Source organism: Papio anubis, chromosome 18 (assembly GCF_008728515.1).
Source record: "Papio anubis isolate 15944 chromosome 18, Panubis1.0, whole genome shotgun sequence".
Lineage (NCBI taxonomy): Eukaryota > Metazoa > Chordata > Mammalia > Primates > Cercopithecidae > Papio > Papio anubis.
The window spans coordinates 71592580-71731036 of NC_044993.1; the positions used below are offsets into that span (position 1 = coordinate 71592580).

At 52.5% G+C, this 138457-nt stretch overlaps 5 protein-coding genes, 2 long non-coding RNA genes and 1 pseudogene across 25 annotated transcripts; 2 read left to right on the top strand and 6 right to left on the bottom strand.

Annotated features, from left to right (window-relative positions):
- Nucleotides 1-7391: 7391 nt before the first annotated feature.
- TBC1D24 (TBC1 domain family member 24) lies at nt 7392-35240 on the bottom strand. Of its 2 annotated transcripts, XM_009195756.3 has the most exons (9): nt 35185-35240; nt 13067-14146; nt 12458-12475; nt 11796-11954; nt 10772-10835; nt 10316-10411; nt 9757-9979; nt 9274-9442; nt 7392-8536 (listed from the first exon to the last, which is right to left on the bottom strand). In XM_009195756.3, the coding sequence occupies exons 2-8, from the start codon at nt 14029-14031 to the stop codon at nt 9288-9290; spliced, it is 1680 nt and encodes a 559-aa protein (XP_009194020.1). In that variant the 5' UTR covers nt 14032-14146; nt 35185-35240; the 3' UTR covers nt 7392-8536; nt 9274-9287. The 2 variants fall into 2 exon arrangements, with proteins under 2 accessions (XP_009194020.1, XP_017808593.1); XM_017953104.2 differs by lacking the exon at nt 12458-12475.
- Nucleotides 24640-34446, top strand: LOC103880261. Its single transcript, XR_001897986.3, has 3 exons — nt 24640-24727; nt 32862-32982; nt 33966-34446. It is a non-coding gene; the product is annotated as an uncharacterized LOC103880261 (long non-coding RNA).
- Nucleotides 35241-35367: 127 nt separating the features above from the next.
- On the bottom strand, nt 35368-38764 carry NTN3 (netrin 3). Its single transcript, XM_003916388.5, has 6 exons — nt 37713-38764; nt 37453-37641; nt 37210-37359; nt 37026-37076; nt 36834-36908; nt 35368-36600 (listed from the first exon to the last, which is right to left on the bottom strand). The coding sequence occupies exons 1-6, from the start codon at nt 38638-38640 to the stop codon at nt 36251-36253; spliced, it is 1743 nt and encodes a 580-aa protein (XP_003916437.1). The 5' UTR covers nt 38641-38764; the 3' UTR covers nt 35368-36250.
- A 500-nt stretch (nt 38765-39264) lies between these two features.
- Nucleotides 39265-40158, top strand: LOC108583392 (annotated as a pseudogene). Its single transcript, XR_001897985.3, has one exon. The product of XR_001897985.3 is annotated as a 60S ribosomal protein L39 pseudogene (transcript).
- Nucleotides 40159-46552: 6394 nt separating this feature from the next.
- On the bottom strand, nt 46553-51450 carry TEDC2 (tubulin epsilon and delta complex 2). Of its 10 annotated transcripts, none has more exons than XM_009195749.4 (10): nt 51343-51448; nt 51132-51230; nt 50811-50881; nt 50280-50688; nt 49723-49776; nt 49285-49375; nt 48999-49110; nt 48793-48894; nt 47250-47605; nt 46553-47045 (listed from the first exon to the last, which is right to left on the bottom strand). In XM_009195749.4, exons 1-10 carry the CDS (start codon nt 51366-51368, stop codon nt 46899-46901), a joined length of 1467 nt encoding a protein of 488 aa, XP_009194013.4. In that variant the 5' UTR covers nt 51369-51448; the 3' UTR covers nt 46553-46898. The 10 variants fall into 10 exon arrangements, with proteins under 10 accessions (XP_009194013.4, XP_031514431.1, XP_031514427.1 ...); XM_031658571.1 differs by having other exon boundaries at nt 47312-47387; nt 49230-49375; XM_031658567.1 differs by having other exon boundaries at nt 47250-47502; nt 49230-49375.
- Nucleotides 51451-54009: 2559 nt separating this feature from the next.
- CCNF (cyclin F) lies at nt 54010-86607 on the bottom strand. Of its 5 annotated transcripts, XM_021931667.1 has the most exons (18): nt 86503-86607; nt 84745-84899; nt 82959-83065; nt 79969-80036; nt 78519-78712; nt 77740-77793; nt 75598-75702; nt 75224-75301; nt 71767-71918; nt 66317-66481; nt 62979-63102; nt 62496-62676; nt 62064-62151; nt 58381-58480; nt 58153-58280; nt 56148-56317; nt 55807-55924; nt 55154-55264 (listed from the first exon to the last, which is right to left on the bottom strand). In XM_021931667.1, the coding sequence occupies exons 1-17, from the start codon at nt 86516-86518 to the stop codon at nt 55854-55856; spliced, it is 1956 nt and encodes a 651-aa protein (XP_021787359.1). In that variant the 5' UTR covers nt 86519-86607; the 3' UTR covers nt 55154-55264; nt 55807-55853. The 5 variants fall into 5 exon arrangements, with proteins under 5 accessions (XP_003916435.1, XP_021787360.1, XP_021787358.1 ...); XM_003916386.3 differs by lacking the exon at nt 55807-55924 and having other exon boundaries at nt 54010-55264; XM_021931668.2 differs by lacking the exons at nt 55807-55924; nt 58153-58280 and having other exon boundaries at nt 54010-55264.
- A 2685-nt stretch (nt 86608-89292) lies between these two features.
- Nucleotides 89293-104154, bottom strand: LOC110741985 (ATP-binding cassette sub-family A member 17-like). Of its 4 annotated transcripts, none has more exons than XR_004179900.1 (7): nt 103970-104154; nt 102466-102624; nt 93266-93417; nt 91651-91818; nt 91218-91408; nt 90935-91008; nt 89293-90376 (listed from the first exon to the last, which is right to left on the bottom strand). XR_004179900.1 is itself a non-coding variant. In XM_031658573.1 (5 exons), the coding sequence occupies exons 1-3, from the start codon at nt 104045-104047 to the stop codon at nt 91692-91694; spliced, it is 360 nt and encodes a 119-aa protein (XP_031514433.1). In that variant the 5' UTR covers nt 104048-104154; the 3' UTR covers nt 90763-91046; nt 91218-91408; nt 91651-91691. The 4 variants fall into 4 exon arrangements, 1 of the variants encoding a protein (XP_031514433.1); XR_004179898.1 differs by having other exon boundaries at nt 90935-91046; XR_004179899.1 differs by lacking the exons at nt 102466-102624; nt 103970-104154 and adding an exon at nt 95606-95902 and having other exon boundaries at nt 90935-91046.
- A 14039-nt stretch (nt 104155-118193) lies between these two features.
- Nucleotides 118194-133056, bottom strand: LOC103880258. Its single transcript, XR_002519105.2, has 3 exons — nt 131905-133056; nt 131391-131541; nt 118194-118552 (listed from the first exon to the last, which is right to left on the bottom strand). It is a non-coding gene; the product is annotated as an uncharacterized LOC103880258 (long non-coding RNA).
- Nucleotides 133057-138457: the final 5401 nt, after the last annotated feature.

Below are 138457 nucleotides of genomic sequence, written 5' to 3' on the forward strand. Positions count from 1 at the left end.
GAGGTCAGAGGCAGACGACTGCAATGACCCCAAGGACAGGGCAGCTCCCCCTTCTTGCTCATCCCAAGCTTTCAGGGTTGATGGAGAAGGGCGTGAGTGTGTCCTCCTCTTTAAGGACCCGGCGGGGTGGGCAGGGAGTGCCGCCGACCCTGACCACCAGGTGGCAGTGTGCGGCGCTGCTTCCACAGGCAGGTGGGCAGGCGGAGGACCCCATTGGCTCCCAGGTGCTATAATGCCTAATTAGTGGCCATTTGGGGGTTTTTTTGACACAAACTTCCAAATGACCAGGACCAGGGGCTGCACCTGCACCACGACCTGGTTCTCAGAACGGATGTCAGATAAATGCTCAGCCCTGGGCAGCCCAGACCCCATGTCTGGTCTTGGGGTGCACCCTGAAGGCCAACATAGCCTCTCACATTCCACCCAGGGGCACAGGGGTCACCACCGCGGCCCCTGCCCGTCTCAGACCCTGACCCATTCGTTCAGTTCCCTGAGCACCTACTATTGTGCCAGGTGCAGAGTGAGGCCCCTGCCAAAGACAAGTTAGACTCCCGCAAGACCTGGCAGCCCACCAGGGGGCAGTAGCATCCCCAACGGCACAGCCAACGCTACACCAGAAACGTGGTTCCTAGAAGCAGCGGGGACAAGGGAAGGAGGTGCTGGGACTAGCTCAGTGGGTCCCAGAAGAGGTGATCTCTGAATTAGGACTTAAAAGATGAAGAGAGGGCATAGAGCAGGGGAGAAACTGATCCAGTTTGTATTTAAGTAAGTCAGAGACTGGTCGGGTGCAAGTGGCTCATGCCTGTAATCCCAGCACTTTGTGAGACCAAGGTGAGCGGATCACCTATGGTCAGCAGTTGGAGACCAGCCTGGCTGACATGGTGAAATCCTGTCTCTACTAAAAATGCAAAAATTAGCTGGGCGTGGTGGTGTGTGCCTGTAATCCCAGCTACTAGGGAGACTGAGGTAGAAGAATCACTTGTACCCAGGAAGGGGAGGTTGCAGTGAGCCGAGATCGTGCCACTGCACTCCAGCTTGGGTGACAGAGCGAGACTCTGTCTCAAAAAAAAAAAATAAATAAAATAACAGGCTGGGCGCGGTGGCTCACGCCTGTAATCCCAGCACTTTGGGAGGAAGAGATGGGCGGATCACGAGGTCAGGAGATCAAGACCATCCTGGCTAACATGGTGAAACCCCATCTCTACTAAAAATACATTTAAAAAAATGAGCTGGGCATGGTGGCAGGCACCTGTAGTCCCAGCTACACGGGAGGCTGAGGCAGGAGAATGGTGTGAACCCGGGAAGCGGAGCTTGCAGTGAGTGGAGATCGTGCCACTGCACTCCAGCCTGGGCGACACAGCAAGGCTCCATCTCAAAAAAAAAAACAAAAACAAAAAAAACCCAAAAACATGAAAACGAAACCCGGCCGGGCGCGGTGGCTCAAGCCTACAATCCCAGCACTTTGGGAGGCCGAGACGGGCGAATCACGAGGTCAGGAGATCGAGACCATCCTGGCTAACCCGGTGAAACCCCGTCTCTACTAAAAAATACAAAAAACTAGCCGGGCATGGTGGCGGGCGCCTGTAGTCCCAGCTACTCGGGAGGCTGAGGCAGGAGAATGGTGTGAACCCGGGAGGCGGAGCTTGCAGTGAGCTGAGATCCGGCCACTGCACTCCAGTTTGGGCGACAGAGCGAGACTCCGTCTCAAAAAAAAAAAAAAGAAAAAAAGAAAAGAAAAGAAAACGAAACCCAAAGCCATAAGATAGAGAGGAATGGGGAGCAACTACTTGCTGGGGACAGGTTTTCCTTTAGGAATGGGGAAATGCCATGGAACTAGAGGTGGTGGATGCCCAACACTCTCATTCATGCACCCACCACCTCTGTCTGGCGTCGTTGAAATGATTGGATAGTATGTCAATTTCACTTCAATTTTTTTGAAAGGACAATGAAACAGTTTCATGGCAACCTAGAGGGGAGAATGTGCCCCAGACACCTGCCACAGACTAGGTCCAGGAAGCAGCCTGAGGGAAGGCTGGTGGTAGAGGCAGCAGGAGGGGAGGGGGCGGCACTGCCTGGCCAAGCTCTGGGCAGACACCAGCCCCACCCTGAGCTGGCCTGTAGGAGGAAGCAGCCCAGCGCCCCACCTCCCAGGCCAGAGTGCTCTGCACGCCCCGCTCAGGAACAGTCTTGCCCAATTCTGGCCTGAGTGTATGTCCTAACGTCAACCACAAGATAGTCCATGCACTTACAGTAAGTGGAAGAGTTACTGCAGGGAGTGTGGTGGGCGGGGGAAGGGGGTGTCCCACCACCACAGGCCCCAGGAGCACACCTGGAAAATCTCCGATTGCCCTGAACACACAGCAGCAGCACAGACCGACCCAAAGGGGTTTCAGTTCATTCTGCAGTGCTGGGCGCTCCTGCCCCTTGAGGCTGACAGTCTTCAGGACAGGGGGCGGGGAGACCAGCCAACCCCTGTCTCAGGTGCTGTGAAGCTAGAATGGGGACCCAGCCTCGGCAGAGAGCTCAGGGAAATCCTGGGAGGGACACTGGGGCCCAGGCATGAGGAGTGGCAAACAGCACATGCAAAGGCCGGGAAGCAGAGGCTCTCAGTTCAGAGGAACTGAAAGAAACCTGGTGCCAGAGAGCTGTGGCTGTGTTGGGGGCCAAGCTTCCTGCCAGGCTAGCAGACCAGGAGGCCTCTCAGACCCAGGAGAGGTCTCCGAGCTGCTGCCCCAACAGTCCGCTGAAGGCACTGCAGGAAGGTGTTCAGAGAAGCAAAGAAAGAGGGCTTGGCAGGAAGGGGCCACCCCCGTGGCCAGTCTGGGGGAGAGGATAGAGTGGACAGAGGCAGCTCACATGACGGCAGGCAGAGGTTCCGCAGCAGCTGCAGGGAGGACCCCTGGCAGCCTCGGGCTCACTGGAGGAACTGGACAGGGAGGGGCCATCTGTGCAGGGCTCAAAAGAAAAAAGGCATTCTGTTTTTTTTTTTTTTTGAGACGGAGTCTCGCTCTGTCGCCCAGGCTGGAGTGCAGTGGCCGGATCTCAGCTCATTGCAAGCTCCGCCTCCCGGGTTCACGCCATTCTCCTGCCTCAGCCTCCCAAGTAGCTGGGACTACAGGCGCCCGCCACCTCGCCCGGCTAGTGTTTTGTATTTTTTTTTTAGTAGAGACGGGGTTTCACCAGGTTAGCCAGGATGGTCTCGATCTCCTGACCTTGTGATCCGCCCATCTCGGCCTCCCAAAGTGCTGGGATTACAGGCTTGAGCCACCGCGCCCGGCCGTGTTTTTCTTTGTATTATACAGATCCACAATTAAATACAAGGTACTAGAAAAGATATGTGGCCGGGCACGGTGGCTCACCCCCCTGTAATCCCAGCACTTTGGGAGGCTGAGGCAGGAGCTAACTTGAGGCCAGGAGTTAGGTACCAGCCCGGCCAACATGGTGAAACTCCGTCTCTACTAAAAATACAAAAATTAGCCGGGCATGGTGGCAGGCACCTGTAATCCCAGCTACTCAGGAGGCTGAAGCAGGAGAATCCCTCAAACCTGGGAGTTGGAAGTTGCAGTGAGCTAAGATCGCACCACTGCATTCCAGGCTGGGTGACAGAGCAAGATTCCATCTCAAACGAAAAAAAAAAAAAAAAGAAAAGACATTGATTAATATTGACGTGACCAGGCGCAGTGGCTCACGTCTGTAATCCCAGCACTTTGGGAGGCCGAGGCAGGCGGATCACAAGGTCAGGAGATCGAGACCATGGTGAAACCCTGTCTCTACTAAAAATACAAAAAATTAGCCGGGCATGGTGGTGGGCGCCTGTAGTCCCAGCTACTCGGGAGGCTGAGGCAGGAGAATGATGTGAACCCAGGAGGTGGAGCTTGCAGTGAGCCAAGATTGCGCCACTGAACTCCAGCCTGGGCGACAGAGCAAGACTCCATTTCAAAACAAATATATATATATGCAAACTTCCAAAGGAAATACTCATTTTGAAATTCTGAATGAGAAAGGTTGAGTTTGCTTTTTGATACTCGGTTTTACACATGACATTCTTTATTATTTGTTTGTGGAGATGGAGTCTCCCTATGCTGCCCAGGCTGGTCTCAAACTCCTGGCCTCGAACAATCCACCCACCTCAGCCTCCTAAAGTCTTGGGATTCCAGGTGTGAGCCACCACAGCCGGCCTTGCCAGGGATTCCTGATGAGGCGTCTGATGCTGATTCTTCATGGCGGCTCCTCTAAGTCTCCCTAAAACTCTGCTGAGTGCAGTTGTCCACACAACAGGCACTAGGAACAAAAGAAAACAAGACAGATCAGGGAATGGTGCTGTTCTCACCAGCCATGGCTGCAGATGTGGCATCACGTACCTGTTGCCTCAGTGGAGAGGCTCACTGGTGACCACAATGCGCAGATGCGATCTTGTCAACCTAGCGCTCCCCTCTCTCTTCTGACATCCTGGAGAAGAGGCGTCCAGGACTTCCCATCCCTCTAAGCCTTCTCATAGCAAGTTATTCCACAGTGACCTTCTTTTACCAGTTCTCAATTTTATTTAGGATTCAAATTAACACCAACCAAACGTATCACTAAATCACTTATCTTCACGTTTTCAAAGTTGGATTGCGCTGCAAATCCATACATTTGTGCTCACTACACATTTTTTTTTATTACATTCATAATACATTTGGAGAGGCTCCAAAGCATCAGTCCAATAAACATTTTTCCAGTCCGATAACCATCCTTCATAAGAACTAAGAGGTAAAATTATTCACACAGCTCTTTTTTCCCTTTGATCCTTAGCTCATAAGCTTTTGAGCAAACGCCAATGTTTTTGCCAGTTCGTGTTTTCTGTGCCTTATCACAGGTCACATGTCTACAGAACACGGTATTCAATGACTTTGCTTCCTTGGTCCCAAGCAAAAGTGTTGACAGATTCCATAGTTTGGTAAAATGAGTGAGTCTGCAACTGTGGAAGGCATTTTGTTTTTAGCAATGAATCGCATTACATTGTACCTAACTTCTCAAGCACAATCTGATATTAGGATGATGAAGATAATTCTTAAAAACTCTTTATACCAGATTATTTTTAAAAATCCACATACTTTTCTACTTAACATAGATGTTGTAGGGTGAAGAGCCTATGAGGCTTGTTTGGCACTCCTGCTTCATTTATTAATTTCTCCATGCAAACAAGACATTTAGGCTGAGAAAGAGAACCAGCAAAAATCCAGATGAGCTGGGCACAGTGGTTCATGCCTGTAATCCCAGAACTTAGGGAGGCAGAGGTGGGAGGCGGGAGGAGTGCTTGAGCCCAGGGGTTCAAGACTAGCCTGGGCAACATAGCAAGACTGTTCTCCACAAAAAGGGAGGACAAAAAATCCATATGAACCCAAATTTGAGGCAGGTGCTATATTGCCTAATTAGTGGCCATTTGGGTTTTTTGACCAGTGGTTTTGTGAGTTTGATGATATTCTGGACTTAGTAAAAATGTGAGAAAGTAAATAACTGTAAAAATTAAATGGATTCCTGGACAGTGGGAAAAACGGGGCAATCTCAATAGGCCTGTGGTTTAGTTAACAGCAATGCAACAATGTTAATTTCTTTGTTTTGATGTTGACATGGGGGAAGGCGAGGGTCCATGGAAACCCTGTACCATCTCTGCAACTCTTCTGCAAATCAAAAATTACTTCAAAATAAAAAGGTACACAACTAAATTATTAAATATAAACTACTCAAGGATACTGCAAAGGCTTTATGGGCTCAGAAAGTGGATAAGAGAAATATGAAGGCCTCTGAAATCTTCAAAATTTTTTAAAACAAATTCCACTGAAAAACTCAAAAAATGAAGTACGCGGCTTACAAAAATAGAAAAAATGAAAATACTTTAATTCATTAAAACTCTGAAAAAATTCAAGTACAAATGACTTGCTCTCATAAGTTCTTTTGTTTAAACTGATTTTCTGAAGCCCCAAAGGCATATAATCTGCTTTAATGAATTCATTTAATAAACTATTTTAAATTAGGTTCAATTGTTGTTTTGAAAATAAATGTTAAACATTTATTCAGCACAAAGTGGTCTATTAAAAAAAATTTTAAAATAGGCTAGGCGCAGTGGCTCACCCCTGTAATCCCTGCACTTTGGGAGGCTGAGATGGGTGGATCACAAGGTCAGGAGTTCAAGACAAGCCTGACCAACATGGTGAAACTCCGCCTCTACTAAAAATACCAAAAAAATATTTAGCTGGGCATGGTGGCGTGTGCCTGTAATCCCAGCTACTCAGGAGGCTGAGGCAGGAGAATCGCTTGAACCTGGGAGGCGGAGGTTGCAGTGAGCCAAGATCCGGCCACTGGCCTGGGCGACTCCATCTCAAAAAAAAAAAAAAAAAAAAAAAGGGCCGGACGCAGTGGCTCACGCCTGTAATTCCAGCACTTTGGGAGGCTGAGGCGGGCGGATCACAAGGTCAGGAGCTCTAGACCATCCTGGCTAACATGGTGAAACCCCGTCTCTACTAAAAACACAAAAAAATTAGCCGGGCTTGGTGGTGCATGCCTGTAGTCCCAGCTACTCGGGAGGCTGAGGCAGGGGAATGGCGGGAGCCTGGGAGGCGGAGCTTGCGGTGAGCCGAGATCGCGCCACTGCACTCCAGCCCGGGAGACAGAGTGAGACTCCGTCTCAAAAAAAAAAAAATAATAAAATAAATGTTTGAATGTTTCTAAAAACAAATAAGAATTCATTATGCAATTTTATCAAATGTTGGCTTTTTTTTTTTTTTTTTTTTTAAAACAAAGAATGGCTACTCCATAGGCAGAGCAGCCACTTTTGGCTAATTTTTAACATCCAAAGCTAATAAATAATCAAGAAGAAATAGAGAACATTAACAAAATAAATTATGTTCTATTTGGGAATGCCTAATATCAGATAATAACAAGTATAGTGATAAGAATAAAAAAGATAATAATTACACATACCTTCTAGGTTAGAAAAGTTAGGAAAAGAGATTAAATTTAAAGAAACAACATTTTGCATGCACACAAAAAACAAAGAACTTCGCTCATGATGTGGAAATCATGAGCCAGCAGCAATCCGTCTTCCTGGTCCAGATCACTGCAAGGCCAGGGTGGGGCCCCCCGGGGCAGCCACGCAGAACCTACTGGACTTAACTCGCCAGAAAAGTCACCACCCAGTTCAGGAAGTTTGCAGAGGGAAACCTACAAATGGTCCTCGGATATGACTTCCCTGCTCCTGGAGGGCTCCCTCTGGAAGAGGCTTGCAGCATTCCAGTCATAGAATGTGGGTGAGCACTGCAGCGGGCAGCCTCCCACACCTGCTTGGCTGTAGGCCCAGGAAGCCCCCGGAGGCCCCTGGCTGAAGAGATCAGACTCAGCTTGGAGCCCGGGAGTTGATGCAGCAAGACCATGTTTAATGAACACCAAAGCTGGCGGTACAGATGAGGGCCTTGGGGACTCAGGCGGGGGCCTGGAGGGCTGCGGTGGGCTGTGAGATGAGTGGCGACTTCCCTCCCATACCTCTCCCGGAGAGAGGGATTCACCCTGTCCCCCTGTGAGCCTCTCAACAGTCCTGTGAGGAGGACAGCAGGGCGTGGGGACTGGCCCCATTTCACAGTTGGGGAAACTGAGTTCCAGATGGGTTTGTCAGCTTGCCCAAAGCCACGCAGGGTTCCCGGTCCTTCCTCCTGCACCACTGTGGGCCCAGTCAGAGGCTACGTGAGCAGATGGTCAGGGGAGGCTGAAGCCTCATGGGAGGAGCAGGCAACGGTGTGGGGATGGACAGTGGCACGGTGCAGGGGACTCCAAGTGGCACTGGCTGGAGACCAGCAGGGACGGAAGTAGGGGCAGGACTGCTGGTACCTGTATCTGTGACCCAGGCCTCCATGGTCCCAGAACAGCCACTCGGGCCTCCACTTCTCCCTTCTCCCCTCCGTGGTGGCCAGACCCTCAATACCAGCTGAAGGAGGTCACAGGGCACGGAGGGAGGTCACAAGGCAGGGGGCTGCCCCCTACAGTGCCCAGAGGCAAGGCCTCCCTTGGCACCTACCTGTGTCTGGCCAGTGCAGGGCTTAGGCAGGGCAGGGGCCCAGGGGCCCAAAGGCTGTAAGATGAGAGAAAACCCTGACACGTGGCCAGCCACAGCACCACAAGAAGGACAGAGGGGGGACATGCATGCATGCAAGGTGGCCAAGGAGGTGCTGGGTGGCCAGGGCCTGGGGAAGGCGCAGGGCCTGGTGCAGAGAAGCAGCTGGGGATGAACTGAGATGAGCATGCCACAAAGAAGGGCTTGGGCGTGACCTTGGGCCCCAGGTCACTGCAATGACAAAGAGGTGAAATGGGCAGCTGCAGAGGCTACAAGAACTCAAGAAGGCCTGGGCTGGAACGGAGAGGGGCTGAGAAGTCCCCTGGGTCCAGGCTTCTCTGGGCAGACCCCTGGAAATCGAGCTTGCTGGTCTGGTTCGGTCCCTGAGGGCCTCTCCCGGGGCCACCTCTTCAGATGGGAACACGCAGGGAGGCCCAGCAAAAGCTTCAGGCTCTGCAGAAACACAAGGACATGTGACATTCCCTCCAGCTCCCACCCTCCCTGGGGGTGGAGCCCAGCACAAATCCCACCCTCCTCCTCCCACCCAGCAGCTCCCAAACGCAGCCCAGGGGAGCCTCAGAGCCGGCCAAGCAGGGTTACTGAGAGAGGTGGCCCAGGAGGCCTGGGGAGGGAACTGGGGCAAAGGCCCGGGACAGGAGGTGGGGTCCGCCAGGGGGCAGGCCCAAAGGTGCCAGTCTCTTCTCAGGATCTACTCTGGGATTCAGTCGCCAGTCAGCCAGGCTGCAGGGCCCTGCTCAGGAGGGTGCGATGCTATGCGGCACCAGCAGGGGGCACCACAAGCCCACCCTCCGCTGCACGTTCCCGCTGCCATTCCACTCCCACCCCTGGGGCTCAGGCTGCATAGAGAAGCTCAGGGGCAGCAAGACCCAGACACTCCCAAGGCCTTGGGCTAAGGAAGCCTCCAAGGAGGAGGAAGGTACTTCCTATGCCAGCTCTGGGTGGGGCTGGGGGCACTGCAGCCCCTCCAGCTCTGACCCAGATGCAGGTGGACTGGGGAAGCCCAGCCCAAACCCCAGGTAGAGGCAGCAGCAGGTCCAGGCAACGCCAGGCTCGGCCACGGGGCCCTGCTGTCCCCCAACCCTGCCCACCACATGGGGGGTCTCATCTGCTCTCTGCTGCCCAAGGCGGCAGCCCAGCCTTGGCCCACCACCCCACCGCGGCTCAGTCACCGTGGCACAGGCTGTCACTGGGTGTCAGGGTCCTGGAAGCCCCAGGCCTCCACAGCAGCGATGAGGAAGTTCTCGGAGCAGAGGGGCTGGTTGTTGAAGGTGTCACAGTGGCTTGTGCGGCCCCGGTTCAGGTCCCCATCAATGTAGAGCGCCTGGCCACCTCCACCCCCTGCAGGATGCTCAGGTCAGTTGCGGCCTGACTGCCCCATCAGCACTGCCCCAGGCACCTCACCTGCTGTCCCAGCTGTCCTGCCCTGCACGGGCCTCTCTGAAACCGCACAGACCCTTGACCCTCCATAGCCCCCAGGACTAGCTGTCCAGGCTGGTCGCTCCCTCCCAGCTCCCTCTCACCCATCGTGCCTGGTCCACCCCGACACCCAGGGCCTCTTCTCTGCCACCCCGGTCAGGGAGGGCTGGGTGCAGCAGCTTCAGCTGCCCGGACCCCCACACCCTCATCCCAGGGCCCCGTCTGCTGGCACTCACCCACGATGAGGCAGTCGCTGCCCCCCGCCATGAACATGGACTCGGTCTTGGAGGGCAGGTTGAAGTGGCGAGCGGCCAGGAAGGGCGAGAGGCGGTCGGCAGGGTCTGAGGAGGCGGAGTGGCTGAGCGGGGCGGTGGGCTCGGCAGCCATCAAGGGTGGGGGCTTGGTCAGCTCAGGGTGCTTGATCACCACCCACTCGTAGCGCTGCACCTCAGGCTGCAGCTGGGGTGGAAGCGGAGCATGAGGAGCTGGTGCAGGCACTTGCAGGACCCTCTGCCCCAGAGCCACAGCCTGTTTCATCCCGCGAATCTGCACCCAGAGCCCAAGGTGGGTGCAGCCCGAGCCAGGGGCTGGGGAGGTGGTGGCTCGAGCAGATAAGCCCCCCTGCCTCGGAGCAGCGCGCGGCTGAAAGATCAAACCCGAAGCACACATGGCGATGACGCTGCTGGGTGACTGCCATGGTGACATCAAACAGTGTCCCCAGGGCAGGCGGGTGCTCCCAGAGCAATGCAGCTACAGGGTCTGCATGGGGGTTGGGGGGCACTTGGCCCCACTCACCCTAAACACAAAGCATTCTCCGGTCCCAAAGAAGCCCAGTTTGCCTCCAAACTTATTTCTCTCACTCCAGTCTGTGGACAGGTAAGCACCACATACCTGGGGGAAAGGTCTGGGTGAGGCTGTGCCCACAGGCCCCCAGGAGCGTCCCTGTGCTCCAGCCTACTCCAGCCCCACCAAGTCACAGGTGGGGGTGCAGGCATTGCCGTCTCCCACCCCCACCCCAGGGCAGGGGTTGTGTAGGCAAGGCAGCGTGCGTGCCCCCTGCCCCTGGCTTGGGGCTGGCAATAAGGGTGGGCGGGGGCTGTGTTGGGGATAGTCTTATTTCCCCTTGTGACCCTGAGCGTGGGATGAGCCCCATGTGCTGGCCACACCCACGCTCTAACTCTGGCGCCAGCCCAGGAGGCCTAGGCTCCGGAGCCCATCAGAGCCAGCCCTGGCTCCCGCGTCCGTGCTCACCTCCTTCTGCGTGGTCTTGATGAGCAAGAGGGTAGGCTCATGTCCTTCACACTGGAAGTAGAACCTGGTGTAGAGACACGCATGCCAGCTGTCACCCTGCACACCCTCCCAGCTGCCTCCTGCAGCCTCCACTGGCCCCGGCTGTCTTGGGGCGGAAGACCTGGGAACTGTGCTTCCTTCTCTCTGGGTCCCGACAACACCCTCACCCAGGTGTTCTTCTCACCTGGCCCTTTTCTGCCATCCCCAGGACAGCCTGCCCTGGTGTGACTCAGGGGAGAGGCCTGCAGCGGAAGGCCCCAGTGCAGAGCCAAGCGCCAGGGGCTGGAGAAGTAGGAACCAGAGGAACAGGTCCCCGCGGTGGGGAGGTTTGGCTCATCCTCGCAGCCCAGGCACGTGGGAGCCAAAGATGCCCGTGTCTGCCAATGTGGCGCCCAAAGCTTGGCTTGTGTCCTTGGCAGGGCCAGGAGAAGTGGCTCCAGCTATGCCAAAAAGCTTGAGGCGTTGTGAACCTGTGAACGGTGCCGGGTGGGGGCTGGGCCAGCTCTGCCTACCTCACCTCCAGGTCATCCCAGGCCCAACCCAGAGCTCCCACGGCCACATGCTGTCCAAGGCTGGAGGGAGGCTCCCTGGCTGCACCTGGCAGCGCCACCCTGGAGGGCAGCAGGCCTGGGGTCCCTGACAGAGCACCATGTGGATGACAGGGTGGGGAGCGAGCACAGCCGGGACCTGCCACGCACATGGTCCCCCAACCAAGACAATGCTGTGAGCTCCGAGGTGGGGATTCTGCCTCCCATGTCTTCATGACACCTGCACGGCCCCAAGCTATGGCATGCCTGGCCATGACTCCCAAAGTCTGGGTGGCCTGGGGAGGGCAGAAGCCCAGAAAAGGACCCTGATTCTTAGGCCCCACAGGAAGAAGCAGGGCCTCACCAGGTGCCCAGGTTTGAGGCCCATTTCCAGCCTCTGTGGGCAGGACATGTGGCTGGGCAGCTCTGCCGCCTGCTCTGGCCCCTTGGGGTGTTACCTGGCCAGGCTGTACCCATGCTGCAGGGAGGAGAACAGCAGGAGAGGCTGGCACAGGGCAAAGCGCTCGGGGACCCAGGACCAGATGTCTCTCATCTCCCTCACGCTGACGATCTCTGAGCGGAAGTTCTCTGCATGGACGGCCAAGTGTACAAACTGCCTGAGGGGAGCAAGCAGGGGTCAGAGCCCGAAGCCACGTCCGGGGCCAGGCCATGTCTCCCAAGGTATGCCCCAGAGCCTCTTTGGAACTAAGCCCAGAGGGAACTTCTTGCCTGCTTGCCCCGGTTTAGGGCCGGGTTCTAGGTGCCCAACAGGGAGAAAGTTCCCAGGAGCCCCACCTCCCACCCGTTACAGAAGGGAGAGTGCCCAGCTTGGATGGGGACAATGCACCTTTTCTCTAAGAAATCAGGACAGAGAATGACTGCTCTGGCAAGACAAGGCTTCGGGGTGAGCCAAGCACCAGGAGATAGCATGACAGAGGCAGACAGGCAGGGAGGCAGACAGACGCACAGACAGAAGGCGCCTGAGCAGCAGTCCGGCTCAGAGGCAGCACTGCCGAAGCCGGCCCGCGAGAGCAGCCCTGGGACCCAGAGCATCAGCTGGCCTAGAGTCAGCCTGGTGGAAAGACAGAGGCCAGGTGTGCGGATGCAGTTTCAGACCTACCTTTTAGAAAGTGACACACTGAAAAACAGGAGAAAGCAACGGACATGGAGAAGAAAAATAAAACAGACAAGGAGAAGTTAGTGTGAGTACCGATCCCCCGACAGGCCTTTGCTGGCCCAGAAGAAAGAGGACTGCACGTCAACAGACCGCAGCGTGGCACCACCACAGCGCCGGCTGCCAAATGCACATAGGACACCATGAACCCCTGACCCTGCTCCCCTGGGGCTGTGCTCCAGGCAGGGAGGCCACGCCCAGCAACCACAGCAGAGACCAGCCATGGAGCCCAGAGCTGGAGGGGTGGAGCAGGGGCTGCCCTGAAATAACCCTGGGAGTGGGCCTGGCCTCCCACGATGCCTTCTGACCCCGTGGCCAGCATCAGCTTTCATCTCAGCCGTGGGCCTGGTCCCAGAGGATAGGAACCGATGTCCCTCGTCTGCGGCTGTAACTGGGAAGATCCTTCCTGTTTCAGTGTCTTTCCAGCCATGCACAGTGGGTGGGTGGACCATGGGCAGAGGCCGCCTGGAGGCCAGCAGGATGAGCTCATGCCGGACACGTCCTGCCCCAGCCCCCTACCCTGGGCGTGCCCCTCACTGGCTGCTGGGGACCTACCTCTTCTGCTTCACAGTGATGCCCTTCTGCTTCAGGGCTTTCTCGTTGGCCATCTGCAGGAGCTGGATCTCCTTGCGGGAGAAGAGGCGGATGGCGAACGCTTTCTCCAGCAGCTTCTCCGGGGACACTGTCTTGGCGATGTCTTTGACGAACGTGCGGATGTCCTGCTTCACGCTGTCCGACTCCAGGGGCTGCCCGGCCCTCACCTTGTGGAAGAACTTGAGGATGGCCAGCGCCACGCGGTACAGCACCTTGTAGCCCTCCACCAGAAAGACGTCAAAGACCCGGGCGAAGTAGCAGAGGGGCAGCTCCCCAAACAGCCAGCGCTGCCAGTCCGCATAGACCTGCAGGACGTCCTCTGACACGGCCACCATCAGCTTGTGGGCCGCCTGGCAGTACTTGTTCACCAGGTCCCCAAACGTCATGCAGGACGACTCAAAGGCCAGGAAGCTCTGGTCGATCAGCCTCCTGCCGGGGTCGTTGCAGGCCAGGATGCGGCAGGCCTTCTCGAAGCACTCGGCTTCGTCAATGCTGTAGTGCAGCAGCAGGGCCACCACGGCCGGCAGGGCGGGGCAGAAGGAGATGTCGGGGAACTGGTTGGCGATGCACAGGAGGATCTTGCGCACGGCCCCCTCACCGCGCGCATTCAGGCAGTAGCTGGGCACCTGCGTGTTGTCCACGAACTCGGGCAGCGGCAGGTAGCTGCTGCTGTGCTTGCCCACGATCTTGCCCACGATGTCGCTGTACACACTGGCGTCGGGCGTGACTGTGCGGCAGGGAATGTCCCGGATCAGGCGTTGGTACACCTTTCCCCGCAGGGCGTGGCTTTGGGCCCAGTAGCCCTGGCGCGCCAGCTGCTTCAGTTCCTGCAGTTCAGTGCAGCTCAGCTCCTTGGGCCCCAGGTCCTGGATGGCAGCGTCCATCTTGTCTCTGTCCACGAAGCAGTTGTATCCTGGAGAGTCCATAGCGCCACTGTGCTAGGGAGGAAGCCCTGGGCTGCAGGGAGGGGAGGACAGAGCAGCTAAATCCTCCAGCCCCCTTTCTGAGGGTTTTCAGCAAACCTGTCTGCCATCTCACACTCTGCAGGATTAAAAAAAACATTTTTTGCATCTGTGTTTCAAGGTTCACATTTCAAAGAATGTATTTTTTCAAATGTGGTGTTCTTTTCTTTTCTTTTCTTTTCTTTTTTTTTTTGAGACGGAGTCCCGCTCTGTTGCCCAGGCTGGAGTGCAGTGGCGCGATCTCGGCTCACTGCAAGCTCCGCCTCCCGGGTTCACGCCATTCTCCTGCCTCAGCCTCCTGAGTAACGGGGACTACAGGCACCCGCCACCTCGCCCGCCTAATTTTTGTATTTTTAGTAGAGACGGGGTTTCACTGTGGTAGCCAGGATGGTCTCAATCTCCTAACCTCATGATCCGCCTGCCTCAGCCTCCCAAAGTGCTGGGATTACAGGCGTGAGCCACCGCGCCCGGCCTGTTTTCTTTTCTTTTGAGACAGGGTCTCACTCTATGGCCCAGGTTGGAGGGTGGTGCAGTGGCATGACCTTGCTCTCTGCAGCTTTGAATGGCTTGAACAATCTTCCTGCCTCAGCCTCCCGAGTAGCTGGGACGACAGGTGTCCACCACCGTGCCCACCTAATTTTTTTTTTTTTTTTTTTGAGGTGGAGTCTCACCCTGTCACCCAGGCTGGCGTACAGTGTCACGATCTCCACTCACTGCAACCTCTGAGCCCCTGGTTCAAGCGATTCTCCTGACTCAGCCTTCTGAGTAGCTGGGACTATAGGCATGTACCACCATGCCTGGCTAATTGTTTTGTATTTTTAGTAGAGACAGGGTTTCACCATGTTGGCCAGGCTGGTCTCAAACTCCTGACCTCGTGATCTGCCCACCTTGGCCTCCCAAAGTGTGGGATTACAGACGAGAGGCACTGCCCTGGCCTAATTTTTTATTTTTTTGTAGAGATGGGGTCTCACTATGCCCTCCAGGCTGGTCTTGAACTCCTGGGCTCAAGCAATCATCCTGTCTTGGCCTCTCAAAATGTTGGGATTACAGGTATGAGCCACTGTGCCTGGCCTTGTTTTATTTGGTTTGAGACAAGGTCTTGCATTGACATCCAGGCTAGAGTGCAATGGCACCATCTCGGCGCACTGCAACCTCTGCCTCCTGGGCTCAGGTGATCCTCTCACCTCAGCTGTAGCTGGGACTACAGTTAGGCGCCACCATGTCCAGCTAATTTTTTCTCTTTTTAGTAGAGATGAGATTTTGCCATGTTACCCAGGCTGGTCTTGAACTCCTGACCTCAAGCAATCCACCCACCGCAGCCTCCCAAAGTGCTGGGATTACAAGTGTGAGCCAGTGCACCTGGCCTGTTTTCTTTATTATTATTATTATTTTTGTGTGTGTGTGTGTGTGTGAGAGACGGGGTCTTGTTCTGTTTCCCAGGCTGGCCTTGAACCGCAGGCCTCAAGTGATCTTCCCACCATGCTGGAATTACAAGTGAGAGTCATGGTGCCCAGCCACATTATTTGTCTTAATCTTTGTGTAAGTATTAGAAGGGCTTCCACTTAAGACAAGTGACTGTTCTGAGAAGCCATTACAAACTTTGGAGTATACCTTCTTTTCACAGAACTTATGAAGTTACCGGAATAGGTCACACAGATTCTGAGTAATGAGAGGCTACAGATAGAGTTTCTATAAGGGTTTCAAGAGCTTGGCCCTTGGTTGGGCACAGTGGCCCATATCTATAATCCCAGCTACTCAGGAGGTCAAGGTGGGAGGACTATTTGAGGCCAGGAGTTCAAGACCAGCCTGGGCAACATGGTGAGACCCCATCTCTACCAAAAAAAGGGCCTGACCCTGCTGAAAACACCTCCCCGCTCCAGCATGGTCCACCCCAGGCTCCCAAACACCACCCTGCACCCTGGGGTCCTTCTGAAAGGGACCCCCAGTTGAGAAGATCACTTTGAGCAAAGAGATGCTTCGTTCTAGTTCTCTTTTTTTTTTTTTGAGACGGAGTCTTGCACTGTCGCCCGGGTTGGAGTGCAGTGGCGTGATCTTGGCTCACTGCAACTTCCGCCTCCCGGGCTCAAGCGATTCTCCTGCCTCAGCCTCCTGAGTAGCTGGGATTACAGGAACCCGCCACCACGCCCGGCTAGTTTTTGTATTTTTAGTAGAGATGGGGTTTCACCATGTTGTCCAGGCTGGTCTTGATCTCCTGATCTCGTGATCCACCCGCCTCAGCCTCCCAAAGTGCTAGGATGACAGGCGTGAGCCACTGCGCCCGGCCCGTTCCCAGTTCTCTTTAACCAGCTGTGCATGGTAAGAAAGTCACAGCCTATGCTGTCTCACCCTGTCGGAATTCTGAAGCCAGCTCTTAACTTTCTAAAACCACCAGCTTGAAAGCTATGCTTCGGGCAGGTGCTCCAGGGAGGAATCTCTGGTGAGGAGCAGGCATGTTTCCAGAGGGAGAGCTGGGACCTAAATGGAAGGTGCTGCAGCTTTAAAACTGCATATTTCTGGATCCAAATGAGCCAGAAGTCAAGTGGGGTGGTTGGTGTTTCTCCAAGAACAGCAACCCTTGGGCTCAGGCAAACATAAAAGGAGTGGGTAAGATGTGCCCTGTGGGATTCTGGACAACAGGTGACTTCCCTGGCGCAAGGCTACTGTCCTGGGCACAGAAGTGCAAGGTTTGCTTATGCACATCAGACTAACCTTTCCGCCTGGGATGGTACAAGTTCCCGGAGTGCCACAGGGGTCTGCTTCAGCAAGTTTTGGTTAAGTGACCGGACCACTCTGGTTTCTCTTGCAGCTAGAACATTCACCTACCTATTATAAGGCAAATACTACTTTAAAACAGTTCGTGAAAGGTAAAAATCATAGTGTAAAACCTATGTCTGTGAGACACTGTCTTGGGAAAGTACCTCGATACTGTGTTTCTGTGTGTGTGGTAAAACACACATAGCATAAAATTAACCATTTTAGGCCAGGCACAGTGGCTCACACCTGTAATCCCAGCACTTTGGGAGGCCGAGGTCAGGGGATCGAGACCATCCTGGTAACACGGTGAAACCCCGTCTCTACTAAAAATACAAAATAATTAGCCGGGTGCGGTGGTGGGCACCTGTAGTCCCAGCTACTAGGGAGGCTGAGGCAGGAGAATGGCGTGAACCCAGGAGGCAGAGCTTGCAGTGAGCCGAGATCGTGCCACTGCACTCCAGCCCAGGCGACAGAGCAAGACTCCGTCTCAAAAAACTAAAAAATAAAAAAAAATTTACCATTGTAGCCATTTTTTATTTCTTTATTTTTTGAGACAGAGTGCCGCACTGTCATCCAGGCTGGAGTGCAGTGGCGCAATCTCAGCTCACTGCAACCTCTGCCTCCCTGGGTTCAAGCGATCCCCCTGCCTCAGCCTCCCGAGTAGCTGGGACTACAGGCATTTGCCACCACTCCCGGCTAATGTTGTATTTTTAATAGAGATGGTTTCTCCATGTTGGTCAAGCTCGTCTCGAACTCCCGACCTCAGGTGATCTGCCTGCTTCAGCCTCCCAGAGTGCTGAGATTACAAGCATGAGCCACTGAAGTTGATTTTAATATATCCCACTGGGAAAACCTTGCCTACAGCAGGACTAGGCCTCAGAAGAAAAGAAACCCTTAAGACCATTGATTGGTTTGCTTTGTCCTGGGAGGGAAGGCGGCGAGGGCTCCCCCCTTCCCTGGTCCTGAAGGCCAGGCCGACAGGTCCACTCACATGCGCACGGCCATGCTCACACTGCACGATCTTCCACGTGTCGGTTATCCACAGCTTACATCCCTCCTTCCCGGCTCTGGGCCCACTAGCCTCTGGAGGAACTCCAGGCCCATCCTGTTTGGGTGAAAGAACTGGCTCCTTCTTAAGGCAATAAACATGTTTCTAAACAGAACAGGAGCTGGGCAGAGCAGCACCAGCCTCCATTCAGCTGGCCCCAGATTCAGGTTGAATATTAAACTGGAAATAGCAAAAGTTGTGACTGCACCTCGCAAAGTTCCCTCAGGGAGATGCAGATCCCAAGTTGTGTTTGCTGCCGCGAATGGTCCAGCGATGTGCCAAGGACATGTGCAGAAGACCCCGAGGGAGCCCTTGGATTCTTTCTTGTTCCCCAATCCCTCACTCAAAAAAGAGAGCAGCACGACATTTCTGGGGCTGTGCACACAAGGCAACAAACCATTTAAGGCATCTATAAAAACCAGGTCCAGGCTGGGCGCGGTGGCTCACGCCTGTAATCCCAGCACTTTGGGAGGCCGAGGCGGGCAGATCTCGAGGTCAGGAGATCGAGACCATCCTGGCTAACATGGTGAAACCCCGTCTCTACTAAAAATGCAAACAATTAGCCTGGCGTGGCAGTAGGCGCCTGTAGTCCCAGCTACTTGGGAGGCGGAGGCAGGAGAACAGCGTGAACCCGGGAGGCGGAGCTTGCAGTGATCAGAGATCGCGCCACTGCACTCCAGCCTGGGCAACTGAGATTCCGTCTCAACAACAACAACAACAACAACAACAACAAAAACGCAAACAACAAAACAAAACAAAACAAAAACCAGGTCCACGCCAGCACAGTGGCTCACACTTATAATCCCAGCACTTTGGGAGGCCAAGGCGGGTGGATCACTTCAGCCCAGGAGTTCAAGACCAGCCTGGGCAACATAATGAGACCTCATCTCTGCCAAAAAAAAAAAAAACAATGCCCAGGCATGGTGGCATACACCACTAATCCCAGCTATTTGGGAGGCTGAGTGGGGAGGATCTTTTGAGGCCAAGCCCAGGAGTTCAAGACTAGCCCACACAACATGGCAAAACTCCATCTCTGTAAAAAAAATACAAAAATCAGCCAGGCGGGCCAGGCACGGTGGCTCACGCCTGTAATCCTAGCATTTTGGGAGGCCGAGGCAGGTGGATCACAAGGTTAGGAGTTTGAGACCAGCCTGACCAGCAGGTAAAATCCCGTCTCTACTAAAAATACAAAAAATTAGCTGGGCATGGTGGCACATTCCTGTAGTCCCAGCTACTTGGGAGGCCGAGGCAGGAGAACTGCTTGAACCCGGCAGGCAGAGGTTGCAGTGAGCCAAGATCACACCGCTTCACTCTAGACTGGACGACAGAGTGGGACTCCATCTCAAAAAATAAAAAATAAATAAATTTGCCAGGCATGGTGGTGCACACCTGTAGTCCCAGCTACTCAGGAGGCTGAGGTGGGAGGATCACTAGAGCCCAGGAGGTCGAGGCTGCAGTGAGACATGATTGCACCACTGAACTCCATCCAGCCTGGGTGACAGAGCAAGACTCTGTCTGAAAATAAAATAAAATAAAATAAAATAAAAAATAAATAAATAAAAACGAGGTCCAGATTGTTTTCCTTAGGTTTAAAAAAAAAAAAAAGTCTTTTATTATGCCGGTGATATTTGAATGCAAAAATCACAAAAAATCAAATAGTACCAAAATTAGGGAGTGAAAGTGTAGAGTTCTGTTTAAATTACCTCTCTAATCCTACTCCCCTTCTACATACAGATAATCGCTATTCATATTTTGGTATATATCCTGCCAAACCTTTTTCTTGCATTCACAACTGAGTGAGGTTTTCTTTAAACTGGCCACTGAGATGAGGAAGTAAGGGGAGGTGGAAACTGAGGAAAAACATAAACTATCCTGGGCCGGCGCACTTACGGGCTTGAGTGCCCACACTCTGGAGGTGAGTTTTCACGGCCGAGTGGCTTTCCCTGTTGTCTGCTGGCTGGCTGGCTGCTGTTGTACATCATAAGCTGCACCTGCTCCTACGCAGCAAACAAGGCCTGGTCTGTTCCCCACAGTCCCCCAACCCCTGATGAAGGTGCGGAGCCGGAGGTGGCGGCCGCGGAGGGAGTGAGAGGGGAGGCAGGGGCTACCGTGGAAACGGTCCAGCTTTGCAGTCAGACAGGCCTGGCTGCAAGGTCCAGCTCTGCCACTTGTTTGCTTGAAATGCAGACAAGCCGTGCCTCTTCCCTAAACTGCAGTTGCCATGTCTGCAGAGCGGAGCCGATAATAACACCCAACTCCTCACGGGCAACAATTCCCAAGCAACCCCTGTGGGTTGAGCCCTACTCTGGACTGACAGGGTGGGGTGCAGGTGACATTAGGGTGACACCCCGTGAACAGTCTATCCCACTCTCTCTCCGGGTTCAGGCAGCCCCGGGCAGACAGTGCCAGCAGGGCCCTGTGAGGGTGCCTCCTGTGGGGGAGGCCACCTTACTGAAGCCTCTGGGGAGCGAGCACATTGCTTCTCGCCACGGACACTGCACTGCCCTCACCTAAAGGTGCTTCCCCACCAGTCTCAAGTTCCCTGCAAAGGCATGGAGTGAGGTGGCACTGGTTCTCCGAGGTGGCACCTGTCAGCCCGGCTGCCACCAGCTCCCTGAGTGTGGAGCGGAGAAGCACTCCTCCTGTCTTTGGTCCTCAGCCTTGGGCCCAGACTGCAATTCCAGGAAAATAGGAAAAATTCCACCTGACACCCATGAGACTCACAAGAAGTACAGACAGAGACAGTTCCAGATGGTGGGGGTCCACATGGTGGGTCTGGAGGGTGACAGCTACTTTACTGAGGGTCTTCAGGGCACACCTCTCCCAGGAGATGACACTGAGCCAGAGCAGTGAGAAGGAAGCAGCCGGGATTGCTGAGGACGAAGCACTCCAGACACCAGCAGAGCAGGTGCAAAGGCCGAGGGAGGAACAGGCCTGTCGCACTCCAGGGCGCAGAGGGCAGCACGGACACACCCACTGGCCCGTGGATTGTATTCTAAGCACAGTGGGAAACTGGCAAGGGATGGGCTCCAGTCCCTGTTCTGTTGAGAAATTTACTGAGCCTGTTGATAGAAAGCACTCAGCCCAGCCCGGCCGGCCAGGACTGCTCAGCTGCCTGAGGACTCTCTCATCCTTACAGGGTCCCAGGCCAGGCACTAGTTCTGGAATGCCTGGGACGTGACAGTCCCAGTGGGTTGATGTCCAGCTGGTCCTGTAGAGGGAGGTGCAACTGCACAGGTCAGGGGCAGCTCTCACAGGCCACCGTCTCCTCCCAGTGCCTCTCTCCACAGTCAAGCTGCCCTCCATACCCAGTGCGGCTTCTTTCCCACCCAGGAAGCTTCTCCAGGGACCTACATGGCCTTTCCTCATAAACACCATGCCTGTTTGAGAGCTCAGGGTACCTGCAGATCAGAAGCAAACGTTTGTATTCGTTCGTTCGTTTATTTATTTATTTATTTATTATTTTTTGAGACAGAGTCTTGTTCTGTTGCCCAAGTCGGAGTGCAGTGGTGCGATTTTCACTCACTGCAACCTCCACCTCCCGGGTTCAAGTGATTCTTCTGCCTCAGCCTCCCGAGTAGCTGGGATTACAGGTGCCCGCCACCACGCCTGGCTAATTTTTGTATTTTTAGTAGAGATGGGGTTTCACCTTATTGGCCAGGCTCATCTCGAACTCCTGACCTCATGATCCACCCGCCTTGGCCTCCCAAAGTGCTGGGATTACAGGCTTGAGCCACTGTGCCTGGCCGCAAATATTTCTTAATAAAACAACAAGCAGCTGGGCACGGTGGCTCACGCCTGTAATCCCAGCACTTTGGGATCCCAGCCGCCTATGTTCACACTCCATGGGAGCTCCAAGAAAGCCCTGATCCATCCTCTGCAGCAAAACCCCTGAAGGTGTCCACAGGAAGAGAAAGGCTGCCAGGGCTGGGTGGGGGGCGTCCATCCAGGGTATGGCGCCCTGAGCTAATTTCTAGCCAGGAGGCAGGTGGGAAGGAGCATGGATGTGGGAGGAGGTGGATCCTCACTGTGGAGAGTGGGGCAGGAGCGGCCTGGACTGGGCAGCTGGCCCCTCCACTCCAGCAGACTAGCAGCTCACCCCAGCTTTGGGGCGGAACACAACCCCACAGCTGCTGGCTGCTGATGAGTTAACTTCCTGCTCTATCTCCCTTCATCCTGGGACAGTGAGGACCTCCAAGAGAGGCTCCAGAGGGTCCCCAAGCACAGGCAGGACCCACCAAGGTCTGGGACTCCACAGCACTCGGCCACTTCTAGTGCCAGGGCCCTCCTGTGGGTCCTGGAGACACAGGCCACCCTGGCAGGGCTCCTGCTAGCAACACACCTGCCATCCCCAAACACCCAACTCCAGGCCTGAGAGCCTGAGTCATGAGGCCTCCGCACACGTCACTTCTTCAGGGGGTATGTGATTTTCCCAAACAACTGGATTTGAAAACACACTCTCTTTCATGTGACAAAGACAGAACACACATTTAGCCTCAGTGATGACATTTTGACACCGCCAACGGCAACCCCGACACCGCGCCTCCCTTCCTGGGGACTGCTCCTGTCCCAGGTCACAGCAAATGGGAGGAGACAGCATGTGACCACGGCTCCCTCGTCCCGCAGGTCATCCTATGACAAACCTCCACTGACTGAAGCGCCTCCTTTGTGCCAGTGAGAGACAGCTTGAGAGGAGGCCGTCAACCGCGGCAGCTCGGGAAGTGCTGGGGGAACCCCACGGGCAGGGCTGTGCCTGCTGCTGTGGAAGGGGCGGAAAGGCGTGGAGGCAGCCTGTGGGTGGGGACGGTGCCCCTCAGACGCGGAGGCAAGAGTGGGCAAAGGCGAGCTGGGCAGCCCTGGCAGTGCTAAGGGGCTGGGGTGGGCTAAGAGCGGGTGTCCCCACACGGGGTAGGAGGAGAGTGTAGGCAGGTGACTTGATCAGATCTGCATTTACAAAAATCCCCCTGGTGTCCCTGGAGGAGGAAGGGTTGGGACAGAGGAGCCAGGGAGAAAGGAAGGCAGAGTCTAGACCGGGAGGGTGGAGAAGATTGGGGGACCCCCAGAGACCGCTCAGGGTTGGATCCCACCGGACTGTGGCCTGATAGTGGGAGTCAGAACCCGGGCCACTTGGGGATGCTGGAGGTCGGGGCAAGCGACAGAGAATCCCAGCCCAGGGAAGCTCCACAGTGAAGTTTTCAGAGCCAGCTTCGATACAGATGCTTCTTAGGCAAACGCCAGAGCAGCTCAGGCTGGAAGTAGAGCCCTGGGGGCGAGGCCCACAGCACAGAGGGCACCCCCATGCACTCCTAGACGCCACCAAGGGGCCAACTGCAGCCCCCTGGGCAAGAGGCAGCCCTGTCCCAATGTAGGTCAGCGTTCGCTAGGACTCCAGGTTGAAGAGCTGGGGTTGCAGGCCTGGGCCCCATCCCGCCCTGGCCTGACTACCACACCCATCCTGGCCACAGGAACAGCCCCCGTCCCAGCAGCAGCTAACAAGGACCCGGCGTTCTGTGTGGCTGGACCTCAGTCACAGGGCAGCAGAACAGGGCATGGGCGTCAGCCGCCGCTCATCTCAGTTCTTCCCGTCTGGTCTGAGCAATCCCTCAGCATTTCCTGGGAGTGGGGCCGGGAGTGAAGAGGAAGAGGAAACGAGACCGGGCCCCATGGGTGGGGAACCCCAATGCCCGCAGCTAGGGACCACAGGAATGAGGTGCTCTGGTCCCCACGGGCTTCACGTGATAGGAGATGCACGCTCCTCTCAGCGGGCTCCCCTGGCAGGATCCAAAACACTCTCACTCTCCACAGAAGACCCTGGACCTTGCTAAGTGCTGCAGGGATATGGGGGAAACCTGCTGGTGGGCTGGGGAGACCGGCAGGGCCCGCCCACTCCAGAGTACCAACCACACCTGCCAGGCAGGGGAGGGCAGCACAGGCATTCCAGCCCCAGGCGCGAGGTCCAGGGATGAGAGCTTCGCTGCCTGACAGGGAAGCTCGGAGTGCCCGGAAACCCTGGGGCAGAGGTGGCAGCGGGCCAGGTGGGAATGGTAGGGACAGCGTGGGGTGGCTGAGAGAGCCTGGAAGCTGTCCAGACTGTTTGGAAAAACTCTCATGCCATGTTTTCCTCTGCTCTGACGCCAGCACAGCAATCAGCACAGGATTTGCCACCCAGAAAATGCAGGGGTTTCTCCCCGCAGCAAGCAATCCATTCTGCAGTGGGTGCCGGCGGGGCGTCCTCCAATTCAATCCCAACAATGGAGACATTTACCTGGAGATAGGTCAGATCCCACAGGTCGGGAGCTCAGTCCCCAAGACGCCCACACCCTCAGACACCAGTCAGAAGTCCAGGCCTCCAGAACTTCTCAGCGACCAACTTCAAGTTGGGGTTCCCACAACCCGGCTTTGGGTTCAATGAACTTGCTGGAGCAGCTCACAGAACTCAGGGAAACACTTACATTCACTAGTTTATTATAAAGGTTGTTACAAAGGACACAGATGAAGGGGCCTTTAGAGTGAGGTATGGGAGAGGGACACGGTGCCACCCTCCAGGCACCCCCTCCTGCTCAGCTGTCCAGCAGCTCTCCAAGTCCTGTCCTCTAGGGTTGGCATGGAACCTTTGTTAAGTAGGCGTGATTGATTACTCCACTGGCAATCAACTTGACCTTCCACCCCTGGACCTCCCCCCTCCCTGCAGTTGGGGCGGGGGCTGAAAGTCCTAACCCGCTAATCCTGCCTTGGTCTTTCCAGTGACCAGCGCCACCCAGAAGCTATCAGTCAACACCAGTGCACAGAAAGAGCGCCACGGAGATCCTGAGGATTTCAGGAGTTGTATGTCACAAAACAAGGACAAAGACCAAATAGGTATTTCACAACATCACAGAGGTGCTGGGAGAGTAGGTGGAGGGAGGCTGGAGGAACACACTGGACAGGGCAGGGAATGGGGCCTAAAAGCAGACCTGGAGTGGGGTGTGGATGACAGGCATGAGGGGAGAGGTGGCCCCAGCATTCAGCCTCAGGGAGGGGATGACGCCTCCTCTGGCTGGGGGACCTTCCTCACAAGTCCAGGCCAAGTCTGATTTCTTCATGAGGGGCCCAGGCCTCCCACCTACCTGCTGGGAAAGGCCAGGGAACACCTAATCCTGTCCTCCAAGAATCTACTGGATGCCTCAGAGACACAAACAAATCCCAGGCAGAGTCCCAAAGTGCAGACACTCCTGCCATATAGCCCCACCACCCTAGGCCTCAGCCCTGGAACAATGGAGCTGGCACAGTGGGCCACGATGGAAGAGAGCCACTGGACTCATCTGTGCACCCAGGTGTACCCGTTCTCTCTGGAACCTTCTTCTGAGTGCCTCCTAGGTGCCTGGCACTGAGCTAGAAAGAGCTGAGAGATAAATCAGTCACCTGGCAGTGAGGTCGGAAAGCCGCTTTGTAGGCACGTGTAGAGGCAGAGAGGCCCCAGGGTGGTCACGTGCCCCGGAGAGCTGGAGGGGTTCCGGAAGCCCTTCTAGGAGGTGGTTACAGTGTGCTGGGGTTGGCAGGGCAGACTTGGGGGGGGGGGGGGGGGGGGGGCAGGGGGAGGACCTGCACTCAGCAGCAGGGAAATACAAGACTTGCTCCAAGTCACAAGGCCTGCACCCTACCCCATCCCAATAGTGACAGGGCACCACCAGAATACCGGGGTGGGGAGGCGTGATCAAGCTTTTATTCCAGAAAGATCTGTGGCATGGCAGCCTGGAGGGCATGTGCAAAGGCCACAGCCATCAGAAACATCCACTGGGGGTGGCGAGGTGGGGAGGGGAGGAGGGGAGGCTGAGAGGAGGATGACCACCAGGGGTCCGCTGCATGTGGGGTGGGCACCCCCTAGACCTCTCATGCAGAATGCCAGGGGTGGGAGATGCCTGCACAGGCACGTTTTGAGAATGCTCCTCTGGCGATCCCATTCCCCTGACCTGTGCCCCCACCGCCTGGTGAGACCCTCAGCTATAGGACCATGTCTGACCGGGGCTGGATGGTGAAAGTGTCACTAACCACGGTGAGCACAGCCACCGTGTCTTCACCCACATCTCCTTACCTTGTTATCTGCCTTTTACCCCCGGCACCTGCTTCCAACCTGCCTTCTTGCTCTGGAAATTTTCTACAGCAAACACACCACTCCCAAGTCTTCGTCCTCTCCCGAATGTACCCTTCCTCCTCTGGGCCGAGCAGCGGCCAGGCTCTCGCCATCACCACCCACCTCCTCTCTCTCCGGCTCAGGGCCTTCCTCTCTGTGCTGCCCTCCCTGGAGGGCTAAGTTCGCAGTCCTGGCTGGAAGCTCCGTGGCCTCTAGAACTTTAAAAGCCTTTACATCTCTACCTTTTTATCCAGTCCCTGGGCATTCCAGAAAACCACTCTACCCACTCCAGAGGCGGCACATTCATAAACCCGCCCATACCCCGTCCTGGAGCCCTCAGTGCCCTCCTCCCACTCGGAGCTGCGACTGCCCCATCCACCAGCCCCTCTGGCTTTTCTCTCTTGCCAGCTCAGCCTGGACCGTCACGCCAAGCCCCAACTCCCGCCCACCAACCCCACACTCCTGTCTCAGCCATATGGATAAACGGCACGAGGAAGTCAGCCTGAGGCACGAGAACAGCTGAGGGGAGAGGGAGAAGTCCTGCCGCCTGCTCAGCGGTTTCCAGTGGCCCAGCCCCCGGTGCCACCTGGCAGCCCTTGCGGCACACTTCACTGACACTGTCTCCTCTCCAGCTCACAGCCGCCCCGTCCCACCCACTCCACCCCAAGAAAGGGGGCTTGTCAGGCAGGAGCTTCCCAGCTCTCTGCATTCCCAACACAGACCAAGGCCCCCCTCAGTCCTGGCTCTCACCTTCTGGGGACCCTAGCTCCCCATCTCTCTCCAAGGCTCCCCAGTGCTGTGACACGGGCCCCAAACACAGCAAACCACAGCGCCGGGGGCTCCGCTCCAGCTCCACCTCTCCTCCGTTTTTCTTCTGAGCCGAGCTGCTGGCAAGAGCAGATGACACCTGGCTTCCGGCCCTCCCGCCACTGGCCGCGCTGGCTGCCAGATCTCCCAGCTGCCTTGGGCCTCATCCCGCCTGCCTCCCTGCCAGGCATCTCCTCACCTCTCCACGGCTGCTCCTCCAGCTCCTGTGCCTGTCTCTCCAATGGAGCCCACCCTCTCCTGAGCCTAGAATCCTTCTTTGAGGTCCCTCCAGCTGCTTCCCAGCTGTCTCCCGGACGCTCACAACATTCACACTCCACGTGACTCCAGCGCAATTCAGCTCCCACTCCCAGCCTCCTGCCCGCTCAGGGCTTCACCCAGTCACCGTTCTCCACCCAAAACCCTCTCCTGGTGTCCCCCGCCCTTCAGGACCTGGCCCCTCCCTGCCCCTCGGACAACAGCTTCAGGAGCCCTGGCCACATAGTGCCAACTGCAGTCCCCACACTACTGTGGGAATGTCACTGTCCAGAGAGGCAGGACACACCTGTCCCCTTTCACTTTCTGCTCTCAGTACAATCGCCCCTTCTTCACAGGCCTCCATGGGACCTCCGGCGCAGGGTCGAGCCCTCACAGAGCTCCACACCTCCTGTCCACATCTGTCCTCACCCTCACCCAGCACACCCACCATCATGGTGCTGGCTTATCCACCCAGCCCTGCTACTGGACCATGACTTCTGCACCCAAGTGTCTCACACTATGTCCAGTGTATCCTGGGAAGGAGGGAACAGAGAAAAAAACAGGCAGAGACTCAGAGAAATCGCAAACCACTTGGGCCCAAGATAAATTTAATTTTGAAGGCCAAATAACAACAGGGAGCATTACTAGTCCACCCACCCTAGGTGTGACCTTTCCTGCAGGCATCTTCACATGACAGGAAGGTAGGGGTGCTTGCCTCAGCCTGAAGCAGAGCATAGGCATCTTCCAAATATTAATGGTGACCGACATGCCACAGTGACTACCAAGTAGCTGCTGCCTGGGGAACTTGATAGTGGGCTCTTTACTGGAGGCACACAATGGAGGGCACGTGCCAGGTACAAAAGGGGTGTGACCATTAACGAGGCGTTAGTCACCGCACCACGGGCCAGCTGGTCTGCCTGCCTGTGCTGGTCGGCAGTGCAAACGTGCCTAACTGTGGCTCCTGAGCCTACTGCTCAGAGCCTGAGCAGAGGCAGGCTGAGCCTCAACCTTGGCCAGCCACTCAAGACAGTTCCCTGTTCCCTTTCATAGGCAGACATCTTTCTTTCCCCAGCCTGGTCTGGTCCACCCAAAGGCAGGGGCTGGAGCTGGCACAGGACTCTGGTAATTCAGGATCTTTACCATCTGAGTCCAAAGATTCTCCCCACAGCAGGTCTAGAAAAACACCCCCCAGGACCCAGGAGGAGAACCAGAGGAAGAGAGCGCAGCTGTCAGCAGCGCAGGATTTCGATTGGTCTGAGTTCCAAGCCTGTGACACGTGTGCCTGGGAAGGCCAGGCTCACATCAGGTTCTCAGCAAGTGTCTTTAGACCTAAGGAGAGATCCAGCTCAGGGTGGAGTCGTGCAGGTTTAATCATTTTATTTTTATTTACTTTTTAAGTCTGGTAGAGACAAAGTCTCACTATGCTGCCCAGACTGGTCTCAAACTCCTGGCCTCAAGCAATCTTCCCATCTTGGCCTCTCAAAGTGTTGGGATTACAGGTGTGAGCCACCATGCCTGGTCCTAATCATTTTAACAGGCATTCAAGGCACGCTTCCTGAATGCCAGTGTGCCAGGTACCTGAGTACAGAGGAGTACAGAGGCATGGCCCCACCCCAGCCCGGGTCAGGTGTACTGACGATGCCAATTCAAGGTGCAGGTGCTGCGACAGGGTGCTTTCCCAGAGCCAATGCCTGCCTCAGCTGGGTCTTACAGTGTGAAGAGGCCTTAGCCTCAGAAGTGATAGAGACAGCATGGTCAAAGGACAGGACCCCGGAGGGCAAGCCTGGTCAGAGCTACCCAGCTCCATAAGCGCGTGGGCCAGTGAGTGTCCTTTGGGGCTCTAATTAAGACAGTTCTACGGTTCAGCATAACAGGCACCAAGAAGCCAAAGGGCCCAAAACAGAGGCCTGGGATTTACTAGGCTGCCAGGAAAGGGCAGTGCTCCTGAGTGCTGGGAACAGGGAGAGGACAGCCCAGGAAGCTGCCAGGGCAGAAAAGTTAATGTCCACACCTCGATCCTTATAAGGCCACAGGTTTACCAAGGTAGGAAGGCCAGAAGGACCCTTGCCAGGAAAGGGATCACAGAGGATAATTAGGGAAGGGGTGGAAAGGATTCAAGGAAAGGCTGAAGGGATCCAGGTGATCAGCTCCATTTAGCATGCCACAGTGAGTGGAAAGGCTTTTACTGGAAACAGGATGGCCCACAAGCAAACAATCTCTCTTGGTGTGTGGCACCCAGTTAAAACTGTGTAACAATCAGGCGGACACACAGTTTCAGATTATGGGAAATCTGTATCCTCAGTAGATTCCCAGGTCCCCTGTGGTGTGTTCTCAATGACCTATAAGAAAAAGGGAACAGCCCGGTGTAGTGGCTCGTGCTTGTAATCCCAGCACTTTGGAAGGTTGAGACAAAAGGATCCCTTGAGGCAGGAGTTCGAGGCCAGTCTGGGCAACATAGTAAGATACTGTCTCTACAAAAAAATAAAAAATCAGGAAGGTGTGGTGGCATGCACCTGTAGTCCCACCTACTCAGAAGGCTGAGGTGGGAGCATGGCTTGAGCCCAAGAGGTTAAGGCTGCAATGAGCCATGACTGCACCACTGCACTCCAGCCTGGACAACAGAGCAAGACCCAGTCTCTTAAAAAAAACAATTAACGGGCCGGGCATGGTGGCTCACTGTAATCCCAGCACTTTGGGAGGCCAAGGCGGGCAGTCACGAGGTCAGGAGATGGAGACTATCCTGGCTAACACGGTGAAACCCCGTCTCTACTAAAACCACAAAAAATTAGCCGGGCGTGGTGATGGGCGCCCGTAGTCCCAGCTACTTGGGAGGCTGAGACAGGAGAATGGTGTGAGCCCAGGAGGTGGAGCTTGCAGTGAGCCAAGATCGCGCCACTGCACTCCAACCTGGGCAACAGAGCGAGACTCCGTCTCAAACAAACAACAGCCAGGCAGGTATGCCTGTAATCTCAGCACTTTGGGAGGCTGAGGCAGGTGGATCACGAGGTCAGAAGTTCAAGAGCAGCCTGGCTAACACGGCGAAACCCCGTCTCTACTAAAAATACAAAATTAGCCGGGCGTGGTGGCGCATGCCTGTGATCCCAGCTACTAGAGAGGATAAGGCAGAAGAATCACTTAAACCCAGGAGACAGAGGTTGCGGTGAGCTGAGATCACACCACTGCACTCCAGCCTAGGCAACAAGAGCGAAACTCCATCTCAAAAAAAAAAAAAAAAAAAAAAAAAAATTAACAAAGAGAGAAAAAAAGAAAAGAGCACACTGGGGAGGGTTGCAGGAAGCCATGGCTGCATACGCACAGTCCTCAGAGGCTGTGAAGCCTGCGCCCCTGTGAGCAGATTCTGTTGGAGGGTGTAGATAACAGCTCACAACCTTATCCAGAGGCTCAGCCAGCCCTGGGGGCCACATGCCGGCCACGAGCAGATAGGGGCTGCTTCTGCAGCACACCCTTTCCCCAGCCTCACCCATTCGGCCCCTCAGGGTGGGGGAATGGAGGGGTGGGGGACGCACCACATGCGCAGCCTCTGTTCTTAGTAGATTTTTTCCAAAGTTGTGCCTGCTGCCAATGCTGATGGACCACACAGAAACAGGGTCCTGGAAGGAGAGTGAGGTGCCCCTGAGGGCTCTGCAGCCTTCAGTCTCTGGGTCTGAAAAGGCTTTTTCCAGAGCCCTACCTGTGGGAATGCTCCAAGAGGAGCAACCCTTGGACTGCAGGTGAACTAGGTCCTTTGAGAAGCATGACACTGAAGCTGGAGGTTCCCCAAAAGGCAAACAGACACGTGAGACAGGAAGGCCACTCACTGTAAGGACACTGGCATCCCCCCGTCCCACACTCCATCCTTCACTCCAAGAGACACACTGGGTTTCTGCAACAAATTAAAAGCCCAGGCCAGGCACTGTGGCTCACGCCTGTAATCCCACCCTTTGGGAGGCCAAAGTGGAAGAACTGCTTGAGCCCAGGAATTTGAGACCAGCCTGGGCAACAAAGTGAGACCCTGTCTCTATAAAAAAATGCAAAAATTACTGGGTGTGGTGGTGTGCACCTGTAGTCCCAGCTACTCAGGACACTAAGGTGGGAAGATTGCTTGAGTCCGAGAGGGTGAGGCTGCAGTGAGCCACGATCTCATTATCCTACCACTGTACTCTAGTCTGGCCAATGGGAGTGAGATCCTGTTTCAAAAAAAAAAAAAAAAAAAGAAAAGAAAAAAGTCTATAGTCCCAGCTCTTTGGGAGGCTGAGGTAAGGGGATCTCTTGAGCCCAGAAGGTCGAGGCTACAGTGAGCCATTGATCCTGACACTGCACTCCAGCCTAGGAGAAAGAGTAAGACCCTGTCTCAAAAAAAAAAAAAAAACAAAGAAAGAAAATTAAAGGCCGGGCGCGTTGGCTCAAGCCTGTAATCCCAGCACTTTGGGAGGCCGAGACGGGAGGATCACGAGGTCAGGAGAGCGGGACCATCCTGGCTAACACGGTGAAACCCCGTCTCTACTAAAAAATATAAAAAACTAGCCAGGCGAGGTGGCGGGCGCCTGTAGTCCCAGCTACTCGGGAGGCTGAGGCAGGAGAATGGCGTAAACCCGGGAGGCGGAGCTTGCAGTGAGCTGTGATCTGGCCACTGCACTCCAGCCTGGGTGACAGAGCGAGACTCTGTCTCAAAAAAAAGAAAATTAAAAGCCCACTATTCTGCCCCATTCCCACAAAAGGCAACGGGTTACCGACTGGCCTTCTGTTACCTTATTGACTTTGTTGTAAGACTGTATTAGGAGTCCACAAGGTTTAGGGTTCTGTTTTGTTTTTCTCACTCTACACATTCTCCTGGGAAGACCCAACCCAACCCCCAGCTTGGACAGCACACAGCATCCCCAAAATGCTCTTGTCTAGTACGCTCTCCTTGGCTCCAGGTCAAAACACATGTGCTTACTGCCCAGACGTCTCGCAGTAACCTCATCGCCTTCTCCACACAGTGCCAGCCTGCTCCCTCCCTCCACACTCTGCATGGGGTGTGGCACTGCCCGGCACTCAATCCTGGAACATCCTCTCCTTCCTCTCTGGCTCTTCCCATCCTGCAGCCACTTGTCTCAGAGTCTTGCTCTCTTTTTTCTTCTGAAACAGAGGTGACCAGGCGCTTTCCCTCACTTGTTCTTGCCACTCCTGATCATCCTTCAAAATGAAGCTCAAGTCCGTCTCAGAGCCCCACCCCCACCACAATCCAGCTGGATGCCATGCCTTTGCGCCCACAGAAGGCTCTGTCCACCTCTGTTGGAGCTTCTACCTTGTGTTTATTCTCCTGTCTCCTCACTGCACTATAAGGTCAAGGGCAGAGACCAAGTCTTACTCAACACCGAATCCACAGAACGCACAGCATGATGCCTCCTATGAAGTGTGAATTCAATAAATGCATTTTTGTTGTTTCGTTTTTCAGAGACAGGGTCTCACTCTGTCGCCCTGGCTTGAGTGCAGTGGCACAATCACAGCTCACTGCAGTCTTGAGCTCCCAGGCTCAAGTGATCCTTCTGCCTCATCTTCCCAAGTAGTTGGGACCACAGGCACATACCACCATACTTGGCTAATTTTTTATAGAGACGAGACCTCCCTATGTTGCCCAGGGTGGTCTCGAACTCCTGGGCTTATGCAATCCTTCCACCTCAGCCTCCCAAAGTGTTGGGATTGCAGGCATGAGCCACTGCACCTGGCTTAATAAACGCATGTTGAAAGGATACAGAAAATCATTGAATAATGAATTCAAGTTGGTCCTCAGTAAAAAGCCTGAGGTTGTGTTTCTTTGATTTTATCTCCAATTGACAGGCAATGTTTGAAACAGCCACTGCAATTGCTGCTTTGAGTTGAAAAGGACTTCTTGGCCAGGCAAGGTGGCTCAAGCCTATAATGCCAGCACTTTGGGAGGCCGAGATGGACGGATCATGAGGTCAGGAGATTGAGACCATCCTGGCTAACACGGTGAAACCCCGTCTCTACTAAAAAAAAAAAAAAAATACAAAAAAAATTAGCCGGGCGAGGTGGCGGGCGCCTATAATCCCAGTTACTCGGTAGGCTGAGGCAGGAGAATGGTGTGAACCCGGGAGGCGGAGCTTGCAGTGAGCTAAGATCCCGCCACTGCACTCCAGCCTGGGCGACAGAGCAAGACTCCCTCTCAAAGAGAAAAAAATAAAAAGAAAAGGACTTCTTTCTTCCATTTACAGAGTTGTCATAACAGAAAAGGCATGCTCAGACAGGGAAAACATTCAACAAGGTAAATGTTAAGTGCTTTTTTTATAACCTGCTTCATCGTCCTTATGTACTTTAAGCGAGAAACCATCTAAAGGCAAACATTTAATATGTTTTCTGAGCTTGGCTCAATCTGCAGATAATTAAGAGCAACACTGCATGCCCAAGGTCACTCGAGCCTGCTGGACAATCCTGGCAGGTGTGGTCAGCGAGAGCTAGTAAGGCTACCCTGCAGGTGACTTTACAGACCCTGGGTGGCCAAATTTACTGTTGTTATGAAAACCCTGCCTAGATTACTTCTGCATCTCAGAAGGTCACCCTCAACCCAGTGGAAAGCAACTGCAATAGTTCACATCTATCATTCTGACAAAAGGACCTTGATCCACTTCAATTAACATGTAGAGAAAACCTCTGGCCCAGCCCTGGCCAGGCCAGGGGGAAGCAAAGATGAACAGTGTGGCTCCAGCCCTGTTCACAGGGAAAGACAGGCTTCAAATAGAGCAAGCACTCTCTAATTAGTACTCTATGTAAAGCCTTTATCTGAGTGCTCAGATTAGATGAGGATCAACCCTCAAAATAAAAGGCAGGGCACGCAGGGGTCATGCCACAGGCTAGGAACAGTAACTGTAAAATCTGCATAAGATTTCCTGATCTTCTCTTATCTGGATTGGTTTTTTTTCCCAGCCTGTGTTCCTTAAAATGAAAAGAACTGACTGCTTGTCTCCGCTGCAACTGAACAAACATCTACAGGTGCCTACTGTGTGCTGAGGACAGAGCCCTGGCCCTCCGGCGGAGGAAATGCCACACGTGCCATCTACAGGTGCCTACTGTGTGCTGAGGACAGACTGTGAAGACAGAGCCCGGGACCTCGGGTGGAGGAAAGGGCCCACGTGCCAAATAATGGAACGGTTCCTTCTGCACATTGCCTGGAAGTCACCTGGTGACTCCGGAGCAAACACAGCAAAACAGGGAAAAACCACCCGCTAGTGCTTCTATCGCCCTGGAAGGGCAGGCTGACGCCCCCTTTCTGGAAAAAGCTGCTGGAGAAAGTGACACCGGCTTCACAACCACAGCCACCAACCTAACAGTCCACCTGCATCTCCACACCACCCAGGTGGCTTTTAGACAACCTTTGGCCTTTAATATCACCCCCGCAAGCAGTAACCCAGGGGTCCGCAGCGCATTTCCCTGAGGGGTACGGCCATCAAAGAAAGCCTGTGGCTAGCCCGCGGGGACTCCCGCCTGGAGGGGGCGGGAACAGGTGCAGCCCAGCCCAGGTGGGGCCGGCTCTCCCCTCCGCTGTGCTGGCTCAGAGCTGGGGGGCCCTGGCTCCCACCTCCCAGGGCCCGGAGGGCAGCGCCCGCCTGGCAAGGCGCACCCAGAGGGGCTCCCACTGGACAGGGCCGGGGGCTAGCGGACCCCCAAGCGGGTGGGCGGTGGGGGCGTGTGTCATCCCTGGGCAGGGCGGGGCGGGGCCCGGGGCTGCTCCAGGTCCACAGGGCAGGACTTATCAGAATCTGTTGCAATCTCACCGAGCCCCGAAGAGGATTTCCGACCCTGCGGAGACGGAAAACGCCCCAAGGAAAGAGTGACACAGTCACCCTTCCCGACGACACCATGCCCCGGGCCGAGTCGCGGGCCAGCGACCGGGCGGGGATCGGGCCTCGCACCCAGGGGGTCCTGCTCCTGCGCCCCCGCCCGTAGGCCAAGCCGCAGCTGCAGCGCCGGGCAGTGCCGGGCTCCGGAGCCCCCAACCAGCGCGTGGCCGGGGATCCCCGCCTCGAATGGGGCCCGCAGCCGGGACCCCACGTTCCCGCCCCCAGCACGCGTCGACTGCGGTGACAGCGGGGACCTGGCCGGGCCACACCGCAGCGCACCCCCCGCACACCCCGAGCGCACCCACCTCCGCGCGCCGCTTTCTCCTCAGCTCGCCGCGCCGGCCTTTCTGCGCACGCGCGCGCTGGGCCCCGCCCCCGCCGAGCTCTCGCCCTGTGCCCACTCCGGAGCGCCCGCGGGCCTCCGGCCTGCCCGGCTCTGGGCATGCGCGCTGGCGGTCGGCGGCTGCTGCGGCGGAAGCAGGGGCCGGCCGAGGACCGGACCCGCGCGGAGGGGAGGCAACTGCAGTGCTGTCCCGGGGAGACGAGCCAAGGGGGACGTGGGTCGGCAGGGACTTGCCGAGTGCATCGGGGGCCCGGACAGCTGCCTGTCGGAGTCGCCGCCTGGCCGGGTCACGCGTGGATCTGGAACCGCGTGGGCGCGACGTCCCTTCCCGAGCGGGGGGAGAAGGGCTGGAAGGGGGTTCTGGGACGGGCCCTGAGCTGAAGAGCCGTGGCGCCGAAGGTCAGAGACGCGGCGGAGAGAGGGATGGCCGGACAGAGCCCGCAGACGGGGACACAGGCGGCCAAGAAAGATGCGGGACCCGGCAGCAGACGCCGCGGGGCACCCGAACGTGGACGCCCAGCCTGCAGGGGCCAAGGCCACCACCCTCGCGGGGCTGCAGAAGGCAGGGGACGCCCTGTCCCCCCATTGAGGTCCAAGGCGCCTGCGGTGGCCACAGTCTTTGGGGAGGTCAGCGCGCTCCCTGGCGGGTCGCTGCACGGGTGGGGGTGTGCATCACAGCGGCCCCGGGGATGATCTGAGATCCCCGAGAGGGCCTGGCATCACGAGGAATTCACAGCCTTCCGGGTATCACAGTGCCCCTGGGACAGGGCCGGCAGCCAGGGGGCAGGAGACCATAGGGTCCTCTGGGTGTGCCATATCACCCGCCTCTGTGCGGGGCGGGCTGTCACTGCGCCGGTCACATCCCCCCGGGGCCAGACGGGAGGTACAGAGGGAGCTGCCGGCGGGGACGGGGCGGCGGCCTAGGTGGCGACACGCGCGACGCGAGCAAGGACTCCTGGCAGGCGAAGGCACCGGGTGAACGTGCGCCTGGATGTGGGAGCGGCGCCCGCCCTGCCCAGCCCGCGGGCTCAGGCGGCGCTGCAGCGCCCTCGCCGCTCACGCCGCTGCAGCCTCCGCAGGCGCCGCGTCCACGCGTCCCTCCAGGGAAGCACGAGGCTTCCGCGGGCGGCGCTGAGCCCCGGTCCCCGGCCCCCCGCGCCCCCAGCCGCGGCTCCAGGCCCGCCACCCAGCAGGAGGTAGCGGCGGCCAGGGAGTAGGCGCGGGCAGCCGCAGGCTGCATCCCCGGCGGGCACCCACAGCGCGCTGCTCCCGCGCCGAGCGCGCTCCTCTCCGCTCCGGAACACCGCGAGCACGGCCACCGGGAAGCGCGTCCACGCGCCGCGCGCCTCACCGCGCGCGCCCACAGCTACCTGCACCGCTGCGGGGAGAGTGAGAGGGGGTGGGAGGTCAGGAGGCGGCGGCCTGCCTGGGGTAGAGGGAGGCATGGGGAGGACACCTGGAGGACAGTGCGGGCTGAAGGAGCGGGGCCGCCCCCCGTGGGGGACCTGAGGGATGAGGATGGATGGGCCTTGGGGCCCAGCAAGGGTCAAGGCGTTCCAAGAGGAAGCTGGCGGAGGAGGGAAGGTCCGCGGGAGGCCTGAGGGCACCTACCATAGTCCTTCCTGCAGAACTTCTTTAGGCTGATGCGGTAGTTGCCACGGGCAGGTTTGCAGTGCAAGTCACAGTCTGGGTAGAGGGTGGGAGGCTGACAGACTCCCATCCCCTCCTTTCCCCACCGTCTCCTCCCAGAGCCCCTTCACCCAAAGTCATGCCCGTCTGGGGCCCTGTCCTGTGTCCACTCACCCTGGGGCTGCACAGGGCTGCTGTCCTCAGTGGGTCCAGGGATAGGGGTCTCTGCAGAGAGGGAGGGAGAATGGCCTGCGATGGAGGAGCAGAGAGATCTGCAGGGCTCAGGGAAAAGACGGGACAACAGCAGGGAGCTTGGGTGGCCTTGGCTTGGTGGCTGAGGCAGGGCAGGGTCACTCACTAACACAAGGCGCCACTGGGGAGCGGCTCTGCTGGAAGCCAGGTGCGCAGCGGTTGCAGGTGAGGCCAGTGACGCCATCCTTGCAGGGACATTGGCCTGTGGTCTGGTTGCAGGTCTTGCCAGCAGCACCAACGGGGTGACAGTCGCAGGCTGAGGAGAGGTGGGAAGGGCCTGGTCAGAAGCCTGTCTGGGGATCTGGGAAGCCAGAGGATGAGGGCCCGCAGGTGGCTGGTGGTGGCTCACCCCTACAAGCCCGACGGTCACTCAGGGCACGGCCAGGGTCTCGATAGAAGCCCTCCCGGCAGTAGTGGCAGTGGCGGCCAGCGGTGTTGTGTCGGCAGTTGAGGCAGACGCCCCCGCTGCGGCGGCCAGACAGTCGGTACAGCTCCATGTTGAAGCGGCAGCGGCGGGCATGGCCATTGCAGGAGCAAGCTGCAGGGAGAGATGGGTCAGGGGCAGACTGGTTGGGTCCAAGGTCCCCAGGCCACCCTCCAAGGCCTCACCGAGGCAGGCGTGGGATTCCCGGGCAGTGGCCCGCTGCCATGGCCTGTCGCAGTAGAAGGGCTTGCAGCGGCCGCAGTCAGGGCCCTCGGTGCCATGCCGACAGTCGCAGATCAGGTGGCCCTGTGTGTCCAGCAGGCACCGTGAGGCATGTCCATTGCACTTGCAGCGCCCGCCCACCTGGAGGTCAGTGGCTGCGTAGGAGTAAGGGACGATGGCCTCCATGTCCCTGGGGTCACCCGCCGCGCTAGGCCTTGTGAGCACTACACGGATGTCGGTGGCAGTCACCCAGTCTTGGAGCACTGGGCTGCTGTCCAGGTCCAGGCCTGGGGGGCTGCTGTCCTGCACGCTGAAGGCCAGAAGGCCGCTGCCATCAGGCTGGGCCTGGGGTGCAGGGAAGCACAGGGCCTCAGGCCCTGGGCCAGCTGGGCCATCAGCAGGGGCAGGCAGACGGCCATAGTCCAGGTCACAGTGGGAGGAGAAGAAGCCCAGCGGGGCCCAGCTGCGGCCATGGTCCTGTGACTTGAGCAGGGCTACGGAGGCTGGGGGAGCTGAGCAGAAGCGCAGGCTCACGAAGACCAGCTCGAAAGCCTTGCCCAGGGGCACCGTGAGAGTCACGTTGAGGGGTGCCCGAGGCAGCCACTCTGAGCGCCAGCACAGAGGGCTGGCCGTGCCCCCTGGGGAAGTCAGGAGGGCAGGGGGGTGTGCCCGTCGCGGGTCGGAGGCGTCGCAGGCCCGAGTGGCCGGCCGCCCGCACGTGCTGGACGCCAGCACCTCGCGGCCCAGGGCGGCGTTCACCAGGCCCGGCACGCAGCCCCGGGGCGCGCCCCCCTCATCGTGGCAAGGGTCGGCGGGCGCCGGCGGTCCAGGGCTCAGGGCGGCGAAGAGCGTGCCTGCCGTCAGCAGCAGCCCCCAGGGCCAGCCAGGCATGGCCAGAGCCGCTGCGGGTCAGCCAGCGGCCGGGCCCCAAGACGCTGCCCTCGGGGAGAAGAAGCCCCCTCCGCGGCTCTGCCCACTAGGCCCCGCAATGCCGAGGAACAGGGCCCCCGGGCGGCCTCAGCCCGGCCCAGTGGTGGGAGCAGCGGCGGGCACGCCCCGGGCTCAGCACAGCAGCAGGGATGTTGGCGCGTCCTCCCGCTGGGCCTAGAGCGATGACAGGCGTCGCCCCGGCTCCCGGTGCCTCAGTCCGCGGAGGCCCCACCCGCCGCTCGCACTCACCCACCGAGGGCCGGGCGGAGCAGGTCTCCCGGCCTCCCGGGAAGGACCGTGGGCGGGCGGGGCCTGCGGTGCACGGGCCGCCGCCTCCTCCCGGCTGCAGCGAGGGCGGACGAGCTGTGCCAGGAGGGGGTGGGGGGCGCAGCAGGCGCAAGCCAGGGCCCAGCCGGGGGCGGGGCTGCTCGGGTCGGGAAGGAGGGAGGGGAGGGGAGGGGGCCTCATCGGCAGAGCTGGAATCAGAAGCAGATTCAGACGCGGGCTGGGCCAGCGGGGAAGGGGGCTGGGAGGCCCGGGAGCCAGGGGAGGGGCCGGGGAGCCAGGAATGCGCTGGCGGGAGGGGTCTGGAGGGGGGCAGCTCAGCCTTCGCAGCCTGTGGAGGACCACCCAGCAGGGTCCTGGGCCCACAGCCAGGCCTTTACTGCTCCTGGGGCTGTGCCACGTGCTGGACGGGGGTCTGGGCCACCTCCTCCCTGAAGCCCATCAGGCAGGCAAGACCCGGGTCTGACAGCAGAAGGCCTGGATGCTCCCTGGGTAGGGAAGCCAAGTAACCACCAGTTGAAGGGTGATCCCCAAAGCAGCATCTACTGGAGTAGAAAGAACCCAGGATTGGGTCAGGTCTAATTTTGAATCCAAACTGCTCCATTTCTGGCTGCATAGCTTGGGGTCCTTTTTCCTCATCCGCCAGACGCCTGTTACTCACCAGGCTCTCTGAAGCTGTGGGATTTGATGAACCCGAAGTAGTATCAGGCCCAAGTCTGGAGCTGCACAGACTGGAGTGCCTCCTGTCTGTGTTGAGGAAGGGGGGCACCCCCGTGGGCCTGAGCTGGGCTAAGACATGAGGCCACCCTCTCTTTTCTTTTCTCCACCATCGTGGTGTGTTCTTGCCTCTGCTTCTCGCCTTGTCTTCTCACAAGACTTTCAGGATTAAGCGATTCCTGGCCAGGAAACAAAAGCAAAATCGTCCCATTCCCCAGTGGATTCAGATGAAAACTGGAAATAAAATCAGGTACAACTCCAAAAGGAGACATTGGAGAAGAACCAAGCTGGGTCTGTAAGGAATTGCACATGAGATAGCACACATATTTGTGCTGTCTGAAGGTCACGATCACATTACCATATCAAACTGAAAATGTCACCACTATCTGGAGAGTTCGACGTGTTTTCCTCTCTGAATCTATTATGAATGCGTTGGTTGGCTGAGTTCAGTAATAAATATGTGAGGCCTTTCATTTCAAAAAAAAAAAGACGGTGGCTCAAGCCTGTAATCCCAGCACTTTGGGAGGCCGAGATGGGCGGATCACGAGGTCAGGAGATCGAGACCATCCTGGCGAACACCGTGAAACCCCATCTCTACTAAAAAATACAAAAAAAAAACTAGCCGGGCGAGGTGGCGGGCGCCTGTAGTCCCAGCTACTCGGGAGGCTGAGGCAGGAGAATGGCGTGAACCCGGGAGGCGGAGCTTGCAGTGAGCTGAGATCCGGCCACTGCACTCCAGCCCGGGTGACAGAGCGAGACTCTGTCTCAAAAAAAAAAAAAAAAAAAAAAAAAAAAGACATGAGGCCAGCATCTCCTGCACCAGGCCAGACTCTGATCCCAAAGCTCCCCGGGTCTGCAAGTTTCTAGTTGCATCTCTGCCATGGGCCCAGCTGGCAGAGGACATGAAAGCTGGAGGGTGGGATGGGGTGGCTCCTTGGGGTTCAGGGACTTGGTTAGCTGTTGAGGACCTCTCTGCAGGGGCAGGGAGTAGGGTTTAATCATGGGAAGGGGCTGGTGGCAACCTAGAGCCCACTGCCCCACGTCGCAGCACGTTTGGGCAGGGAAACTGAGGCAGAAGACCAGCTGGGTGGCCTGGGGACTAGCTGGGGATGGGGCAGCTGTGCCTGGGAGCGACACCACCAAAGAGGGTCCAGGGACAGCTCTGGTCAGAGAAACCTCCTCCCCTCCTACTTTTAGGTCCCTGACAGAGGAGGCCAAGCCTCCCAGGGCGGGGCAGGGAACAAGTTCCATGCAGGGGCATCATCGAGGCCTGAATGTCCCGTTTCAGATGGGAGGCCAGGCCTGCAGCTGGTGGAGGGAGCTACGTGGCTGCTACCCTGGACACGGCCAGAGATGAGCAAGGACCAAGAGGAAGAGGATGGAGGCAGAAGCATCACACTGTTTGGGAGAGGAGGGACAGGAGGACACAGAAGCCTCCCAGGAGAAACTGAAGGACCAGAAGAGGGAGCAGGAGGGCCTGACGATGGAGGGGAGGAACGGGAAGACAGAGTGACAGGGCACCTGGCTTGGCTCCTGGAGCAACTGACACTGGCTGGTGGGCACCTTCTCCTGGCCACACATCTGCGTGTGACAGCCACAGATGCACAGGGATGGGGGCATGGGAGGACTGAGCAGAAAGGGCTAGGGGGCTCTCTCTCTACCACAGGGCCCCTGCCCCTCAGCTCCCTGATAAAGAGAATGGGAATTGTGTTCCTGACAAGGTGAGGGACCTGAATCTGACAGGGCTCACGCTTAGTCAAACCTAGAACCTGAAACTCCCAACCACCCTCTTCAAGGTCCTTCTGGCTCCCAACCCCCACCTCCCGCCACCCCACCCTAAGGGTGGGAGGAACCCTGGGGGAGTATGGGGGCTGAGATCATCATTCTGGGACAGTAGAGAGAAAAGCCCAGGCCTGACAGAGGGGTCCCACTGGCCAGAGACAAGCCTCTGGGGAAACCCAGGCTGTCTCTGGACGTCAGGGCCACTGCCAGAGCAGGGCCACTGCCAGACTGGCCGCCAGCCAGGCTGCAGGAGGGACAGTGGCCAGCATCCTCTTCCACTCTCATCAGAGGGGCCAGCTTTGTCTCCAGCTCAGCTTCCCTGTGAGCCAGGACTGGGGTCTGCAGAACGTCTGGTGGCTTCTGGGGTGAGGGAAAGTAGGTGCCTGAGGCTCAGCCCTGGTGCAATTGTTCATCTGGGTCAGCAGAGGTCGAGGGAGGCCCTGTAGGCCCAGAGGGCCATTGTATCTCCAGCTCCCCAGGCAGGAGGCCGCTGGCCACAGAGCCTCTCCCCAGGAACAGACCTCTGCACACGCTACTCTGCCCCTACCCCCAGCCCTCACAGATGGTGTTTGGAAGTTAGGGAGGGCCTCCCCACAGCCCCCAAGCGGGACTTATTGCTCTCCAGGGACCCAGCCACCTGTCCCAGCCTCTGGCTGGGGCCTCTCCCACCTCCCACCTCTCCACTGGTCCTGCCCCCTCCTGGCACCTTCTGTAACAAAGAAGCTCCGCCTCCCCTCCCCCCACCTGCAACTCAGGCTGCAGTGCTTGGCCTCCCCCACCCCACCCCACCCCTGCCCCTAGAGCGGCAGCTCCAGCTTTGGGACACAGGCTGGGGTGAGGGCATAGAGGGGCTGGATAGTCCCAGGCAGCAGGGAGCTGAGAGTCTTTCCTGTAAGATGCCCATTGATCCAATAATTCCCCGCCCAGCCCAGAACCTGCTGTTTCCCCGCAGACGCCTGCAAGCCACCACTTATTCACCTATTGCACATTTATTGAGCGCCTATTATGCTTCGGGGGGTTTCCAACCGAGCCCCGAAGGCAGGCAGTCCAGGAGCGGACACAGCGCTGGATCCCAGCGGCGAGTGGTGTGGCCGAACCCGCGTCGCGGTGCCCTGCACCCAGCACCCTCGCGCCAGGTCGATCTCCGAGCCGCGCACGCCGCTGCCCAGCCAGGCCGCTCTGCGGTCGCGCCAGCTCTGCGCGCCAAGTCAAAAGCTGAAATGCGACGTTGGACGGAGGAGGGAGGAGAAGGAAAGCAGAAAGGGAGGGAGGGAAACGGCCGGTGGCCTCCTCTGCCCAAAGGGTTCCAGAAGAAAGGATTTGGGGATGGGGGATGGGGTATGGGAGGCGGCCTCTGCGACCGCGCTTGGCACTGCGCCCGCCCGGCCGGGGAGAGGTCGGAAGGAGGGGCGACCGGCTCGCGGTGACCTCGATAGGAGGGGGCCTTGCCCGCGGCTCAGGGCGCCCCCGGCTCCCTGCGCCCGGCCCTTCGCCTCCGCCGAGCGCGCCAGCACAGGAAGGCGGCGGTCAGGAGCCCCAGGCCCGCACTGAGCGCGGCCAGCGACGAGCCCTGGGCCAGGTCCAGGCGGGGTCCCCGCAGCGAGAAGGTGATGGCCGTGGCGGCTGCACCAGCCAGCACGGCCACGGCACCGAACGGCAGAATGCAGCGCGGCCACGAGCCCCCCGCGCCGCCGGTGGCCAAGAGCAGGGCGCGCAGGACCCCGGGGGGGCTCCGGGTGCACCAGACCCGGCCCGGGTGGCAAGGCGGGCGCCGCGGGCGGAGGCTCGGGCGCGCTCATGCCGCCAACCCGGTGGCCGCGCTCGGTGGGTGGTGTGGACGCCCGCGCAGTCCCAATGGCGTTCCGGGCTCGCCACGTCAGAGCCCATTGGCTCCAGAGGTGGTGACGCCAGCTGGGAGCCCGGGGAGTCAGCAGCTGCCTCTGGGTTTTGGCGGGGAATCGGGGTAGGCGGGCGTCAGTCGGAGAAGGAGACCTGTCTTTCCTGCCCTGGACCCCTGTGTCGGGGCCTCCCCAGGACCCCCACAAAGCTATCTAGGCCGCCTCCCTGCTCCAGGAAACCACTGTCCTCTGGATTGGCCCCGGGATAGGTAGATCATTGAGTCAGTGCACGTCTGGCTCCCATCAGGGCCTGACCAGGGTAGAGGGGGACAGCACCCCTGTCCTCCTGAGGTAAACATCCAGTAGGCATGGGGGATGAGCCAAGTCAGCTAGTGAAATAACGCTGGGTAGAGACCACTTGCTCTGGAAAGCCACACGGGTGTACAGTCCGGGTGTGGTTGGGGCTTCAAGTCAGTCAGCGGCTCCTGCAGATAGAGGCACCTGGGCATAAGCCTGGAGGCAGCAATGGGGTGGCTGGGAGGGGCGAGGCTGGCTGATCTGCACAAGGGGTGTGACCATGGGGCTGCTGCCAGGCTGCAGGGGCAGGGGGTGGAGCTGCTCTGTCCCTGGAGGCGCCCCCTCAATGCAATGAGGATCATGGTTTTTGGTTTCCTGCCTTGGTCTCTGTCATCTGGTCCCCAGCAGCCCTCAACTCGGGACTCTGGGTTTGAGCATGTTTCTGGCCTGCGGGACTGTCAGGCCCTTTACAAGCAGGACCTACCTGCGATGCTTCATCTGGTTCTCAGTAGACCCAGCTTTCTCCGAGTGCCACCCACCTTCTGTCCTGCTGCCCTGTCCAGGGGGGCACCTTGGGGAAGAGGCTGGTAATCTTCCCTGTCGCAGGTACCTGCCCACAGCTGGGCTTGGTGGAGCTCCCGCGCCGTCCACACAGAGCTCTTGGCCCCAGCTCCCAAATGTTTGGGATGCCTCGGGCCCTCAGTGCAGGTTCGTTTAAAGAACACTATGAGCACTGAACATGGCCAGCACCAGGGCCTTTGCGGATAGCAGTTTTTTTTTTTTTTTTTTGAGACAGAGTCTCGCTCTGTCACCCAGGCTGGAGCATAGTGGCACAATCTTGGCTCACTGCAACCTCTGCCTCCCAGGTTCAAGTGATTCTCCTGCCTCAGCCTCCTGAGTAGCTGGGACTGCAGGCACCCGCCACCATGCCCAGCTAATTTTTTTGTTTGTTTTGAGATGGAGTCCCACTCTGTCACCCAGGCTGGAGTATAGTGGCACCATCTTGGCTCACTGCAACCTCTGTCTCCTGGGTTCAAGCGATTCTCCTGCCTCAGCCTCCCAGGTAGCTGGGACCACAGGTACATGCCACCACACCCAGCCAACTGTTTGTATTTTTAGTAGAGACGGGGTTTCACCGTGTTAGCCAGGATGGTCTCGATCTCCTGACCTCATGACCCGTCCACCTCAGCCTCCCAAAGTGCTGGGATTACAGGCATGAGCCACCACGCCTGTCCTCTAGTCTTTATATTTTGAATGGAGACAGGGTTTCAACATGTTAGCCAGGCTAGCCATGAACTCCTGACCTCAGGTGATCCGCCTGCCTCATCCTACCAAAGTGCTGGGATTACAGGTGTGAGCCACCGCGCCCGGCCTGTGACCAGCACTTGAGATGCAACAAGTAATCTCTGCCGGCCCCTGAGGTCATCACCACCATCACCCAGCATGACAGTGGGGACAAACCTGGACAACTGGGGCTGAGTCCTTGAGAATCTTGCCCAGTCCCAGGGCCAAAAACAAGTCATTTTGCAAACCCACCTCTGTGGTTGCAGAGGGCCCAACCCTGACCCCTGCTCTTTCCTGCCTTCACGGGGAAGGGAAGGAGGCTCAGAGGAGGTGAGAGTGGAGTGGCTAAAGGGTGAAGAGGTAAAAGGCCCTTCCTGGTGGAGGCCATGTGAACGGGTGACCCCAAAACCGCCCCAGCGACAGCGCCAGGAGGGGGAGCTGGGTGTGGGTACCAGGAGACAGTGGGAAGCAGAGCTGGGTGGCTGTGGCAGAGACAGTGACTGGCCTGTTCTCCAATATGGCCTTGTGGTTTTCGTGTCCTCCAATGAATGAGTATAGCCTACAGCCTACAGAGGGTGGGGCTTTCAGCAGTGCTGGGCCCACCTTGAGTGGCCTTGTCCCGTCCTTTATACAGAAGGGATATCGAAACAGGGTCTCGCTCTGTCGCCCAGGCTGGAGCACAGTGGCACAATCATGGCTCACGGCAGGCTCAAAGTCCTAGGCTCGGCCGGGTGCGGTGGCTCATGCCTGTAATCCCAGCAATTTGGGAGGCCGAGGCGGGCGGATCACGATGTCAGGAGTTCAAGACCAGCCTGGTCAAGATGGCAAAAGCCCGTCTCTATTAAAAAACTACAAACATTAGCCAGGCGTCGTGGCACGCACCTGTAATCCCAGCTACTTGGGAGGCTGAGGCAGAATAATTGCTTGAACCCAGACGGCAGAGGTTGTAGTGAGCTGAGATTGCGCCACTGCACTCCAGGCTGGGTGACAGAGAGAAGAAAAAAAAAAAAAGTCCTAGGCTCAAGCGATCCTCCCGCCTTAGCCTCCCAAGTAGTTGGGATTATAGGCAGACATGCCATGCCCGGCTCATTTTAAAATTTTGTGTAGAGATGGGGTCTCACTATTGTTCAAACTGGTCTCAAACTCCTGGCCTCAAGCAATCCTCCCACTTCAGCCTCCCCAAGTGCTGGGATTACAGGCGTGAGCCACCACATCCAGCCCATTTATAATCTTGATAAATACACTTGATATATTCCTTTTCAGCATGACATGTATCAACCAGTGATGTAACTTGATAAACAAAATCATAAAGAAACAAGGGCCCAAGTCCCACCTTGGCATGATTTAAATACATATGCTTTCAGCCAGGCACAGTGGCTCACACCTGTAATCCCAGCACGTTGGGAGGGCGAGGTGGATCACCTGAGGTCAAAAGTTTGAGACCAGCCTGGCCAACAAGGTGAAACCCCATCTTTACTAAACATAAAAAAAAAAAAAAAAAAAAAAAAGCCAGGCGTGGTGGCTGGAGCCTGTAATTCCAGCTACTTGGGAGGCTGAGGCAGGAAAATCACCTGAACCTGGGAAGCAGAGGTTGCAGTGAGCCAGGATCATGCCACTGCACTCTAGCCTGGGCGACAGAGTGACACTGTCTCGACAAAAATAAGTACAAATGCTTTCTAAAGTGGCTTTAATATCACACAAGCAGCTCTTTGGTTTACACTGAGAGAAAACAGAGGGAGCCAGGAAAGGCTCTCCGCTGGCCTCTGGAGTCCAGGAGCCTTGGGAAGGCTGAAAGTCAGCCCTGACCAGCAGGCTTAGTTGTCCTGAGAAGAGCCACTGAGGCCACCTGGTCCAGTTCACCAGGTCTCCCAGGGAAGCACAGGCATCTCTGGGTCCCCAAGCACAGTGCCAGAGAAGACACCCCCAATACCCATCTGAACAGGGCTGAGGGGATGCTCCCTGGCAGGCCAGCGCCCAGGTGGTCCTGAGGCCTGGTGGGTGCAGCATGGGAAAGGCTCAGTCCACAGATTCATCTCGCAGGATGGTGAGGACACGTGCACCTCCCTCGCAGAGCAGGCTGTGTGCAGCCCGGCACAGGGTCAGCCAGGACGGCCCCTCTGGCTGTGCAGCACTTACCAGGGGGAGGAGTTCAGCCATCAGGACCTGGGGGCAGGGCAGGGCCAAGGTCTCAGGGGCACCTAGGCTGGGGGCAATCCTGGGACAAGCTTTGAAGCCCCCATGCTTCAGCCCCTCCCTCCTGCCATCCCTAGCTCAGTCTGGCCCGTGCACTTCCCAACCCACACACACAGACCCCAGGCTTGCCCCCATTCTCCTGGGTTCTGGGGGGTGGAGCAGTCAAGCCCCTACCCTCAGGTCCTCCTCAAGGCTGCAGACCTCTGTTGCACCCCCATCTCCTCTTCCAGAAGCACCTTTTCCAAGTGGATCTGCTGGTCCAGCACGGCCACTCGCAGCTTGAGGGCCGCCAGGGTCTGCAGCTCCTGGGTGCTGGAGTAGACAAGCAGCTGGGGGCTCCATGTAGGCTCTGCTCTGCCCCCACAGGACGGCGAGGCTCTGGGGGGCCTCCCCACAGGACACGGTAATGGTGGCCGTTCCGCCACCGCTGTGTACACAGGAGAATGTGGCCTTTGGGGTGGCAGCCGAAGCCGCGGCTCTGCTTTTCCTGTTTGCCTGGCTCTCCCAGGCATCTGCACCACTTGCCCTGCCTTTAGGGGAAAGGTGGCTTTTAGGACAGTCCCGTGCAAGATGGTGTGTCTTGAGCTTGGACTTGCTGGCAGGGAGTCCTCTGTGGGGTGGCCCTCTGCCTGCCTAATTTCTTTACTGCGTTTATGCACGACTTTTGTGAGACTGGCTTTCCTTTTGACAAATGGTGTATTTTCACTCTTAAAACGTCAAGCAATTAGAAAATACAAAGGAGGAAACAAGTTCTATAAATAACCACCTTCTGGGAGCTGATTCTCATGAGCTACTGTCTGGTTTTTTTTTTTTTTTTTGAGATGGAGTCTCACTCTGTCACCCAGGCTGGAGTGCAGTGGCGCAATCTCAGCTCACTGCAACCTCTGCCTCCTGGGTTCAAGCAATTCTCGTGCTTCTCTCCCAAGTAGCTGGGATTACAGGCGTGCACCATCATACCCAGCTAATTTTTGTATATTTAGTAGAGATGGGCTTTCACCATTTTGGCCAGGCTGGTCTTGAACTCCTGACCTCAAATGATCCGCCTGCCTTGGCCTCCCAAAGTGCTGGGTTACAGGCGTGAGCCACCATGCCCGGCCTCACACACTACTTTTTCTTTTTGTTTTTGAGACGGGGTCTCACTCTGTCACCCAGGCTGGAGTGCAGTGGCGCAATCTCGGCTCACTGCAAGCTCCTCTTCCCAGGTTCACACCATTCTCCTGCCTCAGTCTCCCAAGTAGCTGGGACTACAGGCGCCCGCCACCACGCCTGGCTAATTTTTTGTATTTTTAGTAGAGACAGGGTTTCACCGTGTTAGCCAGGATGGTCTTGATCTCCTGACCTGGTGATTTGCCTGTCTTGGCCTCCCAAAGTGCTGGGATTACAGGTGTGAGCCACAGTGCCTGGCCCTCACACGCCACTTTTTCAACAACTGGGTGAATAAGCAACAGCTCAGAGCAGTGAGGTTGTGTGTGTGGGGAGCAGCGAGGTAGGGGAGCTGCCCTGAGGAGGAGAGGAGGGCTGACTGCTCCCATAGGACAACTGGTGAGGACCCAGCACACTGGGGAGTGGCGTCAGGCGGCGGGGGAGGGGGGGTCACCAACTTGCATCTGGTCCCTGGGCTGCTCACCTTTCCCTGAGGTGCAGACAAGGCTGGCTAAAGCACCCTGTCCCTGGCCCAGACCTCAGTGCAGGTGGCAGGGTGGGGGCGGAGTCTCACCTGCACGCAGTTCCTGCAGCCTCTGCAGACACTGGCCCACCATGGCCTGCAGGCCCTCCAGCGTGAGCAGGCAGCGGTACTCCTGCATCCAGTCCATTGGGGCTGCAGAAGAGTCAGGGAGGGCAGGTGGGGTCCGTGGCAGTCTGGAAACCCTCCCTGCACTAGCCCTCCATGCTCCTCCCGAGACAGACCCAGGACCCACTGACCTGCTGAGAGTTCCTCCCTCACACGCAGTCTCAGCAGCGAACAGGCCTTCCGCAGGCGCCTCGCCTCCGCCTCCACTTCCGCAGCACTGAGCCTGGGCTGGGACCCGCCTGACTGGATATGGGTCAGGAAAACTTCCCTGCAGCCAAGCCCCTCTGCTCCCACCAAGGACAGGGCCTGGAGAGTGGCCCTAGCCATCCCACACCAGCCCCTCCTGGGGCTGCTCCACAAACCTGCCAGGTTCAGAGCCAGAGGCCCACCAGGCTCCCACAAGCCCAGCAAGGATACAGCTGTCTGTATGTTCTGGAGGAACTGGGTTTTGGCAGCAGCGGCATCCATGGAATCACTGGTCTGCATGGAACTCAGCTGGACCCACAGGCTGGGGTGCACACGTGGGGCGCCCCAGGAACCATAGAGGGACACGGTTATTCCAGCTGGTGAGCTGGGCCTTGGGAGGTAGGCAAGGGCCAGGGTGGGGACCCCAGGCTGGGCATCTGGCTCTGCTGAATGCCTGGAGGGGTCTCCAGAGGCCTCAGGGAACCAAGAGGACACTGACCAGAACAAGGGGACAGAGCTGACAGGCTGGCAGACTTTTAACGTCGACAGTGACCCCACTCAGCAAAGAGGGCAAAGAGACCCACTGGAAAGTATCTCGAACCTGTACCCGAGCTGGTGATGCCTCCAGGTTCTCCCCTACCCCTGTCCAGCCAAAGACCTCAGCCTCACCTCGAGTTCTGGGAAGCCGCTTTCCTGAATGCCGCAGGCAGCCGCAGCAGGTGCCTGTGGGAGAAGCCGGTGTTCAGAGGAGCATCGCCTTGCTCTGGGGTCTACAACTCCCATTTCCTGCTCAGAGCCCAATCAGGGATGAGGCTTCTTGCCCCTTTCCCACACCCGACCCCACCAAGGATGAGCCCCCTTGGATAGGGCTTCCAGAGCGGCCATGGGAGAAGCATGGTCCAGTGCTGTCCCAGTAGAGAGAAGAGGGGGCCCCGTGAGCAGAGCCCACACCCTCCAGAGCCCATCTGCAGCCTCTGGCCTGGCAAATAAGGGGACAGCCACAGAGGAGAGGGCAGGACAGGCTCTAGTACTTCCCTGTCCTGATGGTGCCGACCTGGACACCACCACACAGCTGCTTCATTCTGCCAGCTTCTGAGCACGAGCCTCAGGGGTGCACCCCAGGGCTCAATGCCCTGCCCTGTCACCCCAAATCCCAGGCTCCTTGCTAGCCAGGGTCTGAGGAGGCAGAGACAGAAGTCCCTCCAGTGAGGGTCTGGGAGACCTACCCCTTTTCCTTGAGTGTGAAGGCTTCTGGGGCCTGAGGAGCAGCCGATGGGGCCATATGCTGGTTCCTGAGGCCCGCTCCAGGCCTGGGGGCTCGGGCTCCTATCCCAGCACGGGTCCTATCCCGCACTGACGGCAGCTGGCGCTCAGGGCGGCCCTTGGCAGGCACTGTGGTCTGGCGGAGGCCCTTGGTGGGTCTCGTGTCTGAGGCATGGCCACCAGCTTGGCCTGGGGACTGGGGTGGGGTGGAGGCTGTTGTGCCAGGAGAGGTGACAATGGACCTAGATTTCAGGCTGGGGGCCTTGTTTCTTTCTCCAGCCTTAGTGATGCCTCTTCGAACCCGAACAGCCTTCTCCAGTGCCTGGGTCAGAAACTCCAACTCTTTGAGGTCTTGTGGACTGGGTGTGCATGCTGTGAAAGCCAAGAATTACGCAGGGATCTCTCCCCACTGTCCCCCAGGAGGGTCCCTCACAACTGCGCTCCAGAAAACAGACCAGAACAGCACCTGGATTAGGTGGGTGGTGGAGGTTTACCTGGAAGGGGGTCCTCTTCGTTAGTTTCTGGCTCTGGAGGTGGCTCCCAAGTCCAGGTCCCGGGTGGTTCCCTACAAAGACATGGGCAGCCGTCGCACGGCCAGGAGGCAGGGCCCAGCCCAAACAGACGCAAGGGGGCTGCCTGGCCCCGCGGCAGGCCCCCAGCTCAGAGCTTGCAGGGTACGGGGGGTGGCACTGACAACCTATAGCTCCGAAGTGGGCGGCTGCGCCCGGTCTCCCAGCCACGGGACCTCGGGACCTCGGGGCAGGACTCTGAGGGGCCGAGGGAGGTCTGGCCAGGGGGTCCCGGGGTCCGCATACCAGGCCTGCAGCAGCCGACGGCAGACGCGCAGGCTCTGCTCCAGTTGCAGCTGTCGCTGTGCGCAGGCGTCCAGGGCGCCCTGCAGCTCGGCTACCAGCCTGGGGGACGCACCGGCGGCTCATCACCTCGGCCAGCGTCGGGCCTCGGGCCCCGCGCCTGACTGCCAGCCCGCCCGTGTCCTCCCGCCCCCTCCCGCCGCGCAGGCCTCACCGGCGCGAGCAGTCCGCGGGCAGCATAAAGGCGGCGGCGTCTCCTTGCAATTTGCCGCCTCTGAAGAGCCACGCCCCTTCCGGGCGGGAAGGCCGCCCCTTCCCGGCCGGGCTGCCCAATCCTGAACCGGGGCTCCGGGGCCGCCCCCGAAGCTTTCTCTCCCTCATTGCGGGCGAGCCTCAAGCCCCACCCACTCCTGTCCCCTAGGTCTCCGAGGCCGCCAGGGAGGGGACTGCGGGCGACGCCGGGATTTTGGTTTGGGTAACTGGGTAGATGGGGCCGCCATTATCGCGCTTCTCTTGTAGGGCGCCTGTGACGGTTTTACGAGAGGCTCCATCTGTCCTGATTGAAAGTGCTCTACAGCGGCCGGGCGCGGTGGCTCAAGCCTGTAATCCCAGCACTTCGGGAGGCCGAGACGGGCGGATCACGAGGTCAGGAGATCGAGACCATCCTGGCTGACACGGTGAAACCCCGTCTCTACTAAAAATACAAAAAACTAGCCGGGCGAGGTGGCGGGCGCCCGTAGTCCCAGCTACTCGGGAGGCTGAGGCCGGAGAATGGCGTAAACCCGGGAGGCGGAGCTTACGGTGAGCTGAGATCCGGCCACTGCACTCCAGCCTGGGCGACAGAGCGAGACTCCGTCTCCAAAAAAAAAAAAAAAAAAAAAAGAAAGTGCTCTACCGCAGGGACCCGCATCCTGCTGACGCCCGGGCCACCGAGCACAGGGAAAGCACGGGGTTGCTGGAGGTGCGGATGCCGCCTGTCAGGAGCGGGGATGAGGGAGGAGAAAGTGTTCACTTTTGGACATGTGACGTGACAGCACTGGGCAGAGGGGAGGAAGCTCAGACCTTGGAGCAGTGGGCCTGGCGAGGTGGCCCTTGGTGGGGCAGGGGACGGGTAGGGACAGGTGACGGGGCCCAGGCAATGGCCAGGGAGGTGGAGCAGCAGTAGGACAGTGTCACAGAGGCAACAGGAGGCTGTCACGGGAGGGACTGGGTCACAGGCCAAGCGCTGCTGAGGTCTCGGCGGTGTACACAGCACCGGGGGGTGGGGGGATCGGCGGACAGGGCCTTCAGTGATGCAGGGGACACCTGGGGGAGGAAGTGAGGAGGGCAGCAGGGCCCCATGCAGTTGATGTTAACAAGAATAAACAATTAGGGTCAAGAAATCCCAGGCGGTAGCTGGAGGAAAGACAGACCTGGGGGTGCTGTTTAAAGATGGGACAGGTGAGTCCGTTCCATAGCCGTTAATGGGAAGGTGTCATCGCAGAAGGGAAGGAGGGCACAAAGGGAGTTGTCAGGGAGGTTGGGACCCAGGCAGCTCTGGCCCAGCGCTCAGGATGGGCCCCTCCATCAGCGGTGGGGGAGGGTGACGGTGGCCCTGCCTCCCTGGAGGTTCTCTGTGAAGGAGGAGGCAGCACTCGAGATGCAGGAGACCACCCACCCCAGCAGGTGATGCCAGGCTCCCCCGGAGTAGTTTCCTCCTTCAGGTGCAAGCTGGGAGAAAGCAGAGAACTGACTCCATGAAGGGTTGGGATTTTGACAAAAGAGCCCCTGGACAAGGGGTTGAGGCAGCAAAGGACGTCCATCACTCATTTGTCACTATCCTCCTCACATTTAATCCTCATAACACCCCTGTGAGGTAGGCTATCATCGCCCCCTCTTACAGATGAGGAAACTGAGGCTCACACATGCCCAGGGGCACACAGTCGACAGGACGGGTCTACAGTTCCAACGCTTCAGTTCTCACCCCGACCACGCCCCACCCAGGGTGGCCAGAATTCCCTTATAGTCGCAAGAAGACAGCTGCCACAGACTTACAAACACACACAGCACCAGCACACAGAAAAGCAGCAGCTCAGTGAGCATCTCCCAGCCCTGGGTTTCTGGTTCAAGAGCATTTGGGGGGCCAGGCGCAGTGGCTCATGCCTGTAATCCCAGCACTTTGGGAGGCTGAAGTGGGCGGATCACCTGAGGTCAGGAGTTCGAGACAAGCCTGGCCAACATGGTGAAATCCCGTCTCTACTGAAAATACAAAAATTAGCCGGGCGTGGTTGGGTGCTTGTAATCCCAACTACCTGGGAGGCTGAGGCAGAATCCCAGCTACCTGGGAGGCTGAGGCAGAATCTGGGAGGCGGAGGTTGCAGTGAGTTGAGATCATGCCACTGCACTCCAGCCAGGGTGAAAAGAGCAAAACTCCATCTCAAAAGAAAAAAAAAAGCATCTGGGGGATACTTCTGGTCAAGTGGTTCTTTCTTACATTTGCAGAGGAAACAGAAGTGGATGGCAGCAGGGTGAGTGTGCTGTGGTAAGCCCATCCCCAGGGAGAGGCCACGGTCACATGGCCCCAGACAGGCTCCCCAGGCGTGGACTGCTGTCTCCCAGGCTCCCTTTCCATGCAGGAGCGGAGTCTCTGTGGCCAGCAGGAAAGCCCAGGGGTCTGCCTCCCTCCCACGGGTCCCCAGAGCACAGCTGCAGTTGGGATCAGCCAGGACACGGCCCCCGACTGCTCTACTCCTCTGCCTCTTGGTCACCTCAGATGTTAGAGGGGACTTCAAGTTTTTTCTGGCTAGCCTCTCTGGGAAAATTCTTTTTACATAAAGTGTGTCAGGATGGCATTGAGGGGCTGGAGTAAGATTTTTGTTTTGCAGTTGAACCTAAATAATGGTAGGAATCTCTTGTTTTTTTAATACCTTCTGTTTTAAGTTTTTCTCGTTTTCATCTTGGAAGAAGGAAATTTAGAAACAAAGACAGGAAAAGAATGGCCCAGAAATTCAGCACAAAGAGAGGTGTTCACATTGACAACATCTGTGGGTCACAGACAAATGTCTGGGACAGAGCCTCTGGGACAGAGCTCTAAAATGAGTAACGTGTCGTAGGGAGTCCACGCAGTGTGCAGGGACACAGGCCCCCTTACCATGGAATACCCACCCAGAAGGAAGTGGGTGCCCCATGCAGACCAAGGTGGATGAGGGGACAGTGGTGTGCTCAGAGCTGTCAGCTCCCCACTGGAGCCCCAAACCAGACAGATGTGGGCAGGAGCTCAAGTGGTGTCTGACTACCCAGGTCACACGTGCCTTGAGCGTGAAAGCTGTCAGCTCCTGGCACTGGGCTCTGTTGGGGCTGGGAAGACCAGGACACACATGGGCTGAAGCTTCTAGAGACAGTGAGACACAGAAGGGACAGAGAGGTGCCCTCCATGCAGTGCGGCCAACTGCTTTGAGGCTCAACTTTCCAAAGAGAGGGATCTGACCTCTTCACTCTCATTTCAACATTCTCATAGCTTGCATGGGACTCCCGCGGAGAAAGAAACTTGGTGGCCACAAGTTACCCTCTCTGCTCTGTGCGAAGGCCTCCGGGAGCTACACAGCATTCCTATGCTGTGCTCCCACCCCTCGCCTCCAGCCCCCTCAGTACACATCCACTGTGGCAAATGCGCTGACACACTTACAGCCTCACAAGGCCCAGGTTCGTGTCCTCCTCCTCACTGTGTATGCATAGGTTTATCCGTTTCACCTGTTGCCGGGGAACACTGCTTTCGGGGGGACTTGGGGGACGACACTGTAAACATGACTTCCTGGCCGGATGGTGGCAGGGCTGTGTGTGCGAGTCACTGTCCAGGGACAGCACTGAGGTAGGTCGGGGCAGGACCCCCAAGCCATCATCCACAGAGCTTGTGGGACTCGTGGTGCTGACGGAGGAGTACCCTGAGGTCGTGACGTCCTTCCCTGGCTCCGGGCTGGTGCAGAGCAGGGACTTGGGTCCTGGGGTTGCAGGGATCTGGGTATCCAGCGCTGGTACCTGTGGGTCCTGGGGTCTCTCGTCCTCTGGGCAAGCCTCCTCATCACTGGATTCCTGGCAGCAATGCTGTTCTGGGTTCAGGTAGACCACGGTGACATCGAGGATGCCACTGGGAGCTGTCACTGCAGGAAGGTTGGTGGGGAGGGAGATCATGTCACACCCAAGCATCAGGGGAGACCCCCTGCCAGGTCAGGACCCTGAAGTGCAGGTCAAGAATCTTCTACCTTGCTATGGTCCTCTGTGTTACCCTCCTGTGGTGAGAAGTGTGGGTGACATGCCTCTTCCAAGGTTGGACAGCTGCCCACCATGACTCCAACGACAGTGGAGATGACAAGTTGGGCATCTAGCTCAAGCCAAGTGGATGCAGAAGCAAGCAACTGGGAAATCGACAGGACTCACACTAACTGGGCTTCTGGTAAGGACCCATGCAGTCTGCCTGGGGTTTGCACAGGGCAGTGATCCCAGCAGGGCAGTGAGGAGTGTCATGTAAACCACGTGGGCACATCTCAAACAACATTCTAGAAAGAAAAATTAGCCTGTCCAGCTAATTTTTAAATTTTTTGTCTTGCTATGTCACCCAGGATTGTCTTGAACTTCTAGCCTGAAGTGATCCTCCTGCCTCAGCCTCTCTAATTGCTGGGATTACAGGCATGAGCCACCACACCTGGCCTAGAAGGATCTCCATGAACTCCAGACAGGTCTCTACCTCCCTCATCCTAGTGAGGTCTTCCCAGCACAGAACGAGCAGGAGCCGGATAGGTGTGGCCTAAGTCCTCTCATCCCTGTGTGATGGTAGAAGCTGTGGTATTTTGGGGGTTCTCCCCTCCTCTCACTCTCCCCATGCCTGGACACACTCCCCGGCAGGGAAGGAGCTGGCCCCGCCCTGTGCTCTGTGCACATCCTCCTCCCTCCCACAGCGCTCGCACAGGGCCAGGTGCCCAGAGACCCTCAGTGAGAGCCACCCTGTGTGATGTCCCTTCTGATGCGCCCTGGCCCTACACTCACCGTCGCCCTCCTTCTCGCCCTCGCTCTCCTGGTCGCCTTCGTAGCCAGAGCAGCAGTCCAGGCTCCAGTCGAGGAAGCTGCCCAGCAGCGTCTCCTCCTGGCTGGACAGCTCCGCAGTGGGGGTGGTAACAAAGCTGCCCCTGTCCTCCTGGAGGCTGTTCTCCCGCTTCCTGCACGGTGGAGAGAGCCCAGGAGACCCGGTCATGGGCGGCAGCGCTGGGAGGCCAGGCCCTCTGCACCTACCTCTAACACCCGCGTGCCCCGGCCTGTCACTGCATGCTCCCAAAGGGTCTGCTGTGTAGAAAATGCTGGTGAAGCTAGAACAGGTATAAGCCCTTGAGGCAGGGCCAACCTGGAGGACAGCTCAGGCAAACTCAGGCCCCAGGTCTGGGTGTGAAGCCCAGCCCACCCGGCTCAGCTGTGGGGCCTGGGCCAACCATCTAGTCCCCTGGACACCCCCAGGATGATGCTACCTTCCAGTGTTTTTTTTTTTTTTTTTTTTTTTTTTTGAGGTGGAGTCTTGCTCTGTCACCCAGGCTGGAGTGCAGTGGTGTGATCTTGGCTCACTGCAACCTCCGCCTCCCAGGTTCAAGTGATTCTCCTGCCTCAGGCTCCTGAGTAGCTGGGACTACAGGTGCCCACCATCACACCCAGCTAATTTTTATATTTTTAGTAGAGACGGGGTTTCACCATGATGGCCAAGTTGGTCTCGAACTCCTAACCTCAGGTGATTCACTTGCCTCAGCCTTCCAAAGTGCTGGGATTACAGGCGTGAGCCACCGGGCCCGGCCCCTCTGGTATTGATTAATAAGGGACAGGCAGTGCTCAGCCCGGGGCCAGGCAGATTGCATGGGCCCTTGGGCGGTGCCGGCACCCATGCCCAGCTGAGGTCAAGTCTTGCTCGGGATGGGGCTGGAGGCCAGAGTGTGGGCCTGAGCCTGGGAAAAGCTGCCACACCAGCTGAGCCCTTCCACTTCCTGAACCCAGGGCCCAGTGGGGAGCGGGGGTGGAGAGAGCTACCCATGTCACCCATGGGGGTCTGTCTCAGAGACTGATGGGGCTTTGGGGGGCCTCTGGAGAAGCGGGTTTAACACAGTGAGGCTGAGCACAGGGCCAGGCCCCCTCCTGGAGTAGCTATGCGTGTCTACATGGACTTTCCTCGTGACGACCCTGGCCCCAGGGAGTCGGTGCGTGTGTGGAGTGAGACAGGAGGGTCAGGTCTCCTGCTTTCTGCACAATGGAAAGTGCTATCACGCTTCTTGGGGAGGAAGTAGCAGTAGCGGGGGCTTCGGCTGCTTCCCCAGGGCTCCCCAGGAGTTTAGGTCTACTGCTAGGGGCCCACTCCCCACACAACACTCCCAGAGGCAGCCCTGCCTGGTCCTGTATTGACAGGGAAGACCCAGCCACCCAGTGCCCGCCCTTGGGAAAGTTACGGGTGCACATGGTGCTAGGGAGTCACAGGGGCAGGGCCAGCAGCACAGGGAGGGCCCTGTTCATCGGGGCCTTGCAAAATCAATAGCAGTTCTCCAGGTGGGTGAGGTGGAAAGAGGAAGTTAACTCCAGGAGGAACAGCCAAGGTGCTGAGATAGGAGAGGCATGTAAACAGGTTCACACGGGTGGTGAGGGAAGTGCTGGGGATGTGACTCAGGTCACAACTTGAGTGCCAGGAGTGACAGCAGCATCATGGAGCAGGTAAGTCCAGGATACGTGTGACAGGCACAGGCAGGGCTAGAGCCAGGCTGGGCTCCCGCATGCTTGAAACCATCTTCCTCCACAGGGAGCCCAGGCAGAGGGAGAGGCAACAGCCTCTGAGGAAGGAGACCTGGGCTGGAGACAGTGGAGGTTACGCAGGGGCCTAAGGCATGACTGCAGGGCTCCGTCCCAGGGTCACTGCCCTGGGATCTGCTGCTCCCCTGACAAGCTTTGGGGGCCTCTCTGTGAGGAAGCGCTGAGGGAACTGGGCCGGCATGAGGGTGCCAGCATTGCATGGCGCAGGGTAACTAACCGTTTGGTTCTCCGCCCCGAGGGAGAGCTGAGGAAGGTGTGGATCTCCCCTGTGCTGAGGAAAGTCGGGGGGTCGGGGCTGTCTTGTGTCACTCCTAATGCCGCACACAACTGGCTGTAGCTCAGTACCTTAGGGGAAGCCAGAGTTAGGGGGTGCAGAGGCCCCGAGGGTGAGGCCCGCCCATACCCCAGCACCCCATGAGACGCCCAGGTGGCAGGAGAGAGGCACCTTTTCCTGGCTGATTTCTCCATAGCGCTTGTCCTCAAATCGCTGCTTCACGGCGGTCAGAGAGACTTGCCTGTAGTCCTTGGGGGCGTCATCGTGGAAGCTGGAAACAGTCACGTGGAGTGGACATGTGAGGCACCCCCACCCCATTTTGAGCCTTAGTTCACTGAAGTGAGCAATGAGAATGCAAAATGGTGCAGTCACTCTGGAATCCGACCTGGCGGTTCCCCGAATGGTTAAATTTAGTCACCACAGAACCCAGCAATTCTCTCTAAGTAAAGACCCAGGAAAAAGGAAAAACTATGTCCACACAGAAACCTGTACTAGAATGTTCATGGCAGGACTGTTCACAATAGGCAAATGTCCCCCAGCTGTGGGATGGATAAACACATGTGGTCCATGCAGGGGAATATTATTCAGCCATGAAAAGGAATAAAGCAGGTACACATGCCACAACATGGACAAATCCAGCAAATATTACACTGAGGGAAATAACCTAGACACAAAAGGCCACCTGTCCTATGACTCCATTTATATGCAATGTCCAGAATGGGAAAAATCCGTGGACAGAAAGTAGACCACTGAGTCATCTAGGGCTGAGGAAATTGCAGGGAACCAGAGGGTGACAGCTGAGGGGTGTGTTGTCCCTTTGGGGAAAGTGAAAATGTTGTAAATTTGATTGTTGTGATGAGAAGCACAACTGTGTGAATAAACTAAGAGCCGATTAAATCATACAATAAAAGGAAGTTTAGTTTGTAAATAATGTTTCTAACTTATCTGGTTTGGGAAAAAAAAAATTAACTTTTTCAGGTGGAAGAGAATAAATGCAGCTCAGAAACAGCTTTTGGTGGCCAGTGTTGGGACGATCTGTGCTCCCCATAAGCAAAGGTCGGGGGGTAAGATCCATGCCGACCCTTCTACTGTCACCCTCGTTCCTTGCCCAGAAGGCAAAGGGTCCGGGCACTGCAGGAGAAAGCAGCATGAGCAGCAGCACATGCCAAAGCCTGGGAGATGCCACCAGGTCCCCTGTAGCTGAAGTACAGTATGGGGGTAGAAACAGCAGATGGGCCAGAGAAGGGGCTGCTCAAGGGCAAAGAGACCCCCAGGGAGTTCTGATCTCATCCTGGAAGCCGGACAGCAAGGCCCTGGGTAGTGTACACGAGACACATGTGGGGTGGCTGCCAGTGTTCCAGAAGTCTGGGCAGCCAAGTGGTGAGCGCACGAGGAAAGTGCACTGGCAAGGATGCAGGGATGGAGAAGCAGGAGCGGCTGGTGGAGGCCTCAGCTGGGTGCACAGTGGTTCATGCACCACAACCCACCAGGGCCGAAACAGGCCAATGGCTGAGTCACACTGGCAGGGTGGGTGGCAGGTCAAGGTTGAGACGTGGTCTGAATCCTGGAAGTGATGAAGTCTCCCAGGAAAGGAGTCTGAGGGGTGGCAGAAAGCCAGAATTCCCTGGCCCCTTGGGGTGGGTGAGAAGGGAGACTAATACCCAGGCCGCATGGCCTAGGGCAGGAAGCTGAGGCCCCCGAAGGAGGGAGGATCAGCATAATGCTGGCTGGAGAAAAGCCACCCAGGCCTGGTGTGGTGGTGCCTGTGGTTTCAGCTACTCGGGAGGCTGACACAAGAGGATCCCTTAAACCTGGGAGGTCAGGGTTGCAGTGAGCTAGGATGGCGCCACTGTACTCCAGCCTGGGCCCCCAACTCAAAAAAGGAAAAAAAAGCCTACACTGCTGAGTCTGCTGGATTTGGCTGAGGAAAGGGAAGTCATGGCAGAAGCGGGGAAGGGGGAGACCAGGGAGTGGTGGTGCCGAGAGGTGGGAGGAGCAAGTCTGTGAACACAGCTGAGGAGGCGAGAGGGAGATGGCTGGTCAGATGCAAATTCACCCCCATGCTTGTTCCCCTTGCCCCTCACTGCCATGACTCCACTCACAGCCCCTGGCCCCGCTGGTCTGCACTGGGCCCTGGCATGGCTGCCCCCTTTGCCTGGGACTCAGATGCCCAAGTGACCCTGGCTGCGCTCCCTGAAGGGAGCCGCACCCGCCCGTGCCACATGCCCCGCTCCTGCCTGCTGTTTCTCCCAACATGACCTGACCTCTGAACTCTCTGTCCTGGCCTCTCCCCCAGCGCCCGGCCCACGGTGGGGGCTTCATGCACTGCATAGAACAAACCAACGTGGGCTGAAGGGAAGCTGCCAGGGCAGGTGAAGGGGCTCAGATGCAGCGAGGGCCGGGCCAGGCTCAGCAGACAGAAGGGCGGAGGGGCCGGGGCAGGTGGAGGGAAGCCCAGCGGGGCTGGGGCAGAGAGGGGGCCACAGCTGGGCACGATGGGGCAAGGGACCTGCCCGCAGGCTCCATCTTCTCAGTGAGACAGAGGATAGATCTATACCAACGGCTGCACTGAGGTGGAAGCTGTTCTCTCAAGGGAAGGGGAGTGAGTATTTTCCCCACTGGGGGCCATGTGGTCTCCGCTGCACTATAAGCTCAGTCACTGCCAGAGCAAAAGCAGCTGCAGACGATGTGGAAGCCAGTGAGGACAGCTGCTGCCAAGAAAACCCCATTCATGGCCGGGCGCGGTGGCTCAAGCCTGTAATCCCAGCACTTTGGGAGGCCGAGACGGGTGGATCACGAGGTCAGGAGATCGAGACCATCCTGGCTAACACGGTGAAACCCCGTCTCTACTAAAAAAATACAAAAAACTAGCGGGGCGAGGTGGCGGGCGCCTGTAGTCCCAGCTACTCGGGAGGCTGAGGCAGGAGAATGGCGTAAACCCGGGAGGCGGAGCTTGCAGTGAGCCGAGATCCGGCCACTGCACTCCAGCCCGGGCTACAGAGCGAGACTCTGTCTCAAAAAAAAAAAAAAAAAAAAAAAAAACCCCATTCACAAAAGCAGCCAGATGCTGTCTGAGGGCCACAGTGTGCCAGCGCCTGAGCTAGATGACAACTTGACACAGGTACAAGTTACCACAGGTCAGGGAGACACCCTCATTTTTTTCTAGTATGTTCTGCTGCCTATGCAATGAGCTTGGGTTGGGAGCATCTGCTCTCAATGTGAAAAAGGTGTGAGATAAGAAAGTCCTGGAATTTTTTTTTTTTTTTTTTAGATGGAGTTTCACTCGGTGCCTGGGCTGGAGTGCAATGGCGCAATCTCGGCTCACCACAACCTCTGCCTCCCGGGTTCAAACGATTCTCCTGCCTCAGCCTCCTGAGTAGCTGGGATTACAGGCGCACGCCACCACACCCGGCTAATTTTTGTTTTTTTAATAGAGACAGGGTTTTGTCATGTTGACCAGGCTAGTCTCGAACTCCTGACCTCAGGTGATCCACCCGCTTTGGCCTCCCAAAGTGCTGGGATTACAGGGGTAAGCCACCACGCCTGGCCAGTTTTTGTTTTTGGAGACAGAGTCTTGCTCTGTCACCCAGGCTGGAGTCCAGTGACGTGATCTCAACTCACTGCAACCTCTGCCTCTTGGGTTCAAGCGATTCTCCTGCCTCAGCTTCCTGAGTAGCTGGAATTACAGGCGTGCACCAACACGCCTGGCTAATTTTTGTATTTTTAGTAGAGGTGGGGTTTTACCATGTTGGCCAGGCTGGTCTCAAACTCCTGACCTCAAATGGTCTGCCTGCCTCGGCCTCCCAAAGTGCTGGGGTTACAGGCGTGAGCCACCGCGCCTGGACAAAACTCACCACTTCTTATGAAGGCTCAAGACGCAGGGAATGAGGTCCTCATAGGAGAATCCGGTGAGGTCCCACAGCTGAGTGGTCCAGGGCTGTGCTGGGGAAGAAAGCAGGCCAGGGATGGAGGGGATGGAGGGGACGGACGGGCTGTGGTGACAGCCGCCTGACCACTTCCACTCTATAGTTCTGTGGGCTCTGCTGTGGAGCTTCTTGGAGCTCAAGGTTGCAATCCTTTTAAAACAGTTTTGAAAAAAACCCATACGTAGGGCATGCAGGTTCACAGTCAGAAATCTGGGACATACTGAAGCTAGGAGCTGTGCTGTATCTCATCCCTGAAGAAGTAACCAGGACAAACGGATGCTGGACTCTTCCGCCCCACAGCCTCCTCCTATGTGAGTACCTTCCCTGACACAGGCATCCCTGGGAAGGGCCTCTCCTTACTCTGCCTGTGCGTCAGTCTGGCCAGAAGCAGGGCTGCGGCAGCCAGGCGGGCTGGGGCATAGGCGGACAGGCTGGTGTGCAGCAGGGAGAGCTCACAGAGGAAGCTGCACAGGTGCTGGGTTCTCAGCTCCACGGGGACTAGCGCCAGCAGGACCTCCTTGTAATCCACCACAGTGGGGACCTAGACAGCCGGGAGCGGGTGTGGGCTCTTAGTGCTTGGGGGCTCCTTGGGGCAGTGCCACATGCAGGCCCAGCGCAGGGTCTGGCCCGGGTGATGTTCACGTTGATGCTGCACGCGCAGCGCACCAGCGCAAGTGGCGATGTGGTGCAACCGTGGCCTCCTGCTCCGTGGCTTTGGGCACAGCAGAGAGAGCTGCCCTCTGAGTCCATGAGGCCTCCCACAGCAGGAAAGCCAAATGCCCACCCCCACCCTCCAGCACAGCGACAACCAGGATTAATAAGGAAAATGGAACCACTGCTTACTCGAATCTTCCCTTCCAAGGCGGAGACGATCTCGCCCATCATTCTCACCAGGTCCTCATACTTGTACGTGTTGTCTGTGAGCCATACGGCCTCCCGGATAGTCAGGATCTCTTTACTGATGAACCTGCAACGCCGAGAAGGGGTCTCAGCGCGGAGCCCACTTCCTGGGGCAGGGGTGGGGCACAGGGACCCAAGGCTTTAGGAGGCTTCAAGGTAGGGAGGGAGCCATGGCTTTGGGCTTTGGTGACAGAGGCTTCATAATGGAGCCAGCTGCCTGTGGCTGACAAGGGGCATTTAAAAAAGGGGAGGCCCAGGCAGGAGGACAGCTTAGCCAGGAGTTCGAGACCACCTTGGGCAACAAAGCAAGACCCTATCTCTTCAAAAAGTTAAAAAATAAAACATTAGCAGAGCATGGCAGCATGTGCCTATAGTCTCAGTTACTTGGGAGGCTGAGGTGGGAGGACTGCTTAAGCCCAGGAAGTTGAGGCTGCAGTGAGCTATGATTATACCACTGCATTCCAACCTGCGTGACAGAGCAAGACCCTGTCTCAAAAAATAATCATCATAATAACAATAGGGGGGAGGTCAGAAAGTGCTGGAAAGAAGGATGAGAGCCACAAGGCAGACAGAAAGCAGCAGGGCTGTTAGGCAGACTCACAAATGTCTGCAAAAGGCCCAAGTGCCATCAGCATTCAGTTTGCTAAAAGACACCAAAGACAGAGATTTGCCCGTCACGTGACAGCTCTATCAGTGGGGTGGAAATGTTTTAGACTCAGAAGGTGGGTGAGCCACCAGATCTAGGAATTGGAGGCAAAGGGCCCAAGGGTTGTTGGAAAGTCTGTGCCCGGTACTGTGAGGCCACAGGAATCCTGACTGGAATCCTGACTGTCCCCAGGCAGGGGTCACCCTGTTCTCTGCTGTCCACCAGCGCCAACTATCAGGGAACACGCTGCTCCAGTGGCCCCTGCAAGGCACCTTCCCGTTGGACTGAGGCCAAGTCTCTTGGCTGCTCCGTCCTGGGGATTCTGCAGGTTGCATGTATCATTCACTTGACCAAGAGGACAAGAGGCACGGGGACTACACCTGCCAGCGCAGGGACTGCAGACGCCAAAAAGATGAGATGTCAGTAGCCAACAGGGAGCCCAGCGTAGGGTGTGAGGTGGCTGGTTGGGGCAGGGCACTTCTGAGAGCAGAGGTGGCGGGCAGCTCAGCCTTTAAAACCTTTTTTTTTTTGAGACAGAGTTTCCCTCTGTCACCCAGGCTGGATTAGTGCAGTGGCGTGATCTCGGCTCACTGCAACCTACGCCTCCCGGGTTCAAGCGATTTTCATGTCTCAGCCTCCCAAGCAGATGGGACTACAGGCGCCCACCACCACGTCCAGCTTGCTTATTTATTTATTTATTTAGAGACAGAGTCTTGCCCCATTGCCCAGGCTGGAGTGCAATGGTGCGATCTTGGTTCACTGCAACCTCTACCTCCCGGGTTCAAGTGATTCTCCTGCCTCAGCCTCCTGAGTAGCTAGGATTACAGGCGCCCACCACCACGCCCAGCTAATTTTTTGTATCTTTAGTAGAGACGGGGTTTCACCATGTTGGCCAGGCTGGTCTTGAACTCCTGACCTCATGATCTGCCCACACTGGCCTCCCAAAGTGCTGGGATTACAGGTGTGAGCCACCGTGCCTGGTCCCCCAGCTTGAAAAAAAAAAGATAACGCAGAATTGATTTGAGGGAGCTGTGGTGATAATTCTATGGACCACCGCTATCAGGTCTTGTGGTTGGGGAAGAAATTGGACTCAGCTCCCTGAAACGTTTTTAGTGGTTATTCTCTCACTGCCAGCCGGTTTGTGGCCCAGGAGCTTGGTCGTAGGTTGCGGTGATGGATATGTGGTCAGATCCAGGGAGGCGGCCACCCAACCTCCTCAGCTGTCTCTGGTAGGAAGACCTGGGATGCTGGATTCAGGCCCAAGAGCACATCTGAAGACAGCTCTGGATGCTTGTGGTAGGGGTTGCTCCCTCTTTCCGTGGGAATGACACTGCATCGAGCCGGCACACGCAGGCCCAAAGAGACTGCACCTCCCAGTTCTCATCTGGTGAGACGTGGCCACAAGACTAAGCTCAGTGCAAAGGTAAATGTGGCAGGTACAGGTGTCACAGGGACAAGGGCAGCACCCTAGCTGGTGGCAGAGATTAACAAGGGAGATGGGGTTCCTCTGCTTCCTCGTGAAACAAAAAACATCCCAATGACCTGAGCCCGGACCCTCTGCCTCTGGGTTACCTGTGCAAGAGAGAAACAAGTCTCTGTAGCTTACACATACGCTGTGTGCAGCCAAGCCTATCCTCACCCACCAGGCTCTACAGAGGAGTTGGTCTGGAAAGCACTTCCTTGGGAAATGTAGACCATGCTGGGGACAGCTGGTTTAGGAAATGCAAAACGTATTGTGAGAATCATTTCCACGTTATTCCCAAAGGCGGAACTAGTGGATCCAGCCTTAGTTAAAGGAAAGCAGTGGTCTGATGTGAAAGGGACAGACTGCCGTGTAAGGACGCACCCTGCTGCTGAGAGACACCCACGTGGTTGGAGTGGGCATTGCAGGGCACCAGTGGGGGACGAAAAACCCTCAACTCCAATAGTGTACGAAACTCTGGCAACAGACTTTAGAACCTGACTTCAGAGAAGGGCAGCTGACTGCCACCCTCCCCAATCAGTCATCCTGCCGCCCTCAGGAGCCAGGGGACAGAGTGGTTCAGCCTGTGCCTGCCAGAGTGAGGCCACACTCTGGGTCCTGAGACCGCACACCAGGACAAATTGCCTGGATGCAGGCACCCCACACAGTGGCCCCCACACGCTGAAGGCTGTTCCATCACCCCTGCCTGCAGAGGGCCCTCAGTATGGCACTCCACGTCTGACCAGGTGGGACACTCACGGCTCATGAGTCAAGAACCACTAAGGGCCAGGTGCAGTGGCTCATGCCTGTAATCCCAACACTTTGGGAGGCCGAGGCGGGTAGATAATTTGAAATCAAGAGTTTGAGACCAGCCTGACCAACATGGTGAAACCCCATCTCTACTAAAAATACAAAAAAAAATTAGGCGGGCATGGTGGTGCACGCCTGCAGTCCCAGCTACTCTGGAGGCTGAGGCAGAAGAATCGCTTGAACCTGGGAGGCGGAGGTTGTGGTGAGCCGAGATCGCACCAGTGCACTCCAGCCTGGGTGACAGAGCGAGAATTGGTTTCCAAAAAAAAAAACAAACCAGTGAGGAGCACGCGAAGGGCAGGTGACCCTGAACCCAGGACGGGCCAGGACGTCCCTGCCAGCTGGGCCGAGGGGGCTTCTCACCGGGTGCAGATGACCATGCAGGCAATGCCCAGCAGCTGGAGCCTGTACCGCGGCACCAGCCTCCTCCGCAGGTACCGGTCCACACACTCCACGGTCAGGTGCAGACACAGGCTTGTGAAGTCCTTCATGGTGGCAACTTCCACCAGCCAGTCGATCAGAATGTACCTGCGGAAAGAGCAGCGCGTGGGAACTAGGGCAGGCATTCTCCATGCGTCCCTGTCTGCAATTTCAACTCCACCTGTTGGGCCCGACCAAATAACCTGGCTAGCTCTGGAATCATGGGTTTACCCTGGAACCCAGGCTGAAGAGGCCATGTCACAGGAAGCCCGGGAGGCTCCATGGGTCCCAGCCCCGAAGCAGGCCCCACATCCTTCGACTGTGTTCCTGGGAGGTGGATGGACTTGCAGATCTCTGCACCGGCCCTCCCTCCCGCAAGACCACATGTTCCTGGTGCTCCCAAACCCAAGCGCTTCGAGACCTCGACCTGGCGCAAAGCGAAAAGTCAGCCCACAGCCGTTGATCCACCCACAGTGGATGAACCCTGACCCTCAGGGCATGCAGGTAGCGGCAGAACGTAGACAGTCGCAAGAGAATGCCACAGGATGCCTCAATATGGTAAATGCCTCTGAATAGAAAGCGAGACACTTAGCCCTTTGAAACAGTCTCGCCGGCACGGTGGCTCGCCTGTAATCCCAGCATCTTTAGAGGCCGAGACGGGCGGATCACGCAGGTCAGGAGATCGAGACCATCCTGGCTAACACTGCAGGAACCCCGCCTCTACCAAAAATACAGGGCCAGCCGGGCGGAGGGAGCCTGTAATTAGCACTGGGAGGCTGAGGCAGGCAGGAGAATGAGCGTAAACCTGAGGCGTGAGCTTGCGGTGAGTTGAGATCTGCCATTGCATCTCCAGTTTGTGCGAGCTGTGACAGACTGCCTCCCAAAAAAAAAAAAAAAAAAAAAAAAAAAGAAACAGTCTCACTCTATCACCCAGACTGGAGTGCAGTGGCGTAATCTCAGTTCACTACAAACTCCGCCCGGCTCGAGTGATCCTCTTGCCTCAGCCTCCCCAGTAGCTGGGATGAAAGGTGCACACCACCACGCCTGGCTAATTTTTGTATTTTTTTTTTTGAGACGGAGTCTCGCTCTGTCGTCCAGTCTGGAGTGCAGTGGCACAATCTTGGTTCACTGCAACCTACACCTCCCGGGTTCAAGTGATTCTCCTGCCTCAGCCTCCTGAGTAGCTGGGACTACAGGCACGTGCCACCACGCCCAGGTAATTTTTTGTATTTTTAGTAGAGGTGGGGTTTCACCGCATTTGCCAGGATGGTCTCAATCTCCTGACCTCATGATCCACCTGCCTCGGCCTCCTAAAGTGCTGGGATTACAGACGTGAGCCACTGCACCCGGCCTAATTTTTGTATTTTTGGTAGAGAGAGGGTTTCATCATGATGGCCAGGCTGGTCTAGAACTCCTGACCTCAGGTGATCTGCTTGCCTCAGCTTCCCAAAGTGCAGGGATGACAGGCATGAGCCACCGCACCGGGCTGTAGACGCTTGTCTTAAAACAGAGGGGTCAGAGTGAACAGAAAGCAAGAGAGGAGTGGGAGGATGGGTGATTCTGTTGGACAGGCAGCGCAGGTGGCAGGTGTCAGCCCAGACACAGGCATCTTCAGAGGTGGAGGGGAGGAGAGGAAGACGGGCTGAGGCGTGAAAAGAAGGGCAGAGGAGGAGCAGATGAGCCTCTATTTCCTCCCAGAACAGAGAACATGCAAGAGCCAAGTGTTTAAGGTTTAAACTGGCCTCTACTGTGAACAGACTACAAAGCTTACTCAAAGCAGATGGATTTAACACGCTTAATGATCTGACTTCTAAAAACAACCACTGAGCCAGGCATGGGGGCCTATAATCCCAGCACTTTGGGAGGCCAAGGAGGGCAGATCATCGGAGGTCAGGAGTTCAAGACCAGCCTGGCCAATATGGTGAAATCCTGTCTCTACCAAAAAAATACAAAAATTAGCTAGGTGTGGTGGTGCATGCCTATAGTCCCAGCCACTTGGAAGGCTGAGGTGGGAGAATTGCTTGAACCCAGGAGGCGGAGGCTGCAGTGAGCTGAGATCACACCAGTACGCTCCAGTCTGGGCAATAGGGTGAGACTCCATCTCAAAAAAAAAAAAAAAAAAAAATTAATTAATTAAAAAAATAAAAATAAAAACAGGGCTAGGCACAGTAGCTCATGCCTGTATTCCCAGAACTTTGGGAGGCTGAGGCAGGTGGATCATGAGGTCAGGAGTTCAAGACCAGCCTGACCAAGATGGTGAAACCCCGTCTCTACTAAAAATATAAAAATCAGCCAGGCGCAGTGGCAGGCACCTGTAATCCCAGCTACTCGGGAGGCTGAGGCAAGAGAATTGCTTGAACCCAGGGGGGCAGAGGTTGTGGTGAGCTGAGATCAAGCCACTGGACTCCAGCCTGGGCGACAGACTGAGACTTCATCTCAAAAATAAAATAAAATAAATTAAAAAGTAAAAATAAAACAGACCACTGAATTGCATACGTTAAAACGGGGAATGTACCTTCGTTTTATATCAAATGCTGCATCTCCTTGGTAAATTAAAAAAAAACAAAAATGCCCACATACATAAAACGAATTTCAACAAACCAAAAAAAGAGAGCAGACCAAGAAGGTTAGAAGGTGTTATCAGCATATTTCTTCCAACAGAAAGAGGGAAGGGGACTGCATCACCACACAGGCAGCACAGGACTCAATAGCACTACACCTTGGTGCCATTTTTTTTTTTTTTTTTTTTTTTTGAGGCGGAGTCTCGCTCTGCCGCCTAGGCTGGAGTGCAGTGGCCGGATCTCAGCTCACTGCAAGCTCCGCCTCCCGGGTTCACGCCATTCTCCGGCCTCAGCCTCCTGAGTAGCTGGGACTACAGGCGCCCGCCACCTCGCCCGGCTAATTTTTTGTATTTTTTAGTAGAGACGGGGTTTCACCGTGTTAGCCAGGATGGTCTTGATCTCCTGACCTCGTGATCCGCCCGTCTCGGCCTCCCAAAGTGCCGGGATTACAGGCTTGAGCCACCGCGCCCGGCCTCGGTGCCATTTTTTAAAAAGATTTTCATTCTTTTTTTTTGAGTAGAGGGTCTTGCTCTGTGTCTCAGGCTGGAGTGCAGTGGCACGATCATAGCTCACTGCAGTGAACTCCTGGCCTCAAATGATCCTGCCACCTTGGCCTTCCAAAATGCTAGGATTATAGGTATGAGGCACAACGTCCGGCCAGTGTCATTTAATGTAGGGGAAAGGGATGCTACATCCCTAGGCCTGTGTGTCAGTGTGCATGTGTGATGTGTGTGTGTGTGTGTGTCAGAAAGGGACATCAGGCCTCTCTGGGGAAGGGATGATAATTCTTTTTTCTTCATAGAGATGGGGTTGGTCTTAGACTCCTGGGTTTAAGCGATCCTCCCTCCTCAGTGTCCCAAAGTGCTAGGATTGGCTGGGCGCAGTGGCTCGCACCTATAATCCCAGCACTTTGGGAGGCTGAGGTGGGCAGATAGCTTGAGGCCTGGTCAAAATGGTGAAACCGTCTCTACTGAAAATACAAAAATTAGTCAGACGTCATGACACATGCCTACAATTCCAGCTAATCAAAAGGCTGAGGTAGGAGAATCATTTGAACCTGGGAGACGGAGGTTGCAGTGAGTCAAGATCGCACCACTGCACTCAACCTGGGTGACAGAGCAAGACTCTGTCTCAAAACAAAACAAAACAAAAAACTTAGGATTAGGATTACAGGTGTGAGCCACCATGCCTGGCCTGACCTGATCATTTTGTAAATATGTAAACGTTTACTGAGTGCTTACTATGCGTTGGGTGTTGTCTCCTGATGGGGTAACCAGAGGCTTCCCATTGTAAATCCAAACTGTATCTGAAATCTCATGCATAAAGTTGAAAATCGTTCATGTTTTCCATTTTACCCTCTCTGTGATTTAGTGGTCAGCATGACAGCTGCCCCAGATGGCAGGGTTCCTGAGGGCCGCTGAGTTTCATGTGACATGCTGATGCTTACAGAGACTGAACATAAAGAAAAGGCTGTGTCCCAGCTTTGGGAATTGGAAATATGAATCTCAACATCTCAGAAAGATGTTTAAGATGTTCAATGGAGGCTCGGAGCAGTGGCTCACGCCTGTAATCTCAGTACTTTGGGAGGCCATGATGGGCAGATCGCTTGAGGCCAAGAGTTTGAGACCAGCCTGGCCAACATGGCAAAACTCCATCTCTACAAAATATACAAAATTTAGCCAGGTGCGGTGCCTGTAGTCCTACTTGGGGGACTGAGGTAGGAGAAAGGTTTGAGCCCAGGAGGCGGAGGTTATAATGAGCCGAGATCACACCACTGCACTCCACCCTGGGTGACAGACAGCCTATCTCAAAAAAAAAAAAAAAAAAAGATGTTCAATGTGTTCTATGGCTTAAAAAAGATCACTGCACTGTGGGAGGCTGGGACAGGAGGGTCGCTTGAAAAGCTCAGGAGTTCAAGACTAGCCTGGGCAACAGAGTGATACCCCGTCTCTACTAAAAATACAAAAATTAGCTGTGCGTGGTGGTGTGACCTGTAGTCCCAGCTACTCAGGAGGGCAAGGTGGGAGGATCACTTGAGACTGGGAGGCGGAGGCCTGCAGTAAGCTGAAATCATGCCACTGCACTCTGGCCTGAGTGACAGAGCCAGACCCTCTCTCAAAAAAAAAAAAAAAAAAAGGTAACTGAAGAAAGCAGAGTAGGATATTTTCTTCCAAAAAGTCCACAGTAACTTAGGTATTACCCAAGACCAGGCGCGGTGGCTCACGCCTGTATTCCCAGCACTTTGGGAGGCTGAGGTGGGCGGATCATGAGGTCAGGAGATCGAGACCATCCTGGCTAACATGGTGAAACCCCATCTCTACTAAATATAAAAAAAATTAGCTGAGTGTGCTGGTGGGCACCTGTAGTTCCAGCTACTCAGGAGGCTGAGGCAGGAGAATTGCTTGAACCCAGGAGGCAGAGCTTGCAGTGAGCTGAGATCACGCCACCCCTCCAGCCTGGGCAACAGAATGAGACTCCATTTCAAAAAAAAAAAAAAAAAAAAAAAAGGCCAGGCGCGGTGGCTCAAGTCTGCAATCCCAGCACTTTGGGAGGCCTAGACGGGCGGATCACGAGAGGTGGCGGGCGCCTGTAGTCCCAGCTACTCAGGAGGCTGAGGCAGGAGAATTGCTTGAACCCAAGAGGCAGAGCTTGCAGTGAGCTAAGATCGCGCCACCACACTCCAGACTGGGCGACAGAGCGAGACTTCGTCTCAAAAAAAAAAAAAAAAAAAAAAAGAGTGATAGGGAACTCTACGCCGCCCTGTGACAGGGCTCCCTTCCCCTGGAGGCTGTCGCGCCGCTCTGATTAGAAGCCCCAGCCTGAATGCCTCACCTCATTGTGTCATTGAGTCCCTTCTGCACGGAGAAGACTTGCTGCTTACTGACAGCCTGGGAAGCCTGAAATAGCTGGCAGACGATCTCATTGGAAGCTCTCACCTCTAGTCCAAGCTGGTTTCCATTTGCACAGGCTTTGGCTAAAGACAGCTAAGGAAGAAAAGACAAACATGAGTGTGAGGTAGCAGCTGTGTTGTGGTTTTCCATTTCTGAAGCAAAGGGCCATTCAGGCAGCAAATGCATATGGACGCACTGCCCCACTTAACTTAAACCTTCACAAGCTTCGGGAACGAGGATAGCTCAGGTTTTAATTATTCTTCTTTTTTGAAAAAGTCATAGAAGACATGAAAAAGATATATAATGAAATGTCAATGGCCTTTCCACCGTGGCTCAGGTCTCAGTTTCTTACATGGCTAATGCCTGGGGCAGCTGTGTTAAGTCTCTGGTCACACACCCCAGTGCTCTCCAAAAGGCTTCTGCCAATGTTTACACCCAGGAATAGGAGCACCTGCTTCATCACAGCTTCATACCAGCAAACACTGTGATTATTAAAAACAGCTATTTTCAGGTCAGGCGTGGTGGCTCATGCCTGTAATCCCAGCACTTTGGGAGGCCGAAGCGGGTGGATCATGAGGTCAGGAGATCGAGACCATCCTCACTAACATGGTGAAACCCTGTCTCTACTAAAAATACAAACAAAAAAATTAGCTGAGCATGGTGGTGGGCACCTGTAGTCCCAGCTACTCGGGAGGCTGAGGCAGGAGAATGGCATGAACCCAGGAGGCGGAGCTTGCAGTGAGCCGAGATCGCGCTGCTGCACTCCAGCCTGGGTAACAGAGTGAGACTTCGCCTCAAAAAAAACAAAAAACAAAAAACAAAAAACAAAAAAACAGCTATTTTCAGAAATTACCAGTCACTCAAACACAGAGAAATATACATATACACACACACACACATACATACATACATACATATATATATATATATATATATATATAAAATTTGCTAATACGATAGGCCAAAAACATCTCATTTAAAAGTGCACTCTTTTTTTTTTTTTTTTTTTTTTGAGAGAGGGAGTGGCGCTGTTTCCCCCGCTCGGGTGTAGTGGCGCGATCTCGGCTCACTGCAAGCTCCGCCTCTCCGGTTTACGCCATTCTCCTGCCTCAGCCTCCCGTGTAGCTGGGACTACAGGCGCCCGCCACCTCGCCCAGCTAGTTTTTCGTATTTTTTAGTAGAGACGGGGTTTCACTGTGTTAGCCAGGATGGTCTCGATCTCCTGACCTCGTGATCCGCCCGTCTCGGCCTCCCAAAGTGCTGGGATTACAGGCTTGATAAAAGTGCACTCTTACGACTAGTAATAAGGTTGAACATTCCAATTTCTAACCACTTGAGTTTATTTTCTCTTTTTATTTATTTATTATTAATTTTTTTTTGGTCAAGTGCGGTGGCTCACTCCTGTAATCCCAACACTTTGGGAGGCAGAGGCGGGCAGGTTACTTGAGGTCAAGAGTTTCAGACCAGCCTGGCCAACATGGTGAAACCCCGTCTCTACTAAAAATACAAAAATTAGCTGGGCGTGGTGGCGGCCGCCTATAGTCCCAGCTACTCAGAAGGCTTGAGCCCAGGCATCAGAGGTCACAGTGAGCTGAGATCACACCATTGTGCTGTAGCCTGGGCAACAGAGAGAGAACTCCTGGCTTCAAGTGATCCTCTCACCTCAGCCTCCCAAAGTGTTGGGATTATAAATGTAAGCCACTGCGCCCAGCCCTACTTTCCCTTTTTTGAGAATCAACTGAGGCTCCCCTGAACTTCTATCAGAGTCTTCCTATTCTTATTGATTACCCTGAGTTTCCAACAGAACTACGTTGCTGCATTTCTCGTAAACAATTTTTTTGTTGAGATAAGGTCTCCCTCTGTAGCCCAGGCTGAAGTACAGTGTTGCGATCATGGCTCTCTGCAGCTTTGACCTCCCAGGCTCAAGTGATCCTCCTGCCTCAGCCTCCTGAGTAGCTGGACTACAAGGCACATGCCACCACATCCAGCTAATTTTTTTTTTCTTTTTCTTTTTTTTTTTAGATGGAGTCTCGCTCTGTTGCCAGGCTGGAGTGCAGTGGCATGATCTTGGCTCACTGCAACTTCTTCCTCCTGGGTTCAAGCAATTCTCCTGCCTCAGCCTCCCGAGTAGCTGGGATTATAGGCACGCGCCACCACGCCCAGCTAATTTTTTTTTTTGTATTTTTAGTAAAGACAGGGTTTCACCATGTTGGCCAGGGTGGTCTCCATCTCTCGACCTCGTGATCTGCCCGCCTCAGCCTCCCAAAGTGCTGGGATTACAGGCATGAGCCACTGCACCCAACCCATCCAGCTAATTTTTAAATTTTTTGTTGAGATGGGGTCTTACTATGTTGCCAGGGCTGGTCTTGAACTCCTGGGCTCAAACGATCCTCCCAACTCAACCTCCTAAAGTGCTAGGATTACAGGTGTGAGCCACCACAGCTGGCCTTCTTGTAAATCTGCTGACTGGCTTTTTGGATGTGAACACCACAATGTACTATGACACCTCGGGCTGGGCCATTATCAATTTGTAATTTTGTCCCTAGCATTTGAGCACAGATCACTCTGCCACCCACTTGGTGGGGTGACAAGAATAAGCTTCTATCCATTTGGCAAATAGGAGCTTTCTTTGATTTGTCCTGACAACTTTTTTTTTTCTTCAGACAGAGTCTTGCTCTGTCGCCCAGGCTGGAGTGTAGTGGTACTGCAACCTCTGCCTCCTGGGTTCAAGCGATTCTCCTGCCTCAACCTCCTGAGTATCAGGCGCTTGCCACCATGCCCGACTAATTTTTGTATTTTTAGTAGAGACGGTTTCACCATGTTGGCCGGGCTGGTCTCGAACTCCTGACCTCAGGTCATCCACCTGCCTTGGCCTCCCAGAGTGCTGGGATTTCAGGCGTGAGCTACCGCGCCTGGCCCTGACAAATTCTTTACAGCTGTGAGGGGAGAGTCTACCAGTGCTTGATTTCCTGCCTCTAGCCCTGGATGACTTGGTGACCAGGTGACATGACGAGCAAGGCCCCAACAGGAAGAGGAAGCAAGAAGGGACTCTACACGCCCCTCTGCTCTCAAGCAGCCTCAAGTTTTGTTGTTAAGATCAGTTCTACCTATGGGACAAATTTCAAGAATGGCACAAATTTTGACAGCAGCTATAGGTCACAAGCATTTGAAAATCAAGAGGTTGGCTGGCTGAGAGGCAAGGGTGGATGGGCATGGATGAATAACATATTTCCCAGCTCTTCTCACTGTGTACCTGTCCTTTAAGACTCAGTTCCAGTGCTGAACCGATCTTACAGTATCCCTCAATCCTGGCCTCCCTGTGGGAGCCCAGATAGTCCTGCCCCAAGGTTAGAGGGAGAAAGGCCAGCTCCCCACATCATCCTAGCCCCGCACCTCACCTGCGCTTCCCAGCAGCCTTTGGCAGCGTAGTCCCTGACTTTTCGGAAGCTGTGGAGGCATCGCCCAGGATCTGACACCTGTCAATGGGAGAAAATCACCGAGCCTTTATACAACTGTGTCTTGGGAGGAACTCACAACCAAGACTCAGAAGGGCCGACACTACGCTAACTTCCCACCTCTTCTCTCTCAAATGGTGGGAGTCATTTTTGGAGGTGCCAAGAACAGCCAACTGACCAGTGGCTCCTGGAGGCTGACAGGCTGGGAGCAGCAAGAGCCACCACCCTTTTGCGGACAGAACCGCATCCAAGGATCAAGCGTCAACTATGCCTTTGTCCAGCGAACCTCCCCCTAACCCAGAGCAGGCTCCACTCACATCTGTCCTCCTGTCGCTTTCCCAGAGGAGGTAGGAACTGGTTAGACATCCCTGATGAGCAGCCTCCTCAAACAGGTCACGGGCCTGCTGCTGCTTCTCTTCATCCTAGAATAAATCCCAGCAGAGTTCATTCTTCCCTTATTCTCTTTTTCATTTTTATTTTTTGAGACAGTTTTGCTTGTCACCCAGGTTGGAGTGCAATGGCGCCATCTCGGCTCACTGTAACCTCTGTCTCCTGGGTTCAACCAATTCTCCTGCCTCAGCCTCCTGAGTAGCTGGGATTACAGGTGCCCGCCATCATGCCCGGCTAATTTTTGTATTTTTAGTAGAGACAGGGTTTCACCATGTTGGCCAGGCTGGTCTTGAAATCCTGGCCTCAGGTGATTCACCCACCTTGGTCTCCCAGAGTGCTGGGATTACAAGCATGAGCCACTGTGCCTGGCTGTTTTTTTTTTTTTTTTTTTAGACCGGGGCTTTGCCTTCCGCCCAGGCTGGAGTGCAGTGGCCGGATCTCAGCTCACTGCAAGCTCCGCCTCCCGGGTTCACGCCATTCTCCTGTCTCAGCCTCCCGAGTAGTTGGGACTACAGGCGCCCGCCACCGCGCCCGGCTAGTTTTTTGTATTTTTAGTAGAGACGGGGTTTCACCGTGTTAGCCAGGATGGTCTCGATCTCCTGACCTCGTGATCCGCCCGTCTCGGCCTCCCAAAGTGCTGGGATTACAGGCTTGAGCCACCGCGCCCGGCCGCCTGGCTGTTTTTTTTGTTGTTGTTGTTTCCCTCTGTCACCCAGGCCAAAGTGTAGTGGCGTGATCTCGGCTAACTAAAACCTCGGCTTTCCAGGTTCAAGCAACTCTCATGCATCAGCCTCCTGAGTAGCTGGGATTACAGGTGCCCACCACCACGCCTGACTAATTTTTGTGTTTTTTAGTAAAGATGTGGTTTCAACACATTGGCCAGGTTGGTCTCAAACTCCTGACCTCAGGTGATCCACCCGCCTTGGCCTTCCAAGGTGCTGGGATTACATGCATAAGCCACCATGACTGGCCCTTATTCTTTACTTGATGTTAAGTCACTCTACTCACCATCCTCCTCCCTTTCCATACTCTCTTTTTTTTTTGTCTGAGACTGAGTCTCGCTCTGTTGCCAGGCTGGAGTGCAGTGGTGCAATCTCGGCTCACTGCAACCTCCACCTCCGAGGTTCAGGCAATTCTCCCTGCCTCAGCCTCCTGAGTAGCTGGAATTATAGGCACCCGCCACCAAGCCCAGCTAATTTTTGTGTTTGTTAGTAGAGACCTGGTTTCACCATTTTGGCCAGGCTCGTCTTGAACTCCTGACCTCAGGTGATCCACTCACCTTGGCCTCCTAAAGTGCTGGGATTACAGGCACGAGGCACCACGCCCGGCCCCTATACAAAGTGGCAACACACATCGCTCTGAGCTTTAATAAAATGAGTTATCTAAATCAGAGCAGAAGTGACTTCTCTACATAGGCACCACTCCAAAGCCAGTGAGGAGTGTGAACTCAAGAACTCCGGCCACAAAAGCCCGCTGTCTTCCTGGAAGGGTTTATGTTTGGGCTGGGCCTGCACGATCCCTGGTTCAGCTCTGCACCATCAAAGGCCTGCCCTTCTCACCTGCTGCCACAGGAACTGCCCTCAACTGCCAGGATAGTGCTGGTGGCCCTCAGTGGTGGCTCTCAGGGCTTCTCCTCAGTGTCCCTCTCTGATGCGTTTGCCAAGCCTGTCACTAGAAGCCACCACATTCCCTCAATTTGCTGCCAAGGGGGGTTTACGGATCACAAAGTCCATTAGGACATCAAGAGCAGAGAGGTCCACATGGGCAGGTGAAGCCCACCAGAAGCAGGGCCAGCAGACGAGCGAGCATCGAGGTTCAAAGCCTCTTTGCTATCTGCTCTGCAGTTCTCACCTCCCCCTACTCCCCCACCAGGTGGGTCATGGAGCCAGGATCGGAGCCCGCGGCCTGGCGCATATGTACTCCCTGGCTTCTTCAGCTGGGCCTTTCTGGGCAAGGCTTGTCTTTTGTTTTGGGCCTTGGATTCCCCCTTCTGTTGCTTTTCACTTCCAGGATCTTGGCTAGGGATGTATCAACCACAAAGTCCAAGTGCAGAGAACAATTTGACTCACCTCGAACAGACTCAGCACTCTGCCCAAGCAGTGCAATATGGATGCTTTGTGAGTCTTTAAAAAAAGGAGAAAGAAGTGTGATTTCCAGCAGAGAGAACTGCCTGGGGGCCACCCTCCCTTGTTTGTGTCTCTGGGTCCCATGCCCATGGCCCTGCTGTCTGGCCCTCCCTCCCCTGCAGAGGGTCACTCTCAGATTTCGGTCTTTTTTTTTCTTTTTCTTTTTTTTTAATGGAAACAGGGTCTCGCTCTGTCAGCCAGGCTGGAGTGCGGTGGCGTAGTCACAGCTCATTGCAACCTCAACCTCCCAGGCTCAAGCGATCCTCCCACCTCAGCCTCCCGAGTAGCTGGGACCACCACCCCTGGCTTTTTTGTATTCTTTGTAGATGAGGTTTCATCATGTTGCCCAGACTGGTCTTGAACTCTGGCCACAAGCGATTCTCCAGCCTCGGCCTCCCAAAGTGTTAGGATGATAGGCGTGAGCCACCTCACCCGGCCGGATTTGGGTCTTGAGCTCCAACTGCCCCATGCAGCCTCAGCCCTGAGTTTCCAGCCATCAGCACATGTGCTCAGAACTCTGCAGCCCACCCTGGCTCCCAGGCTTCCTCCTCTGTGCCAGGTAATTTCGAGATGCGTTCCCCACATCTGCACTCTCAGTTTTCTGCATCTTCACTTCCCTTAGGCTCCTGACTTTCCAGGGTCCAGGGTCTACCTTCGGGGTCTTCCTGTGCCGTGGGACCCTGCAGGTGGCCTCGCAGGCGCTGCCCCTCGCCCAGACTCACCCTCTGCAGCTGGCACTCTGCCCTGAGGCTCTCATGAACCACGGCTTTGCAGCAGCTTCCGCTCACCGACCATGGAGGGCGGATGAAGAGCCAGATGAAAGGCGCGGCACCCACGTTCAGCCGCTCAGCGAGACTAAAGAAGCGAGAGGCCTTCAGGCCATTCACTTCTGCGCGGGCCTCATCAGACACAGACACTGTGGGGACAGATAGGACAGAGCCCCGGGATGTCTCTTAGGGATGGAATGTGGGAAGTTCTCCATGGTGTTGGTGGAAAGAGTAATGCCTGAAGTCCACGATAGTGCAAAGCAGCTGGTGTTTAAGGAGGGAAGAGCCCTCCAGGATGGGGCACCTGTCTTTTCTCCCCCTACTTCGTTAATGTCTAGAACAGGTGGGTCATTGTGATCAATGCCCCTGCTGCAGTCCTCCCGGAAGCCTGGATTCTGAAGGTCAGGGGAAGGAGACCCTGCGACGCTTCATGTCCCATCCTCCCTCCAGCTGGGAACCACCGCCTGACCCCCTGGTAATGGGTCCATGGCAGGGGTGGGGGTTCTTTTTGGGACAAGGAGAATATTCTAAAATTAGACAGTGGCAATGACTGCACAACCCTGTGAATATACTAAAATCCACAGAACTGCAGGCTTTAGATGGGTGAACTGTCTGGTATGCGAATTTCATGTCTGGGAACTGCTCTCTGATGGGAGGGTAGGGGTAGGACCTCGGCTCCCCGATTCTGGAGGAGGGTGTTGCTCATGGTCCCTGTCAGTCACCACAATCCTGCCAGCCAGCCAGGGGTAGGGACTCTCTCCCAGCAAGACACCAGATCGTTTAGAAGTGGGAATGTGGGAGGCTACACCCCAGTCCTTGTTTTGAGAGCTGGGACAGACTGTGGGCTCATTCCTTGGGGTGCTGGCCAGATAAGCGGGAACTGGTAGAAGAAAAGGCTGTGCAAGTTTCTTTCAAGGAGCACCTGGCCTCTGGGGATGAAGGGATCCAGGAACCAGGCCAGCTTTAACCTGCCCATACCTGCTTCCCGTTTAGAAGCTTAGCTCTGTGTTACAGGGCACGCTGACCTCTGTCTCAAGAATTCTAAGAGGATGGCCAAGGAGAGTGCCAGCATCCACACGCGGGTCTGCGTGCTCATGGCACAGAGGGCGGGGAGCCCGAACAGCCCCCGTGCTGAGGCTCTGGCTCAGTCACTCTTTGCCAACTGAAATTAAAGGGTTTGCTAAAACAAGAGGTGACTCTCTCATAACCTACAAAGTCAGAGTATCATTAGCAGGTTCTTCAGCAGGGTACATCTGGGCACAAGCTCCTGAGAGGGAATGGGAAGGCAGGCCACTGCACAGAGCAAGGACAGTGACTGAACTGCTAACACAGGGACCACCTCTTCATAGGGCCAAAGGCTCACGCCTATCTAAAGCGACAACACGCAGGAGGGGTGAGGACTTACGGCCTTCATTGTAGAGGTAGGCTATGCCCAGCTTCACAGCAGCTTCGAAATTCCCTTTTTCAGCAGCCCTGAAACATAAAGAACATAAAGCATCACAATATTTTATGCCACAAACGGTATGAAGCACCATAGCACTTGAAGAAGTCAGAATACTTGTTCCCTGAATTGAATATATATATACGTCTATATACACACACACGTGTGTCTGAGACAGGGTCTTGCTCTGTTGCCCATGCTGGAGTGCAGTGGTGCGATCACAGTTTACTGCAGCCTCAACCTCCTGTGCTTAAGCCATTCCCCCACCCCGGCCTCCCAAGGAGCTAGGACCACAGGCATGTGCCACCATGCTCAGCTAGTCAAACAAAAAAATGTTTTTTCCTAGATACAGGGTCTTGCTACATTGCCCCGGCTAATCTTGAATTCCAGACCCAAGCGATCCCCCTGCCTCGACCTCACAAAGTGCTGGGATTATAGATTTGAGCCATCATGCCTGGCCCTAGAACATTTCTTTTTTTTTTTTTTTTTTTTTGAGATGGAGTCTCGTTCTGTCACCCAGGCTGGAGTGCAGTGGCGCGATCTCGGCTCACTGCAAGCTCCGCCTCCCAGGTTCACGCCATTCTCCTGCCTCAGCCTCCCGAGTAGCTGGGACTATAGGCGCCCGCCACCTCGCCCGGCTAGTTTTTTGTATGTTTTAGTAGAGACAGGGTTTCACGGTGTTAGCCAGGATGGTCTCGATCTCCTGACCTCGTGATCCGCCTGTCTCGGCCTCCCAAAGTGCTGGGATTACCGGCTTGAGCCACCACGCCCGGCCAGAACATTTCTTAATATCATGTAGTCAAATATGAATTATCCATTACATGCTCTGACACAGATGAACCTTGCAAACATCAGGGTCCGTGAAATAAGCAGGCCACAAAAGACCACGTGTTGCAAGATTCCATGTGAAATTCTCACAAAAGGCAAATCCAGAGAGACAGAAAATCAATTAGGGGTTGTCTAGAGTTTCCAGGATTGTGAGGAAAATGGGAAGTGACTGCTGATGGGGACAAGCTTTCTTCTTGGGGTAAGGAGAATGTTCTTTTTTTTTTTTTTTTTTTTTGAGACGGAGTCTTGCTCTGCCGCCCAGGCTGGAGTGCAGTGGCCAGATCTCAGCTCACTGCAAGATCCGCCTCCCGGGTTCACGCCATTCTCCTGCCTCAGCCTCCCGAGTAGTTGGGACTACAGGCGCCCGCCACCGCGCCCGGCTAATTTTTTGTATTTTTAGTAGAGACGGGGTTTCACCGTGGTCTCGATCTCCTGACCTTGTGATCCGCCCACCTCGGCCTCCCAAAGTGCTGGGATTACAGGCGTGAGCCACCGCGCCCGGCCTGGAGAATGTTCTAAAGTTAAGTACTGGTGATCTCTGTACAACTCTCAGTATACTAAAAACCAATGAGTTATACATTTTATTTATTTATTTACTTATTTATTTATTTTGAGACGGAGTCTCGCTCTGTTGCTCAGGCTGGAGTGCAGTGGCGCAATCTCAGCTCACTGCAACCTCTGCCTCCCGGGTTCAAGCGATTCTCCTGCCTCAGCCTCCTGAATAGCTGTCATTACAGGCATGTGCCACCACACCCAGCTAATTTTTGTATTTTTAGTAGAGACGGAGTTTCACCATGTTGCTCACGCTGGTTTCGAACTCTTGACCTCATGATCTGCCCGCCTTGGTCTCCCAAAGGGCTGGGATTACAGGTGTGAGCCACCGTGCCTGGCCACATTTTATTTTTTTATTATTTTTTTGAGACAGTGTTACCCCATCACCCAGGCTAGAGTGCAATGGCACAATCTCGGCTCACTACAACCTCCACCTGCTGGGTTTAAGCAATTCTCATGCTTTAGCCTCCAGAGTAGCTGGGACTACAAGCGCCCATCACCGCACCCAGCTAATTTTTGTATTTTTAATAGAGACAGGGTTTTGCCATGTTGGCCAGGCTGGTCTCAAACTCCCGACCTCAAGTGACCCACCCGCCTTGGCCTCCCAAAGTGCTGGGAATACAGGTGTGACACCACACCCGGCTGAGTTCTACACTTTAAATGGGTGAACTGTGTGATGTGTGGATCATGTCTCAATAAGAAATATATACATTTCCCCTGGAAGCAGCCCAAGCATGGCCCCGGCAACATGGCTGCCTGCCCTTGTTGGCTGTCTATCTGGATTTCTGGCAACTCAAGTGGACAACGGCCACAGTGAATCCTTGTCAGAAAATCCCCGCCTGAGATCACGAGATCAGGAGATCGAGACCATCCTGGCCAACATGGCGAAACCCCGTCTCTACTACAAATACAAAAATTAGCTGGGCAAATGGTAGCGCGTGCCTGTAATCCTAGCTACTCGGGAGGCTGAGGCAGGAGGATCACTTGAACCAGGGAGTCGGTGGTTGCAGTGAGCCGAGATCGTATCACTGCACTCCAGTCTGGTGACACAGCGAGACTCCGTCTCAAGAAAAAAACAAAAACAAAAAACAAAACAAAAAACAGACAAACAAAAAAGAAAAATCCCTGCCTGAACTGTGGTTCCTTGGTTTGTTTTGAGGGCAGCTGGTACCTGGGACCATGAGCACACGTGGACAGGAGGCCAGGGTGTGGGGTGCAGGTTGGGGTGGGATCAACCAGTGAGTGAAACATTATAGGATAGAAATCACATGGTTTTGACCAAAGGGAAGGAAGGCTGAGTGAAGTTTCCACAGGAAGAGGACTCATGTCTGGGTCATGTGGGAATGGATCAGTGGCGTGAGGGATGACTGACTGCACAGCCTGCTGGAAGGCGTGTGGCTTGTGCGGCTTGATGCGTGAGGTCTGCCACCCTCAGTCACTCCCCAGGGGATGAGGCAATGTCATGGGAGATAGCAACAGGAAAATCATTACTGAATCAGGCCATGAGACACAGACTGGCACATAGGGAGGCCAAGACAGGAGAAGACCGAGCCATTCTCAGGGTGCAGAGATACCTTTCAAAGAGCTTCAGGTTCCCTGGAGACGGCCACAGCTCCTGGAAGCTGGCACATGCCCACACACTGGCGTGGTTGTCCACCAGGTCCTTCAGCTGGGAGTGTACCTGCAGAACAACAGGGGCCGGGGCTGGGTCATGGAGGGACCACCTGAAGGCTCCACGCCTGGAGGTTCTTAAGGACAAGACGCAGATGTAGGGTCTCCTGTCTCCCTCCCCATCCCAAGTAGTTGAGGTCCCCAATCTCTGTGTGAAAATAACTGTCGCTTTGAACAGATAAAACAGCCCAGAAACGAGTTTCTCTGAGGTTCTAAAGCAGGGCAGAGGACAATGATCTTGGAAGGAGGGAACAAACACCTAGGCTGAGAAAGAGGGTTCCACATCCCTGCAAAGGTGTCACCCCCAAAGACAGGGGAAACACTCTAAACGGGGGCAGGCAGGACGGAAATGTGTTTTCTGCTTCCCCACTGGAGGCCTTGCTAGTGGGAGTGTGGAAACAGGTCACAGGGACTCAGGGCAAAGAACACCACCCGTGATGGAGGTCTCAGGTAGAATCTGGAACCTCTGCGCTGGGCCAGCACAGGAAGTGTCCAGGCCAGGACCTGGAGCACAGGTGCGCATTTTAAGCACCAAAGTTTCCACTGCCATTGGAAATTCAGAACTCCCTGGAGTCCATAAAGTGCGTCACACCTGCAATGGAGGTGACTTTAGGAGTCAGAAAATGGGTTGTTGCTGGCATTTTCCCATGAATCCACTGTATACTCTAGGTTAAGTCACTCAAAGTAAGCCTATGGTTCCAATATCTAGAAAATAACTCCTAGAGTTCATTTAAGTGTTAAATGTTACATGGGATTTGTCCTCAAGAATATATTCTTATTCTTTTAAACACTATCTTTTAAGGGATGCAAATTTCACTGCCATAAAAGGGTACTTTCGGCCGGGTATGGTGGTTTACGCCTGTAATCCCAGCACTTTGGAAGGCCGAGGTGGGCGGATCACAAGGTCAGGAGATTGAGACCATCCTGGCTAACATGGTGAAACCCTGACTCTATTAAAAATACAAAAAATTAGCCGGGTGTGGTGGCGGGCGCCTGTAGTCTCAGCTACTCGGGAGGCTGAGGCAGGAGAATGGCGTGAACCCGGGAGGCGGAGCTTGCAGTGAGTGGAGATTGCACCACCACATTCCAGCCTTGGCGGCAGAGCGAGACTCTGTCTCAAAGAAAAAAAAAGGTACTTTTTCTGTTGACACTGTAATGAACAGAGGCAACTTTAGTGTGCTGGGAGACAGGAATGGACATTTCTGTAATCAGAATGTCTGAAAGAAAGCATATGGTAATGATATCATCCTTGTTTCCTTTCGCCCCCCCACCCTTTTTTTTTTTTTTTTTTGGAGACAGAGTCTTGCTCTCTTGCCCAGGCTGGAGGCTGGAGTGCAGTGGTACAATCTTGGCTCACTGCTTCAACCTTGAAAATGGTTCAAGCCATTTTCCTGCCTCAGCCTCCCTAGTAGCTGGGATCACAGGCATGAAATACTACGCCTGGCTAATTTTTGTATTTTTAGTAGAGACAGGTTTCACCAAGTTGGCCAGGCTGGTCTCGAACTCCTGACCTCAGGTGATCCAGCCCCCTCTTGGCCTTCCAAAGTGCTGGGATTACAGGGGTGAGCCACCGTGCCCAGCCTCTGCCCGTGACCTCCTTTTTAGTCAAAGTTTTGTTCTGACAGTAAGAACACAAGGCCTTGATGGTAACAATGCTAGGGCTCATGCTGGTTTCATCCAGGGACTTACAGCTCGGACAGCCAGGATGTCCTCTACAGAAAGCCATTTCAGGATATGAAAGAGCACATCTTCGGGGAGACTCAAGATGGTCAGGTTTCGGGGCCTCCTCCTTATTCTTCGCTTTGTAGGATAACAGAAACACTTGGCACACCTACAGTGAACCACTGAAGGAAAAAAAGACAGAAGGCTTGATAAGATGAAAAATTATTCTATATACATACCCTTGAAGGAAAAAAAAAGGATAAAAGTTACACCTGAAAATGATCTAATGGTTACTATTCCCTGTGCCACAAAAACGGAACTATGCTTCTTGTCCCAAAGATTATGTAAAAGGAGTGGCATTGCACAAATTACAGAAGAGATCATTCATTTTCAAATATTCAACAAATATTTATGGCAAATAGCGCATATCATGTAACTTGGCTATTGGGAAACTTTCTGATCCAGAGCCCACATGACAGTCAGGAAGGGGAAAAAGCTGCTGAGGCTGACGACCGTTTCCCTTCCATTTCACTCTTAGGAAAACCCCTGGGGCCTTTGCTGGATATCTTTGCTTTTTGCACACATGACCAAGGTGCATAATGTTCAATAAGGATCTGTGGGCTTGTAGAGTCTGGTTTTCAATCCAAATTAGAAGGGTCGGCCCTGGAGAGAAGCCACAGGCTTGGAGGCCGGGGTAGTGTGCGTCCAAGTCAGCTCTGCAGAGTCTCAGTCTGCCCTCCACTGTAGAATGCAGAGTTGACAGCTACGCAGTAAGGTTGTTGCTCAGGTCCCAACACAAACCTAGACCTGTAGGTCTGTCTACAGGTGCAATCGTTAAAGGTGAGATGGGCTCTCCACCCACCAGGCAGGCAGCCCAGCCAAGCTTCTCAGATGTGCTCTCTCCTCTTCCCACAGCCGGATTTTCTAACTCCTACTCCAGCAACCCCTTCCTCACTCTAAGCAGATGACCTTAGCCCTTATTTCATAGAGAAACAGAAGCCCTCAGACAGGAACCTCAGGATCCTGCCTCCCCATCTACAAATCTACCTTTCTATCCATTCTTCCAGTCCTGAAAGGAAGCGCCACTCCCCTCTGTGGGCCCAAATTCCTCCCCACCAGGACTTCCTAGCGATTGCTCCTTGCTCCCCTCTCCCGACCCGGGTCTTCCTGTCAGCAATTAAAAGAGCTGCAAAAGCCAAACGTATTCCAGGGCAACGAATTCTCAAAGATTCTATAGAGCTCTCCATAAAATATTCCTCATTCTCCGGCTCCCGGACAGATACTGTGATAATAGCTCAAACTACAGCTCGAGTTTCCTGTGCCTCATCGCGCGCGGGGCCGAACGCTGCTTTCCACAGAGCTAGGTCCACGGCCCCGCTGGACCGAGGCCCAGTCAGGGCCGGGCCGGGCCGCGGGATCGCTTCGACCCCACGCGCTCCGCAGCCCCAACCCCGACCAGGAGGCGCTGGTGTTTGCCTCCCCGGGACCCGATCGCCGCCCCGGGACCCGATCGCCGTCCGGGACCCGATCGCCGCCCCGGCAAAGGGCCGGAAAACGTCGCCGCGAGGGAAGGCGACGAGGGGCTCGGGCGCCCGCCGGGCATTTAAACCGCGCGCCCGGCCGCGGGGGCTCCCTGCGCCGGACGCGACACCCACCCCGGATTAAAGAGCTCGAGCCGGCCCTCAGGCCGCCAGGGCCTCCCCTCCCGCGGGACCCGCCGTCTGCCCCGCAGGGCAGGCAGAAGGGCTGTGGGGCAGAAACCGGCGGACATCGCCTCCCACTCACCGCCACCGCTCCCCATCGCCGCGCTCGCGTCTCTGTCGCCTGAGCCCGCCTGCGAGCGCGCCCGCGCCCCGGCTGGAGCGCGCGCGGAGCCCTCGCGCAGGCGCAGACCCCGCCCCGCCGCCCACCCCAGTTTTCAAACGCGCCCGGCCCTCCCATTGGCCTGCCCGGGGGGGCCGCCGCCTGCCCCGCCCACGTCCCGCCCCGGGCTCGCCTTATTTACCGCCCTCCACGCCCACACTGCCTGCTCCGGGCGCCCGCCATTGGCCGCGCCAGGACGCGAATTCGAACATTGGTCGCTGACTGGTGGAACCCGCGTGGCCGCCCCGCCTCCCCAGCGGGGCTGGGGTCCTGGAGGAACGCGGCTCCTGGCCGGCGCGCAGGGGTTTCTAGGCGTCCTCTCCCGGCCGCGTGGGTTTGGGCTTCGCCGCTGACCCCCGGCGACTGGCATCTGCGGTGCCCGATGGGCTCCGAAGGCGCATGCCTGCGGCCGGGGAAAGAGGACTCCTTGGCGTCCCTCGCAGTCGCGGCCGTGATCCAGCCTGGCACAGCCCCGACGTGGCGCTTCTAGGACGAGGCCGTGCCCTGCCCGGGTCCCGGGGTCGGTCCTGGGCCCGCGACCCTTACCCCCAGCCTGCACGGCCATCCTTTCCGCCGCCTGCTTCAGGTGGAGACCCTTGGGTTTGTGGCCGAGCCGCTGCTGGGCGGGGATGCTGGCCTGGATCGTGGTAGGGAAAGAGGAGGTCGGAGCTGGCGCTGGAAGTCTCCCCAGCGGAACGCTGACCCCTTCTTCCCGCGAATCGTGGCGCACCCTGGACGCCTCAGTGCCCCAGCCCCGGGGCAAGCCCTCCCCCTCACTTTGGCCAGATGCTGCCCCCTGTCTCGCCTCCTTGGCTGCTACCTGGGAGCTGCTCGCCGTGGGATCTGTCACATCTGCTCACTCCTGTCTTAGGCAGAGCCCATCCGAGCTGTCCTTCAGGAATCAGCCATACCCCACCCCTTTCACGGCACAGGCTGTCAAGGGGAAGACACGCAGCCTCCTGAGTGTCTGGTGGAGGACAGAGGGGCTTTTCCTGGGGAAGGCAGGGGCCTGGGCCAAGGCTGCCCACCCCTCCCTCACGCTTCCCTCAGTCTGCACCCTTCCATCCTTCTGAGTCCCCATAGAACCCCTTCAAGTACTGGGCCTGCCCTAGGCACACAGACAGGAGCCCTGGCGTGCAGGCTTCAGCCAGCCTGGAGCAAGAGACAGAGCAAACAGGTGATCACAGCACAGGGCGCAGAAGAGTCCGTGGCCCCAGAGAGGGCCCGGAAGTTGGGACTATTCCCTGTCCTGGAATCAGGAAGGGGATGAAGGAGGGCGAAGAGAGAACAGGCTGAGCAAGTTTGGGGCCTGCTCCCCAGATGTCTCATGTTCTCAGCTCCCAGATTTCTTATCCCCTCGTCTCACTTTTGTCCTCCTGGGTTACTGTTTCCTACTTTGTCACTGTCTCCCCCTAGGGCAGAGGTGCACTTTCAGGGTTAGCTTCCATAGCATCTTGAAGGGATTAATCAACTAGAGCCAGCCATGACCACATTAGCCACACCAGCTGCCTCTAGAATCTAGAACAGTGTCCCTGGTCCCTAGGTTGTTGTTTAGCTCTATCCTGTGCTCTGTATAGTGATCACTCTCCTTTCAATATGGAGAGGCAAATTTCTTTTTCAGGGAGCAGGAGTTGTCTTGATTGCAGCCATGCCTGCTCTCAGCCCGCACCCTGCACTGGCTGCCCTGGGGTGATAAGTGGCTCCTCCAGGGTGTGGGCCCGTTTCCCATTGGGCTTCAGGAAGGTGAGACCTTGTTGGAAAAGTCTAAACTGTTAGAAGCTCAGGGAAATTCCTGGTGGAATGAGGTGTCAGTTGAAAACGACATGGGTAGTGAGGGGCAGGGAAGAGTAAGGGAAAGTGAAGTAGCTTGGGAGCCTGAGAAATCCCACATTCAGAGAAGGTGGGCCTTCAGTGGAGGCAGAGAGGGGCATGGGAGGAATGAGAGCTGGATGTGGGAGCCCAGGGAGTGGCTTTCATCACAGGGGGCAGTCACCTGAAACAAGGACTGAGAAGAGGGTGGGCTGGTCACCATGGGTGTGTGACGCTGTTGTTCTGGGCAAAGGGTGCAGGAAGCATAGACAAGGCCCGTGCATGATACTTTCCTGAGTCCTGGCTGAGAAGAGACAGAGACCAGCATCTGCACTTCCCAGAGGGGAGCTGAGGGGCCTGTGGCAAGGGGCAGAGTGAGCTCCACAGAGAGAGAAAGGCCGCTGAATGGAGCCCGTCTCAGAGGAGAGGAGAGTGTACATGACAAAGGCATGCGGCCACATCCATCTGCATGTGGACAGTGCGATGGTCTGGCGCCCATGGGGCCTCTGCTCAGTGCTTCTCATGCTGGAGCTGCGTCAGAACACCTGCTATAGGGCTTGTTGCAACAGGATTGCTGGCCCTGCCCCAAGCATTTCTGATTCGGTAGGTTTTGGATGGGGCCCAATAACCTACATTTCTAACAAGTTTGCTGATGGTGCTGCTGCGCGTGGGACCCCACTGCAAGAACCTCTGCCCCAGTGCAACCCTGGCTCCCCTGCCTGTTGATGTGGGAAGTTACTGGCTGCCTCTAAGTCAGTCTACCCGTGTGGGAGGTAGGGCGCTGTTCACTTCATGGGTGGATATAGGATCACACGCAGCCCTAAATTTGCAGGAGCTGGGGAAGAGGATGAAAGCCCACACATCCAAATACTTAATGTTGTAACATCCTGACTTAGGCTAGCAACCTTGTCAATATTTCTTTCCTCCTTCCTTCAGAAGAACAGTGTCATTACCACCTGGGAGGCCAGGTGTGCGTTTAGAATCATGGTCTCCATGAAGCTCCACTCTTGCATGTGACCATGGGAGCCAGCCCCGCCCTGGCCTGTGGGCACCCTCCTCTCTGTTTCTGGCTCTATCCTGCTTTCCAAGGGATCTGCACATCTGTGTGGAAACCCCCAAGCACCCATCCAAACTCCACCCGCAGTTCTGCAGAGCTGCTGCTTTGCTGCACCTCGCGTCTCAGGGTGCGTCGGGCAGCATGGCCTGCCCTGGGAGGGAGTGCACTGGACGGACAAATTATCTGGGCAGGGGATTCTAGAGAAGGAAGAACGCAAGCTTTGGGTAAGCATTTCCCTCTGCCCTGCAGACTTCTTGCCCATGAGCAAGGGGATGACCAGGACAGTCCCCTTCAGGCCGGGCCTGAGGGTGGTGTGATCAAATGACATGATGCCTGCAGGGGACCGTCCACAGAGCTGGCACCTGGTCGGGTCATGGTTACTACTGTGGTCACTCCCTGGCCGCCGCCTTTGGAAAGGATGTGCAAGATGTTCTGAGTCTGCTTCCACAGCCAGGTCTCAACAAGACCACAGGCTACTCAGGTGGGACTCGGGCATCCCTTTCTAAGGAAACGTACCTGGGTTCCCCAGCGGGCCTCTTAAGTTCTCCAGTGGGCCCCACTCTGCTCCGTGCACTACAGTTAGGGGGAGAGCCCTGTGCTGAGCTAGCTGGGCCGAGAGCTGCCTCTGTAAGCCCTGGAGACCCAGGGCAGGCCATGCACACCTGGGCCACCCTGGCACTGGTCTGTCTTAATTACAGCAGGACAGGCTCTGAGGGAGGTAGGGAGGGAGGCTGAGAGAAAAGCTGAGAGGGAGGCAGGGAGGGAGGCAGCGAGCACGATGAGGAGCCCGCTTGCTCTGCTTGCTGTCATTGGTCTTCACTTTGGACCAGGGGCACAGGGCAGGCAAAGCTCAGGAAGATGACCTCCATGGTGACGTGACTAATTGTCCAGCATGTACTTCTTCTTGGCTTGCTCTAGAGTGCCAAACATCTGAGGGGAGGAAGGAGGCTGCTGTGGCCAGGCTGTCCCACAGATGCACACAGGGGAGGAGAGAAGGCGGGAAGGGCTGGCCTCTGGCTGTCCCACAGACGCACGCAGGGGAGGAGAGAAGGCGGGAAGGGCTGGCCTCTGGGACTGTGACATGGCCCCAAAGAGGCCCATCCCTCTTTCAGCTGCTCCAGAACACCTCCCAAGAAGTCAGTGCTATGGATCTCAGCTGTCTGTGCTCTTGGGTGGGAATGGTGCCAGAAGGTCAGAGGCCTGGTGGGTGTCCCTGGCTTGCTGTGTGTCCCCAGGCATCTGGTGTTCCCTCTCTGGGCCTGCTGTCCTCTCCGTGAAATGAGGGGGCAGGAGGAGCCGATCTTCAAAGTCCCTTCCAGGGGAAACACCTTCTGTTCTATGATATCCACGTGAACATTGCCATGGAGATGGCAGAGGACAGGGGCAGTGCTGAACATGACTTCAGGGGGATGGAGAGGAGAGAAAGAGAGGGAGAGAGAGAGACAGAGTTACCCCAGAAAGTGGGTCACGTCAAAAATGTGCGCTCACCTTTGCCCAGCTGAGGTCTTGGCCCAGCAGGTGGTCATGGACCATGCCTTGGTGCTTGTCTTCGAGGATGCTGGCTGCACGAATGAGGGATGGCATTGCTGTGACGGCCAGGCTGGAGGATCACAGAGGGTGCGTGGTTGCTCGGCACTGGGGTCCTCATCCCAGGGATTGGGGAGATGGGACATGGGAGGGGTGAGGCATAGATTCTCCTTACGGCAGACAGAAGAGGCCTAGGCAGGGGCCCAGGGCCCACCCAGTGGGGGCTGCTGGGGCTGAAACACACCTGGAAAGGTCAGGTCCACGAAGACCTTGAAATCCTCCAGCGCCTCCTATTGCCTTTCGCTGTGCACTTTGGCCCGCAGGGTGTAGCTGCTGCCAAACTTGCTCTTGAGGTGCTGGGGGCTGCCCAGGCACTTGAACTGCCCCTGGACCATGATGACCAGCTGGGTGCACAGGGCCTCACACGCCTCCATGCTGCGGAGAGGGCAGGGCCTCAGACAGGATTGGGGATGCCAAAGGCTGGTGCAGACAGGAAGGCATTGGTGCCCTGATCAGGCCATTCCTGATACCCATGCTCAGAGTGCGGCTCATGTGCGGAGCTGAGGGAATCTCCTCAAAGACTCTCCACCAGCTGCTGACGGGTCTCCTGGCCACCTGGTTCTTTCCCAGCCTACCTGGTTTTGAAACTTCCAGTTACCCACAGACCCAGGCTCTACCTGTAGGAGCTGATGATGATGGCCTTGCCAGACTTGCTGGCTCATGCCACAGCATTCCAAAGCAGGTGCCAGGCCACGGGGTCCATGCCAGTGGACGGCTCGTCCAGGAAGATGACGGCAGGCTCTCTGATCAGGGCGATGCCAGTGCTCAGCTTCTGCTTGTTACCACTGCTGGGGGTGGAAGGGAGAAGGTTGGGTGACGGCAATGGTCAGTCTCCAGCAGTGAGCATGCCAGCTCAATACTCACCCCCTTTCCTTCTCTATTCAGGAAGCATTCCCACACCTCTCATGGGGCTTTTAGCAATGCAGCCCACCACTTTCACCCAGAGCTGAACTGTGGCTTGGGCTGTCCACTCAAGGAATAGCCCATTCCCGTGGACACAGGGATGAGTCCAGGGTGAGCACATGGTTGAGGAGTCTTCTTTGAGGGTCTCGAAGTGTTGAGGGCAAGCACTTCTCTATCTGAGAGGACGGGCATTGGCCCATCTTAGCTAACTAAAAAAAAATAGTGGCTGGGCGTGGTGGCTCACGCCTGTAATCCCAGCACTTTGGGAGGCTGAGGCGGGTGGATCACCTGAGGTCAGGAGTTTGAGACAAGCCTGGCCAACATGGTGAAACCCCGTCTCTACTAAAAATACAAAAATTAGCTGGCCGTGGTGGCGGGCACCTGTAATCCCAGCTACTTGGGAGGCTGAGGCAGGAGAATCGCTTGAACCCGTGAGGCGGAGGTTCAAGTGAGGTGAGATCGCACCATTGCACTTCAGCCTGGGCAACAAGAGTGAAAACTTTGCCTCAAAAGAAAAAACAAAAAACAAAAAAACACATATTGCATTTACTATGCACAACACACAGTTCTAAACTGCAAATGTGAACTCATTTGATCTTCAGAAGATGCGGGGAAACATAAAACCTGCTTGAAACAGAAGCCAACAAAGAGAGAAGACCCAAGGGACATCATCATCTGACCCTGGGCTCATTTTGCCAGACGTGTGGGCACCTCTACATCCCAATCCTGGGTATGCAGTACCGCTGTGTGCCTCCAGGGGAGCTGCACACAACACGAAGGGAGTCCTTGGACCTGCGCAGCCTGTGGCCTTGCTTTGATTGGTGTCAGGCTTCTATCACTGACAACAGAAGGCTAAGAAATACCCCATGCTCCTTAGCAGAACATCTGCAGTTCAGGTACTCCAGGCCCAGTGGTATGAGGTAAGACGGGGCTTAAAATGCAAACTTATTGAAAATAGAAAGCCCTTCATGAAGTGGCAGGGAGAAAGGTCCGTCCTCACCTTATCAGGACAGTAACACCTGTGGTGCCATCGACCTGACCTCAGCCCGGTAAGCTGCCTTAGCCCTGCGTCAGCTTTATAATCCGCTCAAGCCCAGGACCAAGAGGAAGTGGTGCCTTGAGGCAGCCCAGGCCACTCACCTCTTTCTGCAGGGGTGGAGGCCGCCCCCAACCACCTGTGCAGTGACCTCATGCCCAGATCTGGGGGCTTTGCCCTGCTCTCCAGGTCTGGGAAGAACTGGAACTTATCTTGTCACTGGAGGTGGAGGGGCTGAAGGAAGCCCCAGATCTCCCCTGTAGGTCTTGACCAGCTTGTCGGCGTACATGTACCTGACTAAATCCTCAAGAATCTGGTCCACACAAGCAGTGATGTGGTGCTTTGGGATGCCCCAGATCCGGGCATACATGACCAGCATCTCACGGCCTGTCGTGAAGTTCAGCAGAGCATCAAACTGAGGACAGTAACCAATCCACCGCCGTATCTGAGTTAGGAAACAGCCCGGAGAGGGAGGCACGTCAGAAGAAAGCCTCTTCCCACCAGGTTTATCAAGCCTCCAATGAGGCAAGGGCCTGGACACCTGCCGGTCTTGCTCCAGGCTGCTGCCTCTGCCACTACCTGCATCTGCCACGTGAATGCACAGGCACACTACTAAGAGGCTGTGAGTGGAAGTAGAGTAACGTAAGGGAGCCTGGGACAGCCCTTGCTGCTGGTGTAGTGGACAGGGTGGAGTGCTTGTTTAGCTTCTCCTCCAGCCCACCCAGCATGAAACCTCAGCACACAGTGCCTCCCTACTTCCTGGTGCCTTTGAAGCATCCAGTCAATACAAGAGGCTTGCTTTGCTTTTTTCCTCTTTAGAAATATTTTCCGTTAGACATGTAATCTGCAAACAGATTTTCTTTGTAAAATATTCATGCAAAGACTCCTGCAGTCTATTGGCTCAGCCTGCTGTGGCCAGGCACCTGTGCACCCTTTAGACTTCTGTGTTGGCAAAGGCACCTTTGTGGGCCTGTGCTCCTTGCTCAGGACTGGCTGGGTGCTGTTTTTGCCAAATGGTATCATCCCATATCTACCATTCTGTAACATGCTTTTCTTTCTTATTTTCTTTTTTTAAGATGGAGTCTCGCTCTGTCACCAGGCTGGAGTGCAGTGGTGTGATCTCAGCTCACTGCAATCTCCGCCTCCCGGGTTCAAGCAATTCTCCTGCCTCAGCCTCCTGAGTAGCTGGGGTTACAGGCACACACCACCACACCCGGCTAATTTTTGTATTTTTAGTAGAGATGAGGTTTCACCATGTTGGTCAGGCTGGTCTCGAACTTCTGGCCTCATGATCTACCTGCCTCAGCCTCCCCAAGTGTTGAGATTACAGGCGTGAGCAACCGTGGCCAGCCAACATGCTTTTCTTACTCAACATTATGTCTTAAAGATATTCCTAGGTCAGTAAATACAGATCTACCCCCACTTATTTTAAGTGGTCATTTTGCTAGTCATCCAGGGAGGGCTTCTAGATTTTATTTAGCTGTTTAAAAAATTCATTTGACTCATTTCCACGTTTTTGCTTTTATTTTTATTTTTATTTTTGGGACAGAGTCTCATTCTGTTGCCCAGGCTGGAGTGCAGTGGTGCAATCTCCGCTCACTGCAACCTCCACCTCCTGGGTTCAAGCGATTCTCCTCTCAGCCCCTCGAGTAGCCGGAGCTACAGGTGCACGCCACCACGCCCACCTATTTTTTTGTATTTTTAGTAGAGATGGGATTTCACCATGTTGGCCAGGCTGGTTTCAAACTCCTGACCTCAGGTTTTTGCCTTTCTAAACTTGCAGCTGACCACCCTCGTTTGTGTCCATGTTCGTCTACTCCCAGGTGCTGAAAAGAGTGGGATGCCATTTTCGAGAAGTAACCACTGTTTTTCCCTCCTATTTTCTCCCCTCTTCTCTTCTCTATTCAAACAGCTGGACAACCCTGGGCTTCACTGCCTGAGGTTGTGAGGATGGGTAAGATTTTACAGAATACAAAACAGAAAACCACATGGAGGCTGGGCACTGTGGCTCACGCCTGTAATCCCAGCACTTTGGGAGGCTAGGTGGGTGGATCGCTTGAAGCCAGGAGTTTGAGACCAGCCTGGCCAACATGGCACACGCCTGTAATCCCAGCTACTCTGAAGGCTAAGACATGAGAATTGCTTGAACCCAGGAGGCACAGGTTACAGCGAACTGAGATCACGCCACTGCACTCCAGCCTGGGTGACAGAGGGAGACTCTAAGAAAGGAGGAAGGGGAAGGGGGAGGGGAAGGGGAAGGAAAAGAGAGAGAGAGAAAGAAAAAGAGAGAGAGGGAGGGAGGGAAAGAAAGGAAACCACATGAAGTGTCTGCTTAGTGAAAGAGAGGTAAGGGAGAAGGCTGTCAGCATGGAAGAATGTTTACAGAGACCTTACACAACTGAGGGCCCAGCTTTGGTTCCCAGAGTGGGGCTTCCCCCTTTTCCTTCTTCTTTTTATAAAAGCTTTATTAAGATACAATGCACGTACCACATAATTCACCAGTGTGTACAGTTCAACTGTTCTTAGCACGTTCAGATCCATCATCACACTCAACTTGAAACACTTCATTGTTCCCAAAAGAAACCCTGTACCCATTAGTAGTCACTCCCCATTCCCTTTAACACCTCCAGCACCTGATTACCACTAATAAGCTTCCTGTCTCCATGGCTTTGCCTGTTCTGGACATTTCATATTAATGGAATCACACAGCAAATGGTCTTCTGTGTCTGCCTTCTTTTACTTAGCATAAGGTTTTCTGGTTCATCCATGTTGTGGTGCATGTCAGTGCTTCATTCCTTTTTATGGCTGAGGAATATTCCATATTATACAGCAAGACCACATGTTGTTTATCCATTCATCTGTTGATGGACATTTGGGTTGTTTCCACTTTTAGCCACTATGAGTAATGCTTCTGTGAACATTCTTGTACAAGTTTCTGTGTGGATGTAGGTTTTCAGTTCTTTTGGTTATATACCTAGGAAAGGAATTGCTGGGTCATATGGTAATACTATGTTTAACCTTTTGAGTATCCTTTTTGATAATTTTAATCTTTTAAAATTATATATATAACTTTCATATTTATATATAATATATATATTATATATATAGTTATATATATATGTGTGTGTGTATATATATATAACTTTTTTTTTTTGAGATAAGGTCTCACTCTCTTGCCCAGGCTGGAAGGCAGTGGTGTGATCATGGCTCACTGCAGCTTCAACCTCCTAGGCATAAGTGATCCTCTCAGCTCCCAAGTAGCTGGGACTACAGGCACACACCACTGCACCTGGCTAATTTTTAAATTTATTGTAGAGATGGAGTTTGGCTATGTTGCCCAGACTGGTCTCGGATTCCTAGGTTCAAGCCATCCTCCCGCCTGGGCCTCCCAAAGTACTGGGATTACAGGTGTAAGCCACCAAGCCTGGCCTAACTCTATCATCTTATTCAGGGCTAGCTAGCCCATATGTTGTACGTTCCTTTTTCTCTCTCAATTCTTCTATCACATAATTTTTTTCATGTTCCTATTTTTCCCTTCTATTAGCTTAAAAATATAAACTCCTTTCCCCCATTACTTTGGTTGTTCCTTTAGAGATTAAAACATGCATCCTTGACTTAGCAATGGATATCATTAACTGTTTACTTTATTCATGAACAAGGTAAGGACCTTAAAATACTTTACCTTCTTTTACCCTCTCCTGACTTAAAGCCATTGTTGTCATGTATTTTACTTTTACATGTATTTTAAACCTCATAAGACATTATTATTATAGCTTTCCGTCAAAACTGACACATCTCCCTTTTCTTTTTTTTTTGAGACGGAGTCTCACTCTGTTGCCCAGGCTGGAGTACAGTGGTGCAATCTCAGCTCACTGCAACCTCCACCTCCCGAGTTCAAGCGATTGTCCTCCCTCAGCCTCCCATGTAGCTGGGACTACAGGCGCATCTCCCATCACTCTCGGCCACACATCTCCCTTGAAAAAAAAAAAAAAAAAAACCACTTGGCCGGGCACGGTGGCTCATGCCTGTAATCCCAGCACTTTGGGAGGCCAAGGCAGGCAAATCATGAGGTCAGGAGATCGAGACCATCCTGGCTAACACAGTGAAACCCCATCTCTACTACAAATACAGAAATAACTCAGGCATGGTGACTCGTGCCTTTAGTCCCAGTTACTCAGGAGGCTGAGGCAGGAGAATTGCTTGAACCCGGGAGGCGGAGGGTGCGGTGAGCCAAGATCACGCCACTGCGCTCCAGCCTGGTGACAGAGCGAGACTCCGTCTCAAATAAATCAATAAATCAATAAATCACTTTTTACTCCTTTTTTTTCCCCTGGGTTCCCAAAGTGCTGGGATTACAGGCATGAGCCATCCCGCCCAGCCATCCTTTCTGTATATATATATTTTTAATAGGGTCTTGCTCTGTCACCCAGGCTAGAGTGCAGTGGTATGAGCATGGCTTGCCATAACCTCAAATCCTGAGCTCAAACGATCCTCCTACTTCAGATTCTGGAGTAGCTGGGACTACAGGAGCATGCCACTACACCCAGCTAATTTGTTATTTTTTGTAGAGATGGGGGGTCTCACTATGTTGCCTGGGTTGGTCTTGAACTCCTGGCCTCAAGCGATCCACCTGCCTTAGCTACCCAAAGTGATAGGATTACAGGTATGAGCCACTGCCACCACACCTAGCCCTTTCTGAATCTTTGAGTTTCCATCTGGGATCATTTTCCTTCTGCCTGAAACTTATTCTTTATTATCTCCTTTTGCATACATCTGCTGGTGATAAATTCTCTCAGCTTTTATTTATCTGAAGGTCTTTTTATTTATTTATTTTATTTTATTTTATTTTATTTATTTATTATTTTTTTTTGAGATGGAGTCTCGCTCTGTCACCCAGGCTGGAGCGTAGGGGCCGGATCTCGGCTCACTGCAAGCTCCGCCTCCCGGGTTTACGCCATTCTCCTGCCTCAGCCTCCCGAGTAGCTGGGACTACAGGCGCCGCCACCTCGCCCAGCTAGTTTTTCGTATTTTTTAGTAGAGATGGGGTTTCACCATGTTAGCCAGGATGGTCTCGATCTCCTGACCTCGTGATCCGCCCATCTCGGCCTCCCAAAGTGCTGGGATTACAGGCTTGAGCCACCGCTTTAAAAAGCCTGAAGGTCTTTTTAAAAATATCTTCTGGCCGGACACTGGTGGCTCACATCTGTAGTCCCAGCGCTTTGGGAGGCCGAGACGGGCAGATTGCCTGAGGGTGGCAGTCCGAGACCAGGCTGGCCAGCATGGTGAAATCCCATCTTTACTAAAAATACAAACATTAGCCGGGTGTGGTGGCAGACGCCTGTAATCCCAGCTACTCAAGAGGCTGAAGCAGGATAATCGCTTGAACCCAGGAGGCAGAGGGTGCAGTGAGCCGAGATCACGCCACTGCATGCACCAGCCTGGGCAACAGAGCAAGACTCCATCTCAAAAAAACAGAAAGCAAGCAAGCAAACAAACAAACAAACAAAACTTCTTTCCTAAGTATAGTTTGGTGGGTTACTTTATTCCGGGTAGGTTGTTTCCTCTCATATCACTTACAATGTATCGTTCTATTGTCTTCTGGCCTCTATTATTTCTGTGATTGGGCCTCTGCCAGTGTAACTGTTGCTCTTGTGAAGGGACTCCACCTTTTATCTCTGGGTCCTTCTAAGACTTTTTCTTGTTTGGTTTTCAGCAGATTTACTATACTGTTCCTAGAGGCTGATTTCTTTTTATTTATCCGCTTGGGGATAATAGGGCTTCATTTGTGATTGAGGTCTTTCATAAATTTTGAAAAGTTTTAGCCATATGGTTTCAAATGTTGCCTTGTCTCCCTTCCTTTTGGAACCTCTGTTACACACATATTAAGCCTTGTCACTGTATCCTTCCTATGTGATTAGTCACATGTTGCTGCATAACAAATTACTTCAAAACGTGGGTGTAATTTGTTATTTCATGGTTATTATGCATCAGATCAGGAATCTCAGAGCAGCTTAGTTGGGTGGTGCTGACCAGGATCTCTCATGAGGTGCTGCTAACCTGTCAGTGGGGCCCAAAGTCTCTTGAAGGCTAGAGGAGCTGTTTCCAAGTGGCTGGCAGGTCTCAGGTACCTACTTACTGCTCCTCACCATGCAGGCCTCTCTGCAGGGCCACCTAGGTGTCTGCATGACATGGCAATGGCACTTAGCTTCCCTCAGAGTAAGCGTGCTGGTTAATTTTTTTTTTTTTTTTTTTTTTTTTTTTTGAGATGGAGTCTCGCTCTGTCGCCCAGGCTGGAGTACAGTGGCGTGATCTTGGCTCACTGCAACCTCCACCTCTCGGGATCAAGCGATTCTCCTGCCTCAGCCTCCTGAGTAGCTGGGACTACAGGCATGTGCCACCATGCCTGGCTAATTTTTGTATGTTAGGTAGAGACAGGGTTTCACCATGTTGGTCAGACAGGTCTCAAACTCCTGACCTCGTGATCTGCCCGCCTTGGCCTCCCAAAGTGCTGGGATTACTGGCGTGAGCCACCACATGCGGCCGTGCTGGTTAATTTTATGTGCCAACTTGACTGGACTCAGGGATGTCCAGATAGCTGGTGAAACATGATTTCTGGGAATGCCTGTGAGAGTGTCTCTGGAAGTGCTCAGCACTTGAATCAGAGACAGAATAGATACATGCCCTTAAGGATGCTGTTGGGTGTCATCCAACCCGCAGAGGGCCTGAAGAGAACACAAAGGCAGACGAAGAGTGACTCCACTCTTACTAGGCTGGGACATCCATCTTCTCCTATCCTTGGACACTGGGGCCTCCAACTTTTGGGCCTTCAGACTCAGACTGGGATTGACACCATTGGCACCCCAGTCCCTGTGCCTTTGGGTTTGGACAGGAATACACCACTGGTTTTATCAGGCCTCCAGCTTGCAGATGGCAGATTGTGGAACTTTTCAGCTTCCATAATTGTGTGAGCCAATGCCTCATAATAAATCTCTTTCTATGTGTCTGTTTATCTATGTATTATTTGTTCTGTTTCTCTGGCAAATCGTGATAATACGGTGAGTGCTGTGAGGGAAAGAGTATCCAAACCAGAGGCTGTAGTGTCTTTTATGACCCAGTCTCAGAAGTAACACCCCATCTCTTCTTCAGAAGACTACAGTGTTTTGCTGACACATCCAACAATCCTGGTACCACATAGGGAGGGACTACTCAAGGGTGTGAATGCTGGGAGGGGCATTACTAGGGCACACCTTGGAGGCTGTATACTACAATGACTCTTATCTTCCTCTATATTTTTTCTACCCTTTTGACCCTATGTACTTCATTCTAAAGTCTCGCTCTATCGCCCAGGCTGGAGTGCAGTGGCGCGATCTCGGCTCACGGCAAGCTCCGCCTCCTGGGTTCATGCCATTCTCCTGCCTTAGCCCCCCAAGTAGCTGGGACTACAGGGACTACACCACACCCAGCTAATTTTTTTGTATTTTCAGTAGAGACGGGGTTTCACCGTGTTAGCCAGGATGGTCTCGATCTCCTGACCTCGTGATCCGTCTGCCTCTGCCTCCCAAAGTGCTGGGATTACAGGCGTGAGCCACTGCACTGGGCCTCTAATTTTTTTTTGTAGGGCTGGGGTGTTATATTTTATCCACATGTACCTAAGTATTTTTTTATTGTGCACCAAGCATTGCATTTGCCAAATTGTTTGTAGAGATCATTTGAGGACTAGGATGATATCCTCTTTCCCTGGAGAAGATTTACCTTTGGTTTTTGGGATTTTGTCTGTTTGTTTGTTTGTTTGTTTGTTTGTTTTGTTTTTCTTTTTGAAACGGAGTCTCGTGGCTCTGCTCACCCGAGGCAGGGAGTGCAGTGGCCGGATCTCAGCAGCTCACTGCAAGCTCCGCCTGCCTCCGGGTTCCGCCATTCCTCCTGCCTCAGCCTCCCCGAGTGGCCTGGGGCTGCGAGCGCCCTACACACACCTCGCCGGCCCCTGGATTTTGTATTTTTAGTAGAGGCCAGTTTGCCAGTAGCCCCAGCCAGGATGGTCTGCCAGATCTCCTGACCTGCATTACGTCCATGCGTCTAGAGCTCCCAAAGGTCACTGGGATTACAGGCGGAGCCGCGCCTGGCCATTTGTTTGTTTTGGGACAGTCTTACTCATGCGCCTGGGCTGGAGTGCAGTGGCGGATCTCCAGCTCACTGGCTCCGCCTCCCGGGATCCGCGCCATTCACCTCACCACTCCAGTAGCTGGGACTGGCGCCACGCCACCTCGCCCGGCTAGTTTTGTATTTTTTTAGTAGAGGCGGGGGTTTCACCATGTTATGGGATGGTCTCGATCTCCTGACCTCGTGATCCACCCGTCTCGGCCTCCCAAAGTGCTGGGATTACAGGCTTGAGCCACTGCGCCCAGCCTGTTTGTTTGTTTTTGAGACTGAGTCTCTCACTCTGTCACCCAGGCTGGAGTACAGTGGCTCAATCTCAGCTCACTGCAACCTCCACCTCCCAGGTTCAAGTGATTCTCATGCCTCAGCCTCCACAGTAGCTGGGATTACAGGGATGTGCCACCATGCGCGGCAAATTTCTGTATTTTTAGTAGAGATGGGGTTTCACCATGTTAAGCAGCAAGCTGGTCTCAAGTTCTTGACCTCAACTTAGCCACCCGCCTCAGCCTCCCAAAGTGTTGGGATGACAGGCGTGTGCCACCACACCCGGCCAGTTTTTTTTTTTTTTTTTTGCATTGTTTTGTTTTTGTTTTTGTTTTTGAGATAGAGTCTCACTTTGTTGCCCAGGCTGGAGTGCAGTGGCACGATCTTGGCTCACTGCAAGCTCCACCTCCTGGGTTCATGCCATTCTCCTGCCTCAGCCCCTCAAGTAGCTGGGACTACAGGTGCCCACCACCACGCCCAGCTAATTTTTTTGTATTTTTTGTATTTTTTTTTGAGACGGAGTCTTGCTCAGTAACCCAGGCTGGAGTGCACTGGCAACATCTTGGCTTACAACAATCCCCACCTCCTGGGTTCAAGTGATTCTCCTGCCTCAGCCTCTCGAATAGCTGGAATTAGAGGCACCCACCACCATGCCTGGCTAATTTTTGTATTTTTAGTAGAGACAGGGTTTCACCATGTTGGCCAAGCTGGTCTCGAACTCCTGACCTCAAGTGAGCTGCCCACCTAAGCCTCCCAAAGTGCTGAGATTACAGGTGTGAGCCCCTGCCCTTTATTTCTGATAGATGTCTGGGAGCACTGGCAGTTTAGGGTCATATTAATTTCATGTCAAAGACTGCTATTAAGTCCAGGCTGTTTTGCAATCATTGTATAAGCTTGCATAAACACAGCTCACCCCTGTGTCTATAGTACAGCCCTTCAGGGTCTCAACTCAAAGAAAGGATGCGTTCACCAGGCATGTGCTTGCCCCAGGTAAACTCTGAATTCCAATCCCTGTCACTCAGCATAAAAAGCAACACTCAGCTCTCAGTTGTGAAACCTTGAATTGCTCACCTACCTGAGCCTCTATCTTCTTCTATCTCCTGGCCCAGTAAGTCTTCACTATCTTGTTAGCTTTCTGAAGCTTTCAAACATGTTTTTAACATTGGCCCAGTTTTTCTAGTTATCATCAGCAGTGGGGGGGCCAGAATTTCCTCGTTTGCCATTACTAGAAGACCTTCACCACGATTTTTAAAGTAAGAAAAAGTTAAAATTAATAGTAAATATTTCATGACCAAGGAGGGCTTACATTGGTTATAATTGTCCAATTAAGCTAGGTATACTGAAAGACAACATAGAGTGGCAACTGAGGGCACGGATTCTGGAACTAGACTGGGTGGGTTCTTCTGCTTTCTCTCTACATGATTAGGTCATGAACATCGAGGCCGGCTTGATAAACTTCTTGGTAATAGTGACTCATGCATGCATCTGCTGTGAAGAGTACAACTCTGATCGTACCTCTGCAGTGCGGTCTCTTTGGGCGCCTTTCACCGCATCCCCTCTGCACCACCCCCACCTCGGCTATGCACTTACCTCATGGCAATGGCTTGTTCATGTGCTCATGAGCCCCTTGCAAGTGAGAACCACTGGGTCTAGCACAACAGCTGGGCACACAAGGCCTTCAAGAAGTGTCTCATTGAACCAGTGACAACATTGAGATAGAGACTCCAAGAGTGGGTCAGGTTTAGGAGTAGATATTAAGTTAAGTTTGAAACATTTTCGAGATACCCAAAGAAGGCTGATGAGAAGGCATCAACGTGCAGGACTGAAGCACAGGGCTGGAGTGGGTTGGGGTGTGCCTACTGGGGAAGCATCCACAGACAGATGTTAACAGGAGCCACAGCAGTGAGAAGCCAACAGGCAGGACAGTGCATCGGGAGTGAGAAAGACGTGGCTGACGATGCAGCCCCTGAGGAATGTAAGGGGCAGTTGAAGGAGAAGACTCCTTTCTGAGAAGGACGTGTCAGTGACTGAGAAGACCAGGAGCGGGGAAAGCTACAGAAGTTAACAGAGGAAGGCTAGAGTTTGAAGGCAGAAAAGGCCACCATTATGAATGCTGCAGACGAGTCAAGGAAAACACAGACAGGACATCAGGAGTCTCCTCAGCTAGGGGGAGTGCAGGAGGACTGGGTCCGGAGGCAGCAGATTCAAGAGCTGCTGGGAGGGAGCATCCACAGACTGCTTGACTGGATGTCTGGAGAGGTGCCTTGAACAGCAGGAGGATGTGTACCACTCACTCCCCCAGGAAGCACGAGGGAGGAAGTAAGAAGAGGTTGCAGGGCTGTGGGGAGACTTGGGGCCTGCTGAATTTCAGGTGCCTGTGTGACATTCATGATATGATGTTAAGTAAACAACTTGCCATATGATCTGGAGCTCAGAGAAGCAATCTAGGATGGAGCTATGGATTTGGCAGTCACAGATGAAACAGATACATGGAATTTTCAGAGAGCAAATCCCATTCCAGTTCCTGTTCCCCAAATCCTGCGTCACAGCCCCACGTTTGTTTCCAGGGACAAACTCACCTTCCCTACATCAGAGCTGATGCTGAGGACCTTGACAAAGTCATCCCCGGAGGTTATGGCCTTCTGCCCAGTCAGCATTTTGAAAATGGAAGACTTCTCAGCCCCAGTGATGCCAAGAAGGCCAGAGCATTCTTGTGCTTGCAGTGAAGGACACTTTGTTCACAGACAGCAGGGCACCTTGTTGATGTAGATCTGAGACACACAAGATAGGAGACACAGTGAGGAGGCTGCCATGCAGTCAGCAGTCCAGGGGTTGCACTGTGCTTGGTGCAAACCTGCTCTGGGATAGCTACCAGCTGCCCTCTGGGCCCACGTGGCCTCTCCTGTACCCAGGCTCACACTTGCCTTCTCTCAGCTGCTACTCCCAGCAGGGTTTATTAAAGTTTTCTCTTCTCCAACTGTCTTCACATATTGAGAACTTAGTTCCCTAAGATAGGCCCTTTCCCTTCTGTCCTTGAAGCAAACAAAACTTTTTGATGTTGCCTGAGGGTTTGTTTTTGATTTTTTTTTAAAATTTTTCCTTGCAGATGGAGTCTCCCTCTGTCACCCAGGCTGGAGATCAGCAGCGCGGTCTCAGCTCACTGCAACCTCCGCCTCCTGGGTTCAAGCAATTCTCTGTCTCAGCCTCCCGAGTAGCTGGTAATATAGGCACCCCTCACCATGCCCGGCTAATTTTTTTTGTATTTTAGTAGAGATGGGGTTTCCCTGTGTTGCCTAGGCTGGTCTCGAACTCCTGAGCTCAGACAATCCGCCCGCCTCAGCCTCCCAAAGTGCTGGGATTATAGGCGTTAGCCACTGCACCTGGCCTTGATTTTGTTTTTAACCACCAGTAACCACAGGGAAACAATAAGAAAAACAAATTTGGGAGGATGTTTGAAGGGTTTTGTTTGTTTGTTTGTTTGTTTTGAGATAGAGTTTCTCGTCACCCAGGCTGGAGAGCAAAATGATGTGATCTCGGTTCACTGCAACCTCCAACTCCTGGGTTCAAACAATTCTCCTGTCTCAGCCTCCTGAGTAGCTGGGATTACAGGTGCCCACCACTACGCCCTGCTAATATTCCTATTTTTAATAGAGAAGGGCTTTTACCATGTTGGCCAGGCTGGTCTCAGAAATTCCTGACCTCAAGTGATCTGCCCACTTTGGCCTCCCAAAGTGCTGGGATTACAGGCGTGAGCCACCGCGCCTGGCCCACATCCTTGGTTCTTGAGGTTCATGGCTCTGGCTCCCCTCCCATCCCAGGCCCTCCTGTCTTCCAGGGCAAGAGACAGTGGAGGGCTGAGCTGCAAATTTCTGTCTCTGGGTACACAGATGAACTCATGTGATTAACTCTGAGGCACTTCCAATACTCCACACCTGCAGGCAAGGCTGGGAGCCCTTCAACTTACTGATTCCTTATGCAAAGGGCCCCAAAGAAGAATGTTCATGACTTTTTAAAGACAAGTCTGACTTTAACTTTGACATTTCTTTAACAACTAGTGGAGTTTTCTCCACTAGTTGGCAAACTAGTCTGGATACTTTTTGCCTCCTCTTGCACATCTTGGTCTTCAGGCACTAATGCTACTTTGTGCAACACTGCCTGTATTCCAAGACAAGGAGGGAAAATGTAACTGCTTTTGTGATGGTAGGAGGTAGCGATTGAAAGGACCTACAAAGACTGGATCCTCTCCGGGAAGGCCTCAAAGGTGCCCAGCTGACATTGGTTCTCATAAAACCTCCCACCCCTATTCCAGAAGCAACTACAGGCATCAAAAACTGAACTCACATTGCCATGACCATGATATCGTGGACATGCAAACAAAATGGCATTGCCTTTTGAGGAAAACTAGATGACTTATAACCTGGGGATATCAAAATATAATAAACGCCTATTTTCTACAGTTTCCTTGGGTGATCTTGACCTCTGGAAGATACTCAGACCAAGAGCTGACTGGGCAGAACTTTCTCCTATCTGGCTCATGGATGTCTGTGGGGAAAGAGGTATTCCAGAAGGTGACTGGTTTTAGGAATCCCAGGTAATTTTTTTATTTTTTATTTTTTTGAGACAAGAGTCCCACTCTGTTGCCCAGGCTGGAGTGCAATGGCACAATTTGGGCTCACTGCAACCTCTGCCTTCCAGTTCAAGCAATTCTCGTGCCTCAGCCTCCTGAGTAGCTGGGATTACAGGCACCCACCACCACGCCTGGCTAATTTTTATATTTTTAGTAGAGATGGGGTTTTACCATGTTGGCCAGGTTGGTCTCAAACTCCTGACCTCAGGCCAATCCACCCGCTTCAGTCTCCCAAAGTGCTGGGATTACAGGCGTGAGCCACCATGCCTGGACCAATCCCAGAGTATTGTTTCTATTCATTGATGAGCAGGACTTAAAGCCCCACAGGTGGCCAGCATCATTAACAGGACCTAGGGACTAAGCCCTAGTCTTCCTCCCTCTCTGGGAGTCCCTGGGCACAAGCTGTCACCTCTCTGCTCTGAGATGGGACCAGATGATCTGCAGGCTCCCTCTGATGCTGAGAATCAATGCAGCTACAGACCACAGGAAGGAAGCTATGGAGCCCCTAGAAGATTTACATGTTGACCCACTCACCAAATTTTGCTTCATGCAGAAGTCAGACACCCTGGTTTTCAGTTTCCAGAACATATTGGTTTCAACAAAGAAAAGCAGGATGATGTACACAGGTCCTAAAATAGCCAGAGCTGTGAGGTGCTTCCCCATACCTAGTGACTCTCAGGCATAAGTGTTCTTTTGGACCACATATCCTTTTGCTATAACAGGAAAAATAGATGTTATTAAACTCTGGGTGATCTTCAAGGCTATTCTTCACCTTTACATATAGTAGGTGCAGTCCTCTTATAACAAATATTATTTAAAGGAAGCATTACTGTCATCAGTACTATAACCACATCCTAGCAAATGGTAAACAAGAGTAATATTTTGTTTCCCTTGCTATAACCAATGTTCTATAAAAATAATGTAATAAAAGACTTCTTTCATGTTGTATACAATAAATATATTCATTTTTTTCTTTGTTAACTAAAAAATGAAGTAAATAGAAGGGTTCTCCCTATCCATATCACAGCTATTTGAAACACAAAATATTTACATGTTTGGGCCGGGCGCGGTGGCTCACACCTGTAATCCCAGCACTTTGGGAGGCTGATGCGGGTGGATCACGAGGTCAAGAGATCAAGACCAGCCTGGCCAACATGGTGAACCCCTGTCTCTACTAAAAATACAAAAATTAGCTGGGTTTGGTGGTGAGTACCTGTGATCCCAGCTACTTGGGAGGCTGAGGCAGGAAAATCGCTTGTACCCAGCAGGCGGAGGTTGTAGTGAACAGAGATCGTGCCACTGCACTCCAGCCTGGGCGACAGAGGGAGACTCCACCTCAAAAAAAAAAAAGAAAAGAAAAGAAAAAAAAAATTACATGTGTGGCTCTTCTATCAATCATTAATCACCCTGTAATTTCAACTGACCACTAATGTAAAAAACACTCAGAGACCTCTATCATCTTCTTTTTTGTTTTTTTAGAAAGGAATCTTACTCTGTAATTCAGGCTGGAGTGCAGTGGCACCATCTTGGCTCACCGCAACCTCTGCCTCCCAGGTCCAAGCGATTCTCCTGCTTCAGTTTCCTGAGTAGCTGGGGTTACAGGTGCCCACCACCATGCCAGGCTAATTTTTGTATTTTTAGTAGAGATGGGGGTTTGCCATTTTGGCCAGGCTTGTCTTGAACTTCTGACCTCAGGTTTTCCACCCACCTTGGCCTCCCAAAGTGCTGGGATTACAGGTGTAAGCCACCACATCCAGCCCAGAATTCATGTATTTTAAAATTATACAATATGGAAAAAAAGAGACATGTAGGAATTAGAAAGTATACGTACCTTTCCACTTGCCAAAACTACTGCTACAGTTTTGTGTATAATCCTTCCATATTTTCTAGATACTATCTTTTAAAATGAAAACGGAATTATACTACGCATTATCTTCTCCAATTTACTTGTTACATTTAAAAGTATATAATGGACATTGACCATATCAGGATATACAGATCAAAATAATTCTTTGTTTGTTTGTTTGTTTTGAGACGGAGTCTTGCACTGTTGCCAGGATGGAGTGCAGTGGCATGATCTTGGCCCACTGCAACCTCCACTTCCTGGGTTCAAGCAATTCTCCTGCATTAGCCTCCCAAGTAGCTGGGACTATAGGCATGCACCACCACTGCCCAGCTAATTTTTATATTTTTAGTAGAGATAGGTTTCACCATATTGGCCAAGATGGTCTTGATCTCTTGATCTTGTGATCCGCCCGCCTTGGCCTCCCAAAGTGCTGGGATTACAGGTGTGAGCCACTGTGCCCGGCCTTAACTTTTCAATTATGTTCAAAATTTGCTTTAAGTTAGAAGTCTTTTTTTTTTTTTCTTTTGAGACGGAGTCTTGCTCTGACGCCCAGGCTGGAGTGCAGTGGCCGGATCTCAGCTCACTGCAAGCTCCGCCTCCCGGCCATTCTCCTGCCTCAGCCTCCCGAGTAGCTGGGACTACAGGCGCCCGCCACCTCGCCCGGCTAATTTTTTGTATTTTTAGTAGAGATGGGGTTTCACCAGGTTAGCCAGGATGGTCTCGATCTCCTGACCTCGTGATCCGCCTGTCTCGGCCTCCCAAAGTGCTGGGATTACAGGCTTGAGCCACCGCGCCCGGCCTTTCTTTTTTTTTTTTTTTTAAGATGGAGTCTCGCTCTGTTGCCCAGGCTGGAGTGCAATGGCGCAATCTTGGCTCACTGCAAGCCCCTCCTCCCAGGTTCACACCATTCTCCTGCCTCAGCCTCCCGAGTAGCTGGGACTTCAGGTGCCTGCCACCACGCCCAGCTAATTTTTTTTTGTTGTTTTTTTTTTTTGTTTTTTTTGTATTTTTAGTAGAGATGGGGTTTCACCGTGTTAGCCAGGATGGTCTCGATCTCCTGGCCTCATGATCCACCCGTCTCGGCCTCCCATAGTGCTGGGATTACAGGTGCGAGCCACCGCGCCCGGCCAGAACTCTCAATTTTTTGTTTGTTTCTGAGACAGGGTCTCACTCTGTCAACCAGGCTGGAGGGCAGTGGTGTGATCTTGGCTTGCTGCAGCCTTGACCTCCTGGGCTCAAGCGATCCTTCTGCCTCAGCCTCCCTGGCAGCTGGGACTACAGGCGTGTACCACCGCGCTTGGCTAATTTTTTATTTTTTGACGAGATGGGGTCTTGTTTTGCCTCCTGTATGAGACAGGTGGCTGACTTAGTTGACCCCAAGACCTTTCCCAACTTGGAGGCTCAGTGGATGACAGCTTCCCAGTAATTGTGTGATTCAAGGTTATGAAACAATAAAATTAATCTCTTAACTAACCCACAAAAGTCAGTCTTATTTTACATTAATACTTGTGGATAGCTAAATCAAGAACACTTCATAAAATGCACCTCAATATTCTTTTTTTTTTTTTTTGAGACGGAGTTTTGCTCTCATTGCCCAGACTGGAGTGCAATGGCATGATCTTGGCTCACCGCAACCTCTGCCTCCTGGATTCAAGCAATTCCCCTGCCTCAGCCTCCCAAGTAGCTGGGATTACAGGCATGCGCCACCACGCCCAACTAATTTTGTATTTTTAGTAGAGACGGGGTTTCTCCATGTTGGTCAGGCTGGTCTCAAACTCCTGACCTCAGGTTATCCGCCCGCCTCAGCCTCCCAAAGTGCTGGGATTACAGGCATGAGCCACTGTGCCCAGCCACACACCAATATCTTTTTTCTTTTTTTTTTTTGAGATGGAGTCTCATACTTGTTGCCCAGGCTGGAGCCTTGGCTCACTGTCACTGCAACCTCCACCTCCAGGGTTCAAGCAATTCTCCTGCCTCAGCCTCCCAAGTATAGCTAGGATTACATGCACCCACCACCATGCCCAGCTAATTTTGAGATCGATCTATCTATCTATCTATCTATCTATCTATCTATCTATCTATGTATTTTTTTTAGTAGAGACAGGGTATCACCTCGTTGGCCAGGCTGGTCTCGAATTCCTGACCTCAGGTTATCCACTCACCTCAGCTTCCCAAACTGCTGGGATTACAGGTGTGAGCCACCATGCCCAGCCCAATATCCTTTTTTCAACATTAAAAGAACATTACAGGTTGTCCATATATTTCATAAGAATATATTTAAACAGGCCGGGCGTGGTGGCTCAAGCCTGTAATCCCAGCACTTTGGGAGGCCAAGATGGGCGGATCACGAGGTCAGGAGATCAAGACCATGCTGGCTAACACGGTGAAACCCCGTCTCTACTAAAAAATACAAAAAATTAGCCGGGCGAGGTGGCGGGCGCCTGTGGTCCCAGCTACTCGGGAAGCTGAGGCGGGAGAATGGCGTGAACCCAGGAGGCGGAGCTTGCAGTGAGCTGAGATCCGGCCACTGCACTCCAGCCTGGGCGACAGAGCCAGACTCCGTCTCAAAAAAAAAAAGAATATATTTAAACAAATTTTAAATTCTAAGTGATACAATACATGATCTGTTTTATAGTGAAAGATACGTGCTTTTTGGCTAACAGATTTAGTACTTTTATTCTATCTTCTTCCTGGTCAGAGGAATGGCCAAGACCTCTACTATAATCTTCTATGATTCCTTCTTTCACTGGGTTAATCCTATACAGACCATCACCCTTCGCCTTTGAACTAGAGCAGAGACTGTGATAGTGCCGAAACTTGGCAGTCAATCTTTTATGCCTAAAATATGCACATTTTTTCTTAAGCCCCTGTAAAAGGCTGATGTAACTTCTTGACAGAATGACAGCATATTTCCAAGAATTAAACCAATATGTGCTTTCTTACATACATTTGGAATATGTTACTTACCCCAGCGTTTGGTCTGATTGGCAGCCCAGTCTGTATTGAGAAGATCCTTGAATGAAGATGTTTACTTCTGTCAACAGGAATTCTGTTAAGTGAGGCTGGGGATGCATAGAGGGACGTTTGATGTTTGAGATAGCTGTACTGGATCTGCCAACATACAACCCCTAAACCAAACCAAAACCAAAAACAAATTCTCAAAATCATGGCACAGTTCATTTTGCTTGGATTCAAAGAATGAAAGTAATATGATATTTGAAAAAAAATAAGTTAGGATAAGAATAATGAAGAAAAAAGCTGCATCTAGATTATATATAGTGGGTAGCAAGTATATACTGACTATAAACAGGCTAGCAAGGTCTTAATAAGTCCTAAGTATTGAGTTAACTAACCAATGGCTTTTCCAAATAACTGAGGCAACACTAGTATGAACAGATTTTGTCATTTTCCCTAAAAGATTCTACATGCAAATTAAAACAAAATGATATATCATTTAATAACTATTTCATGAGCAAAACTGAAAATTATAAAGCACAGCTCTGCTGAGACTCTAGGCCAGGAATTGGTAAACAATGGCCAGCAGGCCATATCCAGCCCAAGGGATTCTGAGTTCGGAATGAACTATGGTTGATTCTGAGCGATATATACATTATATTTACACTATGTAGGCTTAGCAGCATAATCAAGGATATTATGTAAGTATACAACCATCTAACATAACCCTAAACATTGAAACTCACATATACAAATAAATACGTGTGTGTATGTGTGTGTGCATGTATATATATAGTGCCAGTATATACTATATATACAGCATATAGTATACACTGGCTATACCAGTATATACTATATATACAGCATATAGTATATACTGGCTATAAACTGGCTAGCAAAGTCTTTTTTTTTCTTTTTTTTTGGGATGGAGTCTCACTCTGTCACCCAGGCTGGAGTGCAGTGTCGCGATCTCGGCTCACTGTAAGCTCCGCCTCCTGGGTTAAAGCCATTCTCCTGCCTCAGCCTCTCGAGTAGCTGGGACTACAGGCGTCTGCCATCACGCCCGGCTAATTTTTTTTTCTCTTTTTTTATTAGAAACGGGGTTTCACAGTGTTAGCCAGGATGGTCTCGATCTCCTGACCTCGGGATTCACCTGCCTCGGCCTCCCAAAGTGCTGGGATTACAGGTGTGAGCCACCGCGCCTGGCTGCAAAGTCTTAAATAAGTCCCAAGTATTGAGTTAACTAGCCAATATGTGTGTATAGGTATGTACATACACAAATATATTTAAAGTATATATATATACACACACACACACAAATATGTGTATGTAAAGTGTATATATACACATACTATATATGTGTATATATGTACTATATAATAAAATGTAATATGTGTATGTAAAATATATATATTAATATGTGCATATATACATACACATACTATATATACACATATTACATATGTATATATACGCATGTATATATAGCTACTATATATACATTTACAGTGTATATATGTAAGTATATATAATCATATATATGTATAAATAGTACATAGTATGTATGTGTATGCACACACACACACTTAAAAAAATAGAGCCTGGGTCTCACTTTATTGCCCAGGCTGGATTTCAGTGGTGATCATGGCTCACAGCTGCCTCAATTCTGGGCTCAGAGTCTCAGCACCTCAAGCCTCCAAGTGGGTGGGACTAAGGCATGGGCCACTGTATCTAGCCTGGAACCTTCAGTTATATAATTGCCCATAATATCATGAGTTATGCTGCTGGCCTCCACTGCTTAAAGCCACTTACTAGCAGCAGTCCTTTTTTTTTTTTTTGCGGAGGTCCTGTCACGCCCTATGGCTGGGTGCAGTGGCACTTTTACGGGGATAAAACCACTAAGCTCACTCCGGTTTCCATGTTCTCCTGCCTCAGCCTCCCGAGTAACGGACTACAGAGCATACTTTCGCCCGGCTAGTTTTGTATTTTAATGGGAGTGGGGTTTCCACGTGTTAGCCAGGATGGTCTCGATCTCTGACCTGATCCGCCAGTCTCCAGCCTCCCAAAGTGCTGGGATTACAGGCTGACCACAGCGGCCCAGTCCTTTTTTTAATCATCAGTCTCGGCTCTCTCTGTTGCCTAGTTGGGTCACACAGTGGTGCGATCTTGGCTCACTGCAACTTTCCACCTTCAGGTTCAAACAGATTCTCCCTACCTCAACTCCCAAGTAGCTGGGATTGGGCACGATTTTTACCCAGCTAATTTTTGTATTTTTAGTAGAGACGGGGTTTCACCATGTTGGCCAGGATGGTCTCGATCTCTTGACCTCGTGATCCATCTGCTTCGGTCTCCCAAAGTGCTGGGATTACAGGCGTGAGCCACCGCGCCCAGCTATGTAGCCCTTTAAGAAAAAGTCTGCTGACCCCTGCTCTAGGCAAAAAGATGTGTTTGGTTGGCAGCAAAGTGTCAGTGTGCCAGGAAACTATTTCTACTCACAGGCTTTGGGCTGTCATTCTACTAAGAATTTGTCACAGCAAAATAACCCAGGAAATTGACTTTTTTCCTTCAGTATGACTCTGTAAAAGATGGTGTATTTGTTATCTAATACTGTGACACAGATTATCCCAAAAGTTAGTAGCTTAAAACAACAGTAAACATTTATTATCTCACACAGTTTCTGGGCGTCAGGAATTCGAGAGTGGCTTAGCTAGTGAGGGTGGTTCTATATTAAGATTTCTCATGAGGCTGCGGTTAAACTATTAGACAGGGCTGCAGTCCCTTGATGGCTTGACTGGGGCTGGGGCATCTACTTCCAGGAGCAGAAAGTTAAGAGAGTTTCCACAGCTCCCCTTACCCCCATTTCCTATTTTTTTTTTTTTTTTTTTTTTTTTTTTTTTTTTTTTTTTTTTGAGGAAAGGCTCGCTCTGTAAGCCCAGGCTGGAGTGCAGTGGCCGGATCTCAGCTCACTGCAAGCTCCGCCTCCCGGGTTTTACGCCATTCTCCCCTGCACTCAGCCTCCGAGTAGCTGGACTACAGAGCCCGCCACCTCGCCCAGCTAGTTTTGCATTTTATTAGAGACAGGGGTTTCTACATGTTAGCCAGGATAGTCTCGATCTCCTGACCTTGTGATCGCCCGTCCTCGGCCTCCCAAAGTGCTGGGATTACAGGCTTGAACTTCACGCCCGGCACTGGAACAGAGTCTCTCTGTGCCAGGCTGGAGTGTGATGCGATCTGCGGCTCTGCTGCAGCCTCCATCTCTCCTGGGTTCAGCTGATTCTCCTGCCTCAGCCTCCTGAGTGGCTGAGTTACAGGCGTAAGCCACCACACCCAGCTAATTTTTTATCATTACAATAGAGACAGGGGATTTCACCATAATGGCCGGGTCGGTCGCCCAGATCTCTTGATCCAGGTGATCCACCCGCCTCAGCCTCCCAAAGTGCTTTGGGATTACAGGTGTGACTGCAGCGCCCAGCCCATTTCCCTGTTTTCAGCTTATCTTGCATTCATTGTGGTTCACTGTTACAAATGAACTAGCATTTCCATCAGGTTCTATTTTGTTTTGTGTTTTTTTTTTAAAAGAAATTGACAAGTTTATTTTAAAATTTACATGATAATGTCAAGGATCTACAATACCCAAAACAATCCTCAAAAAACAAGACAGTGAGCTATATACTACCAGACCTTTTTGAGATGGAGTCTCCTCTATCCTTAGGCTGGAGTACAGTGGCACAATCTAGGCTCACTGCCAGCTCCGCCTCGCGGGTTCACGCCATTCTCCTGCCTCAGCCTCCCCAGCAGCTGGGACTACAGGCACACGCTGCCACGCCCGGCTAATTTTTTGTATTTTTAGTAGAGATGGGGTTTCAACGTGTTAGCCAGGCTGGTCTTGATATCTCGACCTCGTGATCCGCCCGCCTCGGCCTCCCAAAGTGCTGGAATTACAGGCGTGAGCCACCGCGCCTGGCCAATACTACCTGACTTTAAGATATACTACAAAGCTACAGTAATCTCGACAATGTAGTACTAGCACAGGACAGACAAACAGATCAATGAAACAGAAGAGGGAATGTACAGACACATACAGTCAACTGATTTTTGGTGAAGGCATCTGAACGACTCAATGTGGGAAAAAAAAGTCTTTTCAACAAATAGTCTGTCCCATCTGCATACTCATGTGGAAGAAAATGAGCCTCAACCCCTGTGATACAACGATGTATCATATACAACGATGTATCATATACAACGATGTATCACAGGGGTCGAGGCCGTGATATCATTATATCATAGGGGTCAATAAAATATGTTTTCATTTATAGTTCCTGGCTCATAACTCCCGTAGCTGTTATTTCTCCCCAAGGCAGGCCACAGAAACTAAAAATATAATCTTCCTGCATCTTTCTGTCTTAGAGGTGGCCATAAAGAAATTCTCTGACCTATCTTGTCTGAATGTAGGTCATAAGACCCCCACTACACCATTAGGCCAGGCGCTGTGGCTCTCGCCTGTAATCCCAGCACTTTGGGAGGCCGAGGCGGGCAGATCACGAGGTCAGGAGATGGAGACCATCCTGGCTAACACGATGAAATCCCGTCTCTACTAAAAATACAAAAAAATTAGCCAGGCGTGGTGGTGGGCGCCTGTAGTCCCAGCTACTCCAGGGGCTGAGGCAGGAGAATGGCGTGAACCTGGGAGGCGGAACTTGCAGTAAGCTGAGATCACGCCACTGCACTCCAACCTGGGCAAAGAGCAAGACTTAAGTCTCAAAAAAAAAAAAAAAGACCCTCCCATTTTAGAAGGTGTCCTATCCCATACCTTGGGGGAAAGAACGCTGCACAGAGAGGCCAAGAAGGATCTGAACAGACAGGCCTTGCGGGTTTTCCCACTCAGACTGTTAGTATTACATAGTACTCTTTTTGTCCAATCTCATTTCTACACAGTTGTCCATGCTTTGGTCATGCCTATCCAATGAAGTCTCCATAGAAGGCCCAAGAGGAGCTTCCAGAGAGGTGAACAATTGGAGGTTCCTGGAGGGTGTCTGGGGAGGCCACAGAGGCTCCATACCCTTTCCCACATACCTCACGCTATGCATCTCTTCTTCTGCATCCTTTGTAATATCCTTATAATAAACTGGGAAATGTGTTTCCCTGAGTTCTGTGAGCCACTTTAGCAAATTAATTTAACCTAAGGAGGGGGTAATAGGATCCCTAGTTTATAGCTGGTCGGTCAGAAGTACAGGTAAGTGTGTGGTAGCTAACACCTATAATCCCAGCTACTCAGGAGGCTGAGGCAAGAGGATCACTTGAGCCCAGTCCAAGAGATAGAGACCAGCCTGAGCAACATAGTGAGGCCTTGTCTCTAAAAAAAAAAAAAAAAAAAAAGGACAGGTAAAACAACCTGGGGCTTGTGATTGACACCGGAAGTGGGAAGTCTTGTGGAACTTAGCCCTCGATTTGTGGGATCTGATGCTATCTCCAAAAAGTGTCAGAATTGAATTAGAGGACACTCAGCTGCTGTCTGCTGCAGAACTGATTGCTTGCTTGTTGTTGGGGGGAAATTCCTGCACATTTTATCATAGAAGGCTTCTGTGTTGATTGCTGTGATGTAAGAGCAGAAGACAACAGTGTATGTTTTTCCACTTCACCTCTTATCAAACCGTACACAAGGCTGGGCACCATGACTCACGCCTGTAATTCCAACACTTTGGGAAGCCGAGGTGGGAAGATTGCTTGAGCCCAGGAGTTAGAGACCAGCCTGGGCAGTATAGCAAAACCCCATATCTACAAAATATAAAAAAACTTAGCCAGGTGCGGTGGTGTGCGCCTGTAGTCCTAGCTACTTGGAAGGCTGAGGTGGGATCACTTAAGTCCAGGAGGCAGAGGCTGCAGTGAGCTGTGATCACACCACTGCACTCCAGCCTAGGTGACAGAGTGAGACCTTGTCTTGCACACACGTGCACACACACACGCACAGCCATACACAAAAATTAACAGAAAAGGGGTCACAGACCTAATGTAAAAGCTAAAATGATAAAATTCCTAGAATAAAAAGTAGAAGCATAACTTTATGACCTAAGGGTAGGGAAATATTTTTTAGAAAGCATACAGAACACAGTAACCATAAAAAAAATTTAGGGGCCAGGCATGGTGGCTCACGCCTGCAATCCCAGCGCTTTGAGAGGCCGAGGCGGGCGGATCACCTGAGGTCAGGAGTTTGAGACCAGCCTGGCCAACATGGTGAAACCCCGTCTCTGCTAAAATACAAAAAGTTAGCTGGGTGTGTTGGCATGCACCTGTAGTCCCAGCTACTCGGGAGGCTGAGGCAGGGGAATCCGTTGAACCTGGATGGCGGAGGTTGCAGTGAGCCAAGATCATGCCACTGTACTCCAGCCTAGGTGACCTAGTGTGACCCTGTCTCAAAAAAAAAAAAAGCTACCACTAAGAATATGAAGAAGCAAGCCACATACTGGAAGAAAATGTAGATAAAACACATATCTGACAAAAGATCTATATCTAGAATATATAGAAATTTCAACAACTCAAAAAATGAAAACTGAGCTACAGGTTTAATAATTGTATACCTTTTGGTATATATGTTATACTTCAACAAAAATGTAAGTATTTAAAAAACTGGCTGTGTGCAGTGGCTCACACCTGTAATCTCAGCACTTTGGGAGGCCGAGGGGGTGGATAGCTTGAGCCTAGGAGTTTGAGACCAGCCTGGTCAACATAATGAGACTTTGTCTCCACAAAAAAGAAAATAGTCTCAATGGAAGTGTTTAGCTGAAGATCAGAAACATCTGCAGAGAGAATCAATGACCTGGATGCAGATCAGAACATATTATGTAGAGTACAGCTCAGAGAGACAGAGTTGGACAATATTTAAAAAGTTAAAATTCACATAGCAGAGTGATAAGATCTAATATGTCTAACTGGAGTTCCAAAACGAGAGGAGATACTTGAGCAGAGGCCCTGTATGAACAGATAATAATAGCTGGGGATTCTAAACTCATGGAAGATGTGCATAGCCAGACATCAATCAAGTCTCAAGTAAAATACGCACGTATCAAAATATCACATGTATTCCATACATACACACATTATGTATCAATAAAATTTGTTTAAAGACCAGGTGCAATAGCTCATGCCTGTAATCCCAGCACTTTGGGAGGCCAAGGTGGGTGGATCACTTGAGGTCAGGAGCTCGAGACCAGCCTGGCCAACATGGTGAATCCCCATCTCTACTAAAAATACAAAAATCACCTGTAATCCCAGACACTTTGGAAGGTCGAGGTAGGCAGACTACTGGAGGTCGGGAGTTTGAGACCAGGCTAGCCAACATCGTGAAACCTCATCTATACTAAAAATACAAAAATTAGTCGGGTGTGGTGCCAGGGGCCTGTAGTCCCAGCTACTCAGGAGGCTGAGGCAGGAGAATTGCTTGAATCTGGGATGCAGAGACTGCAGTGAGCCAAGATTCAGGTATCCCTGTTATTGGAAGTACTAGTCAGAGGCTGGAAGGCCATTCAGTGAGGTTGCTACAGAAAAGATTCAAGCATCAGGCAACGTTTAGATAGATGACCTTTAAGATCCCTTCCAATCCTAAGAACCTTGGAGTCTTACAGTTTTATATGTGCTTACCTTATGAAGACATCCTCCATGGCGGTGACAGAGGCCCCAAAGCTGGAGATGCCCAGGTCTACCTGTCTCAGTTCCAAGTCAGTAAATAGAGATTCAAACCTGGAAGAAAAGAAATGGTTTTAGTCCTGAAAGGTGTAAGGTGAATCCCTTTCGTCACTGCCCTTGGCTCTCTACTGGGGAACAGCATGGACTTTGGAGTCAAGAAGATATTTTTTCAAACACCAGCTTTGTCACCAGCTTTGTAAGTATGGGAATGTCAGGGGCCCTTCACAGCTTTTTAACGGATTAACTCTGTGGATGCTTTCAACAGCTCTTCGAGGACAGTGCAGAGAAGTTAAGAAACTTCCCTGAGGCCACACAGCCAGAAGCAGCAGAGCCAGGACTCAAGCTCAGGCCTTTCATCTCTAGAGAGAGTGGTTTCAATTGTTATATAAGTGAGGAAAGGAGCTAATTCTTTTAGTCTGCTCATGTTAAAACCTTTCTCAAACATGTTTTCTATTTTTTTTAATTAAAAGAATCATGGCTTTTTTTGTGATATTAAGACAACCATCATAGGCCGGGCGCGGTGGCTCAAGCCTGTAATCCCAGCACTTTGGGAGGCCGAGCGGGCAGATCACGAGGTCAGGAGATCGAGACCATCCTGGCTAACATGGTGAAACCCTGTCTCTACTAAGAAATACAAAAAACTAGCCGGGCGAGGTGGCGGGCGCCTGTAGTCCCAGCTACTCGGGAGGCTGAGGCAGGAGAATGGCGTGAACCCGGGAGGCGGAGCTTGCAGTGAGCTGAGATCCGGCCACTGCACTGCAGCCCGGGCGACAGAGCGAGACTCCGTCTCAAAAAAAAAAAAATAAATTAAAAAAAAAAAAAAAAAAAGACAACCATCATAATCTTCTACAATGAAGGCTTCGTTTTTTTTTGTTTGTTTGTTTTTTGAGATGGAGTGTCACTCTGTTGCCCAGGATGGAGTGCAGTGGCGCAATCTCCGCTCACTGCAAGCTCCGTCTCCCGGGTTCACGCCATTCTGCTGCCTCAGCCTCCCGAGTAGCTGGTACTATAGGCGCCTGCCACGACGCTTGGCTAATTTTTTTGTATTTTTAGTAGAGATGGAGTTTCCTCGTGTTCGCCAGAAGGGTCATGATCTCCTGACCTTGTGATCCGCTCGCCTCGGCCTCCCAAAGCGCTGGGATTACAGGTGTGAGCCACTGCGCCTGGCCCTAAGGCTTCTATCTCTCACAACCTAGTGTCCAACTTTTAAGAAATCAGACACACATGCCAGATGCCTATACAAGGTCTGCAGGGGCTTTGTGTGTGTCCCTGTCGGCAGACAATGGTTATAAACTAATCATGGCTGGGTTTGAGTCTAGACTCTGTCACTTACAAGTTTTGTGATTTTTGAGCCAGTTATTTCACCTTTCCAAATCTTTCCTTACCTGTAAGACAGATATTACCTAATTCAAAAAAGTTGTAAGGACTGAGAAAAATGTAAACACACTTAGCAAAGTAGCCCCCCTGTGTTAAATATTCAGCAAATACTATTTACTGAATATGGTCAATAGTATGTCATACCTTCAGTATGTTCACTATCTTGCCCTTCATTCAGTTTCCAGTTACTGAAATTGTACTCATGCTATAGCTACTGTCTGCCAACAAGATCAGAGTATCCCTTTTAAAATATTGACTCGGCCAGGCGCAGTGGCTCAAGCCTGTAATCCCAGCACTTTGGAAGGCCAAGACGGGCGGATCACAAGGTCAGGAGATCGAGACCATCCTGGCTAACATGGTGAAACCCCGTCTCTACTAAAAAATACAAAAAAGTAGCCGGGCGAGGTGGCGGGTGCCTGTAGTTCCAGCTACTCGGGAGGCTGAGGCAGGAGAATGGCGCAAACCCTGGAGGCGGAGCTTGCAGTGAGCTGAGATCCGGCCACTGCACTCCAGCCTGGGCAACAGAGCGAGACTCTGTCTCAAAAAAATAAATAAAATTAAAAAAAAATATAAAATAAAATATTGACTCTAAATTTATGTAAAGTATCTTGTTCTTAAATGCACAGTTTGATGTAATCTCACCCTAATCAAGACACTGAACATTCCATCACCCTAGAAAATGCCCCCATGTCCCCTTTGATGAGTCCCTCTCTTGCCCTCAGATAACCAAATCTCCTAAATTTTAGATTAGTTTTACTTCTTCTTGATCTTCATGTAAATGAAATCATATGACCTTTACATCTCCTGCTTCATTCATGTAACATGTTTTTGAGGTTAAACCATGTTGTTGCATGCATTAGTTCATTCTCGTTAACTGCAGAGCAGCATTCAACAAAAGGAATATATCTATTCTCCTGTTGATAGACATTTGGATTGTTCCTATGTAAGGATGCTTATGCATAAAGCGGCTATAAATGTTCTTCTACGTGTCCTGTGTCTGGACATGTTTTCGTTTATTTTGAATAACACAGTAGATAAACGATAGCTGCAAATTCTTTGCTACTTTTCCCACTGAGAGGTGGCCTTTAATTCCCTTTTATCTGGGCTGGCCTTAGTGTCTTGCTTGACTGAGAGGATACAATGCAAGTGATGGATATTGGGTAGAAGAAGGCTTTAGGTATCTTGATTTCTTTGGGAGCCCCAAGCCACTAGATAAGAAGCTTCGCTACCTTGAAACCAGGCTGAATCCATGCCAAGGCGCAGACATGTGAATAAAGCCTCCAGATAAGTCCACTCCCCAACTAGTGTTTTGTTAAAGGCTTTTATGTTTATGCCCATGATGGATGTTAGTCTGTAATTTCCTGTTGTCATACCTTTTCCAGGTTTTGGTATCAGGGTTGTGCTGGTCTTAAAATGAGTTGGGAGGTGCTTCCTTCTCTATTTTCTAAAATACTGAGATTATTTTTTTCTTCAATGCTTCACAGAATCCGGAGTTCTCTTTTTGGGAATACTTTTGATTGCAAATTCAATTTCATGAATAGATATATGGTTATTTAGATTTTTCTGCTTCATTTTGTAAGTTTTGGTAAGTTGTATTTTTAAAGAAATCAGTCCGTTTTACCTAAATTGTCCAATTTATTTACATGTGATATTTTATTATTACCCTTTTTGTAACTCTGGGCTCTGTAACTATAGCAGTTATTTCCTAACTGATGCTAGTTAATTTTCTTTTTTTCTTTAATGGTCTTGGAATTAATGGTTTATCATTTAATGGGTTATCAATGTAATTTATTTATCAATTTTATTTATCTTTTTTTTTTTTTTTTTAAGACGGAGTCTCGCTCTGTAGCCCAGGCTGGAGTGCAGTGGCCGGATCTCAGCTCACTGCAAGCCCGCCTCCCGGGTTCACGCCATTCTCCGGCCTCAGCCTCCCGAGTAGCTGGGACTACAGGCGCCCGCCACTTCGCCCGGCTATTTTTTGTATTTCTTAGTAGAGACGGGGTTTCACCGTGTTAGCCAGGATGGTCTCGATCTCCTGACCTCGTGATCCGCCCATCTCGGCCTCCCAAAGTGCTGGGATTACAGGCTTGAGCCACCGCGCCCGGCCATTTTATTAATCTTTTAAAATAACTTTTCGCTTTTTAGCTTTTTAGCATTTGTCGTTTCTCAGTTTTCTTTTTGTTTCTTATTACATTATTTTCTCTCCCTATATTTTTCATTTCTTCTCTTCTATATCATCTGGGTTTAATTTTCTCTTCCTATCTTTTCAGTTGGAAACATGTAAATGAATTTAAGCCCCTTTTCTTTTCGAGTGTAAGTTTTTAAAAGTTATATATTTCCCTCTAAGCACTGCCTCAGTAGCATCTGAAAATTTTTAATACATTGTATTTTCATCATCATTCGGTTAAAAATATTTTCTACTTTTTTTCTCTTTTTTTTTTTTTGAGACGGAGTCTCGCTCTATTGCCAGGCTGGAGTGCAGTGGCGCGATCTCGGCTCACTACAACCTCCGCCTCCTGGTTCAAGCAATTCTCCTGCCTCAGCCTCCCAAGTAGCTGGGACTACAGGCACGCGCCACCACGCCCGGCTAATTTTTGTATTTTTAGTAGAAACAGGGTTTCACCATGGTGGCCAGGATGGTCTCAATCTCTTGACCTCGTGATCCACCTGCCTTGGCCTCCCAAAGTGCTGGGATTACAGGTGTGAGCCACCGCGCCCGGCCAATTTTCTAGATATCTTACTGTTATCAATTTCTAATTTAATTCCACTGTAGTCAGAGATCATAATCCACATGATTTCAATTTTTTGAAATTTATTTGGACTTATTTCACAAGAGCATGCCCTCCCAGTAAAACTGGACAAAAATATATGAAGCCATTTCAGATATTAAGCATTAGGAAGTCCAGGACCATGATTGATTCTTGAGAGAAGAGAAACACCAAAGAGAGACCTGTATTTGCCCCAGCTCTTTGGCTTGGGTACTTTCTAGAACATGGCCCAGAAAAGTAAAGGCAAATCAGAGTGTAGCAGTGGACTTGCTGAGCTGAGAAGGTAGAGATGAGAGGTCAGAGCTTCTAAAATGTGTGGACTTTGTGGGACTAGGACAGGAGAGGAGAAGCTGGTAGGGGAGGGCCCAAGTAATCTATTATGGTAAATATCCCATAGGCATTTGGAGAGAATGGGTATTCTGCAGCTATAGTTTGTAGTGTCTATCTACAGGGAGTAAGTGTGATGACAATATTATCAAAATATTTTATATCCTTAATGAGTTTTTTTGTCTACTTTTTCTATAAATAACTGAGGAAAGGGTGCTATAATCTCCAAAATGGTTGGGATTTTGACTTCATCTATTTTTGTCAACATTCACTTCATGTATTTTGAAGCTCTGTTATGAGGCACATACATGTAAACAACTGTTATGTCTTCCTGGTGTACTGACTCTCATCAATATGCACTGTCTCTATTTGTGTGGTATAGCTACTCTGAAAAGATGGCCTAACAATTTCTGCCCTCCCTGATTGAGCATGGCATGTCTCACATCAAGAAGTGGTGCTGACCAGGCGTGGAGGCTCATGCCTGTAATACCAGCACTTTGAGAGGCCAAGGTGGGCGGATCACGAGGTCAGGAGATCGAGACCATCCTGGCTAACACGGTGAAACCCCATCTCTACTAAAAATACAAAAAATTAGCCGGGTGTGGTGGCAGGCGCCTGTAGTCCCAGCTACTCCAGAGGCTGAGGCAGGAGAATGGCGTGAACCCAGGAGGCGGAGCTTTCAGTGAGCCAAGATAGCACCACTGCAGTCCGGCCTGGGCAAAGTGCGAGACTCCATCTCAAAAATAAATAAATAAATAAAAGAAGTCGTGCTTACTTCCCCTCCCCTTCGACTGCTCTGAGCAATAGAATGTGACAGAAACGACATGTTGGTATTTCTGAGCCCAGGCCTTAAGAGATGTGGCTATCTTTGCTTTCTTTTGAAACATGCACTCTTGAGATGCTTCTTCTTGGAACCTAGCTGTCATGCTATGAGACACCCAAACCACACTGAGAAGCTACATGGAGGAGTACTGGGTGTGCCAGTCAGCAGCCCTAGAGAGCTCCCAGTTGATAGCCAGTGCCATCATTCCAGACATAAGAATGAACCATCTCGGATATTCCAACCCATTTGAGGCCCCAGATAACTGTAGTCCCAGCCAATATTATTTAGAGCATAATGTCTGCCCAGCTGAGCCCAGGCAAGCTACAGAATCACGATAGGCAGTAAAATGGTTGTCATATTAAGTCAGAAAATTTGGGGATAATTTGTTATATAGTATACAACTGAAACAAAATTTGGCACCAGAAGCACTGTGACAAAAACCTGCAACATGTGGCATGGCTGTGGGACCAGATAGCAGGATGAAGTTGAGAGGAGCCTCAAGGGAACTCTAGACAGAGGCTGGAAGAACAGTGAGGAAATTGTCATTTCTCATGTTATTTGGTGCAGAAGGTTTGACAATACTCTTACCTGCAGTAAAAAGAAAGATTGAAAGGGTATTGAATGAGCTTGTGGATAAGTTCCTATGGAGATTTCCAGTTATAATGTTGAAAGTGCCAACTGGTTTATTTTAGCTTCCTATGATTAAACCATGAGAGAAATAAATTTAAAAAGGAAATAATCAAATGTTTAGCAGAAGTTTAGAGAAAAAAGGCCGGGCACAGTGGCTCACACCTGTAATCCCAGCACTTTAGGAGGCCAAGGTGGGTGGATCACCTGAGGTCAGGAGTTCGAGACCAGCTTGGCCAACACAGTGAAACCCTATCTACTAAAAATACAAAAAATTGGCCAGGCATGGTGGCAGGTGCCTGTAATCCCAGCTACTCAGGAGGCTGAGGCAGAAGAATAGCTTGAAGCCGGGAGGCGAAGGTTGCAGTGAGCCTAAATCATGCCACTGTACTCTAGCCCGGATGACAGAGCAAGACTCCGCCAAAAAAAAAAAAAAAAAAAAAAAGAGAGAGAAAAAGAAAATATAGAGGGCCCAGGACAGTATTTCCAGTTTGGAAAAGGTTCTCAAAGTTCTCAGAACAAAAATAAAAGCCAAAATGATGGCAATAAAATACTTTTTCAGGATAAATATCAGATTAACTGTGCAGCTATAAGGTCCTTTGTCAAGACCTCAGAAAGGTTTAAGAGCACATCTCTCAAATGTGGTGTGCTGAAGCTGACTTATACAAGCTCTTGAGAGCCAATTGTTAAATTTTCAGAAATTCTGTGAGCTGGTTGTTACAACCATTTTAAAAAATTAAGTTACATAAATTTAAAATTAACAAATCACAGTAAAGGGAAGGTATTAATTAAAACTCACTGATTTCTCATTCTTTTACTCCATTGTATTCAATACTATTATCTATGTTCTTGAGGTTATTCAACTCTATTGTGTCTTTTTTTTTTTTTTTTTTTTTTGAGACGGAGTCTGGCTCTGCTGCCCAGGCTGGAGTGCAGTGGCCGGATCTCAGCTCACTGCAAGCCCTGCCTCCCGGGTTCACGCCATTCTCCTGCCTCAGCCTCCCGAGTAGCTGGGAGTACAGGCGCCCGCCACCTCGCCCGGCTAATTTTTTTTGTATTTTAGTAGAGACGGGGTTTCACCGTGTTAGCCAGGATGGTCTCGATCTCCTGAACTCGTGATCCGCCCGTCTCGGCCTCCCAAAGTGCTGGGATTACAGGCTTGAGCCACCGCACCCAGCCAACTCTATTGTGTCTTTAGGGTAGGAATATTACAGAGTGTTACTGAACATTTCTTCCCAATGCCACATTCAGTAATTTCACTCTGGTAACATGAAATTGGCTGTGGTGGGAGTGTTTACACCACAGACATCAGCAAAAGCTGCAAATCAGGCCTTATTAATTGTCTTGTTGGCTGTTTAGACTCAACAAAGTGTTAGAATGCTTAAAAGAATGTCATGTCTGAAGCCATTATATGATGACTAGCATTAAAAAAAAAACCTGTCACATAATAGCTGAACTGCAACCATAGTTGACTATGAATATGAGAGTTTGGCAAACATCAACATAAGCGTTCTGTGAGATTGAATTGGCTACATGAAATTTACAATAAAGAATACTGTATATTTTATCATGATTTGTAAATTGTGTGCTACACATTCTTTTTTTTTTTTTTTTGAGACGGAGTCTCGCTCTGTCGCCCAGGCTGGAGTGCAGGGGCTGGATCTCAGCTCACTGCAAGCTCCGCCTCCCGGGTTCACGCCATTCTCCTGCCTCAGCCTCCCAAGTAGCTGGGACTACAGGCGCCCGCCACCTCACCCGGCTAGTTTTTTGTATTTTTTGGTAGAGACGGGGTTTCACCATGTTAACCAGGATGGTCTCGATCTCCTGATCTCGTGATCTGCCCGCCTCGGCCTCCCAAAGTGTGGGGATTACAGGCTTGAGCCACCGCGCCTGGCCACTACACATTCTTTATATCAGTAAAATTTATAATAAAACTATATACACATGTATGCATACTTTTTTCATGGAGAATAGTTAAATATTTAGCAGCTCACATACCACTGCTAACAGACTCTCATCATCTGGACAAAAGCTTTTAAAAACCATAAGGGTGCTGGGCATGGTGTCTCATGCTTGTAATCCTAGCACTCTGGGAGGCCAAGGCAGGCAGATCACCTGAGGTCAGGAGTTTGAGACCAGCCTGGCCAACATAGTGAAATCCTGTCTTTACTAAAAAAGAACAAAAATTTAGCCGGGTGTGGTGGTGTGCACCCGTAATCCCAGCTACTCGGGAAGCTGAGGTGGGAGAATCACTTGAACCCAGGAGCTGGAGGTTGCAGTGAGCTGAGATCATGCCACTGCACTCCAGCCTGGGTGACAGAGTGAGGCTCTATCTCAAAAAATAAAATAAAATAATTTAAAAAAATTAAAATCATAATGGTGTTGTCCCATATCACCACGGCTCTCAGCCCAAGGTAGACAGACTTGTGTTGAAGAGATTGTGAGTGTTGCTGTAGTCTAACAAACTGTATTTCATAATGTGATACACAGGAAACCTACAAAGTATTTAAATAAATTGTATCAGCTTACATAAAAAGGGACAGAGAGAGTTCAAAGTGAAAAGTGGCCTCTAGTCAACCTCCTACAAGCAGGAAGCAGGCAAATGAAGCTGCTCAGCTACAAATATCAACCATCTTTCATGAAAAAGGAAGTATTCACACTATTAAGAGGCAGAGCCAACAGCCCAGCTGAGTCAGCTCGGGTTCACAGTAGCTGCTCTGTGCTATGCACCATGAACTCTTAACCTGCTCTTGGACAGCTCAGCCCTCAGCCACAGATTCAAGTGAACCCACAGAGAGACTTCTGGGGCCCTCCCTCTCCTACCAGCTTTCTCCTCTCCTGTCCTAGTCCCACAAAGTCCAGACACTTCAGGAGCTCTGACCTCTCATCTTTACCTACTCAGCTCAGCAAGTTCATTGCTACACTCTTTCCTTTTTTGAGACAAGTCTCGAGTCTCACTCTGTCACCCAGGCTGGAGTGCAGTGGCAAGATATCTCCGCTCACTGCAAGCTCCGCCTCCCGGGTTCACGCCATTCTCCTGCCTCAGCCCCGGAGTAGCTGGGACTACAGGCGCCCGCCACCACGCCTGGCTAATTTTTTTGTGTGTTTTTAGTAGAGATGGGGTTTCACTGTGTTAGTCAGGATAGTCTTGATCTCCTGACCTCGTGATCTGCCCGCCTTGGCCTCCCAAAGTGCTGGGATTACAAGCGTGAGCCACCGCGCCCGGCCCACTGCTACACTCTGATTTGTTTTTACTTTCCTGGGTCATGTTCTAGAAAGCGCCCAAGCCAAAGATCTGGGACAAATACAGGTCTCTCTTTGGCATTTCTCTTCTCTCAAGAATCAGTCATGGTCCTGGACTTCCTAATGCTTAATATCTGAAATGGCTTCATATATTTTTGTCCAGTTTTAGTGGGAGGGTATGCTCTTTATCAGTTACTCCATCACTACTGGAAGCAGAAGTGACTTTTGTTTTTAATGAGATTTTGTTTGTGTGTTGAGGAGTCTGGCTCCTGGTTAAAAACCCGTGTATGATTTTTCAGGCCCGACTACAGGTAATTACAAGGTTTTACCTGGCAGGCCTCACAGGGAAAGCTGCCCTGGCTGCACCAGACTTGGGGCACGGCCAGTGCAGCACTGTGCTCTCTGAAGGGAGGTGGGGTTAAGGACTCAGGTCTCTCCTGGCTGGCCATGCTCTTACTTGCATTCCTAAGTAAATTATTATATGTGGATGAAGACATGGTGATTTCTTTTTGACATATTATGGAAAATTATATTGATTAATGATCATATCAAACAATCCTTTCAATATGGTATAGCAGTCTTTCAATGAACTACATGGTGCAGTATTCTTTCAGCAATCTGCTAGACTGTATTAACCCATATTAGTAAAAAGGAGCAGGCAGATTTTGTTTGTTTGTTTGTTTTTGAGACAGGGTCTCACTCTTTTGCCCGGGCTGGAGTACTGTGGCATGGTCACGGCTCATTGTGGCCTTGACTTCCCAGGCTCAAGCGTTCTTTCTGTCTTAGCTTCCCGAGTAGCTGGGACTACAGATGTGCACCACCAAGCCTGGCTCGCTCTTTCTTCTTTTTTTTTTTTTTTTCTGTCAAGACAAGGTCTTCCTGTGTTGCCCAAGCTGTTCTCAAACTCCAGGGCTCAAGTGACCCTCCTGCCTCAGCCCCACAAAGTGCTGGGATTACAAGCATGAGCCACTAATTCCAGCCTGTATTTTTTTAATGTTCTCTGTTCTCTGGAAGAATTTGAATAAAATCAAAATTATATTTTCTTTAAATTTTTGATAAAAGTGATCAGGTTTATAAAAATTTTTTGGTATTTATTGAGTCAATTTTAATAAAATTATTTTTCTAGACAATTTACCATTGTATTCAGGTTTTCTAATATATTAGTTTAAAACTATACAAAATATTGTCTTCTAATTCTTTTGTATCTATGGGTTTTCCCCCCCAATTCTGAATTCCAATTTTACATCTTTGTGCTTATTCTCCATTCATCTTTATGAGGCATCTTTTCTCCAGGCTTCTTTGCAAGGTCCCTGTCTGAGGAACTTCAAATTTTAGGAGTGCTTCAGGAACTATTTGTAAGCTCCCTTGCTTCTTTCTCTATGTTTTCTTCCTACATGACCGTATCCCTTCCCACGACTTTAAATACTTCCACAAGCAGATGACTCCCGTGCATTTCCAGGCTGACCCTCTCCTCAATGCCCAGCTTCATTCACATCCAACTGCCTTCTTGATGTCTCCACTGGGGTGGGCTCAGGGGCCTTTCAAATGTAAAGAATTCCTAACTGACCTTTTCATAACCACCTCTCCCAAAACTGCTTGTCTCCCATTCTTTCCCACTGCCACTTGGGAATGGCCAAACAGGTAGGAGTAAAATCCCCAGGGAGTAAATTTTGCCAAGGAAGCCAAGAGAAAAGAGTGTTTCAAGAACAAAGAAATGGTTAACTACCTAACTGATGTTGTGGGGTTGAGCATGGTTAGGGTAAAAAGTTACTGCTATGTCTTAATTCTTAGGTTGCATAGAGGGTTCACTAGTACTCATTCTGTTATATACAATTCATAATTACATATATGAAACATATATTTATTTACAGGTATAAAATATTACCTAATAACTTTTATTTTTTTTGTTTTTTATTTTTCAATTTTCTTTTTCAGACAGGGTCTCTGTCTGAAGCCCAGGCTGGAATGCCATGGCACGATCTCGGCTCACTGCAACCTCCACCTCCTGGGTTCAAGCGATTCTCCTGCCTCAGCCTCCCAAGTAGCTGGGATTACAGATGCCTGCCACCATGCCTGGCTAATTTTTGTATTTTTAGTAGAGATGAGGTTTCACCATGTTGGCCAGGCTGGTCTTGAACCCTTGACCTCAGGTGATCCACTAGCCTCAGCCTCCGAAAGTGCTAGGATTACAGGCATGAGCCACCACACCTAGCCATGTTTTTGTTTTTAAAGAAATAGAAAGTAGGCCGGGCGCAGTGGCTCACGCCTATAATCCCAGCATTATGGGAGACTGAGGTGGGCAGATCACAAGGTCAGGAGATCGAGACCATCCTGGCTAACACGGTGAAACCCCATCTCTACTAAAAATACAAAAAATTAGCCGACCATGGTGGCGGGCGCCTGTAGTCCCAGCTACTTGGGAGGCTGAGGCAGGAGAATGGCGTGAACCGAGGAGGTGGAGCTTGCAGTGAGCCGAGATTGCGCCACTGCACTCTAGCCTGGGCGACAGAGCGAGACTCCATCTCAAAAAAAAAAAAAAAGAAAGAAAGAAAGAAATGGAAAGTCCCTAATGCCTTAAGTGACATCTTACCTGATGATGATAGCTGATGATTACCTTGAAAGAGTGGTTTGGATGGAAGGGTATGGGCTGAAGCCACTTGGAAGCAGAATGAGAATGCAGGAGAGGTAAGAACAAGGAGGCAACATGTGTAGACCACTCACTATGAAGCTTGGCTGTGAAGGGTGGCAGAGACATGGAGAGGCAGCTGGAAAGGAAGGTGGGCCCAGTAGTTTCTCCAGATTATGTGAGTATGTTATGGGAAATGATCTAGGAAAGGGGAAAAATGATGATGGAGATGAGAGAGGACAATCAAACAGGGGGGCTCTTGAGGAGATGCGGTGGATGGGGTCTTGAGCTGGTGCTAAAGGACAGGACTGTGATAGAAAAACAAGTTCTGATCCATAACGAGATGGAAGAAAGAATAAAAAAGTGTAAAAGCCAGCAGGTTTATAGGTTTGTGATAGGGATGGTCTGATGGTTTTTATTTTCTCAATGAAGTATAAGGTAAGATTCCGGTTTGAGAGTGACATGGGGACTGAGGAGGAGAGAAGGAAGTGTTGGGAACCTGGTCGAGGTCTGAAATAATTTAAAGGAAAATCAAGTCAAATCTTTTGTTCTTTTTTCTCTGAGACAGGGTCTCACTTTTGTCACCCAGGAATGATCTTGGCTTACTGCAACCTCTGCCTCCCAGGCTCAAGCTATCTTCTCACCTTAGCCTCCTGAGTAGTTGGGACTACAAATGTGTGCCACCATGCCCGTGTAATATTTGTGTTTTTTTGTAAAGATGGGGTTTCACCACGTTGCCTAGTCTGGTCTTGAACTGCTGAGCTCAAACGATCCACCCACCTCAAGTCAAATCTTCACCTGAGCTTAGTAAGTTGGGTGTAGGTAATTAGAGATAACAAAATCAAGGGTTCCCATTAAGCCATATTACGGAATTTGACATTAACCTGAAGGCAACTGAGAACCCTCAAGGCTTGAAGGAGGGAAGACCTATCTAAATCCTGTATTTGAACGTGCCCCCTGGCTAGGATGTCTTTTGAGGTAGTGCCAAAGGCCCAGGGTCTAAGCCCCTGCAGCACGTAGTGCCCTTGCTCCCGTGTGGAGGGGAAGACTCAGCACTCCGCGCAGGCACGTGCAGCACCCCCGTAGCACCCGGGGCCATACCTCTGTACGCTGTCTTTAGGAAGTATGAATGTCAATTCCTCTCCAATGCTGGATGCCAAAATTGCGTTCGGTATGTGATGATAAATCAGATGAGAGATGTTCTCCGTATCACAATTAGGTTTTTTCAGTGAAGTTATATAATATCCTGCACCTGAAACACCATTTGAAAGATCATGAAACAATTTCACTTTTTATACTTTTCTTCAGCCACATTTAGTTTTCTGTGGCTTAGAGTGGGACAGCTCCATGGGAAAGAGAAGTTGGAGAGACCTGTGGGGCCAAATTTAAACCACAGTGAACTCGCGAGGAAGCTCTGTAGTGCTGTTCTTGAGAGTCTTCCCTTCCACTCTATAACTGGTAGGTGATCATGGCAAATGTAGCAAGGTTAGGCACGAGGACAGAGGGCTGCTTTCAGGGTGACACTCCCTTTAAGTCATAACTATTTTTGGGAAGTGAAAACTCAGTAGCCAGAGGCATTAAATGTTAAGGTAAAGAACAAAGACAAGACACGTACCTTATGGCATTCCAAATTCTTTCAGCACTTAGCAACACTTGTTACTGTTGTTCGTTGATGTACTCATTCAGTAAACATTTCTTGAGGCCCTAGGATGTGACAGGCACTGTCCTAGGTACTGAGGATATAGCAGTGGACCAAACAGTCAAAAATTCCTATTCTCATGGGGCTTTCACTAACGGGGTTGGAGACAAACAATAAATGAGATAAATACGTAAAATGGATAGAGTATTAGTGATACATGCTAAAGAGAAAAGTAAACATAGGAGGGGATAGGAGTGTTGGGGATGTGATTTTAAACAAGGTGACAAAGAAAGGCCTCATTGAGAATGGGACATCTCAGAAGGCACAGCGACACCTGGCCTGGAGGAACGAGTGTGCCTGGAGTGCTGGATCAGCACGGGGCCCTGGGCAGCATAAGCAGAGAAAGGACGTGGAAGAGTGTTAGGAAATGAGGCTGGGGTAACAGGGTCAGAAAATGTGAGGCCCTAGAGGCTACTCCAAGGACTTTGGCTTTTCCTCTGAGTGAACAGAGAAGCCACTGGAGGTTCCAAGCAACAGAATGACATGCACTGTAATACACCCATTTTGACACCTGGATTGAGAGCAGCAAGATGGGTTAGTAGGCATCTGCAGTAATCCAGGTGGGAGGAGATAGTGGTCTGCACCAGAAAGCAGTGCTAGACAGTGATCAGAGGTGGGGACAGAGACGGAACCTGGATATATTTTGTAGATAAGACCAAAAAAGTCTGCAGATGTATCAAATACGAGCTTTGAGCAAAAGAGGTGTCAGGGAGCCTGCAAGGTTTCAGTTAAACACTTGGAAGAACGAAGTTGCTTTCACTAAGAAGACAAAATCTGCGGGAGGAGCAGGTTTGATGGAGAGCGTTGGAGCTCAGTGCTGCACAGGCTTCTCACAAGTCTCAGAGATCCATTCAACACCTACATTGAGGTGTGGGAGAGGCAGTCAGATGTATAGACCTGGGGTTCAGGAGAGAGGGTCCAAGCTAGAGACACACATGATTTTCCACACAGAGAAGGTATGAATATTTAAAGCCAGGGGGCCGGGCGCGGTGGCTCAAGCCTGTAATCCCAGCACTTTGGGAGGCCGAGACGGGCGGATCACGAGGTCAGGAGATCGAGACCATCCTGGCTAACACGGTGAAACCCCGTCTCTACTAAAAAATACAAAAAAACTAGCCGGGCGAGGTGGCGGGCGCCTGTAGTCCCAGCTACTCCGGAGGCTGAGGCAGGAGGATGGCGTGAACCCAGGAGGCGGAGCTTGCAGTGAGCTGAGATCCGGCCACTGCACTCCAGCCTGGGTGACAGAGCGAGACTCCGTCTCAAAAAATAAAAATAAAAAAAAAAAAAAAAATAAAGCCAGGGGACTGGATGAGATCACTAATTCAGTGAGCAGAGAAAGAAAAGTGAAGACGGTCAGAGGAAGGAACAGTGCAAAGGAACAGCAGAGACATGGAGGAGCCAGGGAGCAGGGGTGCAGGAGGACAGCAGGGGACAAGCACAGAGGGGTGCTGATGAGGGCTGCAGTCAGCTGTAGAAATGAAACTAACACTTGTAGGATGCTTTCACACACAGTGTCTCACTCTTTGAGGAATGTAGTATCTTAAGCTTCATTTTATAGATCAGAAAACAAAGGCTAAGAAAGGAGAAACGAACATGACCACCTAGATGACAATACAGTAAACTGGCAGACTGTAACTCAAACATGGGCCTTCTGACTCCAAGAGATATCTCATGCCTCTTCCCTCTCACAAGCCCCCCTGCCTGGTTAGGCTCTCCACCCAGAGGCAACAGACAGATCTAGAAAAGGCCACCCCTGCCTGATCTCAGGGCCCTTTATGCGGGTAGCAGCCATTCCCTCAGCACAGCAGCCAGGACACTGACCCCGTTGCGGGCTGGCCCCACCACTCACCGTATTTGTGCTTGAGGAACAGTGAGGACCCGCAGCACTGCAGCTCCCCCTTGGCCATGATGCCGATGCAGTCTCCCAGCAGGTCAGCCTCGTCCATGAAGTGGGTGGTCAGCACGATGGTGCGGTTACTTTTCTGCTGTTGCAGAAGGTCCCAGATGGCCCTCCTGAAGATGGCGTCCATGCCCGAGGTGGGCTCGTCCAGTATCAGCACCTGGAGGCAGAGACACAGCCTCATGACGCTGGTAGAGCCACACCCCAGGCTGGCCTTGTGGTAGGCCCCATCAAGGGGTTCGCAGAGTCAGCTAGAGTCCTCCAAAGATGGTGATGGCCTTGTCTGGGGAGTCAAGGGCCAAGGTGCCTGGGCCATGGCGGAAGGGCCAGCCCAGGTGGAGCAGGAGGGGAGCCCACTGCCTCCAGTCCCACCACCGCACTTTGGAGCCTACGATAAGGGCGATGCCGATAGAGAGCTTGCGCCTCATGCCCCCGCTCAGGAAGTGGCTCCATGGGTTCCACTTGTCCTCCAGGCCGATGATGTGCAGCATCTGCTTGACTTCTTCAGGGCACTTCTGGCACGACAGGCCCTTCAACTGCAACGACAGGGGACGCAGGGAGATGCAGGGCTCCTGGCAAAAGGCTGACCCTGGTCAGCGAACATTTTGCTTGTGTGTATACATGTACATAAAAACTTACACAAGAAACTTATGACCTTCAGGGAGAGGGATGGATAAAGACTTTTACATATGAACCATGTAAATAAACTTATGATGTTAAAAAGTAAATACAGCAGCATGTTAAAGGGTTATTCATCACAACCAAGTGGGATTTATCTCAGGAATGCAAGGGAGGCTGAACACATGAAAAACCAGTGTTTCAGTGTTCTATGATAAAGAACTGGCTGGCCTTTGTCCCCGGTTCCTGGAAAGAAGCCTCTAAATGCTTAGAATTTCTGGAGTAATAGGAGTATCTTTGTTACTCATAGTGGATCTCTACCCCCGCATCGTCATACCTGAGTTTATGCTAAGGAGGAGACTCAGGATGCGGGATGGTCACACTAGAAAGACCAGCCATGTGATTAGAAGGTTGGGGCTTTGAGCTATGTGATGTCAGCCTGCCTCCCAGTTTCCTGGGTTGTGGAGAGAATGCTGGAGATGGAGTTCAATGATGTGGCTAATGCTTCAATCATTCATGCTTGTGTAACAAAACCCCAATAAAAACTGGATACTCAAAGTTTAGGTGAGCTACCCCAATAGACGCCAATATGCTAGGAGGGTGCTACGTCCTGAGGACACAGAAGCTTTGCATTTGGGACTCTCCTAGACCCCACCCATGTGGCTATTTTTTTGGCCTGTCCTGAATTGTATCCTCTAGAATAGAACTATAATCGCAAGTGTAGTACTTTCCTGAGTTCTGTCAGTCATTCTAGTGAATTAACAAACCTGAAAGATTAGTGGGATCTCCACATTTGCAGCCAGTTTGTCAGAAGTGCTTTGTTTGTCTGGGAACCTCCAAGCTTGTGGGTTCTAAAGTGGAGGCAATCTTGTGGGGGACTATACCTCTAATGTGTGAAGCCTATGCTAACTCTATTGTTAAAGTCACACTTTTTTTTTTTTTTTTTTTTTTTTTTTGAGAATGGGGTCTCATTATATTGCCCAGGCAAGTCTTGAACTCCTGGGCTCAAGCTACCCTTCCGCCTCTGTCTCCTTAAGAGCAGGGATTACATGCATGAGCCACCACACCCAGCCCATTGTTAGAGTCAAATTGCACTGCAGTAACATAGCATATTAACAGAAAGAAGGGCCAAAATCACATGAAAATCCCAGTAGACACAGAAAAGCATTTGACAAAATACAACACACTTTCATGATAAAAACACTCAGCAAACTAGGAATGGAAAGGAACTTCCACAGCATGATAAAAGGCATCTATGAAAAAAAACACAGATAGCATCCCACCTAACGGTGAAACTGAAAGCTTCCCTCGCAAAAAAATCAGGAACAAGACAAGGATGTCTGCTCTTGCCACTTTATTCAATATTTTACTGGAAGCTGTAGCCAGGGAAATTAGCCAGAAGAAAAAAAGCCATCCAGACTGAAAGAAAGATGTAAAGCTATTGCCTCTTGGCAGATCACATAAACTTATATACAGAATGCATTAAAGAATCCACAAAAAGCTATTAAAGCTAATAAATGAGCCTAGGAAAATGTCAGGATATAAGATAAATATACAAATAGGAGTTGTATTTCTTTACACTAACAATGAACAACCCAAAAATGAAATAACAAAAATAAATTCCATTTACATTAGTATCACAAAAGACAAAACATTTAGAAATAAATTTAACCAAGGAAGTGTAAGAAAGGGAAGTACACTGAAAACTGTAAAACATGGCTGAAAGGAATTAAAGAAGATCTAAATAAATGGAAATACTTTTTGTATTCATAGATTGGAACACTTAATTTTGTTAATACGACATTACTATCCAAAGCAATCTAGAGGACGGGTGCAGTGGCTCATGCCTGTAATCCCAGCACTTTGGGAGGCCGAAGTGGGTGGATCACCTGAGGTCAGGAGTTCAAGATCAGCCTGGCCAACATGGTGAAACTCCTTCTCTACTAAAAAATACAAAAAAATTAGCTGGGCATGGTGGCACGCACCTGTAATCCTACTCAGGAGGCTGAGGCAGGAAAATCGCTTGAACCCGGGAGGCTGAGGTTGCAGTGAGCTGAGATTGAGCCTTTGTGCTCCAGCCTAGGCAACAGAGCAAGACTCCATCTCAAAAAAATAAAAATAAACACAAAGCAATCTAGAGATTCAATGCAATCCCTATTAAAATTCTAATACCTTATTATTTTTTTTTTTTGCAAAAATAGGCAAGCTGATCCTAGAAATTCATATAGAAATGCAAAGGACTCAGAATAGCCAAAACAATCTTAAAAAGAAGAACAGAGTTGGAGGATTCATATTTCCTAATTTCAAAACTTCCTAGAAAGCTACAGTCATCAAGACATTGTGGTACTGGCATAACAACAGACATACAGAACAATGGAATAGAATTGGGAGTCTAGAAACAATCCCATATATCTATGGTAAATAGATTTTTTACAAGGGTGCCATGACCATTCAATGCGGAAAGAGTAGTCTTTTCAACAAATAGTGCTGAGACAACTTAATATCTATATGAAAAAGAATAAATGTAGACCCATACCTCATACCATATACAAAAATTTACCCATAATGGATCAAAGATCTAAATGTAAGAACCAAAGCTATGAAATACTGGAAAGAAATATAGGTGTAAATCCTAGACAATAATTTTAAAAATATAATAGCAAAAGCATAAGTAACAAATGAAAAAAAGATACATTAGATTTCATCAAAATTTAAAACTTTTGTGTATCAAAAAACACTATCAAGGGAAAAGACAATCCACAAAGTAGGAGAAAATTTTTGCAAGTCATATAACTAATAAGGGCCTAGGATCTAGAATATACACTTAAAAACTTTTTACAGGCTGGGTGCGGTGGCTCACACCTATAATCTCACTCAGCACTTTGAAAGATGAAGGCAGGAGGATCATTTGAACTCAGGAGTTTGAGACCAGCCTGGGCAACATGGTAAAACCCCATCTTTAAAAAAAAAAAAAAAAATTAGCCAGGCATTGGCCTGTGCCTGTGGTCCCAGCTACTTGGGAGGCTGAGGCAGGATGATCACTTGAGCCTGGGAGGCAGAGATTTCAATGAGCTGAGATCCTGTCACTGCACTCCAGCCTGGGTAACAGAGCGAGAGGTGAGAGGCTGTCTCAAAAAGAAAAAAAAAAAAAAAAAAAAAGGCCAGGCACAGTGGCTCACATCTGTAATCCCAGGACTTTGGGAGGCTGAGGCAGGTGGATCGCCTGAGATCAGGAGTTTGAGACCAGCCTGGCCAACATGGTGAAACCCTGTTTCTACTAAAAATACAAAAAAAAAAAAAAAAATTAGCCAGGCATGGTGGTGCATATTTGTAATCCCAGCTACTGAGAAGGCTGAGGTAGGAGAATCACTTGAGCCTGGGAGGCAAAGGATGCAGTGAGCTGAGATTGCACCATTGCGTTGCAGCGTGGGTGACAGAGCGAGACTTCGTCTCAAAAAAAAAAAAGAAAAAAAGAAAAGAAAAAGAAAATGGGCTCCACAGATGTGATTAAGTCAAGAATTCTGAGATGGGGAGATTAGTCCAGATTATCTGGATGGGCTCAATGTAGTCACAAGAGTCCTTAGAAGAAGAAGGCAGGAGTGAGAAATGGAAATATGATAGAAGCACATGTCAGAGAGAGAGAGAGAGAGAGATTCGAAAGTGATCTGCTGCTGGCCTTGAAGATGGAGGAAAGGGTCACGAGCCAAGGAATGCAGGTGTCTTCTAAAAGCTGAAAAAGGGAAAGAATTCATTCTCCTCTACTGTCTCCAGAAAGAATACAACCCAGCAAGGTGAAGACACCTTGATTTTAGCCCAGCAAAATGCATTTCAGATCTTGGCTATAAGACAGTAGATGTATATTGTTTTAAGCCACTAAGTATGTAACCGATTGTTACAGCAGCAATAGGAAACTGACATACTGACATACAAAGTTTAAAAGGCAACTGTATA

Bases quoted from the DNA above. Each gene is read 5' to 3' on its own strand.
- TBC1D24 (XM_009195756.3), bottom strand. From the start codon at position 14,031: ATGGACTCTCCAGGATACAACTGCTTCGTGGACAGAGACAAGATGGAC. The intron at 10,836-11,795 runs GTAACACCCCAA...TCTCTACACCAG, and splicing joins CATGGGTACAGCCTGGCCAG to GTTCTACTTCCAGTGTGAAG. The intron at 9,443-9,756 runs GTGAGTGCCAGC...AGCATCCTGCAG, and splicing joins CAGCGACTGCCTCATCGTGG to GGGGTGGAGGTGGCCAGGCG.
- NTN3 (XM_003916388.5), bottom strand. From the start codon at position 38,640: ATGCCTGGCTGGCCCTGGGGGCTGCTGCTGACGGCAGGCACGCTCTTC. The intron at 37,642-37,712 runs GTGAGGCCTTGG...CTCTCCCTGCAG, and splicing joins GGAATCCCACGCCTGCCTCG to CTTGCTCCTGCAATGGCCAT. The intron at 37,077-37,209 runs GTGAGTGACCCT...CCCTCTCTGCAG, and splicing joins CCCAGTGGCGCCTTGTGTTA to AGACCCCTATCCCTGGACCC.
- TEDC2 (XM_009195749.4), bottom strand. From the start codon at position 51,368: ATGCTGCCCGCGGACTGCTCGCGCCG. The intron at 50,689-50,810 runs GTAAACCTCCAC...TGGCTTTCACAG, and splicing joins CGAAGAGGACCCCCTTCCAG to CATGCACACCCAGTCCACAA. The intron at 49,376-49,722 runs GTGAGGCTGAGG...TGTGCACCCCAG, and splicing joins GCGGCTTCCCAGAACTCGAG to CCTGTGGGTCCAGCTGAGTT.
- CCNF (XM_003916386.3), bottom strand. The intron at 62,152-62,495 runs GTAAGGAGAGGC...TTTCTTCCCCAG, and splicing joins CAGACTGACGCACAGGCAGA to CACAGCCCTGGACCACTCAG. The intron at 58,481-62,063 runs GTGAGTTTTGTC...GACTGTTTCCAG, and splicing joins TTGAGCCTTCATAAGAAGTG to CTTCCACGATGACGCCCCCA.
- LOC110741985 (XM_031658573.1), bottom strand. From the start codon at position 104,047: ATGCTGACTGGGCAGAAGGCCATAACCTCCGGGGATGACTTTGTCAAG. The intron at 93,418-103,969 runs GTGAGTTTGTCC...TTCCTAACTCAG, and splicing joins TCAGCTCTGATGTAGGGAAG to ATACGGCGGTGGATTGGTTA. The intron at 91,822-93,265 runs GTACATGTACGC...TTCCACCCCCAG, and splicing joins ATTCTTGAGGATTTAGTCAG to CAGTGGTAACAAGCAGAAGC.